Raw genomic sequence first — 107,781 nt, forward strand, 5'->3', positions numbered from 1 at the left:
TGCACCTTCCACTTGTATTTTCAGTTGTCTTCTGTTCTTCTCTTCAGAGAAAGCAGATAAGGTCTTTGCAGTAGGGATTTTCTTGCCATTCTGTGCATCTAGCACAGATATCCATGTTAGCACATTGAAATAATACTGCAATGAAAACAATGAACATTCCAATAAGAGTTTCCAAAAGAAGTGTTAGATACTTCATTGCAGTCGGTTCTTCAGAGAAGAGAAAAAGTTCTGGCATTGAATAAATAAAATGTAATTCCTAATTGCTGTCTTTTACAGGGATGTAATATAGACATCTTATAGAAAATATTTTATTTATTTTCAATTGTAGTGTTTCTTATCATTACAGTTATTTCTGAGATTCTTAAAAGGCCCTTATTTCACAGAAAATGCTTACATATTTTCCCCCTACAGAATTTTTGTAGCATTTTCTGCAATGCTGTTTTAGTACTACTGGCAAACTTGAAATATCAGTTATTTTACAATATATTTTCTGTGTTTTGTAGACCATGTTGCAGTCATCAGAGCATCCTTTCGCACAGTGTCATAATACCATGCCAAGAAATCCACATGTTCTGCTGGAGAGGAGAATGCAGAGTGAATTAAATCCTTCCCCAATAAGGCCTACTTCCAGAACATGTGCAGAATGGAAATCTTTGAATCCCCCAAACTCTGTAAATGGAATGCTTTTACAGACCCCTGAAACTTCCACTGAGGTGGACTTTATGTACTTACATAACCCACTGGAGTCAGGGTCTCTGCAGAGTGACAAACACTTTATGGGAAAGCATAAAAAAGCAAAAGAGAAACAAACATATCCACCTAAACTGACAGAAAACTCTCTCGGTGGAATGGGGAATACAGTTTTTATTCCCATTGCAATGCAGATACCACCTGATGAGAAGAAAGTCAGAGAAGAATTGGAACTGCTTATGATGAAACTGAAGGATACACTGTGTCTCCAAACCCAACCAGGTATAAATTCTCCAGTCACCTTTGCACTGTCTCCTTACCTTCATCCCATTTACTCCATAATATTGTTCATAATCATGTAACTCTCAGAGGAAATTCAGAAACTTGCTTTAGCCTTTGCAGTATTACTCTGTTATTGTAAGGTAAAGCATATTCCAAATATAGACCCTAATGTTGAACTTATTTGGAACTGGATGAGTCAATTATTTTAAGATGTAATCAGTCTTGGCATTCAATTAAGAAGCAAACAAACTGGTGAGGGCACAAAAGGTTTTTGCTCTTGCCACTTCTGTGACACTGTAACTATAACTCTAGTCTTAGGAGACTTCCAGCAGGACAAAATCCCTTTGTAATCAATGGTCTTACATAGCAGAGCTTTGTTCAAGACTCAGGATGCCTCACTTTTGATAATGAGGATGTAATAAGGAATATGTCAGAAAAAGCTGGTGTTTCTACAAAGTTATCTTAGAGATTTGTAAAGAGTTTTCTAGTGCTCTGGCAGCATTCAAAATCTTGGAAGGACTTAAAATCTGTTCTATTTTTCAGCCCAACAAACTGCATTGCGCCAGGAGTTCTTCTCTACAGCTGAGCATGTTTGCAGGTCCTTTTCTGACCTCATCAACCAAGTAATTTCACCAGCTTGCAAATGATGGAAACTACCATTCACCTTACTTTGTTAAACTACTTAAGGTAATTGATGCCATGTCTCTTATAAGAGATTATTTAAAGTGTGTCAGATGTTGCCTATAATAACACAACATGACAAATTTCTGCATTCAGTGACTTCACCAGGAGCATTTTGGAGAGCTATGTTCCTTTTCTGTTGGTGGTTTCCCGCTCCCATACTGTGACTTCCTGAGCAGTGCAAACAATTGCCCATTTCTCTCTTTAGCTGTTGATATCCCATGGTCAAGTTACTTCCTTGGATGCTAGCAACAAGGAAAACTTTTTTTCCTGTAATGTACAGAAGGATTTTAAAGACCTGGAAAATGGAAATTATAAAGTACTGCTTCAGAGAGGAAAAAAATATACTATCAGTTATTTTCCATAACTCTTTGGCAGGAGGTGCATAAAAATAGTAAATAAGTATGTTTGTATATGCTCAAAACTAGTTATGGTTCTAGAAAATTGCATACTTTTAAGGATTTTAGTTATGTCACTGAAATGATACCAGCTTTTCAAGAAAGAAAATAGTCCTAGTTTGTACGGGATTTTTTCTGTGATTACAAAGAAAATAAATCTCACTGGGGTGAAAACAAAATATTTTTGGTAGCTCTGAGAGAAAAGTTAGGTAAATTTTATATTATGAAGCTTCTTTTCATATATAATCAAACAGTGTTTAGGATGATGTGATTGAAAAGGCTAATGGAAAGCATATGGCTTAAGAAAAGCTGCATAGCAGAACTCCACAAAGATTTTCTACATAGATTTTTCTCGTATTGTATTTTTCAGAATGAGTTATAATTGTCAAGATAAAGGGACTGCCTGACTAATTAAAAGGCTAGAAATCTTATTTTCTGTTGGTAGCACCTCAGCCATCTTCTTAAAAGAGCTTACACTGTGGTAGTGAGATTAATGAACATTCCTTATTCTTTCTGCTAGTTTTGGTCAAAGGAGACCTGAATTACACGTACTGCAAACACTCAAGAATTTACAGCAAGAAATAATGGCATGCTATTGGAAGCTAAGAAGTGGTTTGTCTCCAGCAAAGGAAGTTTAAAGAGTGTGAAAATTAAAGAAAAGAAACTTACTGAGGGAGGAGGGAGGACCCCAGAGAACAAATAGTGATGAGGTAATTGGAAAATGGACATACTTATATCATAACATAAATAAATATACTGTGAGATAGAATTTTAGTAGTTTTTGCAATATGCCAGTGCCAAGAGACACACATACAGTCCAAGGAACCTAGTTGTTGATTATGGGAAGTTATCCATCAGCATCTGATGAGGCTTTAAATCTCCTTCTAGAGCATGCATCTGAATTAAACTTGGTTGGAAACGGTAGCAGCTGGCAAATGTTGGTTTGGTCTGAAGCAGCATTGAACAGATTTAGAACACAAATTCTTACAAAAAGATATTCCTGAACTACCATGAATTATTCTTTCATGTCAATATGTAAAGACTTAATTGTTTTCTGTGCTAAGAAGCAGTAGTTTAGCTCACAGACCCCTGTAAGATGAAAGGGACAAAATCACAAGGTCTTAGATTTTTTTTGTTATTCAGTTCAGCTGACAGTGAAGGAATTTCAGGCAGACATATTCATCCTAACTTTTTTCTGACATGCTCTGACTGAGAAACAGTAAGGTAGGGACATCATCTGCAAAAACAATCTTCACTCATTCAAAGATCTGCCATGAAGTTTATAGGGAAAATGGTAGGATGCAATATCCAGTCTTTAAACACAGTGACATTTTAAAATGTTCCTGTTATAGCGGATCTACTTTCATCTCATACAGAGAGCCCTTGCTTTGTTTTTTAATACACTCTTTTTATCTTTTATTTTATACTTGCACTCTATCACTTGCAGTTTTACATGTAGTTAGTTGCACCTCCTTTTTTATTTCAGCACAATTAATAACACAGATTGTCTCTTTACATCAGCAATATTCAAAATGTTCTTCCAAAACAGTGTGATCTATACTAGAAATTAATCTGTTTTTTCAGTCTTGCCTCCACATCCTTTCTTGTCCATTGCCTCAAAGGCTGAATCTTGCTACAGTCTATTAATTAAGAAGCTTACTGAAGCAGAGAAGTATTGCAAATTAATTTAAGCTAAATATCATCTTGGCCCATAGTGGTATTTCTGTCTGAAGGGAGGAAGAAAGCTGCCATGAGCCATTTCTTAAGGGATCCCGTTGTTGCAGGTGGGACCTATCAAAAGTGGAAGCACTGACATCTGCCCAAAAGGCCCTGTGGAAAAGCATCTCAGTTAAACAGGACCTGTTCAGATAATCTGATTTCACATTTGCTAGAGCTTGGGAACATACGGAACAGGTAACATCAGCTCTACTGCAATACCAATCCTCCTGGGCTGAGGCTTCCAGCCCTTAACACTCTGCCAGTTGCTGCTCTTGGTAGCTGTAGGGACTGTGAGTAAAGACTTTTATATTGATACAAAGATGCAACAATGAGGCTTTTAGATATTTTACAGTAATGTAATTAGTTAACAGAATATGTAGAGGAGAGAGCAGATCTGTTGAAATAATGCTCCTGCTGTCCTCCCACATGGTAGGAAAGCACTCTCAGGCTGTGGCTGCAACTGGGGGTCTGTTGCTGAGTGCAATAAACTGTGTGTTCCTGTCTTTATCCTGCTTTAGTGTTCTCCCCTCTCTTGAACATTTAAATGGTTTGCTGCATGCTTAACTTGAAGCACAAATTCAATGCCATTGAAGCTGCTATAGCCCTTATGGCTTTTTGTTTGCTCCCTTAAGTCAGGATTTCCCTCACTAGGCCTGTGATTAAGCCTTATTTTGTTCAGGCCAGTAACCATTTCAAGATTTCTTTACAGATTTTGTTACTTAAACCTATTTCTGCAAGTTGATGAACAACCAGGAAGCCCCTTTTTCTGTGGGCATTTTGGAAAAAAAAAAAGCCCACCAAATATTGCTATAGGCTCAAGGAAAGAAACTTTGAATGAACAACTAAATGTAATAGCCATGGAAAGATGAAATTAATGGTTTCATCCAGCCAGTCTGGCAATGGAAATAATTTATATCATAAAAGCAATCAAATATTACCTGCCAGAAGTTGTTTTGCATTAGTTTAATGTCAAATTGCCTATTAGGGTTACCAGCAAGAATCAAAAGAAACTGATTTTTCAACAAAGAACTTATAAAAAAGAAGCAATTGCTAGTTATGTATGAGAATGTTTGTGATTAGAAAATTTAAATGTGAAAGCAGAGGAGCTGGTAAAATCTGTTAATCCTTTTACTGGAAAACTGAAGACATTCTTGGAAGGTATTTTTCATGTAGAAATTTGCACTGTTTCTCTTTAGTAGGATGATGTCTGAGCAGAGGTTGCTCTGTACAAATGTACAGCTCTGCATACAACCTAACATCACCATCTCTTCTCTAATCCTGTCTTGGAGCCAGTGGAGGTTTTTTGACAACTTCCTTCTCTGCTTGTCTATTTTTTATTGAAGGATCAGTTATTTCCTGTTTTGGCACCCAAAAGACAATAGTTTAAACAAACCACATGTATTACAAAAAGCCTGATATACACACAGTTTAAAGTAGGCATCTGCTTATAAATCATGCAGTTTAGTAAGAAGATGAAATTCATAAGTAATTAAGAAAACTCATGAGTCCAAATTAATCAGAGATGTAGTGCTCGAGGTTACATGCCTTCTTCCACCATATAAATTGACATCAATGGGGATTAAAATAAAAAAACATTTTAAAAAAATTTTAAAAAAATTAAATAGTTTTAAATTATCTATAAATCAGGATCTTAGACTAAATGTGTAATTTCCTCTTTTTTCCTAGCTCTCCAATGATTCTTCCAAGTAATATAGATCTACTCTTATCTATATGGATGCTTATTACATCTTCAAAAGAGTCCTTCTTCAGAACTGGTGACCTCTGAATATGAGAAAATGTCCCTGAAAAGTGACATAAAAATGCATATAAGTAAATAATTTCCAAATAGCAAAGAGCAGCTGAATACTCCAGTTTCCCGCATTGCCCCCAAGCCTCTTGCTGTGGTGATAGCCATATCCCTCCATTTGCATGTTGCCTTTCAGTGTCAAGTCACTGATCTTTTCCCAGTACACACCTTTTCCTTTAGTCTTCCTCTAAAATTCTTCTACTTATAATTAGTAGAATCAAAGTACTTAAGTCTGCTCAGAATCCTCCTAGCTCACCGACCTGTTATCAACCTCTCTGCACAGTGGGTGAGATGTCTCACACTGTCTAGTAGCACATTTCTTATTTCCTTGAGGAACTATGGGGGATTTTCTTTGCAATGATCTCTAAAAGGCAGCAGGATGGTTTTCTTCCTTTTAGACATATTTGTCTTCTGCAAAAGTAACTGTAATTAATTTAACACAATACCAGATCTCAATTGTACAATAACCTTTGCCCTACTGCCTCCCTTGGCACCCTGCAGAGTTGGGACAGCAAATTATGTCTGTCTCGGCCACGTGTAAGGGCTGGTCTGAGCCTAAACACCTGTGCCTGAGAGGGAGCTGTGCACAGCTGAGGCCACTGAGTGGTAAGGGGCAGTGGGACTGCTGGGCAAGGAGAAAAGAGGCAGAGGGTTTTTATCTGTAGTCTTCAGATGTTTCTAGGGAGGATGTGCTATGTGGCTTCTTGAGGAGGATTTTCATATTCAGCTGCTCTTCAGGAAGATTGCTGTGAGTACAAAAGCTATGTTTTCCTTGTGGTTCTAAAGTCTTATTTTGGTTAAGAGTTGTTATAACTGTAAAGTAGTTACAGTGTTGTAATAGGTTGGAAATGCATTTATAAAACTTTCATGGTGCTTGGATTTTGTTAGGGGAAAGGGATGAATTACTAAAGGTAGCTTGGCCATGTAACTGGAAAACTCTCCCTGCTTGTCTCTATCTAAAGCTAACACTTCTCTGCAGAATACCTAAGGAAGTTGAAATGCTGCTGGATTAAGTATGATTTTAGGTGGATTGACACAGTTTATCAGATTACTCATTTTCAACTGCTCTGATTTTTGTAGTCTTTTTCATGGATTGTGTAAAGTTTAAGGGTATTTCAGACTGTGAATACAGTCACAAGCCTGGAGGGACTAGACTGGTTCAGAAAACAGTGTTTGAATCTGTAAGTCTGGAACTGGGATACTTCTACTTCTTGGTGCATACTTGAAGAGACTCAACTCCTATCTCAAAATTCAGGATACTGCTTGTAGGTAATAGGGTAAGGACCTCTCAGTCTTTACTGTCTCAGATTCTAGCTTTCAATACTCAAAAATGTTTTAGGTTTATGGGCATGAGTGGGGTAGTCCAGTGGAATATTGTCCCTGGGGTGCGAGAACCCTGAGTTCAAGTCCATTTTTTAGAGACGCTCTAATGGGTACTTGCTCAGAGATGTTCTTCATTATTCTGTGAACATTCCCCCCAAACTTCTCAATAACAAAGACACTGCTCTAGGAAGTTGAGATAAGAGTCTCAATCCATTGAAGTGTAAAGGCACTTCTGCCTTCTCACTGTGGGCCCATGCACTACACTGTGGGTGATGGCTACAGCACTTCGACCTCTCCATCAAATTATAGCACCTACTTCTATGTTAAAGTGGATATTCTCCAGGCAAGGATATATCAGTTGGTAGCAGGATCAGAACTGAAGCCTTGGAAGGGACTGAGATTTGGGAAAAGCAATACTGTATCTCCCTTTTGGGAATGAGGATGGTAATTGATATGCATATTGAGAAGGGACTGGGAACTTGGAAACTAGGAACTGCAGCATTTAGTGTCACAGGTAGTAGAGTTCTTCCTGGAGCTGTAGTTGTGTCTGAAAGCATACATGCATCTAAGTTCTAGCTGTTTCCATTGTGTGTCAGGTAAAGTTATCAGTGTGGAAATGGAAAACAGGTAGTGGCTTACTGCTAGATGGCAAATAGACATACCCCTACCCATCCACCAAAAGGCTGCCACTCCCCACAACAGCGCAGTGCAATGCATTCCTCTCAGAATGGGGGGTTCAGAACTAGCCTGTTCATAGCACAGCTGTGGTAAAAATGCTGGTGTGGAAAAATATATTAGTATATTCAGTTGCTGAGCTGCCTTCTTTGTTTGAATCCTCCTGCATAATACTTTCTACTGCTTTTCCTGCCCTATCAATCTGAAACTTAAAAGCTGTTGTTAAGAGTTCAGATTGTTTGGAGGTCAAATTTTTACTGAGATCACATTAAACGTAAATACAGCTCTACACTTCACTGGGAAGTGTAGGGGGTTTTTGCACAGCACTGTCATCTGTTTCTGTATTATTACCACATAGCACAATAGGCCTCAATATCTTTTATTTCCCACTAGACTCTAATTATTGCCCATTAGCTGCATGTTAAAGGAGTAGTGACCTTGGTTTCTCCCTGTGAACTGAGAATGTAGAGTAGCCATCTTCTGCTGAGCTTCTGCCAGCTGCCTTCTGCCCAGGCCATGGGTTCTGGAGAGCACACAGTCCACATAGATATCCCAGAAGAGCTGAGCCAGGTCCCAGAACAAAGCCCCGTGTTTCAAGTTCTCTGAGGATTTCAGAAAGATCATGAAGTCCCAAAAGCCACTGACAGAGTCAGAAATGCGAGGCTTCCTCATCTCCAGTAAAACAGCTGAGGAGGATTCCCAGCACTGGGGGTCTGCCCGCCCAAGAGCCAGTGGATCAATCTGACTATGGCAGAGGAAAGGTGTCACACAGAACACTGCCATGAGTAAGAGACAGCAGGTGAGTCTCATGGTGCAGTGGATTCTTCCTCTGCTTCCAAGATCTAGTGTGTCACTGAAATAGGAGAAAACCAAGAAAATGTCTCAGTCCTAGATGTAGGAATAAAATCCTATTACTTTACATGATGTACAAGGTACTCAGATATTTTTTCTCTGCTTCTTAAAGATTTGTTTATGCTTTTTGCTCTGTGCAGCAGAAGCATGTGTAAAACTGTCTTATATGGAAGTTCTTAATATTGAAAGTTTTGGCATTTTTTGATTTACAGACCCCTAATATTTTTCAGTAAAAATCCATTCCTTTTTACATAATTTAAGCTTTTAGGCAGTCCTGCTTTTCTCAAAATTTTATGAGTCCTTTAAAATAGTCTTCAGAATCACAAGAATCAGTGGACAGCAGGTAGAAAAATCTTGTTGAAAATGTGTTTTAATGGTTCTAATTATTGCAGATTTCAGATTCATCCATTGACCAGGAGTGGCTTAGGTGCTAAAAGGCAGAACAGCTCTGAAAAGAGGGTATAGCAAAGCCATCACAAAGCTGTATTGTACAACATGTACCCATGCATATAGAATCATGGAACAGTTCAAATTGCAAGGGACCTTTAAAGATCTCCAGTCCAACCCTTCTGCCATTGGCAGGAACATCTTCAACCACAGAGATTGCTCATAGTCCTGTCCAACATGACCTTGGCTGTTTTCAGGGATAGGGCATCTTCCACCTCTCTGAACAGCCTATTCCACTGTCTCACCACCCTCATTGTAAGAACTTTTTTCTTTGTATCTAATCTAAATTGATCCTCCTTCAGTTTGAAGCCATCACCCTTTGTCCTCTTTCAACAGGCTCTGCTAAAAAGCCTGAACCCATCTTTCTTATAGGCCCTCTTTAAGTACTGGAAGGCTCCAACAAAGTCTTCCTGGAGTCTGCTCTACTCCAGAAGAAGTAGTACTGGAATGGCCCCAACATTCTCAGCCTGTCTTTTCAGGAGACCTGCTTCACCTCCTCATCATTTTCATGGCCCTTCTCTGGACTTGCTCTAACAGGTCTATGTCTTTCCTATGCTATAGATGTGTACTTAGTGGATCACTAAGAATTAACTGGTAAAACTGTTAAATTTGCTAAGTAGTATCTATGATGCATGGGTAGAAGTTCTGAGAATGATAACCTTTTGTGGATAGAAAAGCCCAGTTGTCTCCATCAGATTTAATTTCTAGTACATCTCTGTTGTATTTTTTAACATGCTTCTAGCATTTCTGATATTGAACAAATTGCTCAATATCAGCATTCAGGGTGGTTTTTAGTGTAGCTGATGGCATATGGGGAACTTCACATTTGTGGAAATCAGCTGCATCTGAGATCAGCATTTAGGACAAATTCAGTTTAATATATGTGCTGATCTGCTTGAGTATTTGTGCTTGTACTTTTTCACTTTGGTTATTGTGGGTGGGGAAGCTGCTTCTCTTAATGAGCTAGATAAGCAACTGGCTTTTTGTGTAGAAAGTCTCTTCCATGAGTGATCCTGAAGAAGTGTTCCTTTGCTATGTGAAGAAATATATCAGAAGGGATATTGATGTGCAGAGGGATTGTATGTGAGAAGTAGCCCAGCCACAGCCTATGTGCAAGACTAGGGAGGAGTAGTCTGCTTTGTGGAATATATGTCATTGTAGAGCTATAAGACTCTTCAGAGGTTTCAGTCCTAGCAATGTTATTCTTCCCTAGCTCCCTGTCTGGCTATCTAGTCATGTTCTGGGAACATTTTTGGGGTATTCAGACTTACTCCCCAGCTGTTTACAGGCACTTTTTAATTCAAGTTCAGGTGTTGTGAGAAGAGCTGCCTTGGCAGCCCTGGACCTGAACACTGCATTTAGGGAACAAAAGAGGGACATCTTGCTCTTCCCACACTGCTCTGCAGTGGACGTCACTTACGACAGTGGTGGTAGTAATAGAGCTGTCCTGCTGCTCCCAAGATCCCCAAGAAACATCATTCTTCTGTACCCTACTCCATGAGGCAGGCTTTGATTGCTTTCTCAGAAGCAAGCCAAAAACATCCTGTGAGTCACTATTTCATTCTTGTCTGTGCATCAGAGCCCTTCCACTGGGCACAGACACCTATGTATACATGCCATGCAGTATGCACATATGTCTGTTTACTGAGACTTTTTCAAGTGACATAGTTAATTTTATCAAGTTTCTGGTTTTCAAAGCAATTTAGCAGTCTCAGATGTGACCACGAGGGTGAGGAGACACACGGGACAGTGGGCAGGGAGCCCCAACAACAACAGATTGTTCAAACAAAGGAATACTACTAAAAGAGGGGAATAATAATACTAAAATCTTTTAAATGATGGTTCTCTGACTTTGGCAGAGCCCATTTCATTTGTACAGGTTAAAAACGGAACAGATTGCTTTGCATTTTCTACTTCCCAGCACCAATTCTAAACTTTATAAGTTACAAAACAGGCTAAGACAAGAGTTCTGGGTTTGTCACAACAAAGGGACAGCCCTGGGCAGGGAATCAGTAGGGCTTTAATATGAGAATCAGTGCCCCTGAAAGTATGATATACATGGCATTAGTAAGGGCCAGTAGTAAAGGCCACTAGTCCTTATGGTCTGGTCAAATTCTGGCAGCACTGTGCTGTTACTCTTTCACACAGTTCAAGATTGTATCTTTTTAGACAGCTGAGAGCTGGAGTGTATGCCCAGGAAAAGCCGGATTTCATTAATCTCTTACTTGTGCATGTGGTGAATGCATCCATGCAATTCCTCCCCTACACCATCCAATCTTTAGCTCTTTCTGTCCATACATTAAAGTTTGTGTGTGTAAGTGCTATTTACACTTCCTGGTTCTGACTTTTCTCACCCTCCCCCCTATCCCTGCTTCTCCTTGCAGTTTAGTGTCGTGCTCCACTCCCATCATGGATAATGCAATAATAATTTATAAGTTAATCAGTTAATTTGCTATTATCATGTAACTTGGAGCTCTCGCTTACGGATAGTCCCTCGGCCGTGCGGCTGCCGAGCGCAGCATTCCCGGGCGGTCCCCCGCGGCTCCCGGCCCGTCCCGCTCCCGTTCGGCTCAGCCACCGCTCCCGGCCCGTCCCGCTCCGCCCCGGCGCCGCCCGCAGCTCTCAGCGCTTACCTCTCCCTCCGGCCAGGGCAGGACTCTCCGAGCCGCTGCCGCCGCCGCGCTCCTTAAGAAGCCGGAGCGGGCAGCCCCGCTTAGTTTTTACGTCAGGGCTCGGGAGCAGCCCCCACCCCCTGGGTCCGGTTGCTGCCCCCGGGCACCAGGAGCTCCTTTTTTTCTGTATGGAGCTGTCCTTGCTGCAAGTCTGCTCCGCTTCTCTGCCCCGCCTGTCCTTGTCTGCTTGCGGACTCCAGCCCTCCCGGGGCAGCTCGGTGGCCGTGCTGCCTCTGGCCGAGGGGCAGGGGTGCGCAGCGGGGTAGAAGTGGAGCAGACCTGAAAGCTCCGCTTGCCCCCTCTCACCAGCGCTGCACCTGGGAGGCAGAAGGGGAAGAGTAGAAAGCAAGTCCACCCTTGGAGCTCATGTCCAGTGCTGGCTCAGAGCTCAGGCATCTTGCTTTGTGCTTGGCTGTTTGCAGATCCCCCCACCCCAGAGCAGGAGTCTGTGTGGCTTGACTAGAGCTATTTGCTCTAGTTATTTGGTTAGCGCTCAGCCCACTTTCTACAGGTCCAGCTGTCCTGGAAGTTGAAGCAGAGACCCAGAGAAGAGCCACAGAAGGGCTTCACTCAAAGGCATTAGTTGAAGTAGCTAGGCTGAGCTGCTCACTGCAGCTCAATTTACAGAACTTCACCTAAAGAAGAGCTAACTTGGAGGGTTGTATGTTCTTCAGCAGAGGGTCTGGTTACATTTTTGCTCCCAAGAAAAATAATGTGGTCTACGGTAGTTGCATTTTCTCTCTGTGAGGTTCTCAGGTGGATTGTGACTTCTGTGTAACAGCTGAAAAGCCTCTATGTATTGGAGAAATGAGTTAAGCTAGTAGGGAAGTGAAAGGAAAGCATTGATGAAGAGGCTGTCTCCTGTTAGGTGCAGCATGGGGAATAAAACCTGAGCACAACTCTGCAATTGACAGCTCTGCCTGTGCTCACTGTGCCTGCTGTGATCCCCTTGCACACAGAAAACATACTACTCAAAGAGCTGGGGCTCTGTGACCGTGCTGATAACCAGTGTTGGGCACAACTTTCTTAACACCAACTATTTGTAGCAATAGGCAGGTGAGACCATTCTTTTTCCCTCACTCTGTAGTTTATTAGCCAAATCATGTAGCAACTTGCTGCCTGTCTGAAGCCAGTGTGACTGCACCAGTCCATTCCAGCTGGGCAGCAAACTATTTGTTTTTCCAAGGCCTTCACTGGCAACTCCCTTTTTATCTCTGCACACAGAATCAATCCCTTCTCCAGAAAGGGGGTGTGCTTTAGTAGCATAAGGCTTATCTTAGCTGAAATCAGTGGGGCCACCCTGGTTCACATCAGCTGGAGAGTTAGCTTGAGACAGATTTCTCTGTTCATCAATACCTTTACAGTTTGCATTCTTTCTGTGCATCCAGTCCATGTAAATGGAGAAGTGACTTCCTTTCCAAAACGTTGATCTTGTGACATGCCTGTGACAATAAACACTGCTTTTCTTCTGATGCTTTATCTCTTCAATAAGCAATCCCTGTGAAAGTGTATTTTGTGTAAGTAATGCTACTGTTCAGCAAAAGTACAAGGAACTTTTTGGGGATGAGAGAACACTGGCTAGATCCCTTGTAAATAGCTATAGTGTAGGACTTTGGCCAACTTGCAAATGTTTCATTTACTTGGCTAGAAGTGTGAGTTTGGGAATAGTAGTCACCAACAGCTGAAAAACACTTCAGGATGAACTGGAGTGTAATACCTTGCAAGGGGCCCTTGCAACATGGTGGGGGAAACCTCTTATATGCAGCACCTGAAGTATTTCTTCTCTGTGCTATTGAATACAGGCTATTCCAGTAAACTTCCTTCTCTGGGGTTCTAGGGTTGAAATGATCTTTAAGAATCAGCTTTTGGTTTTATTTGCTCATTTTTAAAGTCTGCTGTGTACCTGATTCTGGATCATGTGCAATATGGAGCCCCCTTGGCAAGTGGGTAGCCAGCGTTCTTCTCCTTGCCTCTGTATTTGGGGGCTGAACCAGGCAAAGGAGAGAAGGAAAGTGTTCAGGTAAGACCTGGGTGCTGTGATGGAACCTGAAAGCAGCTCCTGAGTGAAGGCTCTGGGGCTGCTTTTGTTCATGGCTGGCCTGGCTGGAAAGGCCAGTGCAGAACAAGATGAAAACACCACAGAAGTGTTTTTTTGCTGCTGTTTCTGTATCTGTGGGGTGTTGCTCTAAGTACTGTGGCCCATGTTGTTAAGGGTAGAGTGAAATGGAAAGGAAATGATAAAATGTTTCTTGTGACTTGATAAATTTCTGTCAACCTGCAACCTTTGTGGATTCATTGCTAAGAAGAGAGTTTGAGTCCCCTTCTGGGGTGCACTTTATCTGGCTTTGGATCGACAACAACATTGGTTTCATTGCACTCAGAATCCTGGCATACCCCAGGGAATTGAACCAGGGGCTCTCACAGAAATGAGAGTTGCTGCTCAAGGGAAATACTGCTACTGATAAAATACTGGCTTCACAAACACTTCCTGAGCCTACTACACTCTGCTCACTCTGAACCTGAGCACTTATATTCTATTTCTGGGAAAGAGGTTTTTGATAATAAGATTGATCACCTCAGCCTCCTAGTGGAGAAGAAACATAGCAGGATTGGCCATCTCATTCTGTTCCACACACTCTCTCAGTAAAGCTTTCTGTGCCCTTCTTAAGCTATCAATAATCTTTCTTTTCTTGCAGCACATGATATATTCCCCTGGCAGCCAGTGCTCATGTCTTTTATGGGTCTCCATATCTTATGAATTTAATTCACATGAGCTGTAGGTCATATCCAGAGTCATTTGCAGAAGGATATTTTTATCAGGAAAAGTTGATTATTTACTCATAGATGAGATAGAGGTTTCTCGTCATGTAACACTACAGAAAGGATGCTATTTTTACCAGAAAAAAATATTTAAAAAAAGCAAAAGGATAAATGATCAGGATAAAAGAATAAGAGATAAGTAAGAGAAGTAGGAGGCCATTTCACTGGCATTTGCATTTTGAATAGAGCAAAGGTGTAAATAACTATAAACAGAGTTGCTTCCTTCCTGCATTTGCTTTCAGCAAACCTTCTGACATGGTTTAAAATTAGCATTTAAGTTAATAGGCAGTGGCTTATGGTTGCTTGAGCTTACACATTAGAAAAGAGATTCAGCACTGAGACCGAGAGACAGCAATGTGTGATGGGATGTACAGCTTGCCTGTTACTTCCATAAGCAGCCACATCTGAATGCAGTATTAAGCTTTTTAAAATGTCCCTCATGATGAAAGACACCTGTTTTCGGCTTACTAAAAAAATGCTTTACAGACACATTCTTAGCTGAAAGTTTGCATTTTGCTGTATTTGGTACCAAATTATCCCAGCCTTGTGTCAAACTTGGCTAAGTGACAGCAAAAGCAAAACTTGTGAGTGGTGGAAACCCAAAGGTCTGTTAGATTTAAATGCCTGGAAGAAGCTTGATTTTTCTTCAAAATCCACAAAGGCAGAGTGTGGAATCTTACTACCACTTTTAGCTTTTCCAATTCTCTTTTAAGCCGAAGAATGCTGTCCTTAAAATTGGCTGCCTGACAAACATACCTAAGAGCTTCTTGGAAATGAAATTAAAGACTTGATTTAAAGTCTGCAGCAATATTTTATTAATTCTCAATATGATATGTAGAAAGCTTTGAGTGTCTAAACCTGTCTTTTTTTAAATTTTTGATGTCAAGTTGTGTTTTTGTGTTGTTTTGTTTTTGTTTGTTTGTTTTTTGTGGGGTTTTTTTGGTTTTTTTTTGTGGATTGAATCTCTACTCCTGAAGTGTTTGACCCCACACTGCTCTAAACAACCCTCTATGTTTATTCTCTGTTGAAATGGCCAGCAGTAAAGTCACTGAGTGTGATGCAACACTTAAGCAGTTCTGACCAGTGGAAAGATGTAGTTACTTAAGTTACTCAAACATACAGTTCTTCAGTGCTGTACACTATTGCTGATGACCTGCAACATTTCCATGGATTGACAAGACACGGGACAGGCAGGAGACCAGGGTATTTCTGTGCCAGGAGCTGGAGCCCTGTGGACTCCCTGACATATCTCTGGCCTATACTGAGAGGTGGCTTTCTGTTAAAGGTTTGAGGATCTGCTGCTCCCCATTAGAATAGGTTTGTCTTTCTTTAATCACCTCTCTCTCTCTCTCTCTCTATGCTGCATGCTGTTGTATGTGAGTGGCTCTGTCTCCAGGGCCATATTTTCCCCAAGAGTAAATTTAGGTGACATGTCAGAAATGTGAACTGGCTTCATTGTTGAAGCCACTTATTTAAATTAATTTGTAGAAGAGGTAATCCTTCTCCTGGCAAATGTATTTAACACAAGCTTTGAAAAGGAGTGTATTTTTACAAGGGCAAGCAAGCTAAGCAATGTTTGTTAAAAATTAATATATGTTTTTGAAAACATAATCTGGTGATATGTGACACTATAAATGCAAATGACCTTTGTAAAGGATGTGACAACGTTTCTCTCTAGACTAAAACATTCCAAGAAAATAAGAGCCCCAAACTTGATAGTATAGTACATTAAAAGTTAATTGTTTGTGTCTTTTGGGCAAGTTGTCTCCCATTAACCATTCAGTTAGAGATCTTTTGATTCATTTTAATGCATTTTGGATATTTATTGCCAGACAACTATTAGTTTCTTAATTAAGGGATTCATTGCCAGAATCAAGTCACTGTTCCAGAATCAAGTCTTTGGTTTTTCCTGACTCAGCTCTCCTGTTTCCTCCTGTTCCTACACACAGTGGAGAAACCCTTCTCATCTTCAGCACTCCAGGCAGACAGGAGAGTCACCCTGGGTATGTCATGTTAGAGGAGCTGTTCAGTGAAACATGCTTTCATAAAACTGCCACTAACATGTAAGAAAGCAAGGCTGTTATGGGATCAGTTTCTCCCAGGGAGTTACAGCCAAGTTTTCTGGGGAAGACAAGCACTTTCACAGTGTGCTCTTTCCTGAAGCTGAGCAGGATTGCAATGTGGAGTCTCCTACCTTTTCTTGTTCTGAGGGTGTTTCTTTCTCACAGCTCTTGGGAGAAAAGGATGTTTGAGCATGCTTGCCTCAGAGCAGCTCCTGGGTCATGCCAGTGGGCCACCAAGGAAGGTTGCCAGCCCTGCCACTGTCACATCATGCCCCAGCACAAACACTCCCCTGGCAGCCATGACCCTGTGCCAGGAGCCTGCACATTCCCACTCAAAGCTGTTTGGGGGAAAATAGTCCTCTAGAAGAAATTGGAGGGGGGGGAGCAAACTATTTAGGGCCAAGAAATAGTTTACAGGAGATTCTGTAATGAGATGAATGGATATTCTGCCTTGTGTGAAACGGAATTTTGGGATCCTTGTCTCTCCTTGGTTGCCTGCTCATTCTCAGACTGTTTGCTGGACTATCTGCTTTGTTCTGTGTTCTGCTACCAGTTCCTGCTGGGGTTCTTTGGCCCTTATGAAGTACTTGCAACTCTTCAAACCACAGATGTGAAGCCCTGTAAGTACACTACTGTTGATGTCAGAGGAGAAAGTTGTTTTGTTTTGTTTTTTTAATGTGCAAGATCTGTCATGAATAATTTATTGACAAAGAAATCTGCCTTCTTGAATGATTTTCCTGAATGTAGTAGTACAAGCTCTGTCATTTAGAATACTTAGATGAGCAAACCCCATACATTATCAGTAAGGAACCATGTCATAGAGGCAAATAAACCATTGAAGGTTTTTTGTTCTTTAAAAAATATTATATATTGAGTATATATTTTCCTTATTTTTAATAGGTCTGGCCACTCAGCCTTTGAAACTCCCATTTTTATTTCACAAATGTACCCTTTGAAACCTATTCTCAAAGGCTACAAAGGTGATACTAAAGTGGATTTCTATGTACTGAATTTAATTTTGAACTTTTGAAATTACTATAGTTTGATTTAACAATGTCTTTTCTATCCTATTACTGATTAGGCATAGCTAAAAAGCTGCATATTTCATGAAGATTATAGTTTTTTTTTAATACTTGGGGCGGGGGGTGCTTTGTCTCAAACTTATCAGCAAACCAGCTCTACCTAAATCCAGTGCTCCCTGGCCTGGGTGCCAAAGGTCACTTTTAAGTACAACAGTTCCTGTCCTAGAGATCTTGTGTTTGAAGTGAAAAATGCCCAACCAAATCAGAGGAGGGAAAACTGAAGCAAAGATGTAATGGGACCTGAATCTTTTACCTACCTGCCCAGGCCTCTGATCCAACAGCACACAGACAAGATTTTGTAATGGAATTGTTTCTTTCTTTCTGCAAATGAGGCAATTTTCAGTCTTGTGTTCAGGACCTCCTCATTACAAAAGTAGAAGTAAAAATCTTTAATTTTCCAAAGCTTTTCATTGAAAGCTGGAGGGCACTAAAATAGTTCAGTTTCTTGGAACTGCTTTCTCATTGCACAGAAATCCTGGTCAAGCATTCATTGCCTGTAAACTATTACTGTTAACATTATCTGCCAGAGTAACTTAATAATGGAGCATATCTTGAAATAGCAATACAGAGTTCAGATGTGCTTGAAAGGAAACAGGGGAGAAGTGACTGACTCCAAAGGGAGCAGGCTTGCTTGTGCACTTTGCCTCCATCTGAGCTGATTGTTTTGCCACTCTCAGAGTAGGGTGTGTTGACAAGGGAAAAAGTCTGGGGAGGAAATGGATGGTCAGAATATGTAAAATCCCAATGTAAATACATGGATGGAGGTATAGACAGTTGTTCTTGTACTTACATTTAAAAGTAACTTGAGCCTTCTTTTTGAAAGAACAGATTGAGACTACTTAACAAAACCATGAACACTGCTACTGCAAGTTCTGTACGTTTATTCTCTTATTATACAGGTATTGTGTTTTGGAGCAAACCAGACTATAAATGTTATAAATGCTATGAATGTTTTGGCAAAAGATCCTTGTTAGGGAGATAAACATTACTGTTGACATAAGCTGAAGAGATGAGTGGAAGCATCTTTGTGTGACTGCATTAAAGCTGAAAGTCAGGCTTTGCTATAGACAGGTGGAGCTTTAGGTGTCCCCAGTGCTGTTGCCACGCAGCTCAGACCACTGACCAGGGGAAAACAGGGGTGTGTTGTGCTGGTAGGGTCTGGGCACTTTCTTCAGCTTGACAGCACAAGCTGCCACTCAGCACAACTCCCACCAAGGGTCCTTAGGACATTGTCAAAGCTGCAGGCTCACAAGGAGTATCAGTTGGTGTTGCTGCTGCCATTTGCTTCAGTAATCCTCAGGTACAGAAGCTTCTACCTCCACTGGCCTGCAGGGTAGTAGCCAGCTGGGAGGGGAAGGAGGGATTGTTTCTCTAAGCAAGTAACTCTGCTCTTACAAGTACTGTGAATTGTTTGGTTGTGCTCCATTACCTGGATTAGACATTAGGCACAGATCTATTCCATTTTCTGCAATACTAAATACTCCTTTCTTGGAACAGTAAAGCTTTTATGTACTGTGCTGTGAATCCGCATCATACTGAGTGATGTGTGTGTTGAGGAATCCCCTCTAAAAGTGGGTAGACAGTAAATAATTAAAACCCAATAGTCCAAAGACCCAGTCTATGAAAAACTGTAGTGAAATAATAAGGTCATAATAAGGTTATTCTATTTCAAGGCAATAAATAAATTGTAAAGTGTGAGGGCAACATAGATGAGGACATTGATTCTTGTTTCCATTATGCACAAAACACTTTCAAAGCAGTCAAGTGGGGAAACAGGGAGGACTTGTTAGCCTGTGCTTCCTGCAATTTTTATGGAAATAAGTTTAGCACGGTTGTCATGAAGCTACCATTTAAAAATTTCTCATAAGGCTTATGCAAATAGCACTAGGTTTGAGATATTTAGACATGTTTCATTCATGGGAATAAACTGATCATCATCTCAGCTGGAGATAGGAAACCAATCAAAAGTAGTTTGCCTGTGCTATTTTTTGGCTGGACAGTGTCCAGGTTAGGCTGCAGTGAAGCAGCAAATATTATGTGTGGGGGCACTTTGTTTCTGCACAAGAGGCAAAACTGTTACAACCCAGAGCATGTTACCAGTGTGTCGTGCTCGTGCCTTTGTCACCACTTAAAATACAGCTGCAATAACCAGCCTTTCTCTCAACTTCTCTCTGTAGTGCAGACATTGCTTCACAGTCTCCAAAGCAAATTCAAAGCCTTCAGTAGCTGGGCTGATGGCTGAGGAAATCTGTGAATGTATGATATACACTGGTGGAGTGTTGTGCTTATGAAGTCTGACAGCTGGATTTGGACCGTGTAAAATGCATTTAAGTTCCTCCATGCTTCAAGTTACCAGCTTTGAAGGGGGAAATTCTTATACTGGTTCAGAAAGTGCCACACTAAAGCATGGCCTGTTACAGTGTTAGTGGTAAATATGAGGGCTAGCCTATGACTTATTACAAAACCAAGCCTATTTAGAAGAAAATTTTAATTAGGAAAAACCAACTGACACTTGAATATGGGTTTTCTACAGATTAGAGCATTCATAATTACACTGCCCGCAGCAGTTTGTGGCTGTTCAGAAATAACACATTGTAGCTGGGGATGCTGGTCTGATGTGGAGTCCTTGTACTTAGGTAGGGGTTGTGTCCCCTCATGGGTTACCTGTTCCCACTAAATAACATATTCCACAAACCTACAACAATGTCATTGCTGAGTTGTGAACAATAAATCACTGAACTGAATTACAGTATGTGTAGCTTTAAGATTATATTTTTGTGACCTTTTGCTTTCAATTGTACTGGTTTGAGCATCTCTACGACTAAAATTCTTAGTTACCTTTTCTAATTTAAGCTTTTGATGGGCACTTTATCAGTCTCTGTCATATTACTGATGGATGATTCTTGTTAAATGAACTTGTCCACTCTTGTAGGTAGGAATCTATAGGAAGTGCATTTAGAACAAAAGAGGTGGTTTGGGTTGTTGGCTTGGTGTTGTGTTGGTTTTGTTGACCACAGTACGTGCCCCAGTAAGATCACTCTTCAGTGTTTTGTGCTGGAATTAAGTTTTCAAAAACAATTCTATGAATTTTTTCTTGTAAAATCAAAAGCACGTATGTATCTGTCTCTTTTCTATTCATATGCTGCAAAAGACAACACCTATTTTAAGGAATGACTGTCTATTCTAATTTTAGCCAAAATGTTGCATTCTTATATTGAGTTTTTAGATAAATCCTATATTCAAATCACAGGAAATAGAACTGGATAATAATGGATCCATTAATGAGAATGTTCCCTTACTCTACTGTTCTAAATGAGAAACATGCTTTCATAAAGAACCTTAGGAGATACTAACACTAAAGTGTATTTTGTTTTCCTGTCTGGAGCTGGAGAAAGCAAAACAATATCAGCTGTTATCTGGTAACTGGGGCATGCATCCATTTAATTTTCCCAGGCTGGCTTCACTAGAGTTAATCTGGCAAAAAAAAGAAAGGGAAATGGAGTTTCATTCAGTATTCCGTTAAAGTGACGGCCAGAGTATCTGGTTGTTATGCTGTAATTATTTAAAGAATACTTCAAGGGCCTTATTTTGGACTTCTTGTAATTATATAATTCAGATTGTTAAGCTGGAAGAGGCTTCTCTCAAGTGTAACAAAAGCCTCCAGGTCTCAGTGAACTTAGTGTAGCCAGCAGCTGGGACTGAAGCAGGCTGGGCCCATCCTGGGTGCCGAGGCGCTGGCTCCATGCACAGCGGAAAGGCTGCGTGCAACGTCCCCCCACAGACAGAACCTCACTGAGAGATTTGACACAGTTTGAGATCTTTCATAAAAGAAAACTCTGTTCAATTTTCAGTACTACAAAGGTGATGATTCCTTGAACACGGAAATTAAATTAACCTGAGAGAATAAACAGTAAGAAAAAAAGATTGAAAATTAAAAACTACTCCATTCCATGTTCATGACATTTTTAATACTCATCTTGCTAAGATGCAGAACAAGGACTATTGAATTTCCATTCATTAGCAGCCAACAGGATATGAATGAGTATTAACTTCAAACAAAAACTTGATTTATAACAACATCAAGTTGTGCACTTAAAAAAATAATTACAAATAATTTTTAAAAGGAAGAGTAACAGTGAAAACAGTAATAAATATAAAACATGACTGATCAGGCTTAAAACATAACTTCAAGTATTCTATGGCATTTGTCTCATCTGTTTGTTCAATACCCATCTTTGCATAGTAAAGAAAAATTGGTTAGACTCCAGCCTTAATAATCTGTTTCTTCAACATGCACCTATACAGCTGTTAATTTGCCTGGCAGACTTCTCTTTAGGAGTATCAGATCAAATCAGTGAGAACATGCAGCAGACTGGAATGAGCTATACAGTTACCACAGTTTCTTGTCCAGCTGAATAGGTAAATAATGGAGCAAATGTAGAGTGGATGAAATGCAGGCAGAGTCAACCTGGTCTTCTTTTGGTGAGGCTTTGCGATGAACAAGTTACTGCTAAATGGAGATGCACTTCCCAAAGCACAGCGAGGGGGATGTACAGAACCAACACTATCATATCCAGGTTTTAACTGTCTACCAGCACAGGAAGCACTTCAGCCTGTAACCTACTCTGAGCTGTGTTGTCACTTGTGTTGTGTACACACAGGGCAAAGTGTGTTCTTCCTATACACACAATGGCTGAGGACTGAAGCATAAATTCAGTCAAGAAATCCTAATTGCTATGAAACTGCTGGTGTAAATAAAAAAGTTACTCCAGCACTGAACATATATACATAATAGTTGGGGACCACTGTGGTCTGATTTAGAACATCACATCACACACTAACAATGTTGTTTGTGAAATGCTTCTCCAAGGTTTATTACACAGGTAGTTTACGTATATCCAGTTGACTGTACTTATTGTAATTTTTGATACCACTGGTGTTTCTGTTGTGGGTTATGCTTGCTTTGGAAGCAAAACCTGAGAAAGGTTAGACATTGTGCTGCCAATCAAAGCATTTTTAGAGAACCATAATACAGTTGCAAGTATTTTTGGTTTGTCATCAGAGAAATGCCACTAATTTAATTCTGCTTAAAGCCAAGCAGAATTTTTTCAGAATAAGGTTTATAATTTCTATTAATGTCAACTACCTGTGTGCAGCACCTTTAACTTATAATGTAGTAAGTGTAAATGTGATTGTTAAAGCTGATTGAAAATATTTAATAATAACTGTGAATCAAAACCAACAGTTTGAGACTATTGAATTGAACATTTATCATAATAAGAAAAATAACTGAAATGATGTTTATTTTAACTCACAGGAAAATGTCTGCAGCATTTTTTTAATTTTTTGGCTCTTAAAGCTAACTTGAGACTTCCTCTGAACAAAGATGCAGGACATAGTGTAATTGGGCTTCTCTTGTTACTAAACTACAACTTTTAAATTAGATCCAAAATTACAAATGTCTTGAATTCTGATTATCAGACACAGCAATTTAAATTTTCTGTTACTTCACCTACCAAATTATTTAAGTCAAGATTAAAAGGATGAGCCAGACTGTCCAGCTCTGTACTTTAAGGGAGTCCTAAACTAGACGTCTTCACAAACCTTTCTCAAGGCAGCTGTAACCAGGTGAGCCTGGCTCCTAGGGACACAGGACTGCTGGCCAGGACTACTCTATCAAAATAAGTGTTTGTACAGAAGGTGTCTCTAAAAGTTATGACAACACATGTGAAAGTACCTGGGATTTTGCACATATTGTGATGGTGGTAAATGGCTATCAGTAGCCATGGGTTAAAGTACTAATCTTGCATTAAACTTTGAAAAGTGACATGCATCAAAGAGATACAGGGAGTGAGTTAAAAAGGTCAGTCACCTTTGCAAGTTGTTTCAAGTGAATGGGCAGAAGGCAAGACAAGAATAACTCATTCCAAGCATTAACATCTTTTGAGTATTTTAAGGCTTATTTAAGTGTTTATTTTACAGGATCTAGGCAGGGAAAAAAAAGTAGCTTTTCTTAAAAAAAAAAAAAAAAAAAAAAAAAAAAAAAAAAAAAAAAAGCTTGGCACTTCTGTGATTAGTTTGAGAGTGTGTTACTCATATAATGGAAAAGTCTGTATAACAGCCAAAAAAAGTAATTCAGACTTATAGTCAATACATAGATATGCATTTATACATTTTAATTGTTTTTGGTTTCAAGCATACAAACTTTAGATCACATCTGTTTGGTGTCAGAACTCCCTGCATCTGCATGCTGTTATCTGCCTTTTTTGAGCAAGCCCAGAACATCTGCTGTACAACATGCTACAGAAAAAAAGGGAGGAAAAAAACCCAAAACCAAACCCAACATCAAAAATAGATTTACGTAAAGAATAGAACCTTTTCATATGGAAATTCTTTTCTCTCATATATATATATTTATATATAATCTGTGAAAATGATACATCAAAATCTTATTTCCATATTTACACTTTTTTCCTCCTTGGAAGAATTCCATCCGTCCTTCACTAGCTTCCATGCCCCAGAGACTCCTGTCCAAGGTGGACAAGTGAGCTCATGGAGCAGGGAACCGTCAAGTCCAGCAGCAGAATGCACTGCGTGGCTGGAAAAGCTACTGATGCCTGGCACTGGCTTCCCAGTGGTTTGTATTTATTGGGTTGCAGATTCTGCTTGGGGTCAGCTTGCTAACTTGGTTGTTTGTATGTGAGCCATGCACGTTACCCTTTCAAAATTAGCTCCTCATGCCACTGGAGTTTGATAAGAAAAAAGAAGTCATGCGAACTCAAGTGAAGTCAGAGTGCCAGCAGGCTGGGAAAGAATCTTTTGCAATTCCATTATTTTGGAACAGTTCTCTTATTGCACTTGGTCTGTGCGTGTCCTTAATTTGAGAAAGGGGAAAAAACACCTGATTTTTGAAGCAGTTTGCTTGTACCACTTGTCAGTTAATGTTAACAATAGGAAGGTGAAGAGAGGAAGTATTTCCAACTTATCTCCAAAAAGGACAGTGTTCTACCAATTCAAATCCCAACTTTGTGTTTATAGTTACTGTTCCCATGTTCTTCTGTACTGATTTAGTTCCTGTGTAGCTACAGCAAAGACATCATACCCAAAATCCAGTAGTGCAAGAAGCAGCTTTTTGAATGGCATTTCTTCAGATAGGGCCTTGTTGAGTTGGATCGAACCTTCGTTTTTTGACATTTCTTCCAGGTTGCATCAAAAGGAGATGGAAAGAGAAAAATGCAAGACATTACTTAGATATAACAGGAACAAAGCCATGGCTAAGGTCATAGCAAAGTAAAAGGCTCACACTGACACACAGTTTAACCAGTAATTTTTCAAGGGGTAACTATTTAAGGAATTTGGTTGCATGCTTTCTACAGCATGATATCAAGTACTGGTTTTCCTTATGCAGTTTAAAGATCATGCTGGCATACAGAAATCAATTATTTCTGTAGTACTTCAAGTGGTACTCTAAATTTACAGAACTTTTCAACTCCCAGTACCACATGTGTGCACTAGGCCAGGAATGCACATGTTTACCTAAAGAGAATGAGTCACAAGTGCCAGGAATGGCAACACTTCAGCCCACAGAGGCTTGAGTTCTCAGAGCCTAGCTCTGGCTACACCAGAATGTAGTTTATGTAATTCAGTGTGACAGAAGTGTGTGCCTTTGTGAGCTCTTACCACACTGTTGACCAAAGTGCTGTGAATCTTAGTTAAGGTGCAAAAGACAGCTGAGACATTGCATTCGAAGGAGACTGGACAGCTTTGTCAGTTGTGTGGTTAGAACTGAATGTTAACAGTGGGCAGCAAGCTGGTGACATCCAATCTCCTGCGATGTTGATGTCCTATGTCAAACAGCAAGACATTAGGAAGCAACAACAAAAGTTGGGTGCAACCTCCCCAGTATCTGGCTTTATGTGGGGCATCAAGCAAGGGGCTCATGCATTTAGTTTTACCATTGGGCATACACATCACTACCACCACCAAACCAACATGCAAAAAATACAGAATAGGAATTCATATATTCCCTAAAGCTACAGACCAACCCCTGGATTTTCAATCTTCTGCAGCCCTGCTAACCACTACCACTGCTACAATATTTATTCTATACATAAGGTGTAAGTGATGGTTTGAGTCTAATGCAAAGGCAACTTCTTTGTGAGAATACTTCCAGAGGCTGGTAATTCTTGGGCATCCTTGATTTTGTTTTTTTTTCCCTGGATGCTTGTGATTGGATTTGTGAAAGATGAATACTTAAGAATTGCTAGTTTCTTAAAGAAGATTACTATATTCATCTTTCAGTCTTTTCCCCTCCAGGATTACTGTACTAATGCTCCTTTGGAATGAGGCTGACATTACCTCACTATTTCAATTCCTAGTCCTCTAAACTACAGGTAAATTTGAGATGAGGAAATTACATTTCAGGCCAACTTACAAAACTGCCAGATGGGAATTGTGAATATTACAAAACTTGGTTAAATGTGAGTTAAAGGCTGCTTGTCCTGATTGTCCTGCCAATTTCAATGGGAAAAGGACATGTCCGCTTCTCTTCCCCCCCACCTCCTTTTACATGCTGTCAAGCATCCTTGAATTCAAGTACTACTGATAAACTACTAATCAGTCAGTCCTTTTAAATCAACAATGCAGATTAAAAATCTCGTTGACATAACTTGTCTTTCTACTATATGGGAAGTACCATATTCCTGTTTGCTTGAAGAGGACAAGTCCTTAAAACAGACAGTGAATTACATTGTTATCTGAGCTTACTCTAATTAAAGAAATGGACTTTATAAAGTCTTAGAACATGGTCCAGAAGACAAGACGCTATGCTAGCTTCACAGTACAATCTAACAAAACTCTTTTGACTTTTATCTTATCTGCTCTTTTCTAATCTGATTTTCACTAGTGTAGTGTTCTAGTACAAACCTCATCATGCATTCTGTCCAAACCATATATTTATTTCCTAGTTTTATTCAGCAGAAATACAGCCTTTGAGGAACAAGATACTGACCAAAGCACTGCCTTTCTTCACTTAGGATATTCTGCTAACAATGTTGTATGAGAGAGAAAAACATGTGAAGAACCTAAAATAAGAGCCTGAAATACGGAACATGAGGTACAGTGTCAAAAAGGAAACAGTACACACATGCAAAGCCTTAACAAGAGCTGCCATTGTGGCACTTCAGAGGTGGGCAGGGAGGTGTTACCCTGCAGGAATATAAATTCTCTTCTGATTACCTTCATCCTGAATTACCAATCATTATAATTCTAAAATGAAGACAATTAGTAGTCTAACTTAAATTGGCAAATAGAACAAGTCTCCCTCTTCCCCAAGAAAATTACAATAAAGAAGAGTAGGTGAGTAGCAGGTTCTGGATATTTCCACCATTTATAGCAGTACAAAGTTCCCTCTGCTATGCTTCAGTTAAATGGTAAGGGGGCAGAAGTGTCCTCTATGGAAGGACACACAGAAGAATAATGTTGTTTCCTAGTCCTTTGTTGGTTTATGTGGAGAATCTTGGAACGTCAACTTCTTCTTTGTATTTAAAGTTATTAAATGCCTCTTTAAATAATGAGGGTCAGCCTTTCTGTCTGTAATCTAACCAAAAAAAGGGTCTCTAACAAAAAGAAAAGTATTGGTTATTTTTAATCAAAAATGCACTCCATGGTACAGCACATCACTACCTAACATGGTCATGTTTACAAAAAAAAAAAAAAAAAATTCAGAAAAAAAAACTGGTTTCAAAAAGGGCTGGATGTATTCAAGAAATACTTTGCTGCAGTCTGCTGAATTCTTTTGTGCAACTAATCAGGAATGTGGTTATGGAGTACATTACTTGCAAATGTGTGCCCCTGTGTGTGATCACGTAAGTACAAAGAGCTTTATTGAAGTATTTACAGATTTTATGCAAACCCAGTGTTTTAACCACTTCAACTAGCTAATGTTTTCATAGGCATTCTAAAGCATGGTTCAAATGCTGAAGAAGAGCTTAAATAAATTAACTTTTGCTACAAAATTGATTTAAATTAACAAAATGAGGGACTAAAAAAAGCAATTTAAAATAAGACACTGACCTCCCATTTATTCCACTAGTTTGGGAAAAAAAAAAGAGAAAATACCTCATGTTTGATTCTAACTGCTGTTTGTGCAGTGATGACTGGATTTTGGTCTACAATTCATGGTTAATGGAAATACTGATAAGGGATCAAAGCCTCCTTCCTCATGAAACACTCTTTTAACTTGTGGAAACCTTCAGGGTCTAAATGCAACCACACAAACCATGCAACCTCAGCACCTTTTATAGCTGGGTATGTCTTTGGTTCCTCCATTTGCCTTCTATTAACAAAACAGAAAACCTTGCAGCTCTTAGCTAAGAACAGTTCCTGGAAATAGAATTGTGCCTACAATCAATTTGCTATCTGCCACTTTTTATTCCAATATAATAAGCAGCAGCTTTTCATGTGCATTTTCACATCACTCTTACTAGTATTATCTCTTAGCAGTGTTTTATTACCAAAATTGCTGTTAAAGTCAGTAACAAAAGCATTAATTGACTTCTATTATTGCAGTAGTTTAGCAGAAGTGAGTGAATATATGATAGAAAAAAAGTATAGGCCTCTGAGCTGCTCTAATGGTAAAAATGTCCTTCCTGTATTAACCACTGTATACTGAAACCTTGCAAAGACTTGCTGCACCAAAATCAAGTTCTTACTGGTGTCTAAACACCAACAGATTTAAAAGTACTATGCAAGACTCAACTGAGTAAAATCTACTTCTTGACAAGGTTTCTACCCACAGCCTTTAAGCCACCTGAAATGTCTAATGAGATTCTATATTCTGTAAAATTGTCAGTTAACATTTTCTTTCCTATTCTGTCCACACATTAACTTGACTGAAAATTAACCTTGGATTAATGCTTGAAATGGGAAGTTGGTTGTTGAGCTGTTTTTGCTTTGTTACTCTGAACTTGCACCAAGCCTTCTTTTACACTTCCCCTCCAACCCCCAACCCCCACACCTCAGTTCATGAACAAAGTTTGCTTAGTTGCAGCTTACGTTTGATATGGACTTGACACCACAGTACCGTATGTTCATATGAACATCTGATAACCTGTGAAACAGAAATCACATCTCCCAGTTTGTAAAGCATTAGCTACCTTCTCTCATAGTTGCAGAGACTAAATATATCACTTGCTTAAAAAAAGGAAAAGTTAAAATCCCTTTATTATCCTCATCTGTCCCTCCAGATCTATCTGAAGCCAAGTATTGGGGGTTTACAACTGCTCACCCTCTTTGTGTACAAGCTGAAAAGCCTCTTCTGTTCCCCCCTGGCCCCCAGAAGAAACATGCACTTCAAGCTGTGAGCTAGGCCAGGCCAGTGTATTTGAGGTTCTGCTACAGAATAAACTGTTGTATGAGAGTAAGAGCTTCAGGCGGCATTTCCATTATTCTATAGGGATAACGAGCTTCTCGCTTTGGGCAAACAAATGACACCAGGGTGCAAAGCTGACCACTTGTGAGAGCAGTTTGAGAGGTGTGAAACACAAGAAATAATCAATTACATCCTGTATTGTTTTAGACAGGGAGGGATTGTCCTACTCCTCTCTTTCATGCAAGTTCTCAAACTCTGTATCTGTTGGAGGCAGGGGCTGCAGTGCTGATGGCAAAGGGCAAAGGTGGCCAGGGCACAAGACAGCTTGAAAAGACTCAAGAGGAAGAATTGACTAATTATTTTATATTTTCATGACTTGTATTTTGTTTTCAGCAAACTACCTTGTGCAATACAAACCTATCATCTAGGCATGCACACCCTGTAATGGACAAATGTCTCTTACGGTAGAAAACTCATCCAAAAGGGTAAGCTGACTTCTTTTTTTTTCTTGACAGAATCTAGCTTGGTTAATTTCCATGAGTGCCCGCTGAACAAGCACTGAGATAAAAATTAATATGTCAGGTGCTGAATCGTTCTGAGAACACCAACAGTGACAGGCAGTACAATAGGGAATAATTGCCTTGTCCAGGAGAAAGAGCAAAATCTGATTTGCTGCTTTCAGCAGGCCTGAAAGAGATTTTGAAATATTTTGCTTCTATATGCATATTTAATTAAGGCCAGCTGAAACTTCAAAAATATAAGAGTATAAACCAGAAGTAAAACATTTTCTGGTGACCTTTGAAAGTGAATTTCAAGAAAAATACGACCTTATCACTAGATTTTACTTTGATAACTCCCTTAATCAATTAGGGAATAATTTTTTTTTCTTCTCAACTCTGACATGAAATATGAATAGAGGCCACAGAAAAATTTCTTTAAATTATTATTTTTACTACTACTTATTCTCCTTGAAGAATTATGGCTTAGTTTTGCATCATGGCTTTACCTTGATTCATGTCATTGAAAAGAAACAGCAACTTTAAATGCCATGAGAAATCATTTGTATTTAATTACTCCCATGATCTGTTAGGTTATAAACACTGATTCTAAAGGGAGATTTTTTTACCAAATACAGACCATGCATGGCAGAATGGACACTATAAAAAGGGTAGAAATTAAGTACCTTTATACAAGACTGTTTGCTGTAACATTTCCAAGTGGAATGACTGAACTGTTAGATCTCAGAGTTACAAAACACATCAAACTAGAACTGGGAGAGAAACACACCTTTCAGGAAACAGCTCAAGATTTCAAAATGGTCTCTCTAAATATGAAGCATTGTTTTCTTTAATTGTATATCAATAATAATTTTTAAAAAAACCCAGTAACCACAAACAAGTTAGGTCTGCTATTCCTGAGTCAACTATGTTAACACAGTTGTTCCAGAAAACTACTCTGCTCCTTCCTTCCACCACTGACCATTTACACAACATTTCTCCTTGTCAAAAAGTTAAGCAGTTTGAAAGCACTACTCCATTCAAAATAAGATGTATCCTTTGGGGGCTTTTTAATCAATGTAATCAGCTTCTGAGAACAATGCTACTGACTGGGGCTAAAAAAAGACCTTGTTTCTTAAGCGTTTATTTAAATTTCATTAATTCACCTAATTCTTTTATTGTTATTCAACTTTGCACCCTGATAACATTTGCTCTTTTCAAATCCATTTCCTCCACTTGTTACTGCATATGTAATTTCTTTTCTTGTTTAAAGCAGTTTGTTAGTGTTTAGGGGGTTAACTTGGAACTCTTGTAGCAGGAGCTCAAAATTTAGTGATGTAAGCAAGAAATAGAAATGCCAGAGCCACCGAAGAGAAGACATGCGGCAGTGCTTACTTAAAGCCCCATCCTGTCCCCCCAAGGACAATAGCTGCTACCAGGATGGCACCAGCGATGGAGCCTATTATAAGATTGGTGGCACTAGGACCTGTGATAAAGGATTAGGGTAAGACAGACATAAGAACCAATGACTTCATTCACATTTTGTGAAGCATCTGAAGGGTAGTCAAGCAATTCTGGGAGTACAGACAGCACACAAGGTGATGCCTCTAGACAGTCTCAACAAGCTCAACTTAACTTACTTTTCTTTAACAATAGAAAAAAAATAAAGCTGTTGGTCTCTGCATTGTGCTATGCTAACTTCTACCATAGATAAAAACCTAGTATTAGACAGTGAATTCCATTGTAACTTACTCCATTATCTGCTGCATAAACAGTCAGCTGAGGACACTAAGAAAGTTCAACAAGTCCTTAACTTACAGGGAAAATTATGAATCTTATATGTTTTAAGACCACAGAAAATGAGAAAGAAATAAAAAATCAAGAAGTTCTCTCTTCATGGAGCTCCTAAAGATGTAGATATTATAATTTAAACTGAGAGCATCTAGCACCACTTACTCATCAGCGTCCAGCCTCCCTACAATGACATCAATGCTAAATTTACAATTGTTTGACAAAAGCAAAGGATTATATAATAGGGAACGAAAGTTGAAATAAAAGTTTATTTCTACTCAGCTTTCCAAACATCAAAGCATCTCTTCATCATCCTCAAGAAGCTACTGAACAACAAAGTGGGGAAGGGTAGAGCAGAAAAAAAGAGCAACGAAAAGAAGCAGCACAGAGTATGTTCGTGCAATTTTCTGAAGAGGGCAAGAGAACACTTAAATAAGATATTAATAATTGAACCTTAAGTGCTCTGTTTACACAGGATAGAGGAAAACTGACAATGGGCTTGAGTAACATTTGCTCTCTACTAAAACTTCCTCTTGCAGTCTTTGATGTAAAACATTGCATCTGAACTCAAGGCAAAATGAAAGCAACTCAACTGTTCTTCTGCAGCCTATCAGACTTTTTGTTTAACTATTTACATATTCAGGAATAGCCTTCAAAACAGTTCTTACCCCCTATCCCCACTCTCCCCAAACCAACAATTCTACACAGAAATTGCAATTTCCTAATTAATTACTCTGAAACTGAGTTTGGGAAACTGTCACACAGCTAACATAAAGAAGAGAGAGGAGCAGCCAGAGAGCAGCAAAGACAGAGCAAGGGCAGCTGCAACAACTGAAAGTTTTAAGCCATTAGGTCACTATCACGAAAGTTCCTGCCCAGCCCCACACACTACAATGAGCACTAGCCCTAAGTTTTAAAATTTACTGCAGCCACCTAACTTTATTGCCTCCACTACATGTTTCTTACATCAGTGCTTCTGGAGATTCTCATTAGCTAAAAGAAAACCAAGTTTTAAAAATTGCTTCCTGCGGTACCTACACAGAGAATATTCAGGAATATGAATAAAATACTTGGACTGAAGAAAAATATAGTGAGCTTTACAGATGAACAGCGCACTTGTTTGACAACAAAAATCAAAATTTGCACAATGTGGAAGAATGTATCTTTTATTTGTGACTTTAAGTCACACCTGGCTCAAATTTACAGGCTTAAGCATGGTGGAGGTAAGTGCCATTCTGCAGGCATTGTGGTTCCAATTAAGGCTTGCTTGCAACAGCAGCCTAATGAGCTACTATATCTGACTGAGATCTATGGTTTACTCTGGATTTCATCAAATGATCTCACAGAACAAAAGGCAAGTGATTTATCTGTAATAAATTACATAAGCCTTGAAAAATTCTAAAGCAGATTTCTTTCTAGCCATAGAATGCCATCTTCTCACAAAAGAGGTACAATGATTAACTGATTGGTACTAACAAAGTAATAAATTAGATAAAGATGTGCCAAATCACCACCTTTTACATCCCTCTTCTCACTATGCTCCCTGGTTATTAAATGCCCAGGGACGTATATCCATTTCACAGTGCATTTCTAATCACCAAACAGCAGTTTATTCTTTCAATAAAGAAAATCAGTGCTGGTTTTATTTACTGCAAATATTAAATAATTCAATCGATTTAAACAGAATAAGGTAACATACAAAACAATTAGGTTCAGGTAATAGAAAAGTTTAAATATAAAAAAAATCAAGCTTGTAGAATAGGTAATATGACTAAACAGCAACCACTTATTTATGAAACAGGAGTACTCCGACTGTTGAATCCAGTTTCAAAATACAGAGATCTAGGAGGATCACTGATAAATCATTTTAAGAAAGTCTGTGCACATAAAAGTATTTAAAATTAATTAATTTATATGTAATTAAATTATGTGTTATACTTTACTCTAAGGATCTATGCCTTATGTTTTATTATGCATTACCAAATAAATTGTATTATTAATAAGCCAGAATTTTGCTACCAGTAAAGGAACATTTATGAAGAAAAATACAAAATCCATATGTTTCAGCTCAATAAGCCTCTCTAGTCACTGAACTTGGATGCTTGACAAACCAGAAGTAAAGAGGAAGGTTTTAATAACCACCATACTGTGGGATCATTTTCCATCCAGACTATCACAAGAGGCGACACTTTGGTACATTTGTTCTTTCCACCACACTACTGCTATAACCTGCACACAGATTTATCAGGAGGAAACTCCTGCAGATAACTGCCTGGCACACCTTTTCCTGCAAGGGCACTGCTCTGGCCTGGCTATCATACCATCCCTGGCCATCTTTTACGATCCAGATACAAATCCTACTGAAGGTGTTAAAACAGAACACCTAAATCTTCATCATCATCAGATTTTACAAGAACAGACACCATTTGAAACTCTGCTAGAATTAGAAAAGGCAAGTTTACTGCACACTGTCGTGCAGGTAACAACTCTGGTGACCTGATGTCTTTTCTTGCTTGTTGCTTTGCCAGCCAAATCCTCTGGTTTAAGTTATCAAAGTTAAGTATCCATTTTTGTATGAAATCTGGTAAAAAAAAAAACTACTGCACCATTTTGTCCCCCACAATTCCTGAAATAAGTTCATAAAGCATTAAGTAATTAAAGTTATTTCTGCACTTGGAACAAGCATTTACAATTTGCAAGTGAAGTGACAAAGGAGAAAGAAGGACAGGTCCTGGTATCAGGTTGTGATTATCACACTATCCTCTGCAGCCACCGGCCAGCAGGGCCTAAAGGGAATTTGCATTCCTTGCATGCTTTCTATAAACCAACAAAAAGTAGCAGTGGCTTGCCTTGAATGCACATCTGAAGAAACCAGAGAACAGAGGAATATTGACAAGATGCAGGGAAAAAAAAATGAAGAGAAACTAAAAGAATGAGCAATAGTGAGCAATAAAAGCAGAGGAGAGATGAAGAAAAGTTGGCATTGGTATAGAAGGATACAGGAGCAAGAACAAATGGTCAGGGACACGGGTCAGAGCTGAATGGCTTGAGACAGAGTGGTGAGGGAAGAGAAACAGAAGGGAACAAGGCAAGTGGTCCTCAAATTGTAGATAAACTTGTAGGTTGTTGTAACTTCTAGGTTTTCTGCTCCAGGATCTGTCCCCCAAACCTCTACAACTTTCACAGTCTTCAGTTTTTAGCAAACAGTTGTAAAAGCTACCAGTAAAACACAGATCTGATCTTTGTCAAGGAAATGACCTATTACCTTCTTCCTTCTATTTGTTTTCTACTTGTCCCCTGTAAACACAAAGGTCTCTACTCTTCTGAGAATCTTGGATCAGTTCCATGTATGGACAAGTTCCTAGGGCTGCAGATCAGACACACAAAGTGCTCCCTCACTGGCCTAGAACTGTGTGAGAATGCCTTTGCACTCAGCCTACTTGGAAATCACAGACTGTCCTGCTAACGAGTCCCCCTTCAGAGAGGTGCCACTGTCACGTGCCCAATGTCATATATAGTGCTAGAGACACAGAGAAGTTAGAAATCTGAGAGCAGCAAAATAGTAGTCATATCATCTTAGTTTGCACAGTGAATGCAGAATGAAGACAGCTCTTACATGGGCCTTTTTGTTTGTATATATACAGGAACACAAATTTATATAAATCATAGCCATTGTTAAAATTGGGGTACTGGGATAACACTGAGAATTACCGTTTCCTAGAACTATGAAAAGACAATAAAAATTGCCCATACATATTCTTTATACATGAATACTACAGTCCAGCACTGTGCTATCTTGAGGTAACAGGATCCTAGCAACAGAACCTTCAGAAGTTTTACAGTAAAACTACATGTCTATATGACTATCATCAGCTTTCATCTGCCTGGCTTGAGTGTTAGACTGAAAGCCCTGTAAGTAATGAAACAGTTCACATTACTCAGTCTATTTTGCAATATAATCAAGTTTGGGTTTTTTTGGTAATTTGGTGTAATGGAAACACTTAGACATTTAATTTTATGGTGACAATGTAAAAATTCACAAACTTATTGTTTTATGCCCCACATTATCCCAGACAGGAGAAGGTTCAACACTGCATGAGCAAACCACATGACACAGACACAGTCAAATCACAGACAAATACGGTCACCACAGGACAAAGCTAAGGGGCAACACAGAGGGCTCAGGTGCATACGGTTACCTCACACACTAAGGCACCAGACAGAGAACTCAAACTAAGAAAAGTGCTTACTCTATTCCCCACCCTGTGCCTCCAAAAATCACCCCCAAGGCCAGAATGGTCCCTGCCACTGCACCTATTAGCCTGTTAGCGGCCATGCTCACTGTGTGGAGGGAAAAGGGAAGAATTTTTCAGGAAATCATCACATATATGTCTGAAATGAAAACATGAAATAATTCCTCAAAGGAATACTTTATGATATAATCCACTGTTGGATAAACAATTCAAATCTCCTCACAAAACTTTTTTTACCAGATAACAGCTTTAAAAATTCTGAAATGCGCTCTATTTGGTTTTATTTGAATGCTTGCAAATATTTCAATGAGTTTTCTCTATGAATTTCTTTCGCTTGTGATTTTATTAATTACTCTAAAAGGGAACATCCTCAACCTACTGTTTATTTAAAACAGCCAAAATGTTAATAAATTGCCAATAAGAAAACTTTATTTTTGATCACCAGAAACTTACTGTATCCATAGTATAATTAAGAAAATGAAAACTGTTTGGGAACAATTCCACCTCAGGAAAAAACAAAAAACCCCCCAACTTTTAAATTAATTCCTATACTAATTAGTAATATTTCTCTTTGTTACTGCCTTTATCAATAGGATTCTCTGTTTATCTATACAACCTAAAAATGGTAAAAGCAAAATCTACCCTAGAAACATGCTTCAGGTAACACCCTAGAAAATTTGGTATGTTCAGATAGTTTCTCAAGACATCTAGGCCTTATTTTTATTCCTTAAGGGAACTCCTTTGAGGAAAAAATTCTGTACATCTCCTATGTTAGAGATTAAAAGTTTGATAGATTCATTGAGTCACAATAGACCACAAGCAAGCAGCTGAATTCCCTGTCAAATGGGAATTTAGGGACAAAGATTTTATAGACTCCATGCTGAGTGAAGTGTGTTTTAAAATATTTTGGGAATTTTTTTCCCATTTCATAAATATACACACACACACACACATACACACTTGAGACATAAGTTCTATATTAAAATAAACAAACACCTCTCCACTAGTCAAATAAAGGCCTAATTCTGCAAATTAAATTGCAAGAAAAGAATCACATGTGCATATGGAGTCCCACTGATTTCAAAACTTCTAACCCACACTCTAAAGTAATTCAAAGTTTCTGCAGTAACCAAAAACTAACAGCAAGAACTCTTTGTCTTCCCAAACTGCTAAACGCTGTGTACATCTGCTAGTACAGGATACAGTAGGTTGCTGAGTTTAGAGTAATTCAAGAGTTCTGTATTAATAGCAACATATTAAGGACCAGATTTTTTTTTTTTTTATCCTGAAATAGATAATGGAGCCAAAAAGCAATTGATGGATGATGGAAAAGTCTGAAAAGTGCAGCAGAATAGCAGTCAATAGTCAATTATCACAACAGTACAAATACAAATAGCAACACTCCCTAAGTATACATATTCTAATTGTAAGAAGAAAAATGCTTGGAGTTTTGGTGCAAAGAATCTTAAACCTATTAGATGAGTTTTCACATCATGAGTTGTTTCACTGCATTTAAACTTATGGCTAAGGAAAAACAAGTATTTTGGTTTCTGTCTCAGACTTGTAAACTGGCATATGACACAGGGAGTAATAAGGGATAAAAACTTAATGGAAGCTACTCTTGAGTATGTTGGGTCGTTACAACAAAGAAAACTACTGTACTCTTCTGAAATCTTCTCACAAAGGAATTTCTCTATAAGTACACAGCAAGACTTCAGTGTTCAGTCTCCTAAATTCATTTCTAGGTGATTCAATATCAGTAAATTACTGTAACACCATAAGAAAAATAACTCATCTTTTGAGATCATTAAGCCACCTCAAACAAACGCAGAGTCTGCCATTTTGCAGAGGACTCCACTCCAGTCTAAATTTTGCCTGTACCTGCTAGCATGTACATACTGTTCATTTAAAGCTTTTTCCAGAATATTTCAACGTTGTTATATTAATTTTCACAAAGGTATTTCCATTTTGGACTAGATGAGTTAATCTGTTTAACAGTAATTTATCAAAGATAAGTGTACCTTTTGTGTTACCCTTCCTATAGACCCTTTCACAGAGGAGGGAATAATTTCTTATCTACCAGATTTGGAAATGAACAAAGTAAAATTCATGTGCTCTCAGTGTCACAGCTGTAAATCCTTTTTTCCTCATCCACACAAAGAATTGAACAGTTCTTTAGTGTTGGTCTCCATAATTTCTGGAGTTTTTTTAGGACTCCCTAAGCAGCATTTCACTGTCAGGAAGGTTTTTAGAGGAAATGGAATGATAAGTGGCTTGAAAGGTAGAACACAAACCAGGCAGCTCTACACTGAATAGTGTTGGGATCAGGAGCCCAGGAAGCACCTGTGCAGATTCCTTATACAAATCTGGACTGGTCTAGAGAGTCTCCTTCACAACACTAACTTGTTTCAAGATGATCTCTTCAAACAGTTCTTGGCAAAGGTCAACTGAAACCATTCTGCTAAGGGGTAACAGAAAAAGGCACACAAGACAGATGTAGAGCCATTCCAGAGTGACATACCAAAATCCTGTCCTTCCTTGAAACCTTGGTACTTTTAGACTAATCAATTAGAGTTTAAGTCCTCAGGACTTCTCCATCTGCCTTGCAAATGGAGCAGAAGAACCTGGAACTGGGAACAAGATCTGTAAATGGGTAAGACTGGATAAATATAGCTGGATGTTGAACAGTGCCCTGATGACAGGAAAGACAGAAAAAAAACTGGACAGCATAAGTCCAAAGATATTCTTTGGCAGAGGAGTCAGAAATAAACTCAAATACTTTCCTTCCTCTTTAAAAAACTTGGATTACTTCCTCAGCACCTCCTCTTTGTATCTGCACTTCATATGTAGTTAAAACACGTACCAAGTACATAAGAACAAGCAACAATGACTGTAAGAATAAGTTCTCAAAAATCTTAATTTCTTTTTTTTTTTCATTGCAATGTGATTTCAAGGAATCTGATTTTACAGGGACATTCCACTTTTCCCTTTTTATGCCACAGCTCTCTGAATTAATTGACTAAGAAAAACTGAAAATCTCTAGTAAAATATAAATATTCAATTATTATATAAAAAAATAAGAGCTACACTAAGTCAGATTCCAATCACAACAAAAACTGTCATTAAAAAATCGAGAATAAGGGACAAAAGAAAAAAATTACCTGTTGAAATCTTCATCAAATTTATGTTAGGAAAGTAAAATTTTTATCAATTCTCAAAGTAGAAAAAGCTACTTCCTTTACATGAAGCAGAATTTTACTGTCTGGATCTAAACACAACTGTACAACAGTATTTGCTTTTTATATGCTGATTCTGCTACCATGTATCAACAAAAAAACATCATAAATACTTAAAAGAACATAAAAACTGAAACAAAACACAAACCCTTGGGTCCTTCATCCTTTTTGCCACCAGTATCCCTGACAGGATCATCAATGCTGCAGTCTGTCCCAGCCCAGGAGAAATTACAAATGCAAGTGGCTTCATTACTACAAACCTGGGAAAAAAAAAAAGTGACAGAAGTTAGTTTTTAACTGCATTTTATTAATATTTAATTAGACATTAATTCATTGTATAAAACTTACCTATTTACATATTGCAACAATAGCACTGAGTGTTTGGAATGACATCACACACGTGGAAGTTTGCCTTAACCCTCCTAATATTCTCACATGCTAGGAGAAGCAGAACTGGTTCTATCATCACTGGCACTACACACCTGCACAGGCTGTGAAAAATAACAGCAATTTAGCTAGACTAGTTAGATCTTCACCAGTCAACTATCTGGATTTTGAGCCTGGATGGCCAGAAGGGATACAAACATTTGCTTTCGAAAAGGTTCAAGGCATGGTTACACTTTCCAACCTCTCATTTACAGCTTGCTCCCATGTGGAACAAAGTTAATACATTTGCATTGGCTTTGTCAGCATTTTTCCTAAGCAGAAATGAGGAATCCTTGTCTGGCTTCTAAAAGAGAGGGAACAGTTCTTCCTAAGTTTACATTTACCTGAATGACCTCTAAAAAAGGACTTAACACTCTAAAATTGGCAGTATGTTTATTAGATACAGAAAAACCTATCCAGTGGACAAAACGTAAACCATCAAATCAATAGCAAGAGCTAATAGCTACAAATTTTACATATGAAAAAGAACACGGAATGGTGTAGCTAGAAGAGGTTACTGTGGAAAAAAAGGATGACACAAGAAACAGACATAAAGAATGAAGCTTTGATTATAGAACTAAAAATTAGATCAATCATTAGACAAACAGGTAATAATGTCTTTTGGACACTGGAATATAATGTGAAAAAACCCCCAGAAAACAACCTACCCACAAATGATTCTAAGTAGCACATGTGATTTTTTAAATTCAACTTTTATTATGTTCTGCTTTTAAGAAGCACTCACTGAAGAATCTTACCAGAGAAATTGAAGATAAACACATTTTATGGCAGGTTTGATCAACTGAAATACCCTTTTAAAATTAGGAATTGTGATAATCCAAAACAGAATAGGTAAAATAGTCCACTCACCCTTCATGTCACTCGCAAAAAGTACCAAAATTATTTCTAATCTCCTAGATACTTTACAATTTCAAAAGTTTTCTTCTTGATTTTGAACCTAACCCTCCACTTTGAAACACTCAATTTCATATTCAGGTATTGACAGCAAGAAGAAATAAGCCTCTTCTTGTAAAAAGTCTAGCCCTTCAGGCAAGTATTTGTCTCACTGAATCCCACAATGGAAAGGTTTTATTGGTATTTAAAACAGTGACCTGTTCATCAAAACATCTTAGACAAATGAACTTATGGAGAATAACAGAACATAATGTGCCTGAATATAAAATGATACACTTTGGATCTGTTCAAGGATGGTTTGGAACTGTCCAAGAACTCCCTCTCTGCTGAGGACCCACAGATTGGAACTTTAATTATTTGAACCATGGGCTATAAATCTATGAACACAAGATCAACTTTATAAAGCTGTTAGTGTGCAGGAAAACATTTAATTGAAGATGGCAAGTGGCTTGAAATATGGGTAGTACATTACAGAAGTCCTTACAATAACTAATATCAAAGGTCTTTCTTGCTACTAACAAACCCAACTCTTTGGATATAATTGCGGAAACAATTTGAGAACTTTCCTTTCTAAAAATTTTTTGTGCATCACAAAATGGCAGTCTTCCCCTGAATCCAGCATTTGTGGTTTCAGATGAAAAGTAAGACCTTCAGGAGTTAGGATCAGGTAGAGCAGAGAGAGCTGGGGAAGCTGAACTGCTCACTCCCAAGTACAGACTCACCCCATGACCAGAACAGACTTTTCCATTGGAACCAATGGGACAGCTGCTTATGTTCAAGGACTGAATTGGCAGGCACTTTTTGTCCAGACACATCATCTGAGGTCCACATGGAGCTCCATCCTCCACATAACCTAAATCTGTATCATCATCTAAAAGAACGTGAGCACCACTAGGAGAAATAAGTTTAAAATAACATTAGTATTACGACTGGAATATTTTGAAAATATTAAAAGCATGTGGGTATAAACACTCAAAGCCCCACATCTTTCTTTCATTTAAGCTTTCAGACAGACTGAATAAAACTGAAGAGTTTTTCTGTCTGTCCACAGCAATGACAATGTGTTCCAGTTGTCAAAATAAAAATAAGTCTAGATTAGGACTTAAATACTCAAAAAGGGCGCCTTAGTTTTTGGGGTTTTTTAAGTCTGTTTTTAAGACACACCATGCTTTTTTTTTTTTTTTTTTTTTTTTTCCTTTTCTTTCCCCCCAGATGCTGTGAAATACTATTGCTAGAAAAAGATACTAAAAAACTAACTTCCCATGTGATTTAAATAAAAAAGTGTAATTAGTGTAATAATGGAAGAATTAAGAATCACTGTTCATTCAGGACCCAACTATGTAAGACAGGGTTCCCTAGGGTGACAGCAATGTTGCCAACGTCTTCAAAATACAAACCCAGCATTGTAGCAAACTCATTTACCTGCTTTTTAACTGAACTGTAGCTGAATATCTTAATCTGCCACAACTCTGCAGGTTACTCCCTCTCAACCTTCACTCCACTACAGCTGTTTCCTTGAGTATTTAATACTCAAAACCATTATATTCAAAACACTGACTTTGTCAGTCACAGACTTTCTCCACCCCCAGAAAAACATAATGTTGAGCATTAGGCTCTGACTGTGAAGTTCTGCTGTTGGAGGGATCAAGCAGAAGATTCAGAAGTATAATCCACATTTTACCCTCTTTAAATGTGGAATATTGGGCTTTTTATGGCTTTGGGATTTTTTTTTAAATCAAAAGAAATACCACTCAGATTAAGGATTTTGCTGCAATTACCTAAAATTCACAGAATCTCACATTTATGTCTATCTTAATTCGATTTGGTTTGACAGAGAAAAATCATGTTAGAATATTGCATTATCTTTTACCTGCAGTCCACTATGCGTCCTTGATGATAAAAAGAATTTGGGATAATTTCTCCTTGAACTTGACCAACTCGTGGAACTCTAGTAAGATTAGTACAGAGCAAAAAGCCACAGAAAACATCACTGGAAAATGAAAACATAAATCAAAATATTACTGGAATAATATGAGGTAAACTTACAAAAAAGAAAGGCAATGGTGCTGCTGATCACAGAAATATATTACCATAAGCCACAGGACAGATTTTCAGAGTGCAAGCCTGGAAATAAAATATTATTTTATTTCAATGACAAGAGGCAGAAACAAGTCATCGTTCATTCCAATGCTCACATGGGCACAGAATGTGTCCATGCTCTAAGAACAATCCAGAACAACTAAGAGGAGCCAAACTGTACAAAGTTTTGTCATGTTAAGTTAAATTGCTTTTCCTTCTCTCTGGCAGCTTACACACCACACATTCACATCAAGTTTGACATTTTCATTGCATTTTATTTCCCTTGCAGGACAACAGAACGATAACAACAATTTTTAGTGTGCAGTTGTGTGTGTCCAAGTTTTGGTAAAGAATCAGCTTTTTACTAATGTTATTTGATATCTGCATATATTTAAATATATTTTATATAATATATGCAACATATATTTTATATCTTCAATGGAAGGATATCAGCTTATACTGATTGTCCTAAGCCACAGAAGCAGCTGGATGAATGCTGGAAATTGACCTTGTTAAAACTGAAAAAACCGTAAATAGCTCTTTGGCCAGATCATGCATCTCTCTACCAACAAAGAAAAGCTTTTATAGAAATGAGGAATTTAACATATATATTAGAACACCCTATCCTCATCTAATTATTAAAAAATCCATTAAACAAATTCTTTTCCTTATGATCCTGAGAACTAATAATTTAAAAAGCCACTATACAAGCATCAAACACTCAAAGAAAAACGATATTCCCAAACTGAAATTTGCATGTACATAATTAAAAATTACAAAACAGAAGTAAATCAGGATAAATTTAAGTCTATCTACTAATAATCATTAACTTGAAAAGTAAATTTAATCAAATATTCATCTAGCAATGATCACATGAAAATTAATCAGGTTTTTTCTCCATAGCATTCAAATGTATAATGGTCCTCCGCTGGTTGAAATAAAGGTTAGAACAAACTTGAAACAGCATAATCTGGTATCAGTCCCAGAAAAGTGAACAGTGTGTGTACTCTGCCAAGTCTGTGGTGTTTTTATGTTATGAAGTTGTGACTTTTTTGTTGTCTTGTCCCTCAGCTCCTCTGAAATAAATGAAGTCACAGTATATTCTTCTGAAAGTCTAGAATTCTTTACAAGTGTATTGCTGAGTCACTCATAGATTTATTAGAGTGCAACTTTTTCAAGATGCAAACCTCACGTGGGAAAGAAAATTCAAAATAATGCAAAACAAGCTGCTGAAACATGCATAAAAAAGTAGAAGAAGTAGACAATCTACCAATTACCAATTTGAATTACAAATAATCTCTACCAAACTGCACTTACTGTTTGCTGCACTGAATCCATCGGTCTCCATCCTTTCCACAGTTTCCTTTTGTTGTGCCTTCTGTATTAAGCTTTTCATAACAAAATTTGTCAGATCCTGAAGACTCTGTTGATGAGGAAAAAGAAATCATGCTTTCCACAAGCAACATGACAGCTTTAAAACCAGCACTTATTGCAGCTGTTCTCTATAATTTTTTTAATACAAAACATCCATTTAAATACACGCATATGTTCACTGATGGTATTTTCCAGTGACTAAAAGGGAGAATAGGTGAAACTGAAATACCTACTGACATGTTCAAAATTTGCTCTGAACTTCTAAAAGCAGTCTCCACAATGTCTGTATTGCATTCTGTATATGAAATTTATCTGTGGTCTAATTTTGTTCACTTTCTGACAGTTGCACATAGCTGTTTTTCACTGCAATTTTTTCTGATCTGCATTTCAGAAGATTTTATATAGGACATTTATGATAAGCATACATTCTGACATCAACTCAATGTTGATTTTATTCTATTTTTCAAGTGTTCACAGGAAACCAAACTTGAACAAAGTGTAATTTTTAATTATTTTTAGGAGTAAAATTCTGAACTAATAGGTTTTAAACTTGTAATTATTTACTGAAGAGCTCAACTGTTTTTTCTAAAAATGAATCTAAAAAAAAAAAAAAGAAAATAGAAAAGCACAACAACTATATAGAGGAAGATAAATAATAAGACAGCGTGGCCCCAGTGGCAGTTATGAATTACACAAAATGCACAAGAGCACACTAAATGCTGGAGCACAGGACATCCTGGTAGTTCTACCCTGCTGAATTGTCTCAGAAACATTACACAGAACATTCAGCCCCTCTCTGCAGTAAGCAAAGCCCATTGCAATTGCAATTCTATTTAACTCAACACCTCTGGACATAAATCCATGCCTTGCATATTTAAGTTCACACCAAGGTACTTATTTTCCTGACTTGGAGGACAGTATAGGAAGGAGAGGCAAGGTGGAGCAGCTTTGGCATGAACCACTGATGGGATAATGGAACTGGTGACTGTCATTAAAAAAAGCCCCAAAACATCTGTTTTTGAGCTATACCCAAAAGATCCTCAATCCCTTCCCCCTGCAGAATTTTCTGCCTGACCCAGATCTACAGCCACATCATGCCAGAATTCTCTCACTGACACCACTCCCAGATGCAGAATTCCACTTGGCAATTAAGCCATTCTCCCACTGCAGTCTACTTACTCTACTGATCAGAAAACTTTAACTTGGAGTGACAAGAACAAAAAATAAAAATACAAAAAAACCAAAGCAAAGGCAGGAACAAACTAGAGATAAAATAATAAAATTTAAGGTAGTTAAAATCAACCTACTAGATCCCCAGATATATTTGCACTGATTATCTCTTGTCTTGCATTCTCCATTATAGCAACGACCCTAAACAAAGCACAACATGTTAGGAATGAGAACTGAAAACATCTTTATCTCCTTCCCCTCCCACAACAAATGTCTCAATTTTATTCTTCACATGCATGCTGGGATGTAGATTCCATGAATGTGGGTAGGTGAAGTACACATCTTGGCCCAGATACCCAAAGCCAGTTTGTGTCCAGTACATACGGACATTTAAGCAGTTACTTTATACCCTTACACAGTTGTAAATAACTTATTAACATGGAGTGTAACAAAATGTCTACATATAAAGTGTAGAACTCCCAAGTGGATTCCACTCAAAGTAGAAATTATTGCTATTCATAGAGTGCATAAAGCACAAGCAACATTGATGTTTAAAGAATAAAATTTATGAAGAAATATGGAATACAGGATTTTAAAAAAGCAATGCCAAAACAAAACAAGAATGCGTATTTGGTTGATTTCTATTTGGTGATGCGCAGGGATTTTAAAACATTGCATACCTGATTAGAATCACAGGCATACCCATCTTGTTTATGAAGATTTGGTGGACACTGGAGAAAATTAAGAATATTTTTTGTCATGTGTACTGTAATAATGCATCAGAGGATCACACATAGAATTTTCCTACTTTTAAGAAAATTGCACAACATATAAAGAGGGTTTAAAACATAATTAGTGCAACAATCTTTATAGCTAAAAATAGAAATTATAAAAATTCATGTCTTGATCCATGAAATACAAGGTTCAAGTCTAACTTCCTGCATATTCCAAGAACAAATTAAAGAGGTGAGGCAAAATGAAAGCCAATGTATTCAGTAACAGGATATTTGGTAGCTAATAGTGGGGCCATGTTTGCAACACTACCACCAGATGTATTTCAGTTCCAATACAACAGTAAGGGAGCACCTGGTTATAGCTCACCAGTCAACAGAGCTTCAAGGAGTTTAATGATGTTAATCATTATGTTCCCTTGGCTCTGGAAATTCTTTGGTACAAACAAGTCACTAGGTCCAGTAAAGTAAGGACTTCCTTTAAACCATTCTTAAGGTGCTTCCTCACCTAAAAGGGACTTGTGAAAAGTTGGAAAGAGACTGCTGCACTGCACTGTGTTAGCTAATACTCCAAGAGTTATAAAAACCAAATACACCTAGAGAAGTCATCTTTTGAGTCCACTTAGATTATTGTTTCTATGAGTTTTACAATAGTTTATACTTCATTATTACATCATCATTTTGGGCATATGACTCTGCAGTTTGTTAATACAATTTTCCTGTTAAATGAATACAAAATAAAAGAGTGCAAACAAATATCAGCAGTGCAAGTAGAGAACATTTCTGCACACATACCTGTCCAGAATCCCCTGTGCAGAACTCTGCAATGTCACACTCATTCACTGCATATCGACAGTCATAACCTCGTGGGAAAAACTAGAAAATGAAAAACATAGTTCAGCACTAAGAATACATCTACATAAGCTGTTCCTTTTCCTTCTACCTAAAATACACTTTGAACTTTAATAGGCTGCACATGACTGCCATGGACAACTGAAAAGAACAATTGATATATGGCAGCAACACTCACAAGACACGATGTATTACAGCAGGGTCCATCACTGCAATGAGCTCCATTAGAAAGAGAGCACTTCTTACAACAGTCTGCATAGCATTCCTGAAGAAAAAATTAAGCAAAAAATTTAGTTTTCCATTTTAAACAGGTTTTTTTTTTCTTCACAATCGTTCCAACAACCATTACATACCATCAGACAAAAGATTCAGCTTAGCACTGATGATCTGAAATTACCAGCTGGAAGAAACCTTTAAAATACTCAAATACTAAAGGGAAAACAGTGACATACAATGCTAGGGCAACACAGGGATTCACATCTTTTTAAGCCTGTGCCAAATTTATGCTGCTTAGTTCGATAGTATTCAATGCAGAAAAAAACCCCAACCTAACTTCAGGTGTAATTATATTTAAATACTAGAATGAGGACTCAAATATAGAGGGCAGATTTTTTGCAAAAATATTATTGGAGTATTTCTGCAAGAGAAGAAAACGGCAGTTTATTATTCTGTCTGAACACAGGCACCAGTCTCCCAAGTAACTGTAAGGAGTCTCCCACCCCAGATATACTATGCAGGAAAAGCAAAGGGGCAAGCACTTCTCCAGTGTAGCTCAAAAACTGCTGGGAAACAGCTGTATCTTGTCACTGGTGTAAAAGGAACTGTTCAGAGGACACTGTCTTTGCACTCATTGTCATTTGAAAAAATGTTTTAACACAGCCCTTTAACAAAATTGTTCCCAAACAACAGGCAAAACAAATTCATTTCCATAACCTTTCCTCCTTCTCTTACCAATCACTAAATTTGTCTTAATAAATTTTGTAAGAAAGACTTATGGAGTAATATATAACTACTTACCATTCGGAAACCGCAATCACATTCTTCTCCTGCTTCTACATATCCATTTCCACACTCGGTGGCTTCAAAGAGCTGAAAGAAAAAAACCCCATAGTAAGAATAAAACCAGTGCCAAGTGACTTGTGTGTCACACAGCCCGTTTCTATAATGCTACACAAATGTGCTGTCCCAGACAATGCAAGTGCCATGACTCGGTGATGGAAAGGCAGCGTGGTTTTCAAGTGCTGCTCATCAGAATTTTTCAGACATAAAAGGCATACAGCTAAATCACAGGAATGCTGGTCCTCTTTAGGAGAATACTGATCTCATAAAACCATGACAAATAGAGGGACACTACAATAATATTTAAGGGGATGACATTTGAACTTCATTCCTTTTCCATGGACTCCAAGTTTTCTGATAATTCCTTCAAGGAATATATGTGGATACTGCTCCACAATATAATTCTTGGGATTTGCTCAGGTACCTACACTTGTTTATGCAATGAGCAACTGTCTGTTCCTGTGCAATGCTTGTGCATGAAAAAAAATAAACAGAAATACTGCCAAAAGGAAGTCCTATGTGCCTTATTAGTAAGTTATACACAACCACATACAGATAGAACTAAACAGCTAATCCTAGAACCATATAGATACAATGCAGATAAATTCTGCAGTTCAGGATGATCCAGATTCTATAGTGGTTTCACATATCATAATTTTGATTTTGCAAGAAGCTTGTCTGTTTTCAATATAATCCTGTTTTAAAATCATATAAGAATATCAAGAATCTCCAATTTAACTGGAATATTAGCAGCAGAACATTCACTAGAACATGGTTGAAATGAGGAGTTAGAAGTTAAGTTAAAATGTGAACAGGTAAATCTAAGAGTGAAAGATGTGAGTAAACCCTTCTGCATGGGCTTAGTGGAAATAAAGCTGAGGAGAATCATCAAGCTATTAAATACAACATAGAATACAATACAAATTTTATATAAAGTTGTATGGAACTCTTCTTTGGTAGTTTTGGTTCGGGCAGGGATAATCATAAGGCCTAATAAAAAAGAAATACAACATTTCACTTTTGTTGTATAAACCATATGGGTAATCTCAAGCGCCTACAATTTTGGGTGCCAGGAGCAAAATAATAGGGAAGAAATAGCCATATGTGCTCTTCTTCACCAGTAATGTTGACAGGATTAAAAAAACACTTAATTTTTCTCCCCCCACCCCATGTAAGCTCCTGTTTCTACTACACTTTGGTGCAAACAGCAAGATCTTTTACTCTGAAACTTAAATTAATTTCTCTATCAAACAAGATAATTATAGAACACAAGCAGGCGAACACAATTTTCCTATGGCAATCAGGAACCATTTAATGCTCATATATATGTCAGAGCATAACTCGGGATTTATTTTTAAAAATGGCATCATGGTGACTGCTTAACAACTCTGTTTTACTTACATAAGGATGAAATGCACAGTTTTCTACCTTACATCCTGACCTCCAAATAACAGCATTTTAAACATTGTATAATTATTTTCCCCCCACAAAGTACTTTAAAACTGTGAAGCACTGGCACAGATAATATATAAAGGTAATTCAACCATTTCCCCAGGAGCCTTTTCTCCAAAATAAATCAGATTTGTATTATGTCAAATTGAATCAAATTGACAACTTCTTCACATTACTTAGCCTATCATATAGCCTACTATCACTAAAACCTGAAGCTGTGTTTTTCTATTTCCCTACTTATTCCTTTGTGTAAGAATTCTTGCATTCTTATTCTATAAGCAAAGACTGCTACCCTGGGAAAAGATTTCAAAACCACTCGAACAAGCAAAATTTTTTTTAGTTAATTGTGCAAGGTGATGGTCCACCAAAGGGTATAGCACAGTAAACAGAACAGCCTAATAGCCTCATGTGGTATTAAATTCTACAAGGACAGCAGTTTGACACTATGATTAAACAGAATATTAATGCTTTGGATTGCTCTTACTTGGCAAAAACAGCCACATGGAATATTTTTATACTGCTCAGCTTCAGAGGGATGTCATTGTCTTAGAAAAAATTATGACCTTGGCAAATTTTTAGGCAAAAAAAGCAATGGTACAAGGAAATAGCTATGAATGACAGTTTGCTAGATATACATTTAAAATTAAATGAAGCTAATGTTGAGAACAACCAAAAGTTACTAGTGTCTATATGAAATGAGCTTTGGATTTTTATTTCCTAATGTGGTAACTGGCATTCTTTCCAGCAACCTGAGACACAAAGTCCAAGAATTGAGTGTAGGTGAAGCATACACTGTGACCTCACTTCTGGATTTATTTTGCACTACTTCCAGCTTAGTAAGTACTGCATTTATGCTGAATGTGATATTTACCATTATTTGCATATGAAGAATTATGGAAAACAAGTTGCATTCCTCTCAAAATTATTTTTAAATGCTATGGGGCTAAATAGCTAATTACAATCTCAAGAAAATACGCACACAAATATCTGAAATCATTTGAGAACAGATGATGTCAGTGAAATTATTACATTTTCATTACAATGTGTAGCAGGTATCCTGACTACCAATTTATTTATTACCTTTGTTGGCCTGTTAAAAAGACAGGCACCTCCCCCACGAAGTAAAAATTCTTTGTATTCTGCAATGCTGCATTTGGAGAATTTCCTGGAATGATATACCCTAAAATGGCAAAGAATTAGTTGAGTAAATGCCTTGAAACACCACCAGCTACTGGAAAGGGGCAAAGGGGTCACAACATTATTTAAATACTGTAAATCCCAGTTTCTTACAACCACTGTATGCAACAATATGACAACTCAGTCTAATTCTCAAACAATACAATAAGAACAAAAGAAAAGTTTAAAACTTTTTTTTTTTTTGTATTTCTACTTTATGAATGTATATAAAACTAGCTTTTAAACTTCTTAATAAGGTAAACCCACATTACCACAGTAGCTGCTATTCACCCTTTTCTATTGCATGCATAATCCAGTATCCTCTCAGGTTTGTTTTTAGCACCTGCAAGAAGCTACAGCAAGAAGTTTCACAGCTTAATACAGACTGGTAGAAAAACAATTTCATCCCATTTTCTTCTGCCACATTTGCTAATCTCATTTCATGTCTCCCTAGCTTTTATACTGGAAGAAAGAGTAATCATTTGTTCTTGATGTTACAGACTTCTCTCATGTTTCCTCAATTCAATCTTTTTCCCAGACTACTGAAAATGTACTTTATTAGTTGTTTCTCATTCAGAAATTGTCTGATATGTTTATTATCATGTTTTGAGATCTGGGAACGAGATCTATTCACACTATCAAAGACTGGGGTAACCATGCAATAAGGAGATTCTTCATTCCTTTCCTAACAGTTCACTGTTACTGAGTTATTTCCCCACTGAATTACTCCATATAGAAAAGAAGTCTACTGACATTGATAGAGTTAAGTGAAAAGGCTTTAAAGTACAGTTATTCACTCATTCCATTAGTCAGACCTTTTTCAGCTTCTACATGACAATTCTCTGCTCCTGGCTTTTGTTTGCTGCTAACCTTTTCTACAGAAGAGACTTTTTCCACAGTCTCTTCTCCTGATACTTCCATCACAGACCAATACTTTGATGAGTTCATCATATAAAGGAAGCCAGTATCTATTCTGATCAATGCCTTACCCTGGGTTCCAGATTCAAATTTATGGAATGATTTTCTGCTGCATTCATACAGTGGCTGACAATTACAAGTCTACAGGGAAGCCACAAAGTAACTCTACTGAAGAACCTATTTCCAAATACAATATGAAGAAACTAAGCTCCTTCCCTCTTATTTGTAACTAATTTTCTGCATTATTTTTGCAATTAAGCTTCCACAGTGAGCAAGATACTGACAGAAAATTATTTATAAGACTCAAACCCCTATATTTCAGAAGTTATCCTTTTCTAATCATTTGCTTACAGTATAGAGAAAAGAATCTTTGGCAGTGTGTGAGGGTGGAGGGCAATGAAATTCCTCCCATCTGCTTCCCCTTCAAACTTCACTGACCATTTGTTTATCTAAGGTTTGAGTTCCAACTGTTTCTAGTTTTTTGGTTATTAGCACTAAAACACATGGATGAAACAATGTGTAAATATTTCTGTCATAATGTAAACTATGGACTCATTCCAGAGGCCTCAATTTCTGGTATTTATGACATACCCTGTTTCCTCCATGATGCAACCACCCCAGGATTCAGTGCAGTCACACTCTTCTCAGACAAGACCAAAATACAATAGAAAGGGAGACAAGTTACAAATATGCTTACAATAAGTATAAATACTCACTATAAAAATGGAGCTTAACTAATTATACAAAGATTTGATGGTTGCTTGGCTGTACAAACTCTAGCCCCAAAAAGGAAACCAGCCCACTTGAAGACATTCTAATACATTAAATAAAATATGGTATTTTCAAATTACCATGTCTGCAGGTTCTTAAGACTCAACACAAAACTTCAGGCAGTACACAAAGCTAAAAATAGTTGGCAAGGTTCTTCCCTACGTGCTCTCAAAACAGGCAGCACAAGGCTGTGTGCAGTACACATAATACTGATGATTTTAAATGCTCACTTTTTATCCTCCCTAAAAATGCAGAATACCCTGAAAGAGGATTGTTACTGGGCAGGCCAGGGTTTTTCCCTTTGGCATAAAATTATTAATAGTAATATGTGAATCAACCAGACATTTATTCAAAAAAGCAGTTGAATGAAAATGGATTTACAGTTTACTTACAGCTACAGCATGTAAGTCAACAGTGACCAAATTCACAACATAAAAACAAATATCAGCACCTTATGGTTGATAAACCAGAAGCTGCAAACTACCCATAAAAATGATCTACCAAAGACAGATGTATTGCAGTTACTACTGGAAATCCAAAGTTTATTCATGGAAAACATTCAGAGATTATTTATATGATTATTTCTACTCTCCCCAGGTCTTTCAATAATCTTTCTCTATAAAGGGCATCCAAATAAGGACACTAAGCTATCATATCAAAAACCTCTACCTTTCAGTTTAAAAATACTCTGATTTCCAAATTGTATGAATTCTGTTTTACTTGTAACCAAAAGACAATGATATAGAAAATATTTTAGCAATTTGCTAGTTTACACAATTCAAAAGCAATGCTTTACAAAACAATATTCCTAAGCATGATCTCCTAATTCACAGATTTTTCAAGTGATTCCACAATAAAGTCAACATTATCATTCACATTTGTAAAGAGGAAACAAAGAGAAAAAGTAGCCAAACTGATTACAAAATGCAAGAGAAAAAACCAAACAATTTTCTTTAGCCCTTACAAGGGCTTTGCAGCAGTTTTTGTACCAACACTCTACATGTGTTAAGGCCACACAAATCTGGTCTGGCTGTGAAGCAGTAAGGTAACAAGTTGAACAAATGTCACATTGGACTAGGTTACAACTCCTTACCACTTCTTCAATTGTAAATCAGATATTTTTTCATTTTAGAAAGTCAGCGATTTTTCTGTTAGATTTACAGATTTCATTATGATAGAAAAGGAGTTCTTAATTAAATTAATGGTGTTTTTACCAATATACCTTTGAATATTGCTTATGAATCAAACATCTTGACACAGGACATCACTGAAGTCATGCAGAACATTGCTAAACTGGCAGCTCTTATTTTGGTGAAGTTGAAATTTCACTACGTATATTTCCAAGAGCCTCAATTCTTGTTCTACAGTCACAGCAATTTTGGCATTTCTTTCAAACACAATAAATGAAGTTTTTATTTATTTAGCTAAGGAAGACAAAAGACTCCATGTACATACTCGGTTTCCGGGCAGCAGGCTCCCATTGTATTCCAAGATTCTGAGCAAGACTCTGTGCTAGTTCCTGTGCCATGGGCAAAGGGAGGCCATACTGCTATCCAAGAGGAGCACAATTACAAAAAACCAAAACCCATTAGTTATTGCAATAACACTATACTGGTTCATTCTGGCTGACCGCATACCTACTACTTCAATGATACAGTGCAGTCAATCACAATTCTGTGTGCATATAAGGAAAATAAACTCAATAAAGTACATAACAGATAAAATATTCCTCTTCTAGTCTTAGGCAATCTCTCCCCATTAGTTAATCTAAAGAAACAAGTCTACTTGATATATATACAATACAGGTCTTTAATAGTAGGATTTAACTCATGTAAAAATAGAATAATTTCATTAATAACTTAACACTGCACTGAGGAAAAAAATAACAATAGTAAAAAATCAATACGCAGGGACATTTTGTTTTCTAATTTCAATGTTAAAAATTTCAGGAAGAATTACATGCCATTGATACCTCAAAAGATCAAGTGTCTTACACTGGTAAGACAAGGACATTCACTGCTGTGTTTCAAATACTCCTGTCTGAGATTTTTGGGTCTAAATTTCTGTCAAATATAATGAAATCCAATTTAAGTTCTTTTTAAGAGAATAATGCAGACAGGAGAAATACTTTCTAAAAATAAAAGTGCTCTGAGCAGTGGTTTGATGATGATCAAGAAGGCTGGCTGTGAGAATTCTAACTTTTTAATATGTAAGTTATCTTTAAAGCCCTGATTACGGAAACATATAAACTCTTGAGATTATAACGTAGAGATTCATCTTTATTTCGCTTTAATAATGAAAAAACAAAAAAATTACCTCATTCACTCCTACTCCTCTGGCCACAGAGCAAACGCCTCCAAAGTAACTTAAGCTGCTCCTTTTGTAATGAAATGTCACATTCCTTAAAAACAAATAGAAATGAAGAAACTATAACACATTGACATTGGGCATCAAGAGCTTATTGAAAGACCATACTCTCACACATACTGTGATATATTGCATGTATATTCATCTATTTCTAGCATAAAAAGCAACTGCAAGTTTACAAACAGAACACCAACACTAAAAGAGGTGGTTTTATATAAGCTTTGACAAAAATACTATTTTTCTCTTGTAGAGTCAGAATCAGTCTTAATCCACAAACCAACCAAGAACTGAAAGCTTGAGTGCCAGACTCCTAACATAATAAAGTGATAACATTTATTTTAAAAGTTAACATGTTCCAATTTATGATCTGTCAGGAAGGAATTATGTTCTGAAATATAGCAGTACTGAGAACTTTTTAAATTATTATCTTAATCCAAACCAATTTAAGTCCTATTTTTAAATTCAAATGAAAAGACTGAGAAGTATACCTAAAGGGAAAATAATTAAATCCTCTTCTTTAACCTTGCCTCCTTTAATTTCTTGTTAAGCCTCAAATAATTTAGTTAAGTAACATAATCTGGAAGATCTAAATTATTCAATAAAATGCTTATAAATTACTATTAATTACACCTATTTTAACTTCACAGTTAATAATAATAAATCTACACAGCCTACAAACAACCTACAGTGACCCTGCATGATGTACAAATGACCTAATATTTGATAATTAATGTTTGTTGGTTTTTTTTAAATGACAGGTTACCCCATACAGGTATATATCTATTTTTCAGAATATTCTAACAGCCATCAGAACTTTCAGACTGCAGCTTAACCAAATACTTACAGCCAGGAGCTTTACAACAAACAGGATTGTAGTAAGGGCTGAGCCTGACAGGCAATTCTGGAAATGTTCTAGTTTATCTGTCCCCAGCTCCAAGGAGGCTCAGCTGGAGCATGCCATGTTCCATTAGCTTTGGAAAATCCCCAAGCATGGGCACTCCATAGTCTCTCTGTGCAGCGTGTTCCAGCATCTGACCACCTTCACAATGAAAGGGTTTTTTTGCCCTACGTTTAAATGGAATTTCTTGTATTTCAGGTTGGATCTGGTACCTTTCACCATGAGAAGAGCTGTTGCTGGCAAACTCTTCAGCAGGTGACACAAAACATGCATGGAAGTCACTAAGAGTGCATGTCAGCAGCACTATGCCTCTATTATGAAGAACAAAATCAGTGTTGTATTGCAATGCCTGTATTAAGGAATTCTGGAGAAGATTCTTCATCCCCTATTTTTACCTTCTTCTGCAGAAGATGAACCACAGGAGAATCTTATGGAAGACATTAGTTACTCCATCCTCAAAGTATGTCATGCTGCTGGGAGACAGCTTAAGATCTTTATGCTGCACAGGGGAACACACATTTCCTCCTCTTTGCTTACAATGCCATGAAGTAAAATAATCCTTGCTCAAGGCTGAAATCATGCCTAGTGATGCAAGTGGGATTTCCCCTCAAAGTGCATTGTGTCTCAGAGCAATTCATTACAGCTCTAAAGGAGAAGACCTTCCATTAACAAATCATCACTGCAGCTACATGTGTGAATAAATTAACTAACTGGAATACTCTTGTCACAACACATAATCCTATCAGCTCTGCCCTCTCCTGATCATAACTGGAAAAGCAGCACATTACAGACCTGCTTAGCAAAGCTAAGTGTCCTTAAGGGCTCCTCAAAAGACACTTCACATGTGACACTTTGTCCAGGTTGCAAGGACATTCAAATATCATTATGGATATGTATCAACATGACCATGGTATATACTACACCTATTAAAAACAGGTTAAATATCGATTAAGCTTCCTAAGGAAGGCAGATGTTGATTGATGCAGAGAATACGAAGCAAAAAAAGTAAGAGAAAGAAGAGCCAAAGAGAGAAAAGCAGCAGACAAGAGATAAACTCTAAGCCATTGCCAAGGGTACATACGAGAGCAGGTGCACAGCATCAGCGTGCTGCTTGATGTAGTGCTGCCGGTACTTGGAGAAGTCGTGGAGCATCTGCAGAGGGTCAGGGTGAATATTAATGCGGTCTCTGTCTGTCCAAGTCTCCACAGCAACCAGCACCACCCTGGTGTTCAGCTGCTCCTTGTATATCTGGGGGCAGAGACAGGACAGGCACAGGAGTAGAACACTGGGTCAAACATGCACAGTTAGCCAGTAAGAGTAAAGCGGAAGGACAAGAGGGATAAAGCAGGAGGAAAACATGGGGAAACAATTAGCTGGCAATGCCTTGCATTTCCTAAAAGCTGATATTCTGATCAAATTAAATTTTATGTTTTAGAAGATAAAAAAAAAAAAAAAAAAAAGCAACCCTTGTTGCTCTTTTTTTTTTTTTTGAGACACTCCATTTTCTTTAAAATTCTTATGGCAAATAAATTTGCCAGTGAGTTTTGCAGAAAATCTGTGCAAAAATCAGCAAAGAAGAAGATATGTAAAGGTACACAGGGTGATCTCAAAGAAAAAGAAAAGAATTATTTCAAAGAGTAGCCAAAGACAATTCTAAAGTTGAGATTAAATAATTTCGCCATTTTCTAATAAATCCAAATTTTAGTTAATGCTTGATTTACATTTATATATTATTATCACTTAATTCTCATGTTGCTTGAGTGGAATGAAGGAAAAATACTGATTTTTCTATAAATTTTATTCTTACTATAGCAATAGACAAGGAAACAATAATCAGGCATTAATAACAAAGCAGTTTTATAATATGTATTTTAACATTGCGCATGATATTTTTTTCTGACATAAAACTGTTGCTGTCTTTAGGTTCAGTTCAGAAAATGTCAAATTTTATTAACTGAAGTTATGCAGAACTTACAGATCTACAAAAGATGCATCCCTTATTCACCTTGACCAGAAACCTAGTTTTGTATCAGGGCAGCATCATCTTTATCAAAAAGTCAATGTATAATATTTGGCTTAGAAAAAAAAAAAAAACAAAACATGAGATAGGAACCATCTAAGCTCAGTTTTGTCCAAGACCTTTGAAGGAAAAGAGTATTAGCATGCTTCAATCTCAGGGAGACAGGCTGAGAATATATGCAGAAAATGGTTTACAATGTAAGAAAACCTAATGAAATTAAACTGCCTGAAATGACATAGAGGTGGATCAATAAAGACTTTACTTCTGTTTACTGAGAGGAAAACTCCAAAGCAAACAGCAACAAAAAGGATGGAAGAGGGGGCAGAGAACCTGAAGGCCTCTGAAAGCCAATATCCTTTTCCCAATAAATCAGTAAGAAATATAGCCCACATCCTATGGACACAAGGGAATAACAAGGCAGAAAATCCTGCTGGTTTTCATGCTTTATTTAAAGAAAGAGCCATTAAAATGACATTTTGTAGGATCTCTATGAAGGGACTGAATTCTACACAAGAATGAGCTTTATGTTTCTGCATACACACAGATAAAAATGGAAAAAACAGACATAATAGAGAAAGAAAAGATAGATTAAATTACTTCTGTTAAAATGCAGAAAGAGAAAGAAATAATTATCATATGATGAAAAAATAAAGATGCCACCTTTTCTTTGGGTCCAATATAAATTGCAGAAATATTACAATTATTTACATTTTTATCTGCTCTAGTAACTTTTCTTTTAGCTACTGGCATTTTCAGGTCATTACAGAAAAATATTCCAAAACACGTCAGGTATTTCATGTATTATAAATACATTCACCTAAATTTTCAATATACATCCAGTACACTTTTTATATAAGAACAAATACTGCATTATTTCCTCCAAGCCAAACAAACTGTTGGCAATGTTTTGCACTGAATCATATGACACAGTTCCACTGGTATCAATAAGGTCAAATGGAAAAGGGACTCAGAATCAGCATTTGGTAGCCTTTGTTCATCCCTACTAGAAAATCTGTTTTCACTGCAGAGCTCTGAAACATGTGTGATCATTATATGTGTATCAAAAAGAGGATGAAATACAAATACTGTTTTTAGTTTATATGCTGTATGCAAAATTGTTTTAAATTTAGCACAGTTTACTAAAACAGTTTACACAGGTTTTTTTACTACAAATTTAGTATGGTATCTGTGTCAGTTCCACCCATTTATAATGTACTATAGTGGCATTCTGTTTGTTTTTAAGCTATAAATAGAGATTTATAAAGCAGATGTTTTTACTCACACTCACTTTTTCTCCCAATAGATATATGTATAGCTTGTGAGCTATACTTGCAGTTTCAATCACTTGAATTTAGATTTGTTTCACAAATTTAAATTTGATTAAATCTCATTCTTAATTGGTTACAGGTCCTGAAATCACCCCTGCCAAGGACAAACCCTGACAGTTGCAAGCTTTAAGAAAAATGCCATAGATAATCTGGTACTTTCTTAAACATTCACCCCAGGCTATTCTTCTGCAGAGGAACTACAAGTGCACTTTAAAGTGTAACTGAAATTTGGTGCTAAAGTAGAAGTCAGTGAATCAGTTTCCAGAAGAAACAGTGATACTTACAGCATCTACAAGGTTTACCACAGACTTTGCAAAATTGTTTGTGTATGCAGTTGAAGAACGGTGCCTTTTGAACTAAAAGAAGAGAAAGAGAGAAAGTAGAACACAGTGAGAAACTAAATATTTATTACTAATTCTTTATTTTACAGTGTATTTTAAGAAAGAGTAAGGGGAAAACTCAAAAACCATTTCAAATCACAGCCTATATCATATTCAAGAATTCCTGGAAGATAAAGGAAGCTGTGTATGTTATGCAGCCTTTCCCAACTGTAAAAGGAGCATTTAACCACGAGAAATACTGTACTTAGAATCAGAGTTCAAATGTTTCAGACAAAATTACAGGTAAACATGACCGTAAACATGAGCTCAAAATTGAGAGGATGCTTTACTCACTAAAACTGCTTAACCTGATGAGTTACATATCAGATTGTAGTAGCCACATTCCATCACTTTAATTATAAGACATGGAGATGAAGCATTTACCATTTATTCTATGCACAGCTCTTTGCAAAGGCCTCCTTTTCTACAATAGCACAATACTTTTGTGACATGTAGCAGTACAGGAAAAGACAAAACAGAAGAGGGAGTGCATGATAAAAGTAAATACACGTTTGAACATGAAAAGAGTTAAGCTAAATATCTTGAATTCTAACTTCAATTTTTTTTTTTTTTATAGGCCTAGATGAGCTGTATTGCAAGTTCTGATTCATAATATCTGTGCACGTTATTACAATGGTTTAATGTCTTTCCTCATCCTGCCTCACAAGCCCCTTCTGTTCCAAGTCAAATTTTTTAAAGATGCAGCTATGGTAGCTGAACATGAACCCATTTTACTTTCAAGAAACTGTAAAATTATAAACCAAGATTATATTACACAGTATGATTTGCAGATAGGAAAAATTTCACAGAAAATGAGCGTGAAATTACTTTGAACAGGGGTAAAAAGCCTTTATAAAAAAACTTACTGATTTCAACTACTGGTTAAAAGCATCAAGTCTCATTGCCTCAAAGTGTCCCATGAAAGTGTCAGTTATTCTCTCTATGAAACACAGTATTTACAGAGAGGCCTTGGAAGAAGGGACTCTTCTCTGAGCAGTGGAGTAGCTGCTCTCAGTATGGTGTAGTAGGTGCTTAGGATGTACACTGGGAGGAGCTTTATACCATGGACTGCTCCTCAGAGAACAATGGCAATGGGGAAGGGGAAAAGGCTTTTTGTTTTGAGCAGTCCCAAACCTTTCCAGAAGTGGAAAGGTAAAATATTATGCTTTGGAAAATGTTCTTGGTTTTCATGAAAGAATTAAAATATAATATCAATAGCAATATACCACATAATGTGGCTAAACACAGATTCTAAAAGAAATCAACCTTAACCAGTAAAAAACACAACTACCTAATTAAATTTGTTGAGATCTTTTTATTGCTAGAGGAAAGGAAATGTTGTGAAAATACACAGTATTAACCATTTAACACAATGATCAAGGAGGTTTAAGATACTTCTTCCAACTAAGACCTTTGCTGCAGGGGAAACCTGCCCTCTCCTGGCAAGCAGAAAATGAAAGCACATTTAGTGAGCTCCCAGACTGGCAGACTGTGACTTCTAACTGTGAACACTTCCCTAAGTGTATCCATTTTATTCTTTGAAAATAATTATTATCTGCTTCTTAATCACTGAAAACTATGAAGCAAAAAGCCTTGTGCTCTAAAGTTCTAACAAATCAAGCCTGAGAGGAGACAAGTGTCTGTAATAAGTGTAGTGAGCACCTTCAAGCACGTCTACAATACAAGAGGCAAAGGAAAGCGACAGCCACAGGAATATTTTCTCTTCATAAGCAACACCAAAGCATAGACGTCAGACAAGGCAACAAAATGCCCATAACTTCAGTTACTGTGCCCTACTGCTAAGCAACCAACACCTGAACACTCTTAGAGCAACTTCCTATCACGTGGCTTTACAAATGGAAACAGCTCAAGAATTTTCTGTCCTACTTTTTCCACCCATTCAAACTCCCTCCACAGTGCTAAATTAACACTGATAAAATAAAGGTTATGTTAGCCCAGACTACTTTTATGATTTCTTAGATGGGGGGGGGAGAGTACATTATCTGTCTATTCAGCACTGGAACAAGTATGAATTATTGCATCCTGTTCTGATATCTTTATTTCTTACTCCTAAATATCATCCTTCAGTGTTGATAACAGAGCCCACAACTCCATAAAGCACTGGGAAACTTGCAGCAGGGTGAGAGACATAAAAGGTCTTCACTTGCAAATAAAGTAAGTGAAAACTATTGTATCAGCAGAATTTGATTTAAAAAAAGAGAGTCTCACTTACAACAAATGCCACTTAGTCTGATTTTTTCCAGTCATCCCTCAAGACAAAAAGGGGAAAAATTGGACTTTCTTCCCCCATGCATTTTGGGTTTTTTTAATGACAAACACTTTCTGAATCAAACAAACAACTTACCTTGGACTCCATTTTCACTCCTATTTATAAGTATGGAATAGCCACGAAGACCAATTAGAGTTTTGTCTACATGTTTTGCTGCATTAAAATTTAAATTAGTAAAACTAAACTTAAAGTAACAAATTCTGACCTCTTTCTATATAACTTCAAAGATGGGATGTAGTGTGTTTGTACTGGACAGAAATGTTTTGTTCCTTTACTTTGCTGGTTATGGGCATATTAATTTATCCATATGATACCAAAGTGTTCCAGATTAATTTTAAATATTGCCTCAGAAAATCTTAGGTAACATTAAGCTTCATTAGGTTTTATGGCCTACAGTGTGTCTTACAGTACAAATGTTAATAGCTGCTAATAAATAAAATCCTGGACCCAAAAGCAGCTGATTCAGCACAGTGCTGTACATCAGCCTACAAATGGAAGGTATGTCAGTCACCAAAAGGAAGATTACCACTGAATTGCTGTACTTACCATTTTATGGTCATTGACTATCATGAGCTCCAGATATTTCATTTCTTCAAAGACACCACGAGATAACTGATGAATTAAAGAAATTCTTTGAGAAATCACAAAGATCTAGTGATTTTCAAAAATAACTGCAGCTGATTTTTATTACACATACATATTAAATATGTATTGTTTAGGATATGTAAACCAGCACAGAACTGGGTGAGAAATGCAAGTAGGGTAAAGACTCCAGTAACTTAGACACTGGCTGAGAATCTGAGCCACATCACTAAGACAGTTCAGGGTCTACTCTTTTTGCTTCAGTGCAGACACCACCACTGCTTCCCTCCTCCTTTCATTATGTACTACTCACCACAGATTTAATGAGGAAGGAAGTGACTAAAAACATAAGCACCCTCAAAAATATGGTGTGGATTGTGCAATTCAGTGAAGAAATACAGAATAATCCCCTTTAACTCAGTTAGTCCCCTGATACATATGCATATGAAAATCATGAGGACTGCCCACTTATGTTCTCCCAGTAACCCAGTTCTGGGTGTCCTCATTTGGATTTTTGATTTAATCACGCAACTTAATGAGCCAAGTGACAAAAAGTCAGATATCTACAAAGTAGCAAGAGTTCATTCAAAATTATTCTTCATTCTCAAGTGGACAAAATAAATTAAAATTTTAAAGTAATTTCTACTACTAAATTTTGAAGAAAAGTCTTATTTTCTCATTTGATAATTGTATTATATTACAATATTAAGCTTCTAAAAATACTTTTTCCTGAAGCCTATGTTCTCTTGACCTTAAAAAAACCAGAAAGTAGTGAGTTTGGGTTTATAAATGGTTTTAACTCAAGAGTCACATTCTACTTACTGCTCTCTTTCTTCTCCTTCTCCTCAGCCACTGCAGTTCAGACAGAAAGGGCCATTCAGAACTAGAGTCAGTCTCTGCAAAAAAAACAATTTAATAATTTCATGGCATTATTTTAAACTACTTATGTACACTGTCCAAGTCAAAAGTAGATTAAGATCACCAAAATTATAAACACCCTTGCTAATCAAAAGTTCATTTTTAAAAATAAATAAAGTATCTCAAAACTAAAGTAATTCAGAAATATTAAAGCATGCAAGGAGAGGTGAAGAAATTATAACCTAGACTTGGAATATACATTTTCTTCCATCTCATTGCCTCAGTAACATTAACACCACTGATTAAATTCAGTGATTTTCACAGGAAAACTAAATACAGGTTTGTGGATGAAAATCTTATAGCTGCCTTCTGAAAAACCTATATTCCATTGCAATGATTGTAAAAAAAGGCAGCTAAAAGGTTAAACACAAGATCTTCTAAATAATTGGCAGTTTTACAAACACTGCTAGCCTAATATTCAAATTTTCCAAGTTTCCATGTTTCCCAATAATATGATTATTGCCAATATTTAAAAACTCATAAGCAAAAACATACCAAAGTCCCGTGACTGCTTGGAGGCTTGTGTTCCATAAGTTCTTTGGATGATATGTGGCCTACTTTTACTTTCCTAAATAGAAAAATTGTGAAATTTTATTCTAATTAATAGCATCAAGTGAAAAATCTGGCACTTTTTCCAGTATTTATAATTTTTATTATTTTTTCTATAAAATGCAAGCGACTATAGTATCAATTTGGGATAGCACTAACTTGAAGCAATCTATTTTCAATCCTGAGCAACCATAGAGTCTCTCTGCTTCAGCAAATTGACTAGTCTACAAAAAAAAAAGTATCACAGATGTCTCTCAGATTACCTTTAAAGAGTCCTTTAAAAGACTTAATATTACAGAACACAGATCCCTTATTCCAATAAATCAAACTTGAATGTCTGCATCTAGTTGAAATCTTCCTTCCACAGATGAAAAGCGACTATTACTATTTATGAAAACATCCTATCTAATTGTATCTAATTGCAGCAAATTGCAAGAAACCAATCAATATACTACCCTTAAGAGGATCCTTTCACCTTCTTTTATTGGTGTATTCCACACTTAAAAAGGACAAGATTTTTAAAGCCTATTTTCTTTGGAAGACTGATATACCCCAAATTATCACATTTGAGTCTCCACTCTAGAAAACAACTCCTTTCTTTCGTAACACCTCCTCTGCAGAGCCTGTCAAAACAAGCAATTCTTTTCAAAGTGTAGGTTGCTACTGTTCTGTAACTTCCACGAGAAATACATAGCACGCTGAAGGACAATACTGCATATATTTGCTAGATTTTGGGGGGAAGGAGAGGGAGTTTTATATAATATCTGCTATAGTTAAGATTAATCAAGCTGAATAAAGTACATGATGAAGGCTGTGTTCAAGATATTTATCTCACATAGTGCAATTAAAAAATGAGCCTCTGAAAGCTCTCTGTAGCTCTATTACTTTCAGTAGTTCTGAGAAAAGTATGCATATCATCTATTTTCTTATTTAGAGTTCAACTTGAAACCTTGAGTTGGCAAATGGTATCTGACTTTTATAACCAGAACTTTTACACTACTTACAATTTTTACTGAAATATCACTAAGAGAGATATCCTGGTTTCCTTTGTTCACCCAAGCAAGAAAACAGTTTAGTCAAATTTTCTTTTTCTGTGTAAACACAATCGCCATGAATTTACAGTGTCTTTGTTGTCAGTTTTCAGAACTGCAACCTCTATGAACGTGCTACATCACAGACACACAGCATGTATTGTTGTCCTGGGGAGACTGACTCTTTTAGATGTAATATTTCCCCATGTCTCTGAAGTTTCATTTGTAGCCCAATAATTGACGGAGTCCTCTGAATGCTGATCCAGTTTCTTTGACAGTATCAGCCAATGATTTTAGAGATCTTTATTCAGACTCTAATTTCAGCTTTGCAGTCACTAAAATGTGTTGGGTCTCCAGCATTAGTTATTTGTCACATACCATATATATCCTGTAATATATATGTACTAGTGCAAGACAAGCTTGAGAACTGTGGCACAGCATCTGCAATATATCCTACAGATCAAGCAGGACACAACCTTTAAGAATTCTCTGTCTCAATGTTGCAAAATCATTTCACTGAAAATCACTAAAATACTTGAATCACTCAGAAGTTAGAAATATACCTAGTTTTACTACTGTCTGTGAAACTGTGTCAGCTGTGTTAACAGCTAAAGTTTTACGAATTGTTGGACACATGAAATACAAAAATAATAATAGCAAAACACTTGCATAAATGCAGTCCTATATGCTGATCCAGCATAATCTTGTATTTGAATCACAAATCATTTGGATCACAATCATTTAAGCTGTACAATGATCACTAACTTAAGACATACAAAGTTTAAGATAATCAGATGTAATTATCTACTTAATTATGCTTTTTGTGGCATCATGGCAGGCTAAGAGCAATCTGATGCAACTATTTAGAGAGGAATGTATAAATTACATCTAGAGATCCTTGCAATAAATTTATAAACACTTTCTGTAGTAATCCACAATCCTAGATGTATTGGAAATGGTTTATCCCAAGATCCCTGTAAGTGTCGCATGGTCTGACCCTTCCTCTTTGCTATTACCCTATTGGCAGGATGCCAATTCTCCCCCTGCCCCCTTTCCTGACCCTAGAAGAAGATCAGTATTTCCTAACCTCGCTCTCTTTCGCTCCTGGACACGCCATAATGAAATAAATCTCGAATCCCCAGGAGGGGCTTTTGTTTACTCTGTCCTTGCGGGGGCCAGGCTGCTTCTTAGAAACTGACCAGTTTGGGGCCAGGAAGAAGCCTCAGCACCTCTGCAACTTTCAAGTACTAGAGCAAATTGATAAACACTTTTTGACAGTCCATAACCATGTGCTATGGGAAACAGTTTTATTTGTCTGTTCCCAGCACTGAAACAATCAATAGCAAGTAGAAAAAAAAAGATTCAAGAAAAGCAGAGAAAAATTGTAAGTAAATCATAATTATGCATTTGCCACCTTAAACAAATTCAAATCAAGTGTTTTAAAATACTATTCATTTTCATAGGAATGCATGAGACATAACAAATTATTCTAATACTTTTATTTGCTATTCCTTGAGCACTCTCCCAAACCAAATAAATTAGATAAAAATAAACTTACTGCAGTGTGGGTCAGATCCATCGGTTCTATCAAGTACAAATAAGTACTATCTTCAAACATGCCACTAGAACATGGAGAAAAAGAAGTGATATTTCGGATTACAAGGCAATAGGTTTGACTCCAGGATATGAATTTTGATAAGACAAAACCAAATTTAGGGCTGAAAGACTGACCAATATTAAATATATATTCATTACTACCACATGTAGCTAAAGCCAAGATTGGGGAATTTTTAAGATATCTGGCACATTTGCATGGACTAACACTAAATGTAATGGCAATGCAATGATAAGTGTCAAAAGGAGTAAAGATTTGACCTTGTAAAAAGGAAATCCTATGACACACCCTGAGCATGCAAAATGCAATCAAAAGCTGAGTTGCACTTAGCAGTAACTAATGCTGATTTCTTGCATTTTTTCCTTACACAATCTAACAAAAATATCCATTTTTCTATGACAGAATCATACATGAATACTGAGCATGCAAACTGCTGAAATATAATTCTTGTTTATCCTTACCATGCTAAGTCATCTGGGGAAATATTTACCAGCACTTACGGTATTCAAATGTTTCATGAGACAGCATCAAAGCACTAATTCCAATGATACTAAGAAAAATTTCAAAACATCAAAAAATCTTCAAGTCTGTGATTCAGTTGTGTAGTGTTTTAGTTCCTCCCATATTAAGAGATAATATTCAAGAATAATGATTAGCTACAGCCTTGTTTAAAAAATGAGAACATGCACTTACTGAAGTCCATTACAAGTTGAAAGAGCAACTTTGGAATCCTTCACACCTCTGATATTTCCATGGTAGTAACAATGCTCTCCCCCCTAATAATTTTTAAAAACAAACAATCACACACACAAAATTATCCTGATTTATTGACTGTTGCTTAAAACTAGTGCCCAAAACCACCTAACAGTAACAACACATTTACCTCATTTATGTACTTGTCTTTACTGTCTATCAGCAATAAGCTCAGGTAAACTAAAAATAAAAACTATTCTCAAAAAATGTTATTAAAAAACCCTGAAGTGTGATTGTCTCTGAGCCATTGTTTGAAAACCTACTATTTATCATAAAAATATTTTTAATTTTTGTGTCATGTCATCTGAACTCCAATATAAATATTAAACCCTTCTTTGTGCAATTACTATTACTCGAGAAGGTACAAAAAATGTAAATGCTTTGGCTATGACAGCATTATTTCCATTTTGCATCTTATTTAATGAGTTACTCAGATTCTGATTTAAATTCCTTACAGATTACTGTGTATAATTAAATCAAAGTACTTCACAGAAAGTAAACATTCTGTGTTTATCCTTCCATCAGTGAGAATGCATAAAACATGCTTTTTAACAGCTAAATTTGATTATGTTTCTCACACAAAGCTTTTCAAGTTTTTTTTTTCTTTAAAGATGATCAGCTGAGTAAAGAAATTGCTGTTTGTTCTTCAGACATTTTTGTAATTAACTATCTCTTTCTAGAAAATACAGTACTCTTCATTGAGATCTCACTTTTTCAGATCCACATCAGGAAACAAAACCTTTTACTTAAGTCTAAAAAGTATTACAAGACACTGCAAAAGACCGGGATACAGTCCTTATTTGACCTCGTACACAAATTGTGTGGGGTTTTGGTGTCTTTTTATTATCTATAATGAAGCCTTCCACAATTAACATGACCTCAGGAGCTCTATTATTGCTTCTAATAAAGCAATTCAGAAAACATCCCCGAGGAAGTTTGGATCAAGTTACTGCAGCATGCAAAGGTAGCCCATTTGCTGAGTCTGAAGTTCTAATATAATTTTCCAGTCACACTCATGATTCAGCAACCGCAGTGCTCAATGCTAGTGCTGCAGCTGACAATTGCATGAGCTTGTCTAAATACCAGAGGGAATTGTTTTCTTGCATCATTTAGCATTTTTTTGTCTATTCTGCAGAATACTGAGTCTTAATGGAACAACTTCCTTTGTATGTAACATAAAACTATTTTTCTTCTTCAGTGGAAGAAAACAAAACAGCTTATTTCAGTAATTACGTTGCAATGGAATTGTTTAATTCTGTCCTAATCTGCTATGTATTGTTTTAGATTTTCTACAGCAAGGGCAAAATAGTATACCAGACATCTAATACTTGGACAAACAACAGCCTGGACTTTCTCAAGACATGAGTACAACCAGAATGCTTACTTCACTCCACTCTAAATACAGATATAATTCACACATAATAAGTTTGCAAGAAATATTTTGGCATTTCTATAAAAAAAAGCAATTCCCTGCAAATGTAGATTATAACTTTCCTAGGAACCTTCCAGTCCTCATCTTGTTACTACAAACAAACAAAAAGACTAATCTGGTTCCCTTAGGGCTGAACTACCTTGCAGAACTTTAATCTGGCTTTGGATCAATGTCTTATGGCACTGAATTCAATCTGGGAGCTAGTCAAACAAAATTAATTGGATGTCTAGCAATATGCTGATTTTGTAATAACACCAGAGGTTAAGATTTCAGTTATCTTTCATTTTCTGTTTCATGACTGTATAATTCTTGCAAACTAAAGTCACTGCAAGACTTTTGGGTTTGTTTAAATGTCTTACGTTACCATTATTCTTTCTCCTTGCACTTTGTGCTAAGGACACATAAATAATTAATGAAGAGTAATCTGATGGTGACTTCAACCCCTCCACCTCCAATATTTTACATGATGTAATTGTCCTGGCAGTAATGGATCATCTTCACTACTGCCACCTACAAATGCCTACTCCTCACCCCAAAACACAGCATTTCTCTTTTGTACGTTCCTCTTGTATTACTGAGATATTCGTACACTATGAGGTCACAGTTACCTTCTACGTGTGGAAAAATACTTCTGAAGTTTTCAAGTCTTGCAAAACATTTTTTCTCTTTTTTTTGAAACATTTTATTGGCATTGTTCCCTCAGAAAGACAATTTAAGAACACAATACCTTAGAAAATTTTGGTTTTCCATCTTCATAGTGAATCTCCACATAATTGGAAGATAATAAGTCGCTGTCAAAAAAAGGATAAATAAAGATAAGAAAAATCTGAGTACTCTTTCTATTGCTATGGGTAGGTATGGGAATTTTCGTTAGCATTTTTTCAAACTATTTTTTATTTTCCTTGTACATTAGTTTTAAAGAAATCAAGCAGCTTGTGTTCAGTAGATGGTTTTATGGTACACTGGAAGTCAGAGTGCAGTACAGAAGAGGGAATTTCATTCTGCAATCTAATTCCCTGTATTTTAGCTTCACAATTAGATTACCAGCCTTCTAAATACGCAAAAAAAAAGTACCCCTTGGCTTTAGAACTTTCCTTGCTGGCAGTGAATATATTCTAGTTCATCACCATTTTCAAATAGGTTTTACATTTTGCCTAAAAGTGTAAATAGAGTATGTAAGGCTGAAAAAATAAATACACCATTGTTAGGAAGACAAGGGTGTATAATCACTTCCACAAACTGCAAATGCCCCGGTTTTTTTTCCAAAAACATTAATATGCCTCAAAAGAAAACACACAATACAGAACCCAAAACACACTCCAATATTACCCTTTTTCTTATTTTCACTTTTTATTTTCAGATACTTTTCTCATACTTATTTTCTTCCTAACTCTGGCAAGAAAAATTTCTGAAGCATAAAATTTTTCAGTAATGTGCAATTTACAGGTTAGGTTTTTTGTCTTTTTTTTTAACTAACCTTAGCCAGCCTGTACACATCCTGCAATAAACTCAGTGTCCCATTAACATTTTACCCTGTTACAATCAGGGCTGCAGCATAATGCCCAGGGAGAGCAAAGCAATTAAAGATGTTAACTGGCCCCACCAAATATGCAAGATAAGCATTTTACTTAATGTGATCCAGAATTCTTAGCATTTTTGATGCCTCTAATGTACACTTACAACTAAAAAAAAAAATTAAAAATCATTAAAGGGTCTGATACTGGTACATATACGAAAACAAAAATATCATTACTACAAATAAAAAATCATCATTATGGGTTATGCAAGTCTGTTGTGGCAAAATAGCTCTGATGGGAATTCCTGACTAAAAACAAGCTATGATAATGGGTATCTCAGATTAGGCTATTAGCAATCCTGATAACATTTTAACTCTGGGACTCCGGCCCATCAAATCAGTTCTTCATGCCATACTTATCAGGCACTGCACTTGTTCCAGAGCATCCTGCAGAAGTCAGCTAGGTTCTCTTATAAGCCCCTTCTCATGAAACTGACACAGCACACTGGTCACTCTGGGCCTGCAAAACCAACGTTACTAGCCCTGAAAAATTACTGAAGTCTAACCATTTGCCTTAAACATCACTGTTGAAGACATTATTAAAAATATATAATTTTAAAGTGCACATTTTAAAAACTCAGTTGCATGAAATAATTTTAACTTTCTCTATTTGTGTCATAGTAAGCTATAAACTTTCTGAAGAAAATACAAATGCTATATAAATAGTGCTTGACTACGATACAAATATTCATTTCTTCAACGTGGCAAGATTGAAGATTCTAATAAGGCATACATACACAAAATAAAGTTTAGTCGTAATAATATCCTTTTATTCTTTGCATTTTTCACACTTGTTATGAAGCATAAAGACTACTGTTCTCAGCAGGGGATGGTACAGACAAGGCTACAGGTAACTGACATAAGTAAACTGAAAACTGTAATTACAAGTATTAAAAAAAATTACTGAGAATGATTAAACACAGGAAGTGTGCTCAAATGATTGGGCCCTGACCAGATTCCAACTTTTACAGATACTTCTGCCTCAATTCACAAAGACCATTTGGTTTCCTCAAATTTCCTCCTAATTCCTGGATCAGCACTTATTTACCTGTTGCCAAATTAAGCTCACACTTTCATACCTTCTTTTTTTGACCTCTTCTAGTCTTATATAATTGATCTCAGAACTTCTTTCTATACTATCTAGTGCTTTTTGCGTCTCATAAGGCTTGCAGTGATTTCCCACTGTGTGTACTGACTCACAACTAACAAGTTTAATTACAGCATTTCTCTCCAATTTATCCTATTTTGCGTGACATAAGAGGTGCTCAAAATTTCATTAGTCTATCCTTTGCAGAATCTTTCCAGAGTTTAGTATTCTTTACCTTCTCATTACTTCCAATCTGCCAAGGAATTCCCAGTTTGGGTAGTGTCCAAATATAATGTCACACATGTTAGTCTATCTAACATGGAATACTTATGATGGAAAACACCTATATGTATTTACAGAGATATTACAAGTATGCAGACAGAGTTTCCCAGTAGCCTCTACACTTTTCTTACTGATGATTTTTCAAGAAGTATTGGCACAGTTTCAGTACTGGGTGGGGGGGCTATAGGAGTGGTTCTCTGAGAAGCTGCTTGGAGCTTCTCTCATGTCCAACAGAGCTGGTGCCAGCCAGCTCCAAGATGGACCTTTGGGATCTGCAGGACACAAGGCACATCAATGACATTCTCCATGCTGAACGAATTCCCTCCAAAGAAAATTAAGGCCTGCTGTTTGTGATATACTTCCCAAACACCATGCTATAACCAAAATGCAACTTTAATTTGTGAAGCACCCTTTCAGCAAACGTAACACAGTACTCACCACCTAGAAGGTGGAGTAGAAAATCTTTTAAGACTTTTGGATTTCACAAAATTGTTTCTCATGCAAGGCTGGACCGGAGTGTTTATCACTAGTTTCTGGTCATTATTATGTTTTTAAGCTTGCCACATTTAATCACCAAGGTCATGCAAAGGCATTTTTCTCTTAGCATTTCCCTCAAGACAGCAAGAATTTTGAACATTCCATTGAAAAAAAAAAAACCAGTCAGCTGTTCCTTGAACTGTATGCTTCTATTTTGACAAGTACCTGATTTTTTTCAGGTACCTTGTATCACTTTTTCTTATTTCAAGTATCCACCTACACTAGCAAAACATTCAAAAGAACACCTTGCTTGCAATCATTGAGAAAGACAGGAAAGGTAAGGAAGTTTGGTCTACATTTTGCTAAAACTTCAGGAATAACAACAGATGTAAAAATATACAGAAAACTGCTACTGCAAATTTCCCCTGCAAAACTTTTCCTGTTATTAATGCTGACAAATCTGACAAAAGACATAAGAAAGTATTAAAGGAAAAAAAAAAAAAAAAAAAAAAAAAGCTTAACAAAAATAACTTTCAAGCATTTTTTCCTACACAAAAGACACACACAGACAAGCACTGTAATTTCACCAGGAGGTGTGATGGGGTTCTTTATGTAAGTGGCAACAAAAAGAAAGTCCTAGAATACACTGATTAAGAGCTCATGTAGAAGTGCAATTGCCTGAGGAGTGAGGCACAGAACTCATGCATAAAGTAGGAGTCTCCACAGCACAAAACTCTTCTTCCTTCATAAACATTTACAAAACGCCTAAATTTACCTCTGAAAGGCAGAGTGCCATGAAATACATTTGCATCTCATCTACACTGGACTGTGTTTTGACACCATTGATCCATTTTGAGCCATTCGCATTTTGCTTAGAGCAGAAATGCATCCAGTGCAGCAAATTTGTTTTTCAATATGAGGAGCACCAGAAACAGCACAAGCTTTAACTGAAATAAGTGTCAGTCATGATCACACCAGACAAAAGTCTATTCAGGTAGTGACACATTAGCGTGATCCTTTACAATAAACACATCAAGCTGCAACATGTTGAATGAACTCATGACAAAATAATTTGTCTGCTGTCCTTTTCTACAGTTCCTTCCTCCCTGCCTTGTTTATCTTTGATAGTTGTTCTTATTAAGCTGTCTTACTCCCTGGCTCTTCTGAGTTACACTGAGAAATGCAAAATAAGCAGCAAAGGGATATGCCATTCCCTGTAGCTCCTGCCTTTGAAGGCATAGGCCAGCTGTTAAAGCAAGCAGCAGATGCTTTCTGAAGAACTCACATCCACTTCCCTGGCACATACTTCATTGCTGATGTTTTCATTAGCACAAGAGCTGCAGAGTAAAAAGTGGCTTACCTCAGCTGGCATCTAACTATCCTGATGAAGAGAATTGATTCGGGTAGGAAAAGGCTATGAAATTACTAAAAAATATCTCATATACAAGTAAGCAAATTAGCTTCCAGCAACTTAGTAGAGAGCCTGCAGAAAATCAGAGTTCAGCATACTTGCATACATGCAGTTTCTTGCATACTTCTTAAATTATCTTTATACTAACCTATTACCAGGCAGTAATTTATTAACTATTCTGAACTTTTCAAGCTCAGTACCAGTGTCTGAGCAACCTAGTTTAGTTGAATTATTTAACAGAACACCCATCACATGTTTTTGTCCATTTGACAGATATAGTTTAGAAGCACATAAAGAGGGGAAAAACAAAGAGACCTTCCTGCAGTATTTTTTTAAGATGATCAAGGCATTGTCATCTCATGCAATGCCCATCTAGAGCCTTGTTTATATTAACAGTTTCAATTATATTCACAAGTTTTGTTAAACTCACTGTTCTTATGGGAATTTATTAAATTTCTAGCATGTATTTACATTAGTCTTTACTTGGTTGCTGTCTTTGAAGCTGCTCTGATGGGAGTGTCTCCAAGGAATAAATATAAGGCTAATATTCATTATTTTTTAGAGCAGAGCAAGGCTTTACGACTTTATATCATCTTGAAGGAGCTTAATCAGAACATGATACTGTGGATCAAGCAATTTTGTTTACAAGTAATTTGCAGAAACAACTGATGATGCAAATGTACAGGTTAACTTTTTCATAATTATGGAATAAAAAGAAGTCCTCACTCACTTCTGCTATTAATGGCATAATGATTCTGTAACAGTAAACAGTACATTCATCTAAAAAAAAAAAAAAATACTCCTTGCATGGTCTTGCTATTGTTGCTTGGTTTACCTTCATTTGTCTTTGAGGTAGAAAAAAGGATGATCTAATCACCCTCAAATGGGGAATAGGTCTCCAAAAAAGACTGACAAGGAAAGCATGTAATAGAATGGTTTAGAATACCCAGATAGAACAGTGCAGAAAATGCTACATGTTTTTTTCTGGATCAGTCTGCCTCTCTCACTGCAAGAAATCCTGAGTCAGTTCAAGGCAGTTGAGGAAACAAATCCATAATCTTTTCTCTAACTATGTCCTGAAGCTCTCCCTCTGAGAATTGAACATGCTGTATTTTATTGGCTACTTCAAGCATTTTGAAGGCAGCAGTTTGAAGAGTTCTTCAGAATATTAACAGTATGTTGGTCAGTTTCCACCATATTTTTGTTTACCATCATGCTGAAGATTATATCATTTCTAAAAGTGCTGTGCACAAGGATATGAAGACACAAACAGCTAGACAATATTACATAACATGAGTTCTATGCCATGGAAAACACTTGAGTGCAAATTGTTATGACAGAATTTTCCTAGAAGGACAATTGATAAAACAAAAATTTCATTTAAACAACTGTTCAAATTTACTCAATATTGCTTTTCAAATGATCCCTTTTGTTTCCTCAACAGCTTGGAAAACTTATTAGTAAGAACTTTATTAACCTGTAGTGTAAGATTGAGGGCTGCCACCTGTCTTTGCCAGAATGGTCTCATCTGATGATAACCATATTTTCTTCTTTCATTAAAAGGAAGGTTTTTAGATACAAGAGAAATTTCTTTCTTCTTCTCTTAAGCACTTCACTGAATGTGGGAAGATGCTTTGCATCTAATGGTAACACCCATGTTTAAAACAACTCTTCCAATGAAGAAAAATCCAGCCAGATGCAGGTTTTTTCCATTATTATTTTATTTCTAATACCAAAAGAGAGTAGAATAAGCTTAGTTATACTTACAGAGAGTTGACTTGAGCACCTCCAAATTAGATTAAAGACTATAGCAGAATCAGAGGTACATTCCAGCAACTCAAAGTTTATTTTGGTTCCCTTAATCCATGCTTCCATGTTGAACCATACTATGCAACCTTAGCTCTGTCATTGAATCAAGTTAAATTCAGTTACAGAGGCTCCTTGGGGCTTTTTTGATGAACTTAATCATATGTCATGCATACACAAACTTTATATTAGCTCCAAATGCAAAGATTTCAGCCTGCCTACAAAGCAATCTGAGATGCCAGGAATTCACTTCAACATAAAGATCTCACTATTGACCTGGACCATATCAGCAATCAACTGAAACACCTAATGAAGTGGAAAGACAACATTCTTCAGCATTACCAGGGTACAGGGTTACATGTGGGAATAAGAAATAGGATACATGGAGGCATGCTACCCATGTAGCAATCTTTAGGGAGTTTCTCAGCACTCAGTGATCTGTTGACACCAGGATGTCATAAATCACTGCTAGTATAATTGTTTACAATGGCTCCCAGTAGATTTCTTTTCTGTAAGATCTTCCAATTCTTTAGTTCCTGTAAACAGTTTAATATGTACTGCATCCTGTAACAAAATTTACTTTTTAATTGTTTTTGTGAGAAGCACCTTCTTTCAAACTTCTTCGTGCATTTGACACCAGAAATTGTTACAAGGGAAGGAGAAGGCAATATCCTCATTCTGCCACATGGAATTTTACAGCGTTGTCATATTGCTACAGATGCGTATTTGTTTTCCCAAGCCTTGTTGACCCTAACAATTCACCAGACTAATGGATGTGGTTGCATCTCAGCTGACAGATATTCAAAAACTCTTCAGATGGATGAGACATCCACACTTAATTAAATCTGGGATCAGCAGTGCACAGAATGAAGTTTTCACTCCCCAAGCAAGCGTTTTGACAAGTGGTACTTTATACAAGGACATGTGGTGATAGGACAAGGCAGAATGACTTCAAACTGAAAAAGTACGGATTTAGATATAAGGAAGGACCTCTTTACTGTGAGGGTGGTGAGAAGTTTTCACATCTGCCTCTAAGACTTTGCACATGAAGTGCCCATTGAGAAAAATGATAATTTTTAATAGGTTGCCTCCAGCTCTGGGAATAAAGCTCTGTTTTCTACAGCACAGAAATTAAAGACTGCACCTACAGGAGGGCACACACATTGCTGTAAAATCCTAACACTGAGTTCCTTGCACTTCATCTGTAACAAGTTTTTTAAAGTCAACTAGAATTTAACTTCTCACAGTATTATTAGCAGATTTAATTTAGTTTATGTATCTTATAGGAACCATCTAATACTCTAAATGTGTAAGTGTTTATTTAAGAAAATGTCATAAATACTTAAAGTTTCCTCCTGAAAAACTGTGAATAGCTTTCCCGTTTTCATTAAAAAAGAATTATGAAAAAACCCCAGGAATTAAGTAGTTCCTCAAATAATTCAGTTACTGCCCTACTGTTTTTTAAATTAGGCTAACATTGTAACCTCCTCTGGGACCATTCTCAAGTTAATTCAGTCCTATAGAAACATACACCACAAAGAATAAACACCAATTTTAAGGTTTAACCTATTAGATAAAATCTGCTGTTATGTTGGCTGCACTTCTCAAAAGAAACTGACTTTCCACCACAGTCATCATATTTTAATGTCTTAGATTGTTAAGTCACATTATGGTCAAATGCAGTTGGGTTGGGTTTTTTCAACTCATGTCAAAGATGCCAAATATTTTTTTCTATGATATCTTCATTGAAAAGAAGTCAATTTTCCTGGGAACAGAGTTTCCTGGAAAGATGGACTTCTACAGAGAAAAGAAGAACCACCAAAAAAATACAGACTTATTTTGGTATTTTTTTTGCTTCCCTTCCCCCAAGAATCCTAAATTTTGAAGCAAGTTATCAGTAGGAAGGAAGAGAAATTTTTGTCTTTGGGTTATATCTTCTGTTTCTGTCCATATCAGTTAACTAACTCCCTATTCTTGGATGTGTCTCAGTCACCACAGTCCCAGTGGGTGAAGGTTCCAGTATAGCCTCAGCCCCTGTGCTGGTGGAGACCTCTTTATTTAGAGGTTGGTACTAGAACCATGGCTGCAAACTACAGCCAACAGCCAGAAAATACAGCAAGCTTCCCTCCTTGCTAAAAAAGCAGCAAGTAGACATTTTTAATTAACTACTTTTGGTAGTACTGTTCTTTAAGGTGTTTTAGTACACCAGAAGATAAAGCCTGCTGCCTTTAAATAGGACATTAAGAGTTACCTGCAAAAACTCTTCTCTTTCAGCACAAGAAGAGCAAGTTAAAAAGCTTTTACATGTTGCTGGAAATGAGATCATTAAAAACTAATTTGCTAGCACCTTGCAAACATTTGTTTGTGTAAATAATGCATCAATATAAAATAAGAAACTGGTCAGATATACTAGCATCATTGATAACTCAAATACAATGTTGCAACACTGTCATTTGAGAACAAAAGTGAACTTACTGAAATAAGTGAACACTTCAAAAGGCTTTTTATATAAATTGTGTTTTATGACAATGCTACATGTTACTCATTGCATAGGAAATGTATTGAGCTTGGGCAGACAATCACAGCTGAACTGTATGTCTAACTTTTCAAATGGGATTTTTACCCCACTACTGCACTACAATCTTCCATTTATGTACTAGGGATATTAACTAAAACCATTATTTAATCCATTACAGATTATAAAAATTATTACTTTTTAGATCAAGTTATTTCCACAATCAACTTACCTACAATTATTAGGCAACATCATAACTGGCACTGCACTCAGAGCTTGCAGCAAGTAAACAGTTGACTGTAGCAAGGGGAAGATGCCTAAAACTTCAGAGTAACCCACCTTGCTAAGGAGTTCAAAACTGAGTTCTTTTTACCCGAGTCTTCTTGTCAGAAAAAGCTACCAAAAATCACCTTAGGATAACAAATTATATTTCACCTGGTTTAGACTGTGTGCAACTGCAAAGCTGGTTACACATTCAAGCTCCATACAAATCTTACATATTAATAGTCTCTGCACACTGGATTCAAGGGCTTGAGGCTTGCATTCCTTTCAAGATGTTTGTGCCATTGCATCATGGCAAGATGGAAAACAAAGTAAAATTTTCTAGTAACATGCTCCATAAACTCTCAGACTGCCACCTCTTCTTACAAACACTCAACAATTATTAATGAAATTGAATATCCAATTTTCTTCATTTAATTGTCAAGTTATAATATTTGCTGTGAAAAAAGAGCATCTGCAACATAGAAGGTAGGCAATCACAGAGTTTCCAACAGAAGTAAAGAAAACTAAAAGCCAGAACCTGTTTCTATATAACAACCATCCTCAGTTTTAGCTTTAATTACTTGTAGAACATTCAAAAACAACATAGGAACAAAACCAAAATGCATAGAATATTCTGAATCCACTTACAGTGTCAGTGGCATTAACTCACCTTAGAACAACATACAAAAATGTATTAATCATATACATGGGTATTACTAACTGTTCTGCCTTTGCTTCTGACTAGACATTAGCAGTTTCAGTATGTCAACTAAAACCAAGTATGTCAACTAAAACATAGTAGCAAAATGCTGCTTTTTGCTGAACACATAAACATAACAAACACAAGAATGGGTCTTTTTCAAATCATTGTCTACAGGTATTTATAATTTATGTTACAAGTTTTATGACTTACAGTTTTAGAGTATTATGTCCAGTCAAAAACTAGGACAGGTTTTTGATGTCATTTTCTGGAGCAGAACTAGATAAAGAGTCAAACATTTATGACTCAACAACCACTAAAGAAGCTAGGAGAAAACCTAACGTATAAAGAGGCAAGCAATGGGGATATCAGTAAGGCATCTGAACACACTGTACCTTATACACAGGCAGTAAGAACACTCCTAATATCACAAGAGCAGAACTTCAGCTAAGGCGCACAACAAGTAAGCTCCTTCTCTCTTTTTGGAGTAATAGGCACTGCATTTCTTGATTGCTGAGAAAGCAGCCACAATTTGAAAAAAATCAGTATATTTACTCATGAACTGTTTGTTGTTAAAAATAAACAAGGACAAACAGCAGGACTGGACAACGGGTAATATTGCCAGGATATGGGGAATGTCAATGGGTTTGTGATTTTACTTGGATAATAGCCATTCACCATGAAACTCGAACAGGAAATGCAACAAAACCCAAATCCTAATGAACAGGAGATAAGAGTTCTGGTCTTCATTATTATCTCTGTTAGGCCACTGACCGACGGGCCATGGAAGGAGCCACTCAGGCGTGGTCTTGAAGAGGTTCAGCCAGAACTTTAGAACAGATAAGAACTGGTAAACAACATAATTTGTCTCCTGGGAAGGAACAAACTTATCTCAGGATGTCTGCGCAGACTTGTGGATACGTGCAATCATTTTTACGGAACGTTCAGGGAGCATGCCAAGGGTAGAGAAGGTGAATCAGGACACAGCATGTCAGAAAATGGAGATTAAGTGGCCTACAAAGGAGTCACTAGTGTAAGCTGCAAAACAGTTGACTTGCTTGGCACAGCTCTGCACTTGATCACTGCTGTCTGTCCTATGTTAAGCCCTATTTGTAATACTCCCTTTATGACCTTGCTCTCTATTCTGCATGGGTGAGACCTGTAAGGAAACTTGAGAGTCAATCAACAACTATAGGGAGACCTGTATCTGGAAAGACTCAGGCCTAAAACAGTAGCCACATAAGAGAATTCAAGACTAGACATCGATATTGAAAGAACTTAAAGCCTATGTTAACATTTGTGTCAGTGAATGCTGGCCTGCCCATGAATCAGGAAAGGGCTGGTGTACCTTTCACCAGCAAACCTGAAATTCTTATCGGCTGTGGAAGAATTTTATGAGCCCGTTTTCTTCTTATTCACCCAAATGCTGTCAGCATGTTTACATGCTGCCAGTAAAGGCAATGTTTTTTCTTTGTCAGTGTCTGTGTGACCAGCCATACCTTACATACAGTGCCATCTTGGGATTGTGTGCTCAATCCCACTACCCACTGGATGTGCAGACAGGAGCAGTGGAAAGCAGACCAAGAGGAGAAATTCCCTGTAGCTTAGAGAACACTAAATATCGGTTCCCTTCACAAATATGTCATGACCTTCCACTGGAATTACTATGCAGAGATCCAACCCTCATAAAACAACAGTCTTGCACTACACTATAATTTTTCCAGAGCCTGGAGAACACCCAGTTATCTTCAAGCTTTCTTTGTCCTTTAATTCTGTGCGACATTCCCAGCCCTTGGACTAATTCATCATTTGCCAGACACTCAAGATGTCACGTAACATTTTGAAAGATGAAAATGCAAGAGCAACCTAAATTCAAAATTATGCATGGATGAAGAAAAATGTTTCCAGATCACCTTTACAGCAAAATACCTGATAATTAGCAGCCAAGAAGCAGAAGAAACAAATACAAATTCTGCAGATTTTATAAAGCCATAACTTGCTGCTTTTAAAAGCCATTAGATTTAATAAGTTTTCATCTTTATCCCTAACAAAATTTCCCTTATATGTTTAAGATCAAAAAAGACCTCATATGAGCCTCAAGACCAGAGAAATGCTTTTTAAAATCAGTATGCAATTGTTTCTGTAAATTTGTTTCTACTTTTTTAAGCATGCTCAGTCTCAAGGGCCATAGAAGGGGAAAATGCACTTTTGAGCATTACATTTTACCTGTCCAGTATTTAGCAAGAATTTTATACTCCTACCTTATTCTTAAACTTTTGTTAAAAAAAAAAAAAAAAAAAAAAAAAAAAGGTCATAACAATTTTTAGAGAAATCATAGTTCCATAACTTCAGAAGTGATATAAAAGCATGTGGGATATAAACAACTAAACCACCACTGCCCTGTATTGCAAGTCAGTTCTTCTAGACCAAACAATTTTATATAACTGTGTGTCTTACAGGCAAACAGATTCTAGTTGCACCTCTCAGAACAGTCATGCCATTAGGATTCCCATCTCATTAGGAACTTCATGACTGTAGTGACAATAGTATGATTTCCAGATCATTAAAGATGAGCCATTCATACAAGTATTTACACTATTCTTACACATTGACTTGAGCAACTAAAACATGTCATGATAATTCATCAATTAGCTAAAAAAAAGAGCACAAGAAAATCCACAGTTGCAAACACTACGAGTACTGGAATTTCCCCATCTATCACACTTTATTTTACCATGAACAATAAAATTTTAAGAATATCTACTTTATGGGTGTCAGCAACAGTTACTGATACCTTACATAAAACATGTAAAGTGCCGTTTTGTATTAATAAACTCGGATAACAGCATCTTTTTTCAACAGATCTTGGAATATTATATGCCCTGACCTTGTACTGTAAGATTATAAGAGCAGGAGCAAAAGAAGCCTCAAATCATGCACTTACTTATTCAGTGTGAGGTCAAGGATGAATTTAGAGCCAAAGGCCTCAATCTGGAAACTTGCCTGGGCCAGATGTACAGCCTGTAAACAGAAATACACAGTTGTCAAAATATTTATATATATAGTTTTATATACAACAAATGTGACTGTGAAAAATGAAGTTATGGAAAACATGCTTATTTTCATCAATCTCATGATCATATGAAAACTTCTGCCCTTGTACCAAACCCTGATTCAAAAGGATTTTCCTTTTTAAAAGGAAGCAAATGGTACCTGAAAAGCATGCTCTCAAATATACACTCATCCCTCACAAAAAGAAAAAAAAAAAAGAAAAAAGTTTCATACAAATGTCTGTATTTTGCCATAACCAGATGGCTACGTAACAAAAGCATAAGTAACGCAGTATACTGTTCTTTTAATTAAATTACTGCAATCATTCCCTTTAAAAGGCTGGAATAATTAAAGCATTAGTAATACACACTTTCAAATATGAAAATCATGGCAAGGCTCGTATTACACATTATGAAGAACTCTTTCAAAGTAATCCCTTCACAATTAATGGCTTTGTACTTTGCACTGTAGCTGAACCAGTATAAAGAATACTGATGCCGATCAACATACAACAAATCAACAATAGCTTGTCTTGCATAGGGAGTTAAGTTTAACTTCAGCATATTCAGTTCTTGTCAGATAAATTATATTCTTTATTTTTATCTACTTATAATCTTTATTTTTATCTATACTGCAATAACTGCAGCTAAAGCCATTTAAAACATGCTTATCTGTTTTCTAGAAAAATGGGGAGATAAGAGATGATCCAAGAATTTCTTTTTGTGAAGACGCTGTTCCAACAGGGTTGAAGAGATTAGATCTGAATTTCATAGTATCTTTCCTGACAATGCTCTAATCAAATCATGCTTATATACTAATTTGATACAGTATTAATAATTACACAAAGTTGGAATATTATGATTAGGCCCATTAGTCAAAAGACAAAAAACCCTTATTTTTTATTAAGCAGCATAACTAATCTTCAGGTATGCCACAGAAAACATATCAAGTTCTAACTAGTTTACAGCATAACTTAAGTAGTATAAAGGTTATCTTTTATGGCTCACAGTTCCGTTCTCCTTTGGAAATTTCTCCACAAAGGATAAGCTCTTTATGTCTCTTCCATTCTTGCACTACCGATTTTCATCTTCTTTCTCAGCAAAGTTAATTTCCATCTTTCAGAAAATTCTTCAATATAATTTTTTAAAAGTTGCTATTGTGACTAAAATCAACTGTGACATTACTTTATCATTCTTTGCTGCCAGAATTATCATTTCCCTTTTAACAGGATCACAGAGCTTTGTTGTCAAGCTTCTTTTTTTAAAAATAAAAGTCATGTACTTATAAAATATTTTAAATGCTTTAATGCCATTAAACAGTCTTAGCTAAAGCCTGGTTTTGTTCATTAAAAAAATACAATGACTCTAAAGGAAAATTAAAAAAATAATATTCCTAGCTGATATCCACAATAATATAGGAGCAAACCAGTACTAAGCTTTCTCTCTGTTCTATTTTTCAGTAAATGCATATTGTTGTCTTACCAGTTCACCAATTTGCTAACACTGACTCAGCAGAACTGAGTTCACAGTGCTGTGAATCAGCAGAGCAAAACAGTTTAAGTATAAACAACCAGGTGGCATTTTCAGAGAGACTCTGCTGGCATATACATTTTAAAAAAAAACCAAAAAGGAGGAACGTCAGGTTAAATGCATGCCTAGTAGGAGAGGCTTTTCAGCCCCAAATCCTTTTTTTTTTTGAAAGTGGAATCAAGGAACAAGTATCACAAGGAGCTTTCCAAGCACCTACTCATGACAAAAACCTTACTATATTTTCAAAACACACATGTATTAATTCAAATTTTTTTTAAAGCATGAAAATTTATTAGAAAAAAAGGGCTGCAATTAGTTTTATACCATAAAGATTTGCCTTAAGAGTTACACAAGCTACTGTTTTGAATCTCTTCCATGTCTAACACTTACCTAAAAGGATTTGTCTTCATATATATGCTGCAAACAAGATTTAAGTTTTAAGTGCCTGCAGTATTTACAAAAGTATGAACTATTCCATTAAGATCATTCTGAAACACAAGAAATCTCTCCCTAGGCATCAGCTACTGATTTTAGTGACAGCTAGATGGATGACTAGTCTGATCTGCTATAGCTTCTCTTGTCCAATCAAGCCCATTTAGTGATACTCATGAATCATCCTTCAAGTTTCTAAGCCATGAACTATGCATTCTTTATCTTTCTGCAATTTCAAATTATTAAAAATAATTTGTATTCTTGTCTGCAGTATCATAAAACCCCTTCCTTTTGTAGAATTACATACAGCAACATTGCTATTTCTGAAAACAACTACTTCTGTGTATAAAAACACTACTTGCTATCTATTAGTGTGACTCACTAACAGATGCACCCTGTACACAAAAGCAATTGCTGCAAAGCAGCTGACACTAAATTTGATGACCTGCAGCAGGGCATGATCTCTACCAAACTCAGCTGAAACCATTGGTTACAAAAAGACTTTAAATCCCTGCAGTTTAGCAAAAGCACTGTTTTGAATTCAGGTGAATGCAATACACTGCTGCTACAGCAAACACAGATTCTCTTAAGCCAGTTTAACAATAGACAACCACTCATGAAAGCAATAAACCAGAAACCAGCTGAAGGTAATGAGACTAAATATCTAATCCTGAAACTGATTATTTTCCTGCAGTAAGTTAGCATAGAAAGCTACCAGTGAATTATCACCAGGTGTTTAAAGCATTACCAACCATCATGTACCACAATGATGGAAGGAAATATTTCAGAAAAGTATGTGCAGTTCTGTTATCCACCTTATAATTTCACTGTATTCTCTCATCAGCTACTGTGTAATACAAATGCATGAAGCATAATCTGAAATACAGTGTTCTTCTCATTGGCATAGAAATATAAATTCAAATAAGAATACAATGTAGATCAGCATGCATTTTGAAGAATATATATTTTTGCAGGAAAAATATTAAACATCATCTTGTTACAGCTTTTACGCATGCAAATGCTCACACCTTTATTTACATAAAGAGGAGACCAAGTTCCTTTGTTTGTGTTTGCTTATCATCTAGAAACCTCTGTAGAGGTTCCTGCTTTGACAGCTATAGCCTAATCCAATGGCAAAGCTCCAAAATTATATGAAATTTTTCTTCAGCAAAGACTTATTGATGATGTATAGAGATGTGAGTTGAAGAAAGGCCAGAGTCTTTCCAATTCTTCCTATCCTCATACCCAAATTTTAGGGAAAAAAAACCAAAACCTTTTTTCCCCCTGTTCTGGAAGCTTAAATTACTGGTGTAATCTTTGTAATAAGAGATTCTTCATACTAGGGACATTCTAAGAGTGCTGTAAGCTGCTTATGCAAAGTAGTAGCTCTCAGGGTTTTTTCCAAGCTAAAAACCCATACACATAATGAAACCCAGTTTCTTTCAAATAAGTCATTAGGTTATAGTATGTTTCAATATAAAAATGGCTGTAACAGGAATCTCAGTTCTACTGATCTACGTCACAACTTGAATCCTTTCATTGTTTTTATTATCACATTTGGGCATCATTTGTTGATAATCCACTTTTCTCAGACTTTCAGGAGATCTACAAATAGCATCACCAAAAATAAACTACTACATTGGTTTTACTTTCTTCACAGTAAAACTATGCCCAATGCAATAATGTGTTATCCCTTCAAAAATACCAAGTTCTGTCACAAGTCTTTAAAGGAAAGTAATAGCATTACTTAAGTGAGTGATGGTAGCTATGAGTCTTTTGCTATATTCATATAGATACAATCTCCAAAGGATAAGCTCATTGCTTTTAGAAATCTATTTCTGCATACAGTTCTGCTGACTAAAATAATGGCCAAAAGCTACCTCTCTGAGTTTAGAAGCTGAGCAAGGGGTTTCATCACTCTTATCATGGAAATAGAAATGTTTAGTCAGATTTAGATGGATTTTACAACATCAAAACAGTTTTTTGCTCTAGACCTTCATTATAATAATAGTCAAAGTTTTGTCACAAGTCAATGTGACTTATTATATATTAGTTCATAATCCTGCTTTTAGCTTGTTGCCTATCCTCAGACCCCATACAGAAACCATTCCCTCTTCCAGCATTTGGTTACATTCTACTGCATAGCACATCCACCAAAACCACCTTCCACTACTCCCTGGAAATAAAGCATATTGAAACAAAACACATAAATGTCCCAGCAGGATGTGAAAACTGATGTTTAAAACATGCAACTTTTCAGAAAGCCTCCTGTTAATTATTTGTCTCTGGACTTCAACAACAGAGGGGTCACTTTGATGCACTTGAACCCCAAGCCTTGAAGACTGCTCTTTGGAAGAAAGATTGTGGGCATGTGAAAAAGACCCAGGTCTGTCTCTGGAAGCAATCCTACTGTTGTGCACCTAAACCCCAGGGGTCAGAACTCACCATTCTCCCCCAACATGGCAATATTTAGATACCCTTCTATAGTAACACTGGCCTCCAAAGCCATAGCCCTCTTGAGAATTTTTTGGTAAGACTCTACAAAGTAGCACAGCCTTGTCTTGGGCCACTTTCCTGCAGTACCCAGCTTCCCACAAATGCTAGAAAACCTATACACTTAATTTATTTCTATTTTGGAACAAGGCATAACAAGTACAAGCACTGTGCTACCTAACACTTGAGAAATGAAACCTTTTATAGTTTGTGTGAAGCTGAGAGGACGCAGAAATGCATTTTTAAAAAAAAATTAAAAGTTGTAGAAATAACATGACCCACATTTCAGCTAAGAAACAAAGATGTAGATCTAGCTGAAGTTGGCATAAGGAAAATCTCCTACTCCCAGAAACCAAAGACAGGAAGACCAATTTCAAACCTCCTGTTAGTAACTACTGAAGGCACAGTGTCAAGATAAGACTTTTGCATTAATATAAATACAATATAGAATAGAAAAAAAAAAAAAATCAACCACACAACAACAAAGTACACACAATCTTCCATTTACAAGTACTGCAAATGAAGCTGCAGCACAGAAAAATCAGGAAAAAAGAAAAAAAAGGCAAAGCCAGCTGTAATACCACAAAGATTCTTCAACAATCTAAAACATGTAAGTCACATGGACTTCATTCATTAATTTCACCAGTTTTCATCACATGGGGATTAAAAGCAAAAACACAGCCTAAAATAGGCAAGTAAAGGGAAGACTAACTAGTGCACAGGATTTTTATCTGGATTTTAGTAAGAATTCACATGATGCCCCCTTTTAAGAGGTTGCCAATTGTGACCTTTAGCCTTCTGCAAAAATATACCTGTTTTTTCTTCAATACTGCTTCCTTTTAAATGGAAAAGGGCTGTTTTCCTTAACTCAAGGATCTTTCCTGCTCAACTTTCACATATCACATACTAAAACTACACAGAAGACTGAGACAGCACTACATCTCAACCGTTAAAGCAAGGCAACATAGCAAAAATTATTGCATTCACCTGGTAGGAGTACTTTCTTCATGTAAATGACAAACAGCTGACCTAAACAGAAACACCTGGAGTTCCACCCCATGAAAAATAGTTCAAAATAAACAAAACTTTTTGGGCGAAGGTGGAACATATTCATAGTCAAAAGTACTCTCTTATTTTTTCCTCTTTAGGATCTGCAAAACAGTTTTCTAACACCTCTCTCCTCCCCAAAATTACATTAACGACTTATAATCATGCATGAAGAGATGGCTTCTTTAGAGCTCCTGAAAACTTATGATTCAGAAACTGTCCAGCAGATACAGTCTGCTTCATACACATCCAGTTCAACCTATTTTCCACACAAAATTTGCTAAGGTAGCCCTGGGCTGTGCTTCTCCCGTAATCCCATTATGTTCAAATGCATTGCAGGATTTTTCCTTTTGCTGGCCACTGTAAAGACTTGCTCCTAGCCTTTTGTGACAAGTTGTGCCCCATGCAGTCTTCCTGCTAGCTCCAAAAATGTAGCCGCAAAAATGAACCAAAGCAATCATCTGGTTCAATAAAGAGATTATCAGTTCCTTCAAAACACCACCTCCACCTGCAAAAGTTTAAAAAGACAGAACACAAGTGACTCAGACCTCTTCATCAAGTTTAACGATTCCTGAGAGCTTCTTCAGTGTTTTTATAAATAGATACTCATTTCTGAGCATTTTGCACTAAAAATAACTTCAGAAGAACTCAAAACCAGCTAGCCTTAATTCAACTATGAGGAAACAGGTACACAGAATTTAGAGTTTTCAAGCATCAAATATTTAAAAACTGCTTTTTAAGAGCACAAAACTAAAATAAAGTATATGTTAGAACTCTGTCCCTCTTGGAGATCGATCACTTAGTCAAAACTATGGTGAACATTTCTTTCTTTTAACAGTGATAAAAAGCTTTTTCCAAGAAGAAGGAATGAGAGAGGGTCTTGATCACAAGCACCTTCTCAACATGATGACATATCACCAAAAGAGAAAAGAAAGAACCAGTGTTAAGAAAGTAATTTATTTTTCATGGTTCTTTTATTCTATCATACACTGTTTTCTCTCCAGTGTTTAATTTCTACCAACATTTCATGAAGAAAGTTGGATACCCTACTTTTGGGACATGACTTTTATAAAATATTTTGAATAATTCTACATAATCATATTTCTCCAATTTTACCACTTTCTTCCCACATGCACACCATTCCTCTAGTATCAACCTCTCCTTACAGTGACTCAGCATTTCTGAGGCATTCAGACCTAATCCCACAAACAGGCCATATTACATTATTCTGACTACTAAAGAAAGTTCCACAGAAAGGAGTCCACTGAATATTATCAATAGTTAGGAACTGTTTCTACATCATATGCCTATAAATGGCATATTAAGGTTGACAAGAAAATACAGGTTAAAATGTATAGTCCCAAGAATAGCAAAAGAACAACAAAAACAATTTTCCTCTATATTTTCCACATTTTTTCCTCACCATCTTCCACTGATACATTTGTAAGGCTGTCTTAACTTTTTTCACATGGTATTTAAAAAAAAAAAGCCTTAATACAGATGTCTTCCTCTACCTAACTATGAAGGTATTTTGGCTACTTCTCTTTATTACCAATGTAAGAGACATCAAAATCTCACAAGTAGGATTTATTTCAATATAGCATTTCTTCTAATTCTGGGAAAGGATAAAACCCAGTATTGAAAAGCATCCTCTCCCTAAGTCAAAATCAACCCCGGGTATCTTTCACAATCAATTGCATTCTTTTGTTTATGGGTTTGTTTGGGTTGTTTTCCTTTTACACCTCCCAGACTTCCTTTAGGCCCCAGTTATTGCTCTACAGAGAAGATTATAGCAAATGTTAAACAGAAAAGAATAATACAATAACCAATATTTTAGCTGTTGTAAAGTAGATGAAAGGGCAAAGAAATTACTTCATGCAAGGAAAGGCACAAGATGCAAGTTGGGGTGAAGGTGTCAGGTACGATGATCTGGAAGAAAGACATACAAAAATCCATCCAGACAACGAACAAAATCAACCTTTTCCTTCAATTAAATATAAATAATAAATATAAAATCATAGAAACTTCATGCCAAAAGAATGAAGTCAACATAATGTCACTCTCCATGAAGGTCCAGGATTAAGGAACCCTTCCGTGGGAAAAACTGCAGCATTAGCATTCCCTGTGCTTAAAAGGGACATAGTGAGTAGAAAGAAGATCCACTTTATAGTCAGCAGCAAGCATGCCCAAGGAAATCAATACCAATTCTGTCAGCACTGATTTCTGCAGAGCTTTACTCCAACATGTGGATACAAGGTAGGGCATAGGAAAGAACAGTAACATTCTCATGGGCAGTGCTGAGTAAGCGTAAAGACTGGTGGACATTGTCCCCTATGGATTTCAAAAAAACCCCACATACCTCAACATGGAAGAAGCATTATTCCCAAAGGCAAGTCTGCAAGCACTTGTAAATTCCTTTCTTCCCAAGAGAGAAACAGCAAGACCTTAGTGTTTTAAGTGTATTTAACAGAGTGGTCTCATTTGAAAGAGTATTAGTTCTGAATGTAGTGTTCTCTGAAGTAGCTCCAGTTTCCAACAAACAAAAACCTCTTCTGTGCCAACCATAACATATGGGTGTATTGAGATGCATCCAAAGGCACACACTAGCATCCACGTTCAATAAACTAGGAAGCAACCTTTCTTCCTATTAAAACATAAAAACTGTATGGCTATCTCACCTTTTTTTTTCAAAGATTATTCAGTGCCTTCTTATTAATTCCACATCTGAAATGGCACATAATCAATATCAACATAAGCACATTAACATGTATTAAATTCACTGTCTAAAATTTCAAGAGAAATGCCATTCAATAGGTAGGAACTCCATTATAGCTAAGTCCTTCAGTAATATCATACACAATGATTTGCTTTCTTGTCTCTTCCCTACCATGGCAATCTCTGTATATTCAAACCATCTTTACCTTCACTTTACCTTTCATCCTGTAGGGAGAAATTAATTTTTTAAATAAAGACTTATAAAAATAGGATTAAACAAATTTAAAGGGTAGTAAGTAATGTAGTTTAGACAGTTTTATTTCTTTACAAAGTTATTCCACAAAACAAAAGTTTGTTCAATTCCATACAATTTCAGGAAAAAAAACAAAACAAAACAACTTACTAGCTGCATCCATACAAAATGGAATATTAGATGTTGCCATAAAAAATGAGGAATGCAGGTACTGTTTGAAAAAAAATGTTAACACTTTACAGTGGTCTTCATTGGCCATATAGTGGCAGGAAATAAATGCTGCATTTACTAGGCAGGTAACTCATGCTGTAAGTTTAGGATTCCAAAGAAGCTCCCTATGCAGGTACTTCTGCAGTCTAGAGCTATTTCGGAAGAAACATTTTGTTGACGGTGGTGTACCAAAAGTGAAGACACCAGAATCTACGCTGATTAGTCAACTTCACCTAATTCTCATTTGTTTTATCTACAGTTCAGTTTCTGAACCTTTCTGAAATTCAAAATAATTATTTTTAAGTTAACACAAGGGAAATCACATTCTTGTTTAATTACATGTACTTCCCTAATTCCTAAAAAATTGTGGTAGGGACCACCATTAAGTCTTGAATATCTACAGATTGAAACAAACACAGTTTCACATCACATATTACTGTTCTGAAAATTCTGCAGATGAGCCTCTTGTTACCCTACCTTGTCATGTTTCTGCTGGTGCCTTGCCCTGGTATCCAGGATATGGTAAGGAGTCTCAGAGTCTCTGTTGATGTAATAGATTAGTCTTGAAGGCAGTGTGATTTCTTTCTGGATTGCATTGCTGTAGCTGTTATTTTTACTGTTACTGCTGTTACTCTGTTGAAATGTACTCTCTTCATCTGCCAGTACTTCCTCTGTACCACTTGCTGTTTCATTCCAGTGCAGGCCTGGGGAAGAAAGATATGCCAGCCATAAATTCCATGGCAGAATGTGTTTATTTCCATGAAAAAGCTACATATTTGCTTGCAGTTTTCTAACATTTTACTAATCACTCAAGCAAACAAAAAAGGTAGCTTACTCACTGAGCTAGATTTGATTCATTTTTCACACATAAAATGATTTCAGAAAGAACATTATTTATTTAATTACATATACATTTTCATATGCAGTCATAGATTATAAATATTTTAATACCTTTCAACCATAAGGAAGAAAAAAAAACCCAACTTAATGGATGTTTAGTTTTCCCCTACCCCCTCTTGGATAGCTAAATTCTTTCACAAAAAAAAAACAAAAAAAATGTGCAAAAAGCTAAGAATACTCCCCGCGTTGCTAACATACACTGAATTCAGAGCCCATGTGCACTGAATGCAAAACTTCCTATTATATAAGGGAATTAATTTATACTTCTTTTAACTTTGACGAGAGCCCTTTTCTTCACTAGCAGCTTTTGAAATGAAATCCTCTATCTTTCCTCATTAAAATTTCAAGCCAGTCAATCAATGCGATGTAACAACATAACAATACTACAATGTAACGGCAATGTACCAACAATAATAACATGATGCACAGACAGGCTGCAGTCAGAGCATTCCACATGTCACCTATATGCAACCAAGAGCAAATATACAACAAAGCACACACGAAGATCCGACCCCAAGCAGACAAATTAGCGGATCGCCGTCCACCTGCACCGTGACACACACAAAGCCCACCGAAGCTTTCCGTGTCGCATCCCTCACCGGCGTCTTTCGGTGCACAGCATCCCAACCCAACACACTGCAGCACCGGCACCGCACGTACCTCACTTTTGTGCAAGCAAGCAAGCAAGGCAAGGAAATGCTAGCTGAGCCCCAGGTTTAGACACGCCGACACAGACACGTACACAAAGCTGGGAGCGGGAAGGGAGGAAGGAATGGTCGAGGGGAAATGGATGCTGCCGGCGCTTATCGCGAGGGACGGCCGAGGGGCCGCAGACACCTCAGGCACCCGCACCTCCCATACCCACCGGCGGCCGCTGCGGCCGCGCGGGCCCGGGGGCAGGAGGAGCCATGGAGGAGCAGGAGCAGCGAGACGAGGCGACCGAGGAGCGGCAGGAGCGCGGGGCGGCGGCGGCCGCCGCAGCCAGGCTGCCGCAGGGAGCTGCTGCCGGGCGGCTTCATGGCTCATAGCGCCCCGGGGCGGGGGGGCAGCGCGACACAGCCCTCACGGCCGGCGGGCTGTGTCCGGGGGGCGCGGGCGGAGCGGCGCGGGCGGCTCCCGGCAGCGGCACCGCCCGTGCGGCTCCTGCCGCCGCCGCCGCCGTCGCCGTGAGGGACACAGCGGCACCTCAGCGCGGGGGCGGGCGGGTCCCCGCAGCGGCACCGCCCGTGCGGCTCCTGCCGCCGCCGTGAGGGACACACCGGCACCGCCTCGACACCTCCGCGCGGGGGCGGGCGGCGGCGCGCGCGCACCTTCCGCGCCCGCCCCCGGCCGCGCGCCCCGCGCACGCGCGCTCGGGCTGGGCCGGGCGGGGCAGCGGCCGCTGTCCGACGTGCTGCCCGCGGCACCGGCGGGACGCGGCTCCCCCGGCACCCCCCTGCTGCCGCCGGTCCGCCGCCTCTGTGCAACCGGGAGAGGTGCTGCCGGCCGCGGGCTGACCGCCGGGGTCCCGCGGTGCGGCGGGGCGCGGCCGAACGGGCTGAAGCGGCGGCCGGGAGCCGGTGCGCGGCTGCCCGCGGCGTAGCGCGCAGACCTCTCCCCTGACGGGGCACAGCCGCAAACAGCTGGGGTTAGGAATTACTGTAAAGACCTTTCACGCAGAGTGAAATTCGTTTGAAGCCCGTCAGCCCTGAGCAAAGTTCGGGAGTCGCCGGGCTCACCGAACAGCAGCAGGAGCAGGCTGCTCTCCTGAGCCCCGGGGCAGCTCTGCAGCCGAGCGTTCCGGAGCTGGCAGTCCCCAGCTACTGCAGAGGGATGCATGAGCAGCCCCTGCTCCAAGCGTTGTGCGGAGCTCCAGGCTTCCCCCTCTCCTCCCTCGCCCAACAGATCTCTTCCTTTCATCCCCCGGCGTTCTCTTTGGTCCCTGGGACCCGCTCATCCTTACTGACTGCAGCTAACCCCTGCAATGGAGGGGGGTGGAGGTGGGAACCACATGTTAACCAAAAAATGTGTACATATATTACAAAGAAAATAGATGTGTGTACAATAAACCAAGAGCAGGACCGCAGGGAGGTGCGTGGTCAGATTCTGACCTGTGTAAATCCACTCTGCTGTGCTGTGTCCCGCAGCAGACACAAGGACTGGTGCATTTCTGTGCAGTGAATAGTATCTCTCATACTTCCAGTCCAGCATGCCTAGGGTGAACCACCAACACGGAGAACAGTTGCAAAGATAAAAATAACTTCAAAGAGATAAGAGAAGATGAATCTGCTGCTTTGTATTCATTCTGTGACTTCACGAGTCAGAAAACCTGAGTTCAGAGACAAGTTTAGATATGGAGTTCTTAGCAAACATTTTGCCCAGACTTCTAATACCCAAGAACAGATATGCTTTATTTTTGTGTAAGTCTTGCTGCTGAGGAAATAAAGATGTTTCTTTCTTATTTTTTTTTCCTCTGGATATTGCTTTCTATTTGTCTGTTTACTTCTAATCTGAGTCTGCATACCACATGGATTTCAAGAAAGAGAGGTAGTGTTCTGTTTCACATAATTTTCTCTACGTTCCAGCCTGACTTCATTATCATCGTTAATTTAAAAAGTATAAGCAGTTTTACAGACCACCATGCAGACTACTTCATAACAGTAGTGTCATTAGTTTTTTTTAAATATTAAATCTGAATTCTCATGCTGGCTAAATAGATGCTTCTTGTGGAAACTCAAAATCTTGGTGTGTAGAAGCAGACAAACACTTTGAAAAGACAGATCCATGGTATTGCCGGGGGTAAAAAAAATATACAATGTGCCTCAGGATTTCAGTGTTGTCTAGGTCTAGCGAGAAAGATATACCAGTTTTCTACATAAAATTATTTTCCTTAAATTTCCAGGCATTTTCCATGCAGCCCACCCAGCCCAGATGTTCCTCATCACTGATATCACTAGAATATTTTAAACAGCAGCTTCATGTTTCTTCCCACCAACATATAAACAGAACAAAGGATCAGCTATGTCAGTGCGTTCAGATCTAAAATAAATACAATTTTTAAAAAATACTTCATGAGCAAAGAGAAAAAGAGTAGAATGTCCATGAAATTAAAAACAAAAATTCATAAACTTTCACAAAACAAGTCTAGTAACAATGAACGCTAAAAACACCTGCTGTCTGAAACTGTTAAGTCCTGAATTTGCTGGCCAGATTTTGAGGGTAAAAAATAATGATTGTCTTTTTGTACAAAAGTGGTTTAGGGCAGAGATTTTCTGAAGTTCTTTTAACTCATGTACAAGCCTCCAGCAGAAATAATCACCTGAAGATCCATCTAAAGCAGACATGCTTAGTCTCCAAAGCCCCAGCTCAAACTGCCTCACAAGTCTGCTAGAAACCTTCAGATGATGATATGCAGTTCACAGAGCATAATCAGCTCAAGATGAAGTGTCCTATTACAAATGACAGCTGCTTTTTCTTTTTCTGAACTTTCTTTCAACTTTGAAAGACACTGTGAAATAATCCCAAATAGATTGCACTGCAGATGTCTGAAAACAAAAATACCACAAGGATGGGTTATTGTAGCATCTGTATCCAGTGAAAGAAATTGAAACATCTAAGTCAGAAGTACACAGGAAACAGCTGACAGCTGGAGTTTCAAGACTGGCTGGGGAGCAAATGTACCATGCAAGGTATACACATACTTTCGATCAGGGTGTTAAATTGACTTTATATCACAACTTAGATGATTGCGCAGAGCTTTCCAATTCCTTCCTCCTTTATCAGTGGGGCAGTGAGCACATGGGATGAAATGTCGTAGTGTCACAATTCAAATTAAAAAGGTTTCAGATGCAAAACTGCTGATTATAATCTTGGCTGTTCATATTGATACTCAGGTGGAAGAAATTGGTCCAGACTGTTAACTCAGCCATAAAGATTCCCAACAAATTTCCAACACAGTCAAATGTCTTTTCTGATGTCACTTGAAAAAAATCACCATATCACTTGTCCTGGGAAAATCTCTATGTAAAATATGGGTTTAAAGAACTTTTTCCTTATAAAATATAAATCATATTTTTCTTTCTGAGTGAGAACAATAGGACAGAAAGAGGAATATTTCTATTGCAGATGGAATATGGAGGAGACAAGTTCAGGAGATGCAAACATGGGTGACTGATTTATCAAAGAGTCTTCGCAAGGATGCCATAAGAACAACTCAAATTTACAGCATTATGATTATTGCAGAGAAGAAAAGCACTAGCATAGTCTGACACCTCGGTAGTAACAGGTGATCCCAGCTGGGCAGCTCCAGACTGACCCTGGGCAATGAAAGGTATAAACACCACGGGGTGCGGGCAGCACAAACAGCGTGGCAGAAGCAGTTTTTGCTGAACTCTGCTCCTAGAGAAGGGCAGTAGTCAAGTCTGGTTCTGATTTACTCATTACTGCAGCACCAGCAGGCTCAGCAAGGGTCCTGCTGTGCTCTGTGCTGCATGCACAGGACAAAATGATACACCCCTCTTAAGAAAAAGTTCCTTTTTATTTGCAACAGCAAATAGCCCAGCCAATGCCGTAAATAACAGAAGAAATCTAACACCTCTAGGACTCGTACCAAGCAAGTCTAAAAAGTGGTAATTACCCAGGGGACTTTTAACAATAGAACCTCATTAGCTGGCAATAACTAATGCACACAACCTGTAATCTGCATGCAAAAGAGGGTGGTAGCCATTCTCTATTTCTCAACAGGGGGTTAACAGTGAAGACAAAGCTGTACTGAAACTTCATGCCACCCATATTTCCTTACTTTATATCATATGCAGTGTAAGTACGGATAATTTATACTGAGACGAAACCTGGTAATTGCAATGAACAATGCATTGCATTAGCATAACTGGTTTTAATCATTCATGTTTGAATACTCACCAATTCTCCATGTTCAGCTATTCTTAAAGACCTCCTCAGTAAGGAGAGTGAAAGAGAATATTGCTGTGAGAATTTTTTGTATTGCTACATCTCTTGCTACACATCCCACCACCTAACAATGCAGCAGCAAAGCAGCATTTAGTCAGAAAAATCAGTACTTTTCATTTATTCTGTTTACTTTAGCCTCTTGAAATACTCTTCAGAAACTGAGGGGGCAGGAAAGCATTAAGTGATACAGTAATGTGAGAAATACATAGGACAGATTCAGGAAACAGAGCACTGACTCTAGGTTGTTCAGAAGCAGATCACTTTCCAAACTGTAGATCTAACAGAACTGGGTTTCCATTATCCTTCACTTTTCAATCTTTATTTCAACCTCATACACTTTAGAGGAAGAGCTTTCTCCTGCTGCTTCACAGTTCAACGGAGTCCTAAAAACAGTTTTCTCATCTATGTACAACAGTGGAACTATGTACAATATTGGGAAAAACACTATTTTAAACACACTAATACTATAGAATAAAATATAGTAAAAGATGTCACTTTTCCCTCAGAACAGTCACTCATTTACTGAGATCTGTGTGCACATCTTCATTAATAACCCTACTCACCAGTCATACTGGGCAAATGAACTCTTTTGCCAGTATTGTATGTTCCAGCACTCCAGGATAGAATATACACAGTAATTAGGATATACTTGTCTGCCCTCTCCCCTTAACACTGTGAAATGTTAATGTTAAGGTCAAGTGAACAAAGTAAAATGATAAAAGAATATATCTTACCAGTGTTCAACAGGGAAGGGAACACAGCTATGCTGCTAGTAGCAAATGGGTCAGAGGGTTTATTAACTGCAGTTCAAATTACATCCAGGTAAAATTTAAAAATCAATCATTTAATTCTGGATGCAGAAAAAATTATTTAGAATAAACGTGCCAGACTAATTTCAGAATTAACACAGTGTCCTCCTGTATAATTAAGGCTTTATAGCCAAAGGATTTTACAAGCTATTTAGTAGGATTCCTCAGCAGCATTTAAACAACAGCATGAAAGAAATTGTACACAAGACACCACAGTGAGAGTTTATGCCATCAATGGAAACATTCTCATACTAATAACTCCAATTATTTACCATATTGTCCAAATTATTAATGAGAGAGCAGCAGCAGAAACATGCTGGTCAATGAGGCTACCTAGAACACATTTGTCAACTGTTCTAATACATATATACTTAGCAAGTAAAACACATGCCACCAGCAGAGAAAAAAAAGGCTTCTCTTCCAATAAGCAAGCACTTCTAACTCTGGCTGTGACAGCAGCCTGCTTCGTGCTAGCTTGTTTCACTCTTGTGAGGTAAAATGTAAAAATAGTGTCAACAAAGTAAGATTGGGTGGCAGGGGAGATCTTACTTAGATATGTACTTTGATTTATATATCCTTCAAAATAAATACATGGAGTTTACATCCCAAGCACTTGCCACAGCTGATCAAACATTCCCAAGTGGTAGGTTCTAAAAAAGCTAGATTGCAGCTATTCCAGTGCAGCTTTGGAAAGGGGAGGGATGATGTCATCACTCATTCCCTGACACACTGGCACAGGGGAGAAGGGGACTGCAAGGGATTTCTGGAATCATCAAGTCCAGCCCCTGGCTGTTCCACTGCACAGTTCATTCCATACATTGCCTTCAAGAGTAACTGGGGAGTTTGTCCTTCCACTACCACTGGAAGGCCGTTTCAGAAGCTCATGGTTAGAATCACTACGCAATCCTCCTCCTTCCCAGACTAAATTTATTCATGCCCAACAGAAACCCATTTGTTCTTGTGCCCCCCTTTTGTTCCTGAGGCAACACTAGCACTAATAGCTCATTCCCTCTACTGGTAGAAAGGACTAGGCTCTCAAAGCTTACAGCATCTAAGCCCAAGTGATAGGTGAAAATTTCATGAGACTGAAGTTGAAAATATCTTTTAGCACAGAGAGGCCCTGAAGAGTAAAGGCTGCATTAGCCTGAGAAGCAGAAGGGATATGGCCATGCCAGTACAACACATGCTTGAGCTACGAAACCTCACTGGGAAAAGGAACTTGCTATCTATAGCTGCTGCTGCTTGGAAGATGGCTCACTGGGTGTGGACACAGAATTTAGAGGTGTTACAGTTGCTTTTCTAATGTTCACCCCAAAACAGAAATATTCTTCCTTGAATAATTGGTAGGTGCTGTGGTGCTGCTCAGGTACAGCCTTGCATTCAAGAGACATTTGTGCTGCTGCTGCTGCTGCTATCATCACTGCTGTCACACTATGCTATAAAAGGTAGGTAAAAATGCTGAGAAATAGCAATGTTCATTGCATGAGTAAAATCCTGGTGTTTCCAAAAAATGCAGCTCTACGAAAAAGGCGGAAAAACCCCCAGAAACTGTTATATCCAATTAGGCATCATGCCTTTTCATCATAGACAAATTTGGACCAGTTTCCCTGCTCTTTCCCTAATTAGGCATAGAGATGAATCAGACATGAAGCACACTACCCTAAAAGATTCCTATTTGATGCTGTATCTAGGCTTTGGCACTGATTCCCCTAAAGAGACTAAAACATTTAACCATTATTTCTCTAGAGAATGCTCTGAATTTTTAAGAAAAAACAGTGCAAAGTATTATCAAATTGTTGCCCTAAAGGCTTAGGGTGTCCCAAACATATATGAGTTACTAAAATATATTTTTAAATCACAAAAATGACTTGCAATATTGGACATGGATCACAGATTGGTGTGTTATGATTCCCATACCCAAGATCTTCTTAACTAATTTCCTTATAAGTTTTATTTACAACCAAAGAAAGGCCTCTTTCAGCTTCTACCTGCCTGTCATTCTGGACCTACGGATTCCCAAATCTTAGAAGTCACAGATTTGGTCATTCTTACGACCCATTTGTCAAAGAGAGCATCCACATAGTTGTTTTGTAACATTCCATCAAAATTATGCACATATCCCAGTGAATGTTTTGCATAATTTCTGCTATTAATTTCTTGCTTCCCAAGGAAGCTCAAAAAAATTTGCAATCTTCCAAAGCACAGAAAGGATTATGACACGATATTTTACTGCTTTCCCAGACTCGAGCTGGCAGTGCCATAATGCAGCAAATAATTCAGGGGTTTACTTCTTCTGCTTTGTCATCTTTGTACAAATGCAAGTAAAATCCAAAAAGTCTTTCCCAAATGGAGTACACACCCCTCAGGCTTCATGTTAATTTTCTGGACAAAAATCTCAGCCACTCCTCTTTAGAGCACAAAAAACCCCCTGAAGTCCTCACAACCATGAAAGAGGGTACTCCTCTTTCACTCCCACAGGAGCCACACACAGCCCTCCCATGTGAATTGTCATGTCAAGAACCCACACCTGGGGGATGTGAAATTATGTCCTTTACCCCACTCCTTTCATTTTTCCTTTCACCCACATGAACTCACACTTAGTCACCCTTCAAAGATCTCATTATTTCTCTATAAGCATATGTTCCCCATGGTTTTCTGGAATTGCTTGTCCCACTAGTTAACCACAAGTTTAAACACACATTATTATTTGTCGTTACTATGGAAATGTAGCATGTTTTTAAAGACATTCTTGGAAATTAAAGCAGTAAGATAAATTACTTTTTCCTGCATGGAGTATCTTTGTAGCATGCATGATTGATAAAGTGCTGCTTTTCCTATACCACTCCACTACCAAGAACAGGTTTATTATTCAAAATCCATAGTTCAAAAATAACTTTTTCTATTATTACTTATAAAACTGCTTCTTAGGAGGAATTAACTAATTTGCTTTTCTCTCTTAAATTCCATCCATATCTTATGACTAAGAAATGCTCTAACATTAACCATCTTTCAGTTTCTCATCTCTTCATCCCACTTTTTACATGTGGACACCAGAAGCCCCATAAACAAAGAAGAAGGTGATGCCAGAACAATTTCCTGGTGCATATGAGCACAAGGGGCATGGCACAATTGTCTCTGAACACAGGTGCCTACTGCTCGAAGACAGACATCACCAAAAGCAGTCCATACCTATAATTCAGGTTTAGATGCACCATTTACAGTATCACAGTTAAAGAATTTCCAGTAAATATTAAGAAAATCATAGGAATGCATTAACTTGCAGCAGAAAATGTTTGCTTACTGCAAGCAACTCCAGAAAATTAGCTGTTCCTACTTATAGCTGAAAAGCACCAGTTTGCTGATAATCAAAGCATTGCAAGCATCAAGTACCTAAACAAGAACCAAAATTTTAAAAGAATCTCACTGCTAACAAAAATGGATTCCAGACCAAATATTCCCATATCAAATACGTACACAAAGCTTGGATCATAGGGCTGCAAAATAAAGTATTTACTCAGAGAAATTTGAAATATCCTGAATTTTTATTACAGTTGTCATGTGCTGATACTGCATGTGGAACTTGGATTGCAAAAGAATTTCTTAAATAAATAAACAAATATGCTTCAGCTGGCAGAGTTTAGTGGATTGGAGCATTAAACAGCAGGGGAACATGCCCAAAGGTACAAAGCAGATTAACTAGACAGTCTAAAGGACAGTCTGACCTCTGCTGGCCAAAGGCATTTCAAGGCCCTTCTCACTGGACAGTGTTTTTCTGCCTGTTTTGGGTTTTTTTTTTAACATTATTTTAGCCCCAGCCCAGTATTTATGGTGCTCTCCAACATAGTTGCATAATCCATGAAACCTCCATTTACCAAAGAGATCCTGCTGAGCACAAAGTATCTCTTTTTGCTCATTCTGCTTACAGATAAATTGTCTTTTCTTGTAGAAGAGAAAACTGCTTTTAAACAGCCTTTACCATCCATTGATTCAGGCTCTGTTTAAGCAATATAACAGTTTATCACAACATTACACCACCTACAAACTCTACGAGGGAAATAACAGTAGCTGAATGGATGTGGACAAGGAGTATCACTGTAATAAAATCAATCTGATCAGAATTGTAGTATTCTTTTTTGCATTATTTTGCTAAGTGACAATCACAAGAAATCCATGCAATTCTATTTCTGCTTCAGGAAGTCTGGTCTCTCAATAGTTCAACTGTCAGCCTGTTTTATGCTAGCTAAAGAATGACCTTATTTTTTAGAGCCTAATTGTTTTAAACCTGATTTTTCCAATCTACACTGCAGCCCAGCACCCAGACCAATGTAAAAGAGCACTGCTTACCTCCTAGGAGGTATCACACTTAAAACCTCCCTCTCTATAGTTTTCAAGTGAATTTAGTTATTTCTATTTTGAGAAGAGCCCTTACAGATATGGGCATATGGTAACAGCCCTCAGTCTGGGCTTAGATAAGATACAAATAGTCTTCCAGAGACATTTAAATGCAGGTTTCTGGAACCCTTTTGGTCACAGACAAATGTGTTAAGGCAACCAGTTGTAGAGCCAAAACTAGGATCTGTACTGGAAGCACTAATGTGCTTATCCAGTCAGGGCAGAAAATGTTATTTGGCTGGTATGAGCTGTCAAGCAGCTGAACTGAGAGCTCAAATTTAAAATATTCATCATCATCCTAGCAATCTTATCATCCCCTCCCTTCTCCAAGAGAGCAATGAAAAAACAGCCTTACATTTTCAGAGGTAACTGTTTTACAGAGGGAACATCTTTTGTTGCCAAGCCTGAGTCATCCCTACAGACTCATTTCTCAAAGAAGCGTGCACATAGAACTGACAGCTGATCACAAGCCATCTTCAAACTTCCATAAAATCTTATCAGTTTTAAAGCAACCTAGTAAAATTAAGACACAGTAACCTTTCCTTTATAGTGGCAAACATTAATAAATACTGTAGTTATGAAGAGGGAAGACTTTTTTATTCATAAAACTAGGTCACTGAGGAAATAACATGCTCACATAGCAGGGGTGTGCAAATAGCATATTTGCCAGCTTGTTACCACAGCCTGGACTGCCCCATTTGCCTCTCAGCTGTTCCCAGTGCAGTTCTGGCAGTGGACCACCAGCCCAGAATGCTCCCCATCACACATTCACAGGCAGGTACATGGGTCAGGCACTGGGCTCCCTCTCTGGCCCATCTTCAGGCTCTTCTTTGGAGAAAATCTCACCTCCAGTGAAGATGCCAGTCAGCACCTCTCTGAATTTTCCTTCTCCTGGCCGGATCAGGCAGGAGCAACCCCACAGCAGAATCGCTGCTGCAGCCAGGTCACCTTTCACACTCACTGCCATGCTGAGTGGTGGGGCAGGGGCAGACAAGGGCTCAGTAAAGGCAGGAGCTGAGCAAGGACAGCCAGGTCTCAGCAGGTGCCAGGGCAAGCACTGTCTCCTTTTGTCTTTCTCCTCCCTTGGCTTCCTGTCATGTTGCTGTCGGAAATGAGGCAGCTGCAAACAAGGACCTTGGATCAGCACGAGAGGTGCCTTCCCTGTTGGTACAGCTCTGGAAAGACCTGAGCTCTCTGGCTTACCTTCATGGTGAAATGTCTCAGGTTTCACTGAATGAGTTTCCCCTGTCCAGCAAACAGTTTTTCCTGATCTCTTTCTGGCTGCAATGCTTCACCGTCAATTCAATGAAACTGCAAATAATGAGACAAGAAGTGCCAAATACTCATCTGGTAACCCTCCTACCACATCTTTCAGGTCTCAGATGACTGTGTCAGGAGGAGACAGAGATATCCTTTGCTGCCACTCCTGAAAACTCATTCTGCTTTGATGAAAGCAGTTGTAATCTCTTCCCTCTTATCCTGCCAAGCCCAAGCTTCACCATCATGAATCCTTGGTATGATCTGCATTAGGCTGCCAGCAAGGCCTGCTACTTTTCCATCTGACATTTGGAGATAGTAGACTTCTTCCCTTTTTTATTTTTTTTTTTCTTCTTTTAATTTTTACAGTAAAGATGTCCTCAAGGAATTTACATGGAGATCTTTCCATTATGTTCTCCAGCAGACATTTCTGCTCCAATAGGAAAGGCAGCTGAATATCTAGAAGGCTCTTTGCTCAAGGCACATAGTAATTAGCATTCCTTATGCCAGGAGGGAGAGGATTAGACTCTCCCTAGCCATCTGCTGAATATGCCTTGCCAATGTCAGAAGAGCATTTTGCTATATAAACAGCACAAAGCATATATCCATATCCAATTCTGAAATTTAGTAATTTTCCATTGAAAATAAAATCTGGTTTTGCACACTGCAAAGAGGAAAAGTGGAAATGCAACACAGGAAATACAATAAAACACTGAAAGTGATGTTATTGCATCTTAAAATTTAATTTTGGGCATACTGACATTAGTTAAAAATGGCCATGTAATGCAAGTTCTCAGAGATTTCTCAAACCACCTTCATGACATCCATATTTGTTCAGCATATTTCATGATTAACCTGCTAAATAGGAAAATTGGAACAGGCATGTAAAACAGAGACTTCTAAATTTATTTGGAAAAAGTAATGCTGTAGGGCCTTGGAGGAAGAGACACCCACGTTCTTTCAACTCTAAATTGTTACACTATCCTTCACCAAAATATTTTCAGTTACAACAGACAAGTTGCACTTGCAGAAAAGTAATTCCATTTTTCTGGTGGGTCTTGATATATTTTTTCATTATGTTTCATTATAGTTTGGAGCAAAATAGACTTGTTTTGTTTTCAGTTGCCTACCAAAGAGGATGGAGCTACATCTCTGGAAGAGCCTATTCTTTTGTGTTTGGAAGCTGAGCTTCTCAGGATCTGTCAGACATCACTACAGAGACTTCTTCATGCCTGACCACACTCCACTAGCCCAGGATTTGGAATTTATGGATAACAGGTACATTGGTATCCTCCAGATAAATAATGGAGAACTTGGGAATAAGGACTTCCATATATATAGTTGACAGTAATCCACTTAGCTATGTCCCTACAGCTGGAGTTTTCTCCTGTCAGGCCTTCAAGCAAAACAAGATCTCAGTGCTTCTCTACCTGCAGCCCCTATTGCAAGTGATAGAAAAGGCAGAAGAGAAAGAAGATGACATACAACCCTACTGCCAACCCATGTCTTGTGTCAAGGCAGAAAATACTTATCAGTAAATTAAGATTTAAATACCAGTTTCCCCCTTGCTTCAATATTCACAGCCTACTAGCTGTATCCTGAAATATAATATAAAAAACTTACCGAGAGCTGCTAAACAGCCTCAACATCCACTGGTTTCAGAAGCAGAATATCAAATACACTGCAAGCACCAACCTGGATGGAGTTTTATGCCTAAAAAGAATGTTTTCTATCTCTAATTTTTGTAATTCCTTTAAAATCTGTACAACAGATCTGTTAGGCTTCATGAGCCTTGTCACAAGTACAAGCCTTCACACTGGCACATTTTAAAAATAACCAGTGAGTAAGATCTTGCTCTAATTCCTACAAAAACTCCCCTACCGATGATAAAAACTGGTTAATAATTTAACAAAGTAATCCAAGTGTTCTAAAAGTGGCACAGAGCCGTTTATATTTAAAAGAAAATGCTTAGTTATAGGAGATTAATCTGAGAGAGAAGTCTATTATTAAATGCAGAAGACTCCCCAGAATCATTTGCATGGACTCCTAACATACACCTATGGGTAACTACAGTCTGCTGGCTCCTCATGCTGTCCTACTATCACATTCAGAGAATGGCTCTGCAGAGAAAAAGGCTGGCTGCTTACAGACTGAAATATTATCCACAGGCTTTACTGTAGTTCAGCTCCAGAACTGAATAATCAGTTGTGTAATCCAGATCTAAATTCCACAATTTTACGCAGGCCCCTACAAAGCAGTAACAAAAGTTGAGTCCTTCCAATACTGATACATTGATCTACAAATCAGAAAGAAGTGGAGGGTTTATATTTCTTTTGTGGATTTGGGAAGGTTGTTTAACCCTACATGATCAAGGATCTCCATTTATGTTGAATGCCATTTTTATTGATATTCATTTCAGGTTACCTAGAGCCTGATCCTCATAAAAAACAAGCAAATACTTGGACCAGCATCCAGACCATTACAAACTTCTAGCATTAGTCAGCATGCATTTTGATTTGAAACTGAAGGAGGTCAAAACTAGTGAGCACATTTAAAATGCTTCTTTTAAGCATTTTACCTTACCTCATTTTTCTAGCCTTTAAAACAAGCATAATACCAGTTTCTTACTAAGAAATACTATCAAGATAAACAACTAATTGGAAACAATGGAAAATTGAAAAAACAAATATGAATAATTTTATTAGTGCCTCTGCACATCCTTCATGATTCATCTTACAGGTAGAGTATAAAAATATTTTTAAATTGTTTTTGTCTGCTATTTATCAAATTTTATAATTTAACAGGGTTTTTTTGTTTGTTTTTTTTTTGCTTTGGCTTTTAAAATATATTCTTTTATTTTTCAGAAAAGTTCAAATTTTATAGCCATATCTATGTATATAGAATACTGAGCTTCTGGATAGCTGGAAGCGAAGCCTGAAGGAAAAATTACAGTTCCAAGGCATCTTCTAATTTGGTTTATAAATAGATGGCTTTGACATGTCACTCACAAAAACAAAGCTATAGTTAGATTGCCTGGAGCAGCTGCACAGCTGGGAGGAGAACATAAGCTGGCAGCCCGGCTGTGCAGTCCCTGTGTTGTGATACACACTATCAAAGCACCAGTTAAGAACACAGGAAGAATTAGCATTTTGGCTCCAGGCAGAGAGATAGGAAGTGCTCTTTGATTCTATACCATCCAACACGTAAGCCACTGAAGAAAATCAAGCCAAATAGATCTCCAACTAGAAGCAGCAGGTAAGAAACTGTAAGGCAGCTCAACTTCTCAGGTTAGGCAGGTAGACTCATGGCAAAATTACTGTGTGCTATAGGTGTAAAGCTTTTCCTCTACTGATAACTGTGTACCAAAATAATTCATATATTTAAGTACAATGAACAAATATTCTTGGAGTAGAAGCAGTGGACTGCATACCTCAGGGAATGGCACATCATGCTTGGGACCTGACCCAGACTCCTCCCTGGCACTGAAGGTCTTTGCGTTGACAACAGGTGGTTTCAGCCCAACCATACAGATGAATATTCTGCTGTACTTGCTCTGAATCAGCACAAAATGTTACAGATTTCAGATACAGCTCAGAAGTAGGTCCCCTTGAACTGATAACAGAAGTTGCTCTTAGATGATCTGGGCTGTAACTTACTGGATTGATGTCCTATTGCCCTCCCTCAACTGGAACAGATACAGCAACACTAAAGTTGCTTTTGTTTTTATTAAACTCATATATTCAAACTGCAAAATAAGATCCACATCCAACTTTCTTTGCCCAGAAAGGCAATGGGATGTGGAATATCCCTGCTTGGAGCTGCTCAGAATCCACAGGATGTGGCTGGCACTGAGCAGCCTGCTCCAGCTGAGCCTGCTGTGAGCAGGGAATTGGAGCAGATGGACACCAGAGGTGCCTGCCAACCTCAGCCCCTACTGCACTTCTCCGAGTTTAGGGGACATGGTGGGAACACAAGGCTTGATAAAATGTAAGTCAGGTTTTTGTTGTTTCCCCACACGTGCACTAGAACAAGAGTCTCTTACAGGAAAAAACTGGTTGAAAATTATTTCAAGTCATTTTTTAGTATGAACTGAAAATTCATGCTACATACTGTAGAGCTCAATGAAATAAAGGAAAAGAGGAGAGCTGACCCACTGGCTGCATAGGGAGCTTGAGAAGGATGGGTAATAAAATATGAGAAAAGGACAAGGGCCAGACAGAGATGCTTGGCTCCCCTTTACAGCTTCCATGAAAGGGCAGAGGTAGTTCTGAAGGCAAGTGCAATAACTACATAATTACATAAGACCATCTTTGTGATACAGGCGAATGACACTCATCACACCCTACTCTGAGAAAATAAAGATGGAGAACTCTGCATTGCAGATTAATTCTTATTTTTAAATGGTGGAGAGTGAGGAAAGAAAAACAGAAATTTGCTAAGCACAGAAAAAGTGAATAGTCTCTGTATAATAGGAAGTAAAAATATGTAAAATACTATTTCATTAGTGCTCTCCTTTGAGCTCTAAAAATAAAAAATATTGTGCTTATGGATGACAAATACAAATTAATATTCACAAAAATATAAATGCATCCATGCATTTTTAAAAATATATTTAACACTAATGTCTAAAATAAGAATAATACAGAAGATAATTCTTGATAATATTAAACACTTAAGAGTTCTTTACATCCACAGAAAGTGCTGTATGTACAGTAACTAATTGGGTAGGTAAAAATATGCTGACTTTGACTCCATTATTACCCTGACTCCAGATTCAACCAGAACTAGAGTGTGCTGGCAATAACTCAGGAAATGACAATTTGCTAGAACAGATAGAAAAATTAAAGCACTAGACACATTTAGAAATCCATAAAATAACTGTCACCAGAAAGTCAGTATGTTTATTTTTAATTATATGCAGATTGCATATAATGTTAATAAATGAAAAGTGTTCTATCATCATTTGGGGAACTGATTTATTACTCAGCATTAGACCCGAATTTTAACAGAGCTCCTTTTGGCATGTGGAGAAATCTGCTGGTAGCCATGTGCCTTACAACTTTTCTCTTTAGCCTTGAAAAGGATGTACATGCACTATCTTTTTTATAAACTTTCCTCCCCTCTTGCCAGTGGCTGAAACTATAATACAAGCGGCAGTAAAGAGAAGTATTATCCCTACATTAAGCAAATAAAGTAACATACAAGAAGAGTGAGTGATAGACTCTGAGCTGCACCACTAAAAGAGTAGATGGATTTTGATAACTATTTGCCAAGGTTCAGATAAAATAAACACTGGAAAACCCAAAACACCCGAAAGCGGAATATTTATTGATCTAGTTCCAATCTAAAATACATATTTAAGTCTTATGCACTACTTCTACCTCCCTCCTCATCTCAAAATTTCACTGTAATAAAAACCAAGTAATACACATGCCTTGCATCCATTTCAGCTTCTCTGTTCACTCTTACAGCACAACCTCCAGGCCAGCACAGTATTTAAGTGCTCCGCATGAGGTAGCAAAGGTATATTTTGATTCTGCAACTTTTTTGTGTAATATTAATCATAACTTAGTAAGCTATAACCAACATTGTCAGATGTACCAGTGCCAACATTAATGCAGCATGATACAGCAAATATGAGAAGCTGACCAGCTTTAAAACATTAAAGTACAATTATTTTTGAGGACGTGTGATACTGAAAAACCTGCTTATGAATCCCAGTATTTGGGAAAACCTGCTTTTCAGTTTTCCTTAAGGGTTGAACACTGACAAAAGAGAACCTCAGTTTAGAAATGCTAAAACTGTTAAATCACAAACTCCAATGATGATGTGTTCTATGTTTCATAAGTAATGCTTCTGCACTCCAAGAAAATAACTATGACT

General features: G+C 37.5%; 3 protein-coding genes across 7 annotated transcripts in view; 1 reads left to right on the forward strand and 2 right to left on the reverse strand.

The window, feature by feature from the left end:
• DYTN (dystrotelin) overlaps positions 1 to 2,653 on the forward strand; it is a 17,026-nt gene extending 14,373 nt beyond the window's left edge. Inside the window, 3 exon segments of the mRNA XM_056496491.1 lie at positions 504 to 972; positions 1,516 to 1,659; positions 2,572 to 2,653. Of these exon segments, the coding sequence (XP_056352466.1) occupies positions 504 to 972; positions 1,516 to 1,619 (573 nt within the window). The 3' untranslated portion in view covers positions 1,620 to 1,659; positions 2,572 to 2,653.
• Positions 2,654 to 4,737: 2,084 nt separating this feature from the next.
• FAM237A (family with sequence similarity 237 member A) lies at positions 4,738 to 11,428 on the reverse strand. Its single transcript, XM_056496383.1, has 3 exons — positions 11,359 to 11,428; positions 8,013 to 8,428; positions 4,738 to 5,572 (listed from the first exon to the last, which is right to left on the reverse strand). Exons 1-3 carry the CDS (start codon positions 11,394 to 11,396, stop codon positions 5,427 to 5,429), a joined length of 600 nt encoding a protein of 199 aa, XP_056352358.1. The 5' UTR covers positions 11,397 to 11,428; the 3' UTR covers positions 4,738 to 5,426.
• A 10,029-nt stretch (positions 11,429 to 21,457) lies between these two features.
• On the reverse strand, positions 21,458 to 91,756 carry ADAM23 (ADAM metallopeptidase domain 23). Of its 5 annotated transcripts, XM_056496389.1 has the most exons (27): positions 91,359 to 91,756; positions 90,071 to 90,297; positions 80,808 to 80,884; positions 68,473 to 68,536; positions 66,254 to 66,336; positions 65,504 to 65,567; positions 62,861 to 62,933; positions 62,270 to 62,343; positions 61,412 to 61,477; positions 58,480 to 58,551; positions 55,929 to 56,095; positions 53,899 to 53,983; positions 53,038 to 53,128; positions 51,403 to 51,451; positions 49,798 to 49,897; positions 47,224 to 47,295; positions 46,385 to 46,471; positions 46,150 to 46,230; positions 45,304 to 45,354; positions 44,761 to 44,824; positions 43,397 to 43,502; positions 41,871 to 41,990; positions 40,723 to 40,891; positions 38,808 to 38,919; positions 30,775 to 30,865; positions 28,567 to 28,621; positions 24,594 to 24,707 (listed from the first exon to the last, which is right to left on the reverse strand). In XM_056496389.1, exons 1-27 carry the CDS (start codon positions 91,510 to 91,512, stop codon positions 24,594 to 24,596), a joined length of 2,568 nt encoding a protein of 855 aa, XP_056352364.1. In that variant the 5' UTR covers positions 91,513 to 91,756. The 5 variants fall into 5 exon arrangements, with proteins under 5 accessions (XP_056352360.1, XP_056352359.1, XP_056352364.1 ...); XM_056496385.1 differs by lacking the exon at positions 28,567 to 28,621 and having other exon boundaries at positions 21,458 to 24,707; positions 91,359 to 91,754; XM_056496388.1 differs by lacking the exon at positions 30,775 to 30,865 and having other exon boundaries at positions 24,664 to 24,707; positions 91,359 to 91,755.
• Between the last annotated feature and the right edge of the window lie 16,025 nt (positions 91,757 to 107,781).

The sequence above is a fragment of the Oenanthe melanoleuca genome, chromosome 7 (genome assembly GCF_029582105.1).
Source record: "Oenanthe melanoleuca isolate GR-GAL-2019-014 chromosome 7, OMel1.0, whole genome shotgun sequence".
NCBI lineage: Eukaryota > Metazoa > Chordata > Aves > Passeriformes > Muscicapidae > Oenanthe > Oenanthe melanoleuca.

Excerpts from the sequence above, each read along its gene's own strand:
- FAM237A (XM_056496383.1), bottom strand. The coding sequence starts at position 11,396 with ATGCTGCGCTCGGCAGCCGCACGGCCGAGGGACTATCC. Across the intron at positions 8,429-11,358 it reads GCACGGCCGAGGGACTATCC|TGACACACTAGATCTTGGAA; the intron begins GTAAGCGAGAGC and ends CTCCTATTTCAG. Across the intron at positions 5,573-8,012 it reads GTTCACAGGGAGAAACCAAG|GGACATTTTCTCATATTCAG; the intron begins GTCACTACTCCT and ends GTCACTTTTCAG.
- ADAM23 (XM_056496389.1), bottom strand. The coding sequence starts at position 91,512 with ATGAAGCCGCCCGGCAGCAGCTCCCTGCGGCAGCCTGGCTGCGGCGGC. Across the intron at positions 47,296-49,797 it reads TTTTTAACAGGCCAACAAAG|CTCTTTGAAGCCACCGAGTG; the intron begins GTAATAAATAAA and ends TTTTTCTTTCAG. Across the intron at positions 30,866-38,807 it reads AAAGGATGAAGGACCCAAGG|GTCCTAGTGCCACCAATCTT; the intron begins GTTTGTGTTTTG and ends CCTTTATCACAG.